The 144,179-nt window shown below is 41.5% G+C and overlaps 1 protein-coding gene, 1 long non-coding RNA gene, 1 other non-coding gene and 1 pseudogene across 7 annotated transcripts; 1 reads left to right on the top strand and 3 right to left on the bottom strand.

Annotated features, from left to right (window-relative positions):
• The first annotated feature begins 16,056 nt into the window (after positions 1–16,056).
• Positions 16,057–23,728, top strand: LOC132652149 (uncharacterized). The gene is made up of 3 exons (XR_009589632.1): positions 16,057–16,237; positions 16,637–16,806; positions 22,896–23,728. It is a non-coding gene; the product is annotated as an uncharacterized LOC132652149 (long non-coding RNA).
• A 10,801-nt stretch (positions 23,729–34,529) lies between these two features.
• LOC132652603 (small nucleolar RNA SNORA48) lies at positions 34,530–34,670 on the bottom strand. The gene has a single exon (XR_009590200.1). It is a non-coding gene; the product is annotated as a small nucleolar RNA SNORA48 (small nucleolar RNA).
• Positions 34,671–37,760: 3,090 nt separating this feature from the next.
• Positions 37,761–120,459, bottom strand: Rbbp8 (RB binding protein 8, endonuclease). 5 transcript variants are annotated; one of them, XM_021645419.2, is made up of 19 exons: positions 120,282–120,459; positions 99,669–99,875; positions 89,233–89,275; positions 86,095–86,190; positions 77,159–77,271; positions 74,072–74,138; positions 68,175–68,350; positions 64,294–64,398; positions 60,885–60,982; positions 58,985–59,094; positions 57,220–58,099; positions 57,015–57,141; positions 54,069–54,157; positions 52,264–52,375; positions 48,464–48,604; positions 44,663–44,732; positions 41,811–41,907; positions 39,901–40,042; positions 37,761–38,042 (listed from the first exon to the last, which is right to left on the bottom strand). In XM_021645419.2, exons 2-19 carry the CDS (start codon positions 99,775–99,777, stop codon positions 37,945–37,947), a joined length of 2,673 nt encoding a protein of 890 aa, XP_021501094.2. In that variant the 5' UTR covers positions 99,778–99,875; positions 120,282–120,459; the 3' UTR covers positions 37,761–37,944. The 5 variants fall into 5 exon arrangements, with proteins under 5 accessions (XP_021501094.2, XP_021501093.2, XP_021501096.2 ...); XM_021645418.2 differs by lacking the exon at positions 120,282–120,459 and adding an exon at positions 103,900–104,036; XM_021645421.2 differs by lacking the exon at positions 120,282–120,459 and adding an exon at positions 103,567–103,701.
• A 22,294-nt stretch (positions 120,460–142,753) lies between these two features.
• LOC110553472 (small ribosomal subunit protein eS21-like) lies at positions 142,754–143,001 on the bottom strand (annotated as a pseudogene).
• Positions 143,002–144,179: the final 1,178 nt, after the last annotated feature.

The following is a 144,179-nucleotide window of genomic DNA, read 5'->3' on the forward strand; positions in this document are numbered from 1 at the left end:
CTTGCCACTCAGCAAAGCGTCGTGTTAGAGCTTCCCCAGGGGCACTAGCCCCTGGGCTGCCGAGGCAGGAGAGTCAGGAGTTCAAGGCCATCTTTGGCTACATGACACTGTCTGAAAACAAGTTTCCAAAGAAAGACTTTAGAACAGAAATCAGTCCATGTTTACCTCGGAGAGGGACCGCTGGCTGAAAGGGTCACATAGTGAAATTCTAATTCTCAGAAGATGTATGGGCTGCAACAGTTACACATCAAAAGTTAATTGCATTACTAGACATTAGCAGCAAATATCTGAAAAATACCATCTACCGCTGTAAAACCTCAAGGTACTTGGGACTTAAACTGACAGATGCTATGCAAGACTGAGTAATGAGAGACCTATGAAGCTTAATAGCAAACAAATATCTACACCGAGCTGCCTGCTGTGTTTGTGGGTAGGACGCTTGAGGAGCCTAAGGAAGTTGGGCTGAGGTCATGCTCACTGCTAGAGTACTTGCCCAGCACATGCAAGGCCCTGGGTTTAATGGCCCTGCACTGCAGAGGAAGGCGAAATCTTCCACAAGCTACTTCAAGATAATTTATGAAGAAAGGGTTACAAATACGGGAGATAGCACGGAACAATGGGAATAGAATAGCGTTGAAAACATAAACTGCAAACATTGGAAAGCAAGTTGGTATCTATGCTCCTGAAGATAGGCAATCTGATGGAGGCATTTCCTCACCTGAGGTTTCTCTTCCCAGATCACTATGACTTGTGTCAGGCTGACAAAAAACTAGGCAGGATACCATCCATAGAAAGATCCTCCCTAAAAAGAATTCTTATACCAAAGATAAGAGGTTAAATTGCCATGTTGTTGTTTAGAGAGTTAATTTTAAGTTCCTTATCTGGCGACTGCTGGTGGGACAGCCTCTCCTGGAAGGAGGTGAAGACATTGCAGAATTAGACAGTGGTGCTGGTCATATCACTCTATGAATCTGCTCCAACCACTGAGCTGTGCACTTTAAAAGAATAAATTTTATATCTGTGAATTACTATGTCCATTCTTAAAAGCATCTTTTCCACAATTAGCCCAGTACTGGCATGCAGTAAGGGTTCAATAAATGGCAGCTGGTTCTTAACGATGCTTTGTAGTTTTGTCACTTATGTTTTATTATGTTGTTTTTTATGCACGGGGGCGTTCTGCCTGATGTATGCATGTGCACGGTGTGCTGGCGGTACATGCAGAGACCTGGGCAGGTACATGGCTCTCAGGAACTAGAGGGACAGAGAAGCCTGTGAGCTGCCATGTGAGTGCTGGCAATGAAACCCCTGATCCTCTGCAAGAGCAGCCAGTGCTCTAACTGCTGAGCCATCTCACCAGCATCCTGTCCTTGTTTCTGGAGAGAGATTTCATTTGGCAACAGCTTTCAATAGGCTCTGTCTTTCAGAGAACTCATATATGTGTATATAATATGTGTGTGTGTGTATTAAGTTATGGTGGAGGAGTAGAAGTAAGGAGAGAAGTGGAAGAACAGGAAGAAAGATGAAGGAGGCGACAGGCAGGTAGTAAAGATGACAAAGTTATCTTCTGTCCACTCCTCCATTCCTCACGTCTGGTGCTGGGTATTAAGTCAGGGTCTTGTGGAGGCTAAGCAATGCTCTAACCACTGAACTCTCCCCCCGTTCCCATGTTTTTCTCAATTCCCATCATCCACACCTGTGTCAGCTCACAAAAGAAGGATCAAAAACTCAAGTGAGAACACATGCTGGAGAGGATGTGGAGAAAGGGGAACCCTACTCCATTGCTGGTGGGAATGCAGACTTGTACAACCACCTGGAAATCAATCTGGCGCTTTCTCAGACAATTAGGAATAGTGCTTCCTCGAGATCCAGCTGTAGCACTCTGAGGCATATATCCAAAAGATGTCCAAGTATACAACAAGGACATTTGTTCAGCCATGTTCGTAGCAGCTTTATTTGTAATAGCCAGAAGGTGGAAACAGTCCAGATGCCTCTCAGCTGAGGAATGGATACAGAAATTGTGGTACATCTACACAGTGGAATACTACTCAGCAATTAAAGACATGAAATTTGCAGGCAAATGGTGGGAACTAGAAAATATCATCCTGAATGAGGTATCCCAGAAGAAGAAAGACAAACATGGTATATACTCACATATAAGTGGATATTAGACATATAATATAGGATAAACATACTAAAATCTGTACACCTAAAGAAGCTAAACAAGAAGGAGGACCCAGGGTAAGATGATCAATCCTCATTCAGAAAGGCAAAGGGGATGGACATCAGAAGAGGAAGAAAACAGGGAACACAACAGTAGCCTACTACAGAGGGCTGTTGAAAGACTACCCAGCAAGGTATGGAAGGAGATGCTGAGACTCATAGCCAAACGTTGGGCAGAGTGCAGGGAATCTTATGAAAGAAGGCAGAGAAAGGAAGACCTGGAGAGGATAGGAGCTCCACAAGGAGAGCAACAGATCCAAAAATTCTGGGCCCAGGGGTCTTTTCTGAGACTGATACTCCAACCAAGGACCATTCATGGAGATAACCTTAAGACCCCTAGAACACAGATGTAGCCCAGGGCAGCTCAGTATCCAAGTGGGTTTCTTAGTAAGGCAAACAAGGACTGTCTCTGACATGAACTCAGTGGCTGGCTTTTTGATCACCATCCCCTGATGGGGGAGCAGCCTTACCATGCCACAGAGGAAGACAATGCAGCCACTCCTGATGAGACCTGATAGGCTAGGGTCAGAAGGAAGGGGAGGAGGACTGCCCCTGTCAGTGGATTTGGGGAGGTGCATGGGAGGAGATGAGGGAGGAAGGGTGGCATTGGGAGGACATGAGGAAGAAAGCTACAGCGGGGTTACAAAGTGAATAAACTGTAATTTATAAAAATATAAATAAATTAAAAAAAAAGAAGGTGGCTGCAAAACTGTGCTTGCTCTCATATTTAATGTATAAACCAGCACACCCTGCTCTCTGAAGTTGTCCTCGCAATTTTGGGTTTCTGTCTCGGTGAGGGAGAGTGTAAATATTTGTACAAGCTGATCTGTTATCTCAGACAACAGGATTTTCTCAAGTCTGCTTCCATTCAACGTAATAAATATTTATTGGGAATCGTCTCAATTTTAGGCATTCTAGGGATTTGGCAGTGAATATATTAACATAGCAGTTCTTAGAGTGTGAACTCGAGGCTGGAACGTTTCTATTACCTGGGAGTTTTGGTTTGTTTTCGAGACAGAAGTTAATTTAGGTGAAGCTAGTCATGCTTAGATCCACGCAGCCAAGGACGACCTTGAACTTCTGATCCTCCTACTTCCTCCCAGCTGCTGGGATGCAGACACCCAGCACTAACCCTAATTTGTTAGGACTTTTTAAGAGGTACGGAGTCCTCACCCCAGGACTACAGTTCCTCGGTTTTCCACACGATACTGAAATACCTGTGATTGTTAAATCATAACGAGAAGAAGTTTATTTTAGCCCAGTTTTGAAGCTTTCGGCCCTTGATGGGTTGGTCCCCTTGTTTTGCCCCTGTCACACGGCAGCACAGCGTAAAGAAGGCTGGTCCACTCTCTGCAGTACCTGCCACTGTGTCCTTGCCTCCTAAAGACTGTACCGCCTGCCAGCGACACCCCCTGGGCCCAGCCACCAGCACCCCTTGAGACTCTTTGGGAATCTAGAGAATAGCAGCTATAGAATTGAGCCGGTGCTGGTCCAGCCATGTCTCCATTTTTAACAGGTCATTCAGGTGTACTGAAGTTTGGGATGTTCTTTTAAGCCTAATAAGGGATGATTGTCAACATAATGTCACAGCAGGGTGCAGTGGCGCCCACCTATAATCCCAGCACTTGGGGGGCAGAGGTATGTGGATCTCTAAATTCTAGGTCAGCCTGTTTTACAGTCCATCGAGGGCTACACAGAGGAACCCTGTCTGGAAACAACAAGGATGAGGACCACAACAACACATGAGTGTAATGTCTCACATATACTGCTCAGTAAGTGATGATGAGCAAATTACAAAATGAGAGTTGCTAGCGTTGAGGACAGCTGCGTAGGAATGCGATTCCTGTGCTCTTGGATGGCTTTGGGTTCCTGGTATTTGCTCACTGGTTTCCTGAAGGCTGTGTGAAGAACCAAGCAAGCAACAACAAAATAAATAGACTAGCCACAGCAGGAGCTTTGGGAAATTGTGCCGACACCAATTGGCGTTAGTGGATAAATGGGGCGAAAGTGAGTCCCGTTTGGCTTATTATATATGAGACAAATGGATTCGTTGTTAACCCCCTCTGTCCTAGAGCCGGGCGGACAAGCTGCCTGTCTTCTCAGTCCTTCTGGGAGAGCATTGAACTGGCTGGCACAGCTTGGATCAGAATTTTTAATGAAGTTAGAACTGCTTGGAGATTCGGAACTTCCTCTACAAAGCTGTTTTTTTTTTTTTTTTTTTAAATGAAGGAAACACTGTGTCCCTGCTAGGCTCCCACTGGCCCTCTGCCCAGGCCCCTCAAGGCCTTTCTCCCCACTCGGACTGACACTGCAGGGCTTTCTTTGGTTTTCAAAGCCATAGAACATTTGTCTCTGCCTCAAAACCTCTTGAGAGTGCTTCTGCGGAGACTCAGATGGAAGCGTCCCTCTGCCCTTAGGGGTGAATGCACTCTGGTTTTGCAATGTGACGTTTGTCACAGTGGGGCATGCTTTCAGCTCTCACTTCCTGTTTTAATTCTACTTGGAAATCAAATCTGCTGAGATTTACTTTCAAACGAGCTTGCTCTTCCAACTAGAAAAGCAAAGGACAAAACAGCAGTCAGCCCGAGTTGGCAGGCAGACTTCCACTTCCTGTGCTGGCCCTTGATTTGTTGAGATAGGGAAGGGACTGTGAATAGTGTCAAGAGGTGAGCCAAAGTTTGCTTAGTGGGGCAGAAAGAGGAAGACGAGGCAGGGCCCTGGCATCGTGGTGGAAAGCAGTGGGGCTTATGGAGAAGCATTAGAATATCAAAGTCTTCAAAGATACCGGGAACACCAGACCTAAGAAAACTGAATGGTTATATATGAAAAAAAAAAAAATCAAAATGATGTCAACAGGGCCGATGAGATGCAGCATCAGGTGAAGGTACTTGACAATAAACCTATGGACCTGAGTTCCGTCCTGGAGCCCAGCTGGTGGAAGCGGCTCCTACAGGTGAAGAGGAAGTTCCTGGACTCAGTTTGGTCCTGTGATGTTCTGCTGTAGGTTGGCTTGTGAGCGGCTACGCGATGTTTGGCTCTCTGTGTGAGGGGCGTGGACATTGGTCAGCTGAGAACATCCGTGGGTGGACTTTGAGGACAGGACCTACATAAAGGCCCAGGTACAGGGTACACAGCTTACGTTGCAGAGCTGGTTTTCGTGCCTCAACACTTGACTCTGCAGAGAGAAACATTCCAGAGAGCTTCTCTGAGCAATCCGACGAAGTCTTTCAGCTTTCGCTGACTTCTTGTTGCTGCTTCGTGTTGGCCTGTGGACTGGACTGCTGGTATCCAGACAACTGAGTCTGGTGATCCCCTAAAGACCCAACAACCCTCATCAGCAGGAAGTAGATAAAAGAGGACTACAGCCCGTTTTCCTACTTGTCTCCTTCTTAAGGATGAGGGGTTTGTGGAGTGGGGAGGTTGGAAGGGAGGTAAAGGAGCTTAAAGTAGGTTTTTCGAAAAAATCCAAGCCTACACACAAGTTGTAGTCTGACTTGCACACATCACTGTGGCAACCGCACACACAAATACATGTAATTAAAACTTATTTTAAAGCTTGACTGTAAGTGAAAGAAGGGAGCACTTGGTTGCTGAGATAATCCAGGAAGCTGTGGTTACTTCAGGAGCTAAGACAGTGTCTTTAGTACCAAGATCTGAGGCAAAGCTGTTGGGAGGGGGCGGGGGCATGGGGACAGACACGCCTGACTGCAGCATGCTGTCCTCAGTGCCTCCTGATCCAGTGCTCTTTCCCCTAGCCCAGAGATTGGGGAATCTTTTTATCAACTTGTCCCCTGGGGCTCTCCTTGGCAGAGCACACAGTGTCTGCTGAACTGGAGACACAGTGGAAAATAGAATACGGCAGTCCAGCAAGTTATGTTTTGTCTAGAAAAAAATGCAAATGTCTGCATGTGTGCTCAGTAAAATCAGTGCTCCCAGATGCCCGTGTCTCATCCAGGGTCACACACCCTCCAGGCTGGGAGGAAGCTGTGCCCCGGCACCGCCAGTCTGTGGCTATCTCCTCCTCACACTACAAGAACAAGGATGCCAGGATCACATTGTGGACTTAGTAAGAACTTTTGCACAAACCATCTTGTGTCCTAGAGACCAGAATTTCTCCTCTTCTGGGTGAAAGTATTTACAGAGTTGGATTTCTTCCTCCACATTCTAAAGGATGCTCTCCGTTCATTGCTTCACAGGGCCACAGGTAGCTAATTGTGAGGAAGGATGCCAGTCACCAGTGTGGAGTCTAGTATTTTTAACTCCATGGCGGGGTGCTCTGTAAGCTAGCCTCTCCTATTTGTAGACAACGCGTTCCCAATCTCCCAATGCATGCCGCAAACTTCAAGAAGTACCAAATCCTACGTACAGTATCCCCCCTCCACTCCATTACATACATCAACACACTCAAGCTCTTTTCCATCTTAATCAAGCGCTTACCACTTCTTGGCCGTATAACTTGTATAGTTTGAGGTGCAACAGAAACCAGCATGAACATATTTTTTTTCCTTCACAATTTCTTGGTGTGGTGCTTTGAATAGGCATAGCTCAAATATTTGAATGCTTGGTCCCCAGTTGAGTTTGCGAAAGACTTGGAGGCCTGGCCTTTTTGGATCAGGTGTGTCACTGACAGGTGGACTTCGAGGTTTCAGAAGCCCGTGACATTCTTGGCTTGCTCCCTCTCTGCCTCATGCTTGTGGGTCAGATGTAAGTGCTCAGCTACATGCCTGCCTGCCTGTTGCCACGATAATCATGGACTTTATCAGTCCCCAATGAAATGCTTTCGTTTTAAAGTTGACTTGGCTATGGTGTTTTGTCACAGCAAGAGAAAAATAACTAAGGCAAAAGTTGGTAATGGAGTGAGCTATCGCGTGACCATGCTGGTTTTTGTTTTTTTTTTTTTTGTTTTGTTTTGGAGTGGTGGGGAAAGCCAATAAGGAAGATTTTGGGACTTTGGACTAGGGGGGCAGTGAATGCTATATGCAGGGTTTTATGGGACATCCTAATAGGTGCTTGGACGACAGTAATGCTAAAGACAGTTTGGACTATGGAGGCCCAGCTCAGAGGTTTCAGAACAGCAGCTGGGCTAGATACCACCCTTGTGAGAATTTGGCAAAGAATGTGCCTGCTTTTGGCCTTTATTCTAAGAATTCCCCAAGGCTAAGTTGAAAGGTTTTTGGACTAAGTTTTTAGGCAGAGGAGATTTTAAGACAATCTATTAGTTATCCCGTAGCACAGGTATTTAGTAATCACCCTTATGAAGAGCTACAATAAAAAAGAACAAATGAGGCAAAAAAGAAATATAAAATGTTTGGAAGGAAGAGCACCAGGAAATTTAATGTTGGAGCCAAGCCTTGTGCTGAGAGAGATCAGAGGCCTGATGTGAAATGGGATAAAGAGAGTGGTGCCCTCTGGGCAAGCTAAGCTCGCCACTTAAAAAAAAAAATACCTAAGGAATTAAAGGAAGCTTTATCAACAAATCATAGTTTATGCAAATGTAATTCAAGGAGGGGCCCAGGTTCCCACCCAAGCAGGTAGGATGACTCAGCAAGTTTGGCAAGCGGTTCTGGCTTTAGAACCCTGAAGGATGCAGGGGTGAAGGGGTTGTGGAACCTTCCTTTGAGGTTAAGGAAAGGTACTGAGGTCAGGTGCAAGGGTGGAGTTCTAGAGGAGCTGTTGTGTGAAGCTGTGGAAGTGAAACCTGTTGGGATCCATAAGCAGGCATCTCTATGGCCAGCTCCAAGGGACATGAGGAACCAGATATCAGGCATCTCTGAAGCCACCTACGGACCACCTGGAAACACCTTCACATGCTCTGGGTCACCCTCTAAGAGAACATGAAGCTCCTCCTCTCTTTCTCTCCTACCCTGCCCAGAGACCGTCTCTGTGACCCCTTTCCCCTTCCCTTTCACTCAATAAACCTCCCATGTGGAACCAGTCAGGTGATGTGATTTGTGAACCCACCGTGTAACTATGTTGCACAATCCTAACAAAACCTGGATTACACGGGAGATTCCAAGATGTTGGAGATGCCAGAGCCATGGGATGTCTGCCAGGTGGAGCTGTATACGGGGTGATGGTGAGAGGATCACACCTGACACCCCCAAAGGTCGCCAGGAACTAGGCCATAGGTCACCAATTCCAGAAATAAGGTCGTGGATTTCTCTACCCAAGGAACAGCCTGAGGATAACCACAAGAATGGGAAGGTATCTTATCTCAGGGTGGGGCATCTGTGCTGGGCAGCCCACCGACCTTATAGTAGAACTTTTCATGGCACAGAAAAAAACTAACATTCCTGAGGTAGTTATATCAGCTAGCCAACCACTTTGTAACAAGCTTGCCCCTTGCTGAACGTCATCCGGTCATGTAACTGCTAATAAAAACCCTGCCATGCAGCTGCTCACACTGCGTTGGTGACTGTGGTGAGACCAAGCTTAAGCCCGAATAAAGCTCTTTGCTCTTGCATGTGGGGTCCGCCTCCTGGTGGTCTTTGAGGACCCTAAGACCTGACATAACAATGGATTGTATAGTTTCTGCCATTGTAGCAGAAGCAGCTATAGACTGGTAAACAAATGTTCTAGTTAACTCATACCTATAAAACATTAGGATGGCTAAGACCAGAGAGAGAGAGAGAGAGAGAGAGAGAGAGAGAGAGAGAGAAAGAGATCATGTGCAGGCCAGAGATTTTTACCATGCATGTAAAGAGATTGAAAGTCTAGGCTGTTACCAGCAGGGATGTAAAATGGTCTAGTTAAACACTGGATTAACTATAATTTAGCAATTCTACTCCTAGGTAGAATTGAAGTTTCCAGCCTAAGATATTCCTTTATGGTATTCTGAGTGTCTTCGATGTCTGCTGCAATGTTTCCTCATTTGACTATGGGGGGCCTAGCCGCCATGGATACATCTACAACACAGCTCCTGCTTCCCCAATCAGGAAGCATCATGCAGGAGGAGGTGTTGAGTGTAATAGCCAGAGGGCCAGGAAATTTGCTGTGAGATTATGTCTCCTGGTGAGAGACCAAAAGATTAAAAATCAGCAGCTATTATTAATATTTAAGGCCTGAACTAGGTGGGTGGAGAAGTCCAGCAATGCCCTGAGGGGAAGAACCCACCTTTCTGCATTCTTTCCCCACCCACTAGAGATAGATACAGTTGCTAGGAAACTGGCCCATCCCCCTAGGGAGGGACACCAGATCGTTAATGGCCTGGGAACCTTCCTATAGCCAATCAATTCAAAATGCAGCATTTTGACCAATAGATGCTTGCCAGGCAGGAATTGCCCCTGCCTTGGGCATGCTGGGAGGGACCAGAATCTTTAAATCACCCAACTAACCTGAGCACGAGGCTTTCAGCTCTAACCGATTCGGCAGTGGGGGGTGTGAGCCCAAGCTGCAGCTTGTAATGATTTATAATAACAAAAACCTCATGTATTTACAGCGGAATCTATTTATTCCTGGTCTTTTGGAGTTATCTAACTGGGCAGAACATTGGAATGTCGAAGACCAGCACTGAGGGAAACAAAGGCAGGAAACCAGTGCCGGGCCCTGGAGTCAGGAACTGAAGCAGAGACCCTGGAAGAGTGCTGCTTCACGGCTTGACCAGCCTGCTATCTTATACAAGCTAGGGCCTCCTGCCCAGGGCCACTGCTCACAGTGGGCTGGGCCCTTTCACACTAATCATTAACTAAGAAGATGTCCTACAGACTTGCCTACAGATGGAGGCATTTTCTCAGTTGAGGTTCCCCTTCCTAGATAAGTCTAGGTGTTCATCAAGTCAAAAAATTAACCAGAACAACATATAACACACACACAGACACAGATACATACGTAGACACACAAACACACATACTCACAGACACACATATATTTTTTAACTATCCCAAGAGACAAAGTACTGAAGAACATCCAAACCATTATCCTTTGTTTTAAAATTTTTATTTTATTTTTAATTACACTTTATTTACTTTGTATCCCTCCTTTAGTTCCCTCCCCCACCCCTCCCAATCCTTCCCTTCCTGCCCTTTCTCCACGCATGCCCCTCCCCATGTGCACTGGTAGGGGAGGGCCAACCCATTATTCTATGAGTAAAAAGGCAGACAGGAAAGGCTACATATTATATGGTTTCATTTTCATAAGACATACAAAATAGATAACCCCATAGAGACAGGTGGGAAAGGTCATGGGGCAGCAGATTTGCTTACTGGTAAAGATTTTGTTTTGGAAATGTTTCAGACCTGAATAGTGGTGGCGATTGGATACACCATGAATTTACTAAGTGCCACTGAATTGTCCCATTGATAGTAAGTTTATAGAGCTAGGTGTGAAGATGGCCCATGCTCATTGTCTCGGGACCTGGGGTCCTGGGGTTGGAGGGTCCTCATGTGAGACCGGCTGGGTTACACAGTGATCCAAATCAGCCAGTACTACATAGAGTTCTGTCCTAGAAGAAAACACAGCCCCACAAAACACTACAGGGAGCACTGTGTGGGCCGGGACTACGGCATAACACGTCAGTTCTCTCTAGAGAATGGCATGGCCTGAGGGATGGTGCGTTTTTATTGCTGTAACTGTCCACGGTTAGCACCATTAATCTCATTAAGAAAAATAACTAAAGCAAGTATAAAGAGTCCTCCAAACTTCGGAGAGTTTTGAGCAAATTTCGTACAGTTAAATTCTTGGCTTTTGTGAGGCACACCCCCCGTGCTGTGCTGAGGGACTTCTACTCTATTCGCAATCCATCTGGCGTCTCCTGTCCCACTCTGGGTAACTAAAACAAACGTCTGCAACTTTTTGTCAACTTCCCATTTCTAAGGAAGACGAACCTTAAAGTGTCTCGTGAAAGATGTTCCAGAAGCTTTGGAGACATCCACGAAATTAAAGAAAACAAGACAAAGGGATTGGTTTATTGCATGAAGAGCTGGAAAACACTGCCTGCTTCTTTCTAATAAACACAGATGACCCTTTTCAAAAGACAGTTTCAGACACCTGACCTGTGGTGCAGTGACCCCGGAACCGTGGCTAAGTGGAGGACACAGACATCGTGAGAAGGCCTGATGCTTATTGGAGAAGGGGAAATCTCATGAGAAATCACGTAGCTCAGCCTGGTAGACTCAGACTCACTCTTGGGTTCAACTGTAATAGTTGGGAAGCTTTAAATAAAAAAAAGACTGTTTTCAAAGAAGAAGGAAGAAAATAACTGATGTCTGTGACATGACATTTAGGTCCCGGGCCAGCGCTCTCTGGACGTTGCAGAGAGCAGCAGGACCAAAACACTGGACACCAGTGGAAATGACTGTTTTAAGGTGCAGACCTTAAAAGAATCACTGTCAACAAGGGCTGCCTTGTGTGGCAAGACTCATCTGACCCAGGGCTCTTGATTCCTGACTTAGACACCCAGAATCCTACGTGTGGAAACCCCCTTTACAGAAGCCAGTTCTCTAAGAACATTACAAAATGGGAATGACAGCTTAGCACCTCAGTGCAGATGATCCAGAGCCTGAAGTGCTCCAAGATCCTAACCTTGAGCATTAGCACCAGACGTAGATGGAAATTTTGCCTAATGACGAGGGGCAGCCAATGCTGTACAATTTATCCAGCGTCTCTGGGGAGGAAAAGGCCCTCCAGTCCCGTCAGTGTTGATACACACACATTTTGCTTCATCTACAGACGGATCAGTCAGGGTTCTCTAAATGAACACAAACTGAGAAGTATCATCTTGACACTCCTAGAGTCATCAGAGAGGAAGGAGCCCTGGCTGAGGAAATGCCTCCATGAGATCTAGCGATAAGGCATTTACTCAGTTAGTGATCAAGATGGGAGGATCCAGCCCATTGTGGGCGGTGCCCATCCTGACCTGGTGGGTCTGGGTTCTATAGGAAAGGAGGCTGAGCAAGCCACACCAAGCAAGTTAATGCGCAGCACCCTCCATGGCCTCTGCACCAGCTCCTGCCTCCAGGTTCCTGCCCTGTGTGAGCTCCTGTCCTGATTTTCTTTGGTGATAAACAGTGATGTGGAAGTGTAAGCCAAACAAACCCTTTCCTCCCCAACTTGCTTTTGGTCATGGTGTTGTTGCAGCAATAGAAAGCCTAACTAGAACAGAATAGAACTGATAGAATGAATGAATGAATGAGTGAACACATATATATTTCCCAATAGAAAGCCAAGAACTAGACAGTTGTTCAGTCCAGGAGACTGGATGTCTGAGCAGTCCCAGTTGGTTCTGGAGTTCCCAGGAATTCATAGAAAGCTGTTGGTCTTTCGTCTGTGTTGGAAAATTGAAGAAGCAGGTTTTAACACCAGTGACGGGATGCCTCAGCAGCAGAATAGAGGAACCTGCCAACAAGAGTGAGGGCAGGCAGGCAAAGAGCAAGCTTTTTTTTCTTCCATGTCATTTTATGCGGGCTGCCAGCAGAAGGTGTGACCCGGATTTAGCATGGGTCTTCCCAACTCAAATGATCTAATCCTCCTCCTCCTCCTCCTCATCATCATCATCATCTCTCATAGGCATGCCCAGCTGTTTGGGTTTTAATTGATTCCCAGTGTTTTCAGGTTGACAAAAGATTAGCTATCACTACAGAATTATTAAAAATACTGGATATAATTACATTTAGTCTACTAAATGTCTACATTTAGTCTCTAAACACATAAGTGAGTTTTCTGTTTAGACTTGAGTTTCCCCTCTGACATATTTCATTAGGTATATGCTGCCAGTTGTGCCCCAGACAAAGCTGGCCTAGGAAGTGCACACGTGGGGGTTGGGGTTGTAGATGAGGAGGGCAGACACCAGGACACCTGAAGGTAGTGCTGCTGTGGAAGATTCTCTTGCTCTTGGGCTGGAAACACTGTTTGCTGCCGGCATGAGGGTGCTGGTGAGTCTCACTTTTTCTTCTTTTTGCTCTGTCACATTTTCTCCATTGAGCTCTGTTACTTTAATAATCAGCAAAAGAACATTTAAAGAATGTAAAATATAAAAAGTAATTTTACGCCTACAATTTCTTTTCAAGGCTGCATCCAGATTCCTGCTCACTCCCTCGCTCCTGCATTTCTGAAACTGCTTCTGGAAATGGTTGCAGTAGGAGCATCCTGAGAATTGCTCTGCCTGTGGCTTCTAGATTTGCCCATGGTCTGCAAAGCCGTGGAGAGCTTGAGTGTTCCGGTCACACTGGGGCTGGATAGCTTGACATGCTCCGCTTGATTGAAAGAGGTAGCTGGAATCATTCCTAGAACTGTTTCATCCCTGTGTGGAGATGGTCCTAGAGTGGTTCTCCTTCTGTCCCATTCCGCACACCGAGACTGAAACACCACACATACCATACTGACTATTGAAAACTTATGCATCCTAATTGATGGTGGAGGGAGAGGAGGAGTGGCATGGTGGATGGGTGAATGACTACGGACCTTAGAATATCACATACATGCAACCCCACATGTGTGTGATATTCTGAGGCCCACAGTCATTCATCTGTCCACCGCGTTCCATGAAACCTGGATGGAAAAGAAATGGGTACCTGAAGTGCAGTTAACACATGTGGATAGCTTTATTTTATGCTAAGCAAACGTGTGGGCTCAAAAATCTATTTTAAGTGCTCCATTTCCGGTCCACGCTTCACCGAAGTCCATCTTGATGCTGCTTGAGGCCCCCGTTCACCCCAAATTTTGGAGGCTCTCTCAGTGCCTGTTAGATCACAACCCACCGCTGTTTTACAAGTTGTCTCTGATCCGCAAACCCAACTTCTGCATTGCTATCTGCTGATGTCTGGAAGGGAAGAAGGGACACTGCCGTTACAGGCCATTGCTGAACCTGAGGGCTCAGTGCTATCACAAGTGTCTGGTTACCAAGCCAGGCCGCCTTGCGCTTCCCTTTTTGCTTAGTGCGGTGGCAGCACGCCAGCCCCTTCCTGCCCTGCTGTTGAAGACCACGGGAGGCCGTGGGCTGGGTGTTACATAAGCCGTAGAGAGATCAGCAGCAGGGAGACATCAACTTGGGCTGAAATGAAACTAACGGAAAGCTGCACCGGGATGATTACGATAATCCTCTTGTTTAGCATAGCGACACTTTGTGGTAAAAGTCAGTCACTAGCTCAAGTTTCAAATCGTTGATGTAGACGGCTTCCCGAGGGTGGGATTCATGTCCTTCCTGGGACCGCGGGAATCAATGCATTCTCTACTGTCCACCTGCTTGTCCTCTCACAAGCTGTCTAAGGCATACCACCTCTAGCACGGCATCCACAGTGGAAGTTGTTGGGTGTTTCCATCTCATGGTCTATTCATGTATGAATTTTGCATATTTGGAGTCTTGCGTCTTGTACGTGAATCACAACTTGGAGAAGCTGCCCGGGTCAGCTCAGGGCTGGAGCAGATGAACTCTGTGGTAATCAAGACGGCTGAGGGGAGCCAGACCATCTGTTTTAGTCCGGCACTGTGTTCCAAACTCTTAGTTCTGTGAGGTGAGACCCTCGGTTGTTACCATACCCCAGGGGAAACCAGGCTTGGAGGGGATGACTCCCAGGAACCCAGATTCCCAAAAGGCAGCGTAGTTGTGCGGCTTGTTTACCTCTGCTGTGTGTCAGGTGTCCTGGAAATGCTAGGCTTTAATTTATCTACTGCCATGTCGAACATAATGTCGCAGCCCAGTTATAAACACCAGAAAATAGTAAGTCTGGGTGGCTCCTCCCCCAGGGAGTCTGGGAGCCAACACCACACCAACAGGAGGCCGCTTTAACTATGTGATTAAATAAGTCGCTTCAAGAACTGGCGCACACTCCGGAGACACTCCAGAGGCACCAGCAACTTCACGAGCCGGAGGGGGCTCTCGTCTGCTGATCATGTTTGGGCCATGTTTGTAAGGTGTCTCCACGTGCTAGCTGTTACAGCTGGCCACCCTCGGCCTTTTGGTGTTCTCATTAGCTTACATTACGGCAGTGAGTGGAGGTGATCATTTCTCCTTGTGCCCTATCAGCTACCAGAAGCACAGTACCGGCCCCTCGATGGCTGGACTTTCAGGGAGAGTCACGTGCTGGGTCCGCCCCGTGAGATTTGCTTTTACATGTACACAGAACATGAAGTTATGATCACAGTCCGAAGGTACGCTTCTCCCGTGACGCTGCAATGCCTCGTCCTGTCCGGCCTGTTGAGATAAGCATCAACCCCTGCAAAACAGACAGCTGAATCTGATGAAATAAGTTATGAGACTGGTTGTGCTTCAGCGTGCGCACCGAGTGAAGGAAAGGCCGAGAGCCAAAGCTCTGGGAAGAGATGACCTGTGTGCAAGTGTGGAGAAGCAAGAGTGTAGGGACCAGGCCCCGCAGCGAAGCGTGTGTCAGCAGCTGACTCCATAGAGGCGGGATGTGGAGAAGGAACAAAAGGACGCTGCGCTCCGCAACTAGCTGTGTGGAGAATCTCTTGTGCACCGTATGGAAGCATCACCTGTCAATAAAAAGCGGATGGCCTATTAGAGGAGGCGGGAAATAGGAGGCGGGAGTTCCGGGAGAGAGCGCTGACCTCTGGAAGAGGGTCAGAGGTGGGAGGTTAATCCCCAACTCTGAGGAACGTAGATCCCTGAAGCTGCGAAGAGGTAGCCAGCCATGAGACACACACAGAATGGAATAAATGGGTAAAGGAAGTCGTGAGCTAGTCAGGGAACGAGACAAAGCTTATGGCCTAGGCGTTCATTCATAAATATTGAAGTCTCAGGGCAGTTGTTTTGGAATGGGGGTGGAGGAGGGAAACCCTGGCTTGCAGCTAGCACTGGAGGGTTGAGTCTATTAATGAGGCTCAGTGAGGTGCCTTCCTGGAACTAGAGGAGTGCCGTGGTGTGCTCGGAAGAAGCCGCCGAGGTTAGAGCACAGCTTCACCTTCTTCCATCCACAGTCTACAGGGGGAGATCAGAGCTGGCGTCTGGTAACTCGTGCGGCTGCGAAGAGTTCATCCTTCTTTCCTGAGCCACATGGCAGCCTGGCATCTCGTTGTCGTTAGTCACTGGAAAGATGCATGGGTCATGACTCCGCCAAGTCGTTTGGTGAGACATACAAAGCACCGATCCTTGGCTTTCGAAGGCACCTTTGAGGCCGGGAGAACATAGCCCTTATTATCAGGGAAGTCCTTTCAGAGCCTCAGTGTAGTCTGTTATCTTTGGAGAAAGATTGGGATGTGGGGAAATGTCACCAAAGATGCCCTACTTTCCCTTTCTATTTGTGGGTCTGTCCTAGAGAGTTACCTCAAATGAACAGCCGAGTGTGCTGGAAGCAGCAGCAATCAGCCAGAACCAGCTACTCCTGCCCGTTGTTAGGCTTTCTGGGGCCATCTGTGACCACTTGTATGCTTCCTAGTCCAAACAGACTCTCTGCCACAGAACGGGTATTGCCTGGGCTAGAGCCAGTTTGCTCTCCTGACTGCTTCTACCTTCATTCATGAAAAGGTGACACGATTCTCCTCCGTACGTTTGCTTGTAAGCCCCAGCTATCATTAACAACGGGAGCATGTCCAGAAATGATGACCGTGATGCCTAAAAGAGAGATGGGTGGAGCTCTGGCGAAGTTCCCTGGGACCCTGATCACTCCCTTCCTCATTCGGCATCTTCACCCACAGGTAAAGTACTGCGCTGATGAGGTACTGGTACCGTGGTTTCTAAGTTGTCTCTCAGCTCAGCTTGCCCATATGCACACTGCCATAGTACTAAGACCAGGCATCTTCCCCCCCACCCCAGACAGTAGCCCTGGCTGTGCGCTTTGTAGACCAGGCTGGCCTCAAGCTCACAGAGATCCGCCTGCCTCTGCCTCCCCGAGTGCTGGCATTACAGGCATGTGCCACCTCACCCAGCGAGACCACACATTTCAGTACAGTCATCTACTCTCATGTTCAAAGTTTTACTTCCCACACTCTCGGTTACCCGAAGTCATACAGCGTGTGAACGCACAATGAAGTATAGACCGTTACGTAACTTTTAGTTCAGCTTATTGTCAGAATTGTCCTGTATCATTATTATTATTAGCTTAATGCCAATCTTTTAGTGTGCACAATTTATAAGCCAAACTTTATCATCCATGTTTGTATATAAAAGTCGTCGTCGTATGTGGCTGATACTTCTGTTTCAGTCATCCACTGGGGAACGGAGATGGGTGAGGGCGAGGGATGTTCTAATATAGCACAAGTGAATAGGGGAATTACTATATTTCCTCCTCGACCAGCTGGATTCCTGTGGGGTTTTCCTACAGAGGATGCTAGTGGGAGACTCGAGGAGGAGGGACTAGCTCCCTAACGTATGGGTGTCACTTGCTGCCATTCTTACCACAGTAGTGATTCTTTACCTTGGTAGCAATATCAGATTCCAGGAATCAGAAGTTCCTGTTCTCAGCTTTTACCAGCCTTAACCAGGTGTCCCTCCAGCTTGAGAACCCAGCCTGCTCTGTTTCCCCAGCCCCTGGATCCTAGCTGTCTCCCATTACTACCCTTTCTGCTCTACCCCGTTCTCCCATCACCAGTTAGTATCCCAGAACCTCTCCTGCAGCATGTGGGAACCAGGGTTTGTGTATCAGATATCCTTCATAGCAGATAGTTACGTTATGATTCACAACAGCAGCAGATTTACACTTAGGAAAAGGCAATGAGATAATTTTATGAATTGGGGGTCACTACAACACCAGGGACTGGAGTAAGGGGTTACTGCTCTACTGTAAATGATTTCTTTGAAGGACCAGTGACTGGGAATAAGGAGTGATCACCATAGCCTCTCCCTCCCCATGGCTGATAGCTGGAGAGTGGGACAAGGGGACATTCGGGTCTTCTCTTCAAGAGTCTGTAGTTTAGTCTGCTTCATCTTCAAATGAGGTGATTGTATCATTGTATTTAATGAGTGCATCATGTTGCAACCATTGAGACTGGTCACCAGATCTCTCTCTCTCATGGTTACATAGAAATGGTAGCTAAAGAGATAAAAACCAGTCAATGGAAAAGAAAGTTAAAATTTTTCTCAGGCAACTATAAATTAAATACTGAAGACATCTATGAACTATCCGGGAAATATGTTTTGTTGGTTTTTCTTCTTTTGTTTGTTTGTTAACAGGCAGATACAAAAGAATTAGGAGAGAAGAAACGTTATTTCTGAATGCTTGTGTGACAATGAAGATGTTTCCGTAGCAATGTTTTGTGTGTGGTGAAAACAGATATCATAATTGCCATTTATTGTCATCAGTAAGGGGAAGAGACTTATTAATTCATTTCTTAATCAATTAATCTTTCAACACACTACTTTTTTCTTCTTTTTCAACACAATACTTTAACAAAGGCAACTTGGTTTTGAAAACAACATTCATCAGGTAGAATTAATATTTCTCATTAAAACATTATTGTTTTTTACATTTGTTTTCATAATTACATGAAGGTTATATTTATGCCTACTTTATAGTCATTAAGAACATAATAAAACAATAAATCTACACTATTTGTTCATGAGAATCATCTTTCCTTTAGAAAAGCTTTCTATAATATTTTGCTTTAAAGGCATTCATAAATTGTTTAATATTTGATAACCATATATTATTGAGGCTTTAAAATGTGATCGTCTCATAATCAGTCTCTTCTGTTTTTAATGCTTCATTTTATAGGGCTTACTAACTTTTCTACCAATTCCTCTTTATTATGCTTTGTTGTTGTTTTGAGACAGGGATTCTCTATGTAGCCCTGGCTATCCTAGACTTAGTTTGTAGACCAGGTTGACCTTGAACTCACAGAGAATCCACTAGCCTCTGCCTCCCTGAGTGCTGGGATTACTGACTGAACCTGGATATACTATGCTTTTCTTATTTATAAAAGCCTACTTACTGGGCAGCCACTTCAAAGCTATTTCAAGGACCCATCTCAAGATGCATCCTGGAAATGAATGAGGCCTTGGGCTCCATCCCTAGAACTTCCCAAACAAGCTGTATCCCATGGTGTTTTCTTCTCTCTTCTGATTGCTGAACTCATAAGAATGTTTGGTTTTCAGTGTGGAAAGCAGAAGGAAATGCCCTGAAGCTGAGTTCACTGTAGATTTCTTCTTAATCCTCTGGTATATATGAATCCTTGTAAACGTTTGTGCCAAAAGAAGAGAGGGAGGGTTGGAGAAAACCATGGGAAAATGCCAACGGAAAAGCTGCGCTAATTGGTGGAAAATGGGAACATGAGCAGTGGAGGGAGAGCCAGGAGCGCAATGAGAGTGGAAAGGGGAAGAGAGTATCTCATAAATGATAATGCCGAAGAGAGAGCTACAGAGGAACACAACAAAGAAACCGGAGCCTGTGAGCAGTGCTGTTCAGAGTGCTGTGTCTGCGATAACTCAGTCTATGGACGCATGAAGAAAATGAAGCAGGAATTGCTGAGAACAGCATTGTGGGCCCATGTGACAAGACTCTCCCAATTTCTGTGTTTGTGAGATTGCCATGGGGAGCTTTCCCAAGACCCTTTAATTCCCATAAAGAAATAAGGCTTTGTGGTTTGCCAAACTGAACATGTGCTGGCCTCTGAAAGCCAATTGTTAAATTCTTAGGAATTTTGTAAACAAACTGTTAGATACGGTTATTTTTAAAATTAAATTATATAAATGTAAAGTGACACAAATAGTAAAAGCAATACTCAAAACTCACCACTTTGTGAAAGGCAAAAGACTTACGTAATCTAAAGAGAAACCGGAGTATAAAAGGCCAACATTTTGTAAGTGTGTTAATTACATCTTTGTCTGTGTCACCGTGCTCTGACAGTTGTTCACACCTCTGGAAAGGAACTGCACGCAAGGCTGTTGTGCAGGATGCTGGTTTGAGTGGAAATGGCCTCCATAGGCTCCTGTATTTGAATGCCTGGTTATAAGGAGTGGAGCTACTTGACAAAGATTAGGAGGTGTGGCCTTGTCGGAGTAGGTGTGACTTTAGAAAGTGTGTCACCGGGGGTGGGCTCTAAAGTTTCAAGGGCCTAAGCCACGCCTGGTGTCTTTCTCTTCCTGCTGCCTGCGGATCCACATGTGGAACTCTCGACTCCTCCTCCAGCACCGTGTCTGCCTGTGTGCTGCCATGCTTCCCCGTGACGATAATGAACTAAACCTTTGAACTGCAAGCAAGCACCAATTAAATGTTTTTCTTTGTGAGAGCTGCCAAGGGCAAGGTGTCTCTTCACAGCAATGAAACACCGATTAAGACATAGGGATCACCTGGGGCACAGTTAGGCAACATGAGCTGCGCCCTGTTCTCCGAGCCTCATCACCCACATTCCCGGGGTGATGAGGCCTGCAGGGTCCCGGGTGAACCCGAGGCTGCTCAGCCCCAGGAGCTTCCAGGTTAGACACCCCCACCCCAACCTGCTAGTCTCCTCCTTGAAAGGTTTCCTGGGGCACAGCCAGCAGAGGTGAACTGCATGCTGTCCTCCAAGCACCATTGCCTGCATTCCAAAGGAGGCCTGCAGGGCCCCAGGAACACCCAGCTTAGAGCCCTCCTTAGCAATTCTCTGCCTGCCTGGTCCTCCTAGGGCATAGCCAGCAGAGGTGAACTATGTTTTGTCTCCTGAGTTCCATTGTCAGGCCCACAGCTCTGCCTCCCTTCTAGTGAGACCCCAGGAACATTCAGGTCTACCCGGGGCACTGCCAGCAGAGCTATTCCCTGAGCCCCATTGTCAGGCCTCAGGCTCTGCCTGCCTCCCGAGGACTTCTGCTGGCATCAGTGACCCACCAGCCAATAGCAGGAACAACCAGGCGGCTAAAGGCCAATGCAAGAACAATCAAAAGAGCCAGGGCAATATGGCACCACCAGAACCCAAATACCGTACTTCTGCAGCAAGCCCTGAGTATCCTAATAGTCAAAGCACAAGAAGATGACCCAAAATCCAACCCTATAAAGACGATATGACCTTTAACGAGGAAATGAATAAATCTCTTGAAGAAACACAGGAAAATACAATCAAACAGGTGGAAGAAATAAAATGGTTCAAGACCTGAAAATGGAAATGGAAGCAATAAAGAAAACACAAACTGAGGCAATCCTGGAGATGGGGACCCTATGGTAGAGAACAGGAACTACAGCGTCACCAACAGGATATAAGGAAGAGGGAATTTCAGGCACAGAAGATAGAATGAAATAAATCAATACATTGGTCTAAAAAATGCTAATTCTAATGCATAGACGATACAGTTAAATACATCAATACATTGGTCAAATAAAATGCTAATTCTAAAAGGTTCCTGACACAAACCATGTAAGAGATCTGAGACAAACCTAAGAATAATAGGAATAGAAGAAGGAGAAGACACTCAGCTCCAAAGCACAGAAAATAGTTTCAACAATCATAGAAGAAAACTTCCCCAACCTTAAGAAAGAGATGCCTATAAAAATACAAGAAGCTTACCGAATAGATTGGACCAGAAAAGAAAATCCTCCCATCACATAGTAATAAAAACACTAAATGTACAGAACAAAGAGTATTAAAAGCAGTAAGGGGAAAAGGCCAAATAGCATATAAAGGCAGACCTATCAGAATCACACCCGACCTCTCAACAGAGAATCTAAAAGCCAGAAGGGCCTGGGTAGATGTCAGCCCAGACTACTATACCCAGCAGAACTGTTAATCACCATTGATGGAGAAAACAAGATATTCTATGACAAAACCAAATTTAAAGAGTATTTATCCACAAATCCAGCCTTACAGAAGGAAAACTCCAACTCAAGCAGGTTAACTACACCCAAGAAAACATGGGAAAGAAATAACCCCACACCAGCAAAACCAAAAGAAGGGAAACACGCACACATACCACCACCACCACCACCAATATCAACAGGAATTAGCAAGCATTTGCCATTAATAATCTTCAACATTAATCGAATCAATTCCCCAATAAAAAGACACAGGCTAACAGAATGGATGTGAAAACAGGATTGACTGACTTTAGTAACTTATTTTTTTTAATCCAGCTTCAGTCTAGCACGTGACTATAACCACAACTAGTTGGTCAAATCCCATCTCAAAACACACACACACACACACACACACACACACACACACACACACAGAGCGATCTCACCAGGTGACTAAAGAACAGTCCTTAACACCTCTGAAGTTGTCACAGAGTAGTGCTATTCCGTAGCAATTTCAGGGGCTTTTTTGTTTGTGTGTTTGTTTTTTGAGACAGGGTTTCTCTGTGTTGCCCTGGCTGTCCTGGACTTGCTTTGTAGTCCAGGCTGGCCTCGAACTCACAGCAGTCCTCCTGCCTCTACCTCCCTGAGTGCTGGGATTACACGCATGTGCCACCGCACCAGGCCAACGACTACAGTTTTTTAAAGGTTAGTTGCAATGTGGAATCTGAAAGCATAACAATAAAGTCTTTAAGGGATTCATAAAAAATGTACATGTGTAAGTGCCTGCCTCTATGTATTTTCACCATATGTGCCTCGTCCAGAAGGTCAGAAGAAGGTGACAGGATAGCTGTCAGATCTCCTAGAAGTGGAGTCCAGATGGTTGTGACCTGCCGTGTGGGTGCTGGGAACTGAACTTGGGTCTTCAAGAGCAGCAAGTGCTCTTAACTGCCGAGCCAACTCTCCAGCCCTAAACATAATTATTTAACGTCTTGCCTCAATCATCTGGACAAACCAGGCCATTATTAACATAACAGCAAAACTGTAACTGTTCAGATGTCACTGTTTCCTGCTAATGTCCTTCTCCAGGCAGTGGATCCAGGATCCTGTGTGCTGTGGAACTGCTGTCTCTCATCAGCTTCCTGTAGCCTATGAAAAGTTTGGTAAGTATGTTCCGAAGGGAAAATCGGCCTTTCCCATTGTGGCAGTGGTTAGCAATGGGGAAGGCAATGGCCACTGTTTTGGTTGACGCACAACTCCCAGGCACTGCTTTTGTGCTGTGCGTGGAAGCGCTGGCGTAGTAGAAAGGCCTTGCCGAGTCGGGCTGTCCTATATCACCCACGAGGACTGCCAGGAAGGGTGCAAGGCTCCCGTGGAGCCGGAGCTGTTGAGGTCGTTCTACTCAGATTGTGTTTGCAGCTTCATTCCCGTTAGACTTCGTGCGACACCACTGGCATCCAGGGCTCCCTGTGACGAGCACAGCTTCAGCCTGCAGGAGCCAGCAGAGCCACGGCCGGAGTGGCCGTGCCCCTCCCGGGGAAGCTTCTCCCGGGCCTTCTCCCCACCAGTGCGGGATGCCCGGCCTTGCGGCTGTCCACTGTCCAAGGCCACACGGTGGAGAGCCCTGCTGTGCAGAGCAGCCGGCTCCCAGGAGAGCCCTGTCACCACCGGGCGCACCCCCAGCACAGCCAGACGCCCAAAGAGCAGGCGGCGGGTGCCCCAGGCGGATCCGCTGCCTCGGGCAGTGCTCGGCAGTGCCTGGGGAGCAGCTCCGGGCGCAGCCGGTTTCCTCCTCTCCCCAACACTGCACCCTCAAGGAAAGCCCTTCTGCTCTCCACGTGAACTGTTACCACCGAGGCTCGGCGACGGTTGAACGTGAGCAGATTGATTAGGTAGATGGCTTAGCACACAGCCTGGGCTGCTCGGGTTCAGTCCCCAGGACCACGTGGTAGGAGAGAAACAAATCTTCCCAAATCGTCCTGAGCTACACATACACACGCCCTCAACCCACACCTACGTACATCCCCCTACACACACACACACACTCCACACACCACACACTACACACACAGATACACACCACACATAACACATACTACACAGACACATACCACCCACACAGACACACAGATATACACTACATACACATACTACACGCACCCCACACACTACACACAAAAACACATACCACACACACATGTACACACTCCACACAGACACACACACTGATACACACCACACACTCCACACACAGCACAGGTAGATGGGCTTAGTATACATTGTACCCACACACACAAACATCCATTTGTATGTAAAAAGTTTTTGTGTGATGCAGGAGTGAGCATGTTTCAATAGGGCACTCTTAAGGTAGAATGAGTTAAAAAGAAAACCACCTGTAACGGGGACATCTCGGGGAAGGTTAGAGGCAAACTGGCGCCCCTGAAATTATGTCACCTCTTTATGCCTACTCAGCGAGGCCACGTCTGAGGAATTGAGTGATTAAACGTTTGGAGGAAGGAGACGAAAGAGGATGTGTCGGTAACTTATCTCCTTGTGAGAGGAAAGTTGTGGGTTTTTACATTTTTAATTCCTCATGAATGAAAAAATAGACACTGTCAGAGGCCGTCTGGAACCATGGCATCAGCCTCCGCGTACACCGACGCCACAGGTGATAATTTCCTCACGCCCGCGTTGTTCCTCCTTTCTCAGCAGGCTGTGTTTGGACAGGTGAGGGCCAGGCTGTCCCTGACTGAGGTTTCCCCGTGGGCGGGTGAGGACGGAGGGGCGCGCAGCCCGAACGTTAGATAATTCAGCAGCGGTGTCATGTAAGCCGCGTCCCCTTCGCCCTATCTGGAACAAATGGGCGCGCAGATCAGTACATTCGGGGGGACAGGCAGTGCTGCCCAGGGGACAGCTTGCACCTGAAATGCACACCTGTCCGCTGGCAGAGCTCTCAGTGCGCCCGGGCATGGGCAGAAGGGCAAACGGGCTTCTCTTTCAGGCTCTGAATTATGAAACGGCTGTGCACTTTCTGGAACCTTCCCGCTGTAGGTGTTTTTCTAAGTGCTTTTTGTTTGTTTGTTTTGTCTATAGGCAGGTTGATTTCAGCTCGTGGTTCTGGAACTGAAAGGTCTAGGGAGCATCTCTGAAGGCGGCTCTGTCCTTGGCAGGGTCTGGAGTGACACAGGGTATCATGTATCAAGAGACATGGAACATCCTGGTGCTTGCTTGTAGGTTTTTGGTTTTTTTTTTTTTTTTTTTCCTAAAAGTGTCAATGTGGCCTTTCATTTTTCAAACAGACCCAAGAAGATTTTGATACCTGACTCTAGTCCCTGCTGACTTCATTGTGAACAAATTAAGAGGCAGTTAATGTGGAATAAAATCTACTCTTCAAAAATGGCAGACTTAACCTTCCTCTGGCTTAGGAATGCAAACGCTCTCCACCCTTCCCCTGGTAGAAAGGGGCTTGATATATCAGAGTTGCTTTGTGTAGGGTGAAGCTTCACTTACGCTCGTGTGTGTGTGTGTGTGTGTGTGTGTGTGTGTGTGTGTATGTGTGTGTATGTCCGTGTGTCTGTCCGTGTGTTTGTGTCCTGAGGATATGTGACCAGCCTGATGGGCTAGGCTTTCCCGCCCAGGAGAGCTGTCTCTACAGCCCCCACCACAACCTGTGACACCCCTCCTGGGGCCTTCAGGCCTTTGCTCCTGAGAACCCTTACCATGTATGAAATATCCTCCTAAGAACCCCAAATTTTATCTGGTCTCCACGGTCCATCTTCTGTTCAGACTTCACATCTTTCTGATTCACCAGCCACATCTGCAATAGTGACAATAATCTGAGAACAACAGTCTACTTGCTGAGGCTATTGATGTTTCAGGCACTGTAGTGAGAACCTCTGTCATCTCGTTCGAGCCTCAGAATGGCCTTTGTACTTGTGAGCATGAAAAGCCCGGAGACTTTAGGTGCACTGCTCAGAGCACGCTGTTGGCTGTTCTCTGAAGCGCTTCCACAGAGGTGCTGGCACGTAGATGTGTGAAGCTGGTGAGGCTAGACTGGACACACGGCTCATATCCCCTCATCTCTTCTACCCACAAGATTGCCTAAAGGAGCAAAACAACCTTGACCAAAGTAGCACAGGGAAGCGTTGGCTGGTCTAGACAAACACCCATTCTTCCGGCTCTGGATTCTGATACAGTCAAGCACTTTGCTGGCCTGCAGAGGCTTCCTCTAGGTAACTTAGTTTAAAATATATCATAAACATGTAAGATTCAGTAATTTGGGTATCACGGAATTGAACTGTGCTGCCCAACTGACTCAAATTTTGTGGCAACTCACAGGAAAGCCTTCCTGACTACGCTGGGGTAAATTCTTACTACTGTGAAATCACTTGGAAAGATTGTAGTTTTGTATGAATTTCCGGGCTTTTCTGTTCACTTTTTTGAAACGGGGTCTCAGGATGCAATTCTGTCTGGCCTGGAGCTCGTTAATGTAGACCGGGCTGGCGATCTGCCAGCCTCTGCCTTTCGAGGGCTGAGATTAAAGGTGTGCGCCATCATGCCGGTTCTTCTGGGTACTGTTTTATGACATTTAGTCTACTCATGTGTATTCCCGGAACTGTGCAACTAATGCACTAGATAGCCCTAGTGTACTCAGTGAAAGAGAAAGCAAAACCCAACTGCATTTGCCATCACTGAGGAGCATACAAGTCAAGACTGATGAGTATGCTTCGATGTTTGAGCTGCTTACGGCATCTCACACTGCGAATGACTCAGCTGGATTTTGAAATTGTTCTTGCTTTTCTTCAAAACTTAGAGGTAATTTTCTAGAAAAGGATTTTGTGATGCCAGATAGATTAAAAAACAAACAAGCAAACAACCCTTTCACTGGCAAGAACTTCCCCATCTGAATCAAGGTACTCCTGATGCTAACAACCGACACACTGACACAGCTCCCGAAGCGGACATGTCCGTGGCTGTCGCCTGTAACTGCACATCTCTAATTTGCCAGAGGAAACGAAAGAGAAGACAATCACTCCCGCACCCCGGTTTATCTACTCTGTGTTACACTGGTTCTAGCATTAAAGACATTATCTCTGCTACTGTGACTCTGTCAGTCAAATGCATGCTCCTGGGGTATTTTTGTGCCACCTGATAGCTAGCGTGTTGCTTTGGACTCTCCTGAGCACAACACTTTCTATAACATCCACTCAGGAGAATTCGTGACAATAATATTTACTGTTTCCAGTGCCGTTCTTTGTTTCCTTTGCAACTTTGAGTTTTTGCTTGGGATGATTTTATTTTTTCTTCTAGCAGCCTCTGTTCATTGTAAAAGTAATGGGTTTCATTGTGACATTTTTATATCCCTTAAGAAATGATGAGAGTATTCTAGTGTGAGTGTGCCGCTGATGAATTATCCTTTTTTGAAGATATTTTTATTTCAGCTTGTAAGATCCTTTGGGTATAGAACTCTACACTGTCAGTTATTTTATTACAATGAGGATTTTTTTGCACATGTGTGGTGTGTGTGCGTATGAGTGCATGCCCATGTATGTGCATTTGTGTGTCTGTAGCGTAGATGCCAGAGGTTGATGGCATATGTCCTCCCTCTATCCCACACCTCTTGGCTTTTGAAATAGGGTCTCTCATTGAACCTACAGCTTGCCATTTGGCTGAGCCAAATGACTGGCCCGTGTGTTTTCCTTCCCAATGCTGGTGCTACATCCTGAACCATGTAGCCCACTTTTGTGTGAGTGCTATTGATCTGAACTCAGGTCCTCATGCTTGCATAGAAGGTGCTTTACCCATCTGGGCAGTGGAACATGCCTTTAATCCCAGCATTGAGGAGGCCCGAGGCAAGCGGATCTCTGTGAGTTCCAGGCCAGCCTGGTCTACAAAGCAAATACCAGGACAGCAAAGGCTACACAGAGAAACCCTGTCTTGAAAAACCAACCAAACAAACAAAAACCTTGACCCACAAGCTATCGCTCTCTCTTTCAGTAGTTTAAAGATACCCTTACATTGTTACCTGTCCTCTAAGAAACGAACTGTATGAAATTATTTTTTAGTATAACTGTATATAATAATGAACTTCAAAGCATCAATTTATTTTCAAGTACACCCTGTGCTTTGGCCACATCATCCCCCATGATTTCTTCTTTCTTTCCTGTCCCCACTCCTGCTAGTCTCCTTTCTTTCCCCAGGCTACCTTTTATTTTCATACTAAATATATGTGCCTATATAAAATCTTAGATTCATAAAACAAGGACCAAAAAATCTTAGATTCATAAAACATGGTATTTTCCTTTTTGAGTTTGCCTTATCTTGCTTAATCATCATCTCAAGTTGCATCCGTCTTCCAGCAAACAACGTCATTTCATCCTCTGTCATGGCAGGTTGACTCTAACTTGGCTGTTATGACTAGTGCTGCAATGAGAATGACTGCTTACGTATCTCTGTGGAATGTTGACTAAGCCTGTAGGCCAGCAGTGAGAGTTTCCAGTTTTTTGAGGAATCCCCATATTCATTTCTACAGTGGCTAGCCTAATTTACATCCTAACCAATGTAAGGGTTTATTTTCCCCTACATTCTTGGAGGATTTACTTATTTTCTTCACGATAGCCGTTCTTACTGGGGACGGATGCAATTTCAAAGTAGGATGTGTGTGGTGCCCACACGTGCGGAGGTCTGAGCTTGATACTAATGTTGAGTGTCTTCTTTGCTTTCCAGGGTCTTTTGCTGAACCTGGCAGTGACTGATTCGGTTAGCCTAGCCTGTCGCTGTCTCCAGTACACGACAGTGCAGGACCTGACCTTTTATGTGGTTTCTGTGCATACCGGGTTTCAGGCCTGGTGCCTGTGGCGGTCAGAAGAGGGTGCTGGATCCTATGGAATTGGAGCTACAGACGGTTAAGACACCTGAGTCCTCCGTAGAAGCAGCAAATGCTCTAAACACCGAACCATCTTTTTTTGATGTAGTTTTAAGTTACGATTCATCTCTAAGCGGCTAAGGATGTTGACTGTTTTTCCATGCTTATCCGCCATTTTGTACTTTATTTTTTGAGAACTGTCCACTTCATTAGCCCATGTATTGACCTTTTCTTCCTAGGCTGTTTGTCACTGCTGTTAGTTCCCTATCCATACTATGAGTTAATCCCTGGTTAGATGTATACAGCTCTTGTATGTCTCATACAGCCTTTGCCATGTGCAATTATAGTCCTGCTTTTGAGTTGCTTTGGGCTGAGATGACCGTGCATGCCTGTCTTTGAGTCTGTCTATGTGCTTGCTGTATGCATTACATGTATTGGTTTGCACCGAACTGTCCCTGCGTCTCTGGTGCAGGGACACTCAGTCATGCTGAACAGTCTCTTTGATGTGCAGTTGAATTCAATTGTCGAGCATTTTACTGAAAGTTTTTGAAAAAAATCCAGGAGATTTGTGGTTGCTCTGTCTCTATCTGATTTTGATGTCAGGATGACTGGCTCTGTAACATAGTTTGTAGTTTCCTTTCACTTTCTATTTTATGGCATAGTTTGAGGAGCATTGATGTTAGTTCTTCTTTAATGGTCTGGTAACACAGGCTGCTTGCCTCCTGGGCCACCATGCCCAGCTCTGACTGTGTGTCTTTTGATTGGAAAACTAAAACTTTTAACATTCAGACTCACATTACTAATGAAAGTTGTTTTCTTGGTTGTTTTCGTTAATGATTGACTTTCTAATTTCATGTGTTTACCCTTAGTGTGGTTTATTTTCCCTGGTCTCATGGATAGTTTCTCCTTAGTGTATAAGATTGCTTTAGGTGTCTTCTGTAATGTTGCTTGAACTTCTCTGTGTTTTCTTCGGTCATGAAGGACAGCCGTGTGGGCACAGCAGTCTGGATTGGCTTACTTGTTGGGTTCGTGAGATGACAGGGAAAAGTGAGTGAAATAAGTTTGCGCCATCAAAGCACCACCGTGTAAACTGGGTACGGTGGTGAGTGCCTCTAATCCCAGCACTTCGGAGGGAGAGTGAATTTTTAAAAAGAAATAAAAGGAAAAGAAAGAACAAGACTGCTTCTCGGTATGATGCAGAAGACAGTTTATGGTAAGACGCGTGGGAGGGCACAGCCAGAGGCAGACACACCCGGGAGGGTCTAGAGTGGTCCTGAGCCTGAACCGTGCAGGGAAAGGGGAGGGGAAGGGAGAGAGGGTAGCCAAGTGCAGCAACCAGGAGGCCAAAGATGCAAAAACAAAACAGACCAAAACCCGACAACAACAAAAGGGGATATAAACAAAATGCCTGAATCGTGTAGGGAAGAGCCTTTGGCAGAATGGCAGCCCAATCCCCGGGCCAGAGGTTAGAGGCTGGGGTAATCCAGCCAGACCCTGTGACAGGTAGGGACTGGGAGAACCTGGAGGCCAGTTCAGCTTTGATCCGATAAACAGGCACTTCAGCTGCTTGTCCTGGGTTTGGAACTTCACCTAGAGGAAGGAGGATGAGGTAAAGGCCAGCTGCAGGTACATGCTGTTCAAGGCAGAAAACCTGCGTATTGTGGCTCTAGGTAAGATTTAGCGCAAATAAAAGAAACGGTGGACTTGAGGGACTTCTGCCTGAACTCCTCTCACATTGCAAGCACAAGTGTAGGACTTCTCTTACTAATATGTCCCAAAAATTCTACTCTAGGACTGATACCTACACCTAGAAAGGGAAAAGAACCAGATGGAGTCCTCAGAGGTACCACCATCTAGTTTTAGCTTTTTGGAAACTTCACTAAACCTTTAGGCCGCTGTTGGTTTTTATAAAGTGGGAGGCTCCAACTAAATCATCACTAACGGTCTTTCTGACTCTCGGGAGATTCAGCATTTCATTTCTAACAGAATGTAATGTCCTTGCCTCCGTTCCTCAGGCTATCTAACAAGATGAAGTCTGAGTTCTGATTATTTTTGGTTTCTTAGGCACTCAAGTCTGAATTTCTTCGGACTCTTAGGTGTCTTTTCTCTCACTGGATATTTAGACCTCTTGAGACCTCTTGTATTTCTTTGTGTCTCTAAACACCAAGCATATGTGTTTCCCCTCAAGACCATACTTTCGTGCTTCTGTCATCTGCTTTACTGTAATAGAAGCCACACTGACATCTCCTTTGGCCCACTAAGTTTTCATTACTGTATCTATTTACCCTAGACATTTTCTTCTGTGGCTGCCCAACTAAGGTCCAACTTATTTCTCTAGAAACAGCTCTCTTCTGACCTCTGCTGGTACAACAATATACAACCATGCCATGGACTCTGTTAATACTTTAATGTTAGAATTTACTTCAAGAATTATTCTAGCGTGTTATCATAAAGATGCAGAGAGTCTTTTAAATTGGTAGGTGTGTTGAAAAGACATCTGAAGCCTGGCATGGTGGCTCATGCTTTTAATTCAAGTATTCAGGAGGCAGAGGCAAGTGGATCTCTGTGAGTTCAAGGCCAGCCTGGTCTACAAAGTGACTTCCAGGACAGCCAGAGCTGTTACAGAGAAACAAAAGCTGTTTCAGGGAAAACAAAAACAAAAACAAAAGCAGAACAAGTTGGAGAGATGGATCAGCAGTTAAGAGCACTGATTTACTCTTCCAGAGAACCTGGATTCAATTCCCAGCAGCCACATGGCAGCTCACAACTGTCTGTAACTCCTGGATCCAACACCGTCACACAGATATACATTCAGGCAAAAAACTAATGCACATAAAAATAAAAATAAATTATATATAGATATATATGTATATATGTGGTCACATCTGGAGATCAAGTAGTTAACAGCTTGTGCTTAGATAATCTTAACTCATGTGACATGATTCCAAAGATGCTTTTACATGGTGATATATTCTAGAGATATTCACTTGTTTACAGTGTTAGAACTTGTTTTTTAGGCTTTATCTTCACTCTCAAAAGGTTAAAAAATGTTGTTTTTGCTAATGTTACTAATCTATAATATGGCTTTAGATTTTTATACTTTTTATAAACTACGTCATACAGGAAACTATTATGTTCCCTCTTTATGGATGCTTATGATTTTGAAAGCTCCAACTTAACAGGGATGAAACATAATGATGTGAAGAAATGCAAGTTAATAGTGTCTTATAAATGATCAAATCCTTTAACGTGTCCAGAAATATATTTGTAGTCTTGCTAAGAACCAATGTGATCAATTATAAGATTCAGCTTTATTTAACCCCCTGTACATGTTTTCAAAGTTAAGTGCAAAGTAGTTAGAAACAAGCAAAGTTTGCCGACTTAGATCTACTTTAAGTAGACATGTGTTCCCCAAACCCTCCCCCCATACAGGAGTCGGTGCGGTGCAGCCTCCTGCTCTTCCCAGCCTCCACCCAGCCCAGGGCCCATGGGGATTTGACACTGACAGTTCGAGGAGCAGGGCAGGGTCTTCCTTCCAGTTTGTCTGTTTCCGCTTTTTATCTTCCGGGAAGCTCCTGCTCTCAGTCACCAGATCTGAAGCCCTTTGTCCTCTTCCCAGCAGCGCTGTTTGCTTCCTGTGCACTTCCATCCGTACTTGCAAGCTCTCTCGTTACACAGCCGACTCTGCAGTCCATTCAAAGACGAGAGAACTGAGTGACTCTGCTGACACCTCAGCCACTCTCCCAACCGTTTTTGAAGTGGAATACAGGAAGAAGACGAAGAAGAAATAGAAAATCCACTCTGGGAGCAAAGTGGGAGCAGCTGCTTCTATGGACTTTTTGCCGACATCCTGAAACAGTATATTCAGTCTTTCATACCCTGTCATCTCCTCCAGGCTCCACTGATCTCCCATCTCATTTCTGCCCTTCCAAAAAACGTAACAGAAAACACAACAAAACTCCACAAACAAACAAAGCTTAGAAAACATCATGAAAACTGTCATGTATCAGTGTGTTGCACAGTATATCCCTGTCACCCATCTTCACTTGCAAATGTTCATTGCAACGAGTCATTTGTCTGGTTTGAGATCTTTGCCCTCCATGACACCATCAATATTGGATCCTCACTGGCACTCCTCCCAGTTATCCTGTGCTGCCCTGAAGTTTTGGCTCAACAGGATGGGTCCTTTCACACATCCCAACTATTCGAAGATTTAGACTTTGGGGTGGGTCAACTCAGTGCCCTGGTTCTGGGCCTGGGTGGTAGCTCAGCTGGTCGACGCGCTGGCTCTCCCTTATCGGCACCAGCAGGGCGAGTTCTCCAGCACTGGTCTGGCTGGCCCACCCAATGCTGCCATCAGCAGGAGGCAGGGCCAGCTCTCTCGCTCTCAGGCTCTTGGGACTGGCTCACCGGCATCCGTGCCTCCAGAGCCGGCTTCACTGCGTTGCCCAGTCAAGGTGCAGGGCTCGCTCTGAAGTGCTGCAGCATGGGCCAGCTCTCCCTCTCAGGGCTGTCTCATCCACGCCTTTGCCAGCAGGGCCAGCTCCCCTGTGCTGCACAGGTAAAGTGGCCTCTCTGCTAAGTGCTACAGCTAATGAAGGGGCAGGAATAGCTCTCCTGCTCTTGGAGCCGGCTCTTGCGACTGACTACTGCAGGCGGCAAGGAGGCGTGGAGGAGCGCATCACTCTGCACCCACGCCACCTCATGGCAGATGAATGGCAGGGCCAGCTCTCCAGCACCCTCACCACCGGGGCCAGCTCTCCTGTGCTCCCAGGTGAGGCACAGGGTCCACTTTCCCAAGTGCTGCAGCCAGTGACACACAGGACCAGCTCTCCCAACTGCCACAAGTGGTGAGGGGTGAGGGTGGGGAAGGACTCACCCCTGCCACCTCACAGTAGAAGAGTGGCGAGGCTAGCACCCCCACCACCTGGGTCAGCTCTGCTGTGCTGTCCAGGTGAGGTGCAGGGCCAGCTCTTCCCAGTGCTACAGCGGGTGAGGGGCAGGGCCTGCTCTCCCGACTGCTGGAGGTGGCAAACGGGGGAAGGAGGCTTGTGCTTGTGCCCGTGCCACCCCACGGCAGTTGAGTGGCGGGGCCAGCTCTCCCACACTGAGGCTCGGGGGCTGACTCACCCACATCCCTGCCACCATAGCCAGCTCCCCCGTGCTGTCTGGTTGAGGTGCAGGGCCTGCTCTCCTGAGTGCTGCTGTGGTTTCAGAGGTGGCAGCCAGCTCTCCAGAGCATCACAGCCAGTGAGGGGCAGGGCCAGTTCTGCACAGCCCCTGGACATCCTGGTGGCTGCCCTGACCAAAGGCATCCCCATGTTCTCTAGCCATATTATGAACTGTGGACATCAACACCAACTCCTGCCGCTGCGTAGCCGTGGATCCAGACATGGTCCTCAGCGGCAGCGTAGGCTGGGACCTCACCACGGCCCCAGACATGGTCCTCAGCGGCAGCTTGGGCTGGGCCCTCACCCCGGCCCCAGACATGGCCCTCAGTGGCAGCTTGGGCTGGGCCCTCACCACGGCCCCAGGTGGCGGGGCTGGCCACTCACAGCAGGCTGCTTCTCTCCACCTTCAAGTCTCCAGTTCCCATCTCTCCTCATACGCTCAAGCTGCTCCACTTCTTTCTCTCCCATCTGTCCACCACACACTCACACACTGGCGGCTCCTGCTGCAGGCTTGTCATGCAGCTGGCAGCCCACTGAGTGAGCTCCTCTATCTCTGCTGTGTGGCATGGTGGCAAGTGGTTGTGTATGGCCCGCCGTGCCATGTGCACAGGAGGACAGGTGTGTGTCATGTGATCTTCGGGTCTGTTTGTCTTTTTCCCCCTACTCTGTACTACCTGGATTTGATTTTTATGAGTCCTAGGCATGCAACAGCTCTGGTCACCATGCCGGCCACCAAGCTAGGATGAACAAAGGGCTACCATCTGCTCTGGCCCTGACTGAAACGAGAACACTACCAACAAGGTGTCTCTCGGCCCATTGTCAAGGGAGGGGGAGGCATAACTGAATTTTCTATGAATGCCCCATGTGCTAACTACCATTTAGACTCAGTTACTAAGACCACAGGCCTCTCAAGCAGCAATCTGTCCAGATGGACTTTGAGAAACAAGTTTTCACTGCTTAAGTGGTTTAAAAAAATATTTGTTCACACACTGCTGATGCCCATGTTATCTTCTATATATATTTAGGTGCTCCCGATTAACTCATTTAAATAGTTGCTATAGAAAAGCCTCAGTTTCAACCCTTGAAATACATGCTTATCAAAGGCAGAGGTTACTCAAATGTCAAGTGCTCATAAAGAGGTGCTGCGTATTTCCAGCATCAGAATAGAGCTCTTCAACTTTAAAGATTTTAGGCAACCTGAAATCACATGTAACTATATACAGCCAGTGAGTGATGGACATACTTATACAGAAATACAATCTAGCATCTATGATATAAATCATTTACAAATACATAAAGCCCAATTCTTTAAAAAAAAAAAAACAAACATTAAGTACAGGCATTTGCCTGAATAAATATCTGTGTATCACGTGCCTGTTCCCCACGGAGGCCAGATCCCCTGGAACTGGAGTTAGAGATGGTGGTGGACTGCCATGTGGGTGCTGGGAACTGAACTCAGGTCTTCTAGACGAGGAGTGCTCCTCACTGCTGAAAGCTCCTCCAGCCTTTAAGTACACAAGTGCTTGGCTGCTTTTATGTGATCACACGCCTGCCTGATGCCCAAGGCGGCCAGTGAATGCCCTGGAACTGGAGTTATGGATGCCATCCGAGTGCTAGAAACCAAAGCTGGGTCTTCCACAAGAGCTTCAAGTGCTTTTAAGCACCTCGTCGTCTCTCCAGCTCCTACACATCCTTTGAAAGCCTGAGAGTGTACTGTGTCATAAACTTCCACTTGGTTTAAATGCCTTTTAGCTCAGTGGCTTTAAAAAGTGTTCATTACTTCAAGACAGAGCTGCAACCTTACATAGAATGACAAGATAAAATTCAAAGAATTTAATTAGCAATGGGCTAGACACCTGTCACACTCTGACCACACAGACACCCTTGCTCTGGTTAGGCTGCTTTTTAAACACGCAGAATCTGCTGGAGTGGACTCCTAGCCTGTAGACATCTGCTTCTGGAAGAAGGCAGCCATGGGCTCTCATGTGACAGTTCTGGCCATTAAAAATAATACAGTTTTCTGTAAAACTTTTAATGTTCAATTATTTGTGGTTGAGACAAGGTTTCCCTGTGTAGTCCTGGCTGTTCTGGAACTCACTCTGTAGACAAGGCTGGCCTCCTCCTGCCTCTGTCTCTTTGGGGATTAAAAGCATGGGCAGCCACTCCTAGCTCTATAAAACTTTTAAAAGGAGACAAAACCAAGTAACAAGGGCTTTTTTTTTTTCTTTTTGCACAGGACATAAACAAGACTCTAGATTTTTATGAGATTTTTTAGATTTCTAGATTTTTAGATACCACATAGCTATTTCACAGCCACAAAGGCAAATGCTACATAGTTTCAAACAGTAGAAAACCTGAAGACATCTGGATCAACAGGGTGTTTCAGAGTTGCAAGCAGCTCTGCCTGATCGTGTGAAGACATTTTGTTTTGTTTTTCAAGACAGGGTTTCTCTGTGTAGCCTTGGCTGTCCTGGACTTGTTTTGTAGACCAGGCTGTCCTCGAACTCACAACTACCTCTGCCTCCCTGAGTGCTGGGATTACAGGAATGCACCACTAAGCCTGGCTTTTTTATTTTTTTCAAGACAGGGTTTCTCTATGTAGCCCTGGCTGTCCTGGAATTCACTAGGTAGACCAGGCTGGCCTCAAACTCAGGGATCCCTCTGCCTCCGCCTCCTGAGTGCTGGCCATCACCACCGTGGACAGTTTCATCATTTCTTAAAAGGGGTTAATCATATACATCTTGGAGAGTGAGCTGTTAAACAAGAGGATACTTGTATGGATCTAACTATCCTCTCAGAGCAATTATTGGATAAATAGTATCACCCAATATTAACCAGACTTAACCTTTATGGTACTTTGGAATCATTCTATTCTTGACTCTAAATTGTTCAGTATTTTAAAAGCAACAGTATGAAGCAATATTTTAATCAGTTTTGAAGGTACCTAAAAATTGAGAAAAATAATTTGTTGCCCAATAGGCTAAGGAGTCATAAAGGACCATGCCTTCTTTAGATACTGTTTTTAAAGGTGGGGAGAAAAAAAATCATTGGCAGTCATTTGTTTAATCTGCTGTCATGGGGATCTACTTATCACTGTTTAACATTATTATTTAATTCACAGGTTATTTAAGAGTTAAAAGAAAAACCACCATTGGTGATGGCACACACCTTTAATCCCAGCATGTGATTAAAGGGAAGCAGAGGCAGGCAGATCTCTTAGTTCGAGGCCAGCCTGGTCTACAGAGTGAGTTTCACAACAGCCAGGGCTACACAGAGAAACCTTGCCAAGAAAAACCAAGAACCAACCAACCAACCAACTAACCAACCAACCAACCAACCAACCAACCAACCAACAACTAAACCAACCAATCAACCAAACAGAACTAAAAGGGACATTCTTCTGTGAAGAGCACAGGTCCTGGAATATAGTGACCAAAAAGATAGTAAACTGTTAATACACAAAAAAAGCCAAACACAGGATAAATAGTTATTGAGGGAGAGAAAACAACAGGAGCCAAATGAGTCAACACATTCCTAGGCTAAGCAAGGACTTTCACAACTCTGGCAAGATTTTATGTGTGGGGTTACTTAAGTCTTACTACGACATTCTTTTCAGTGTTTTGTATTCTGGTTTATATAAAATACTGGCAAGATATGGGTTAAACAAACATGTAGAAAAAGATACAGGCAAATTAACTGTCACTTAGAATAGGTGGCATAGAAATGTAGCCAGGTAACTCAGACACCACTAGACCCAGAGGAATATAAAGGTACCAAAAGACTCTGAGGCCAAACTGCAAGTTCCTTCCTAACGTTTGTCAGCCCAGCAAACGTAGACAGTGCATTTGAATGCACAAGCAAAGATGCACCCAACGAACTTACTGCTTAAAGGCGCAAAAGAAAAAACATGAACATGTGCACATTTGAAAGTTACTTGTATGATAGATAAATGCCATTTAGAACATTTTTAATAGAAAACTCATTTATAAGTCAATTTATAGAAGATCAAAAAAAATCAAAGATCAATGTTTATTACAACTTTAACTATAAATAACTAAAATAAAAAACAAAAAAGGTCTTCTGTTGTGTTTTACTCCAACATCTAGGTCCTCTGCTCCTTGCCTTTTGGAGAAAACATCGCATTGTAAGGCTGTCGTCTTTTGGGACGAGGGCAAAGATCAAGATCTTCTTTGATGTAACCTGAAAAACAAATTTTAATTTACAACAGTATAGTATCGACACGCATTTCTTTCAGGGCAGATGAGCATGGTGGCTCAGGTCTGTAATCTCAACACTTAAGAAATAGAGGCAGGAGGATCAGAAATTTAAAGCCAGTCTGGGCTTCATAAGACCCCATCTTAAAATAAAACACAAAACTCCATCCAAACAACAAAAACAGCATTTCTTTCAGTGTATATCCTGTTTCTTTGTTTATTTTTTGTTTTGTGTGTGTGGTTTGTTCTTTGTTTTGTTTTTCTCTGTGTAGACCTGGCTGTCCTGGACTTCAAACTCAGAGATCCACCTGTTCCTCTGCCCCAAATGTTGGGATTAAAGGTATGCGCTGCCACCACTTGGCCGTATTTAACTTGTTTACTGTATACATTTTTATGGTACTTCTGATTTTTAGCTTTGTGATGTTGGTGAGTGATTTCACTATTTAGCATTAATTTCCTCATTTATACCAAGAGAAAAAAAAGCAGAAAACATTTGTAAACTGCTTTGTATCCAACATCTCAGATAGTTCTCATGTTCCTTCCAAGCAACTTTTACTACACTGACTTCCCAGATGAGAGATGGAGACCTGCAGAAATCAAACTTGCTTAAGATCACAAAACTGGAAGAATATGAAAAATTCTCTATACTGTGCTCCACCACAGGTTTGTGCGTGGGGCCATAGGGTTAAATCTAAACTCTACAATTGTTATAAATTCCAGTGATCCCCGCAAGTCTTTTGTGGTAGCTATTTCATAGGGTGAGATGCCTCTCTGAGTTCTCTGCACCATTCAGATTCTCCCAAGGAATCTCCATCATGTGATTTTCAGGGAAGGACTGTGCTCTGGGCCAGGCTAGAATGGCAAACCCTGGCTATACCCAGCTTGTCTGATTGTGTGAACTACCAGGAGGAGAAATGATGTCAATGACTTACAGTTAAATATATGCAGCTTCTCCAAAAGTGGGGACCTTTACTGAGTTTGAAACTAACGTGAGGATGAAGCTGAACTGAAAGTCTAGCTGGTCTTCTTATCTGATATTTATTCATTGTTATAACTTTCTCTGGGCAAAAGTTTTAGATATTTAAAACTTAAAATATAAGCCCAAGACCAAAAGTCTATTAATAAATGCCATAGACCTCACAGTTAAATTATAATCTGAACATCATTATACTTGGTAGTCATATCTCAGAAAATACATCCTTTTTCATAAAAACTCAGTATACCCCCCCCAATTCTTTTTTAGCACTGTGCCACTGGCGACAGCAAGGAACAAAAACCACTACTCCAAAAACTAGTTTTGATGATGCATCTTAAATGTAAATGGCATCTGGGGTGGAGGCTGGAACAGGATCTCTCTGTGTGTCGCACTGGCTGCCCACCACTCACTGGCTGTATATAGTTATATGTGGTTTTAGGCTGGCTTGAACTCAGAGCCGCCTGCCTCTGCTTCCCTGAGTGCTGGGGTTAAAGGTGAGCACCACGTTGCCTGACATAAATGCCAAATTTGAAGGAACTGGCTGCATGTCAACATTCTAACCTCTGAAAGGTTATTTACTTAAAAGTCATTTTGGCAGGATGAAACTGCTTTCTGAAATCTGAAAGACAAACCAAGCTGATACACAAACAGTCACATTAAAGTGACTATAAGCAGGGCGTAGTCCCAAGTAAATCAACAGAACAGGTGAAAGAAAGTCTTTCCTATTCAGTAATTCACTTGCATGCTGCAGACACAGCTCCTAACTCACAGTACAAGATAAAGAGTTACAGAGAAGGTTAATATTCAGGGTTAGGTCTATACAACGTATTTTTTAAAAAACCTAAAATTCTGAAATCTATATTCCTACCTCTTTCCACACACGTCTGGGTAGAAGGAAAACCAACTTCCCAGAAATTCTCTGGCGTGCTGGGTGGGATGTAGCGAAATCGGTGTCTTGAGCAGGAAGTCAACTTCTTCTCTCTCTCTTCTGCGGGCAAATCTGCATAAAACTAACAATAACAATTGGTAGGTTTTTCCCCTTAGAAATAATAAACAGAGTGGCTTGTTTATTATATAAACTAGAAGCTAACAACTATTTAAACATTCTAAGGAAATAATACTCACAATACTTACAAACAAGTCATACTTTAAGTAAAGAGACCATCACTGTGTTTAATAAGCGGTCAGAGCAAAAAGAAAGAAAAAATGTGGTGGTGAGCATGCATGAAGACTGTCTTCTTACTCAAGCTCTGAAAGGGAATGTGCTTCAGCAGACCAAGGGAAGATGGTGTCTGGGTGTGTATCGGGCTTTGGCAGCGGAGATGCGTAAGCGAATGTAAAGGTGAGCATCTAACAGGAAATCAGTGGGACTTGCTGAAAGATAAGCTACTGACGTGTACAAAATGCATAGTGAGTAACCAGAATATTTTCTTTAAAAACATTAGTTAAAAACAACAAAACAACACCAACAAAACCCAACCCACACATATAAGAGTCCTGAAGTACAGGAATTGAATGTAGAAAAGACATTTGTTTTTATACATGTGACATTTATAGTCACTACCCTATACTTTCCATGATACATTTGAAATAGACATTGAAATAAATTTACCAACAGGAAGCTACAGGTTATATTTAAGTACATAAGATTTGTAACCTACATAATTAATTTATTTTTACCATTTTAAAAACTTTTACAAAAAATAACTGGCAGAATTATATAAAAAGGAAAAAATCACTTTCAATGACTGGACAGCGAGAAAGAAACTGATTACTGAGAAGGAAAACAGGTTAACGATGTTTGTGCTTTGAAATTTCAAGACAGAATTGGTTTTCTTTATAGTGACGAGCTGGTTAGTTTTATCAACTTGACACAAACCTGTGGGAGGAGGAACCTCAACTGAGGAAATGTCTCTAGCAGACTTCCTGTAGGCAATTCTTTCGGGCATTTTCTTAATTAGTGACTGATGGGGGAGGGCCCAGGCCATTGTGGGTGGTGCCATCCCTGGGCTGGTGGCCCTGGGTTCTAGAAGAAAGCAGGCTGAGGAAGCCATGAAGAACAAGCCAGTGAGCAGCGCTCCTCCAAGGTCTCTGCATCAGCCCCTGTCTCCAGGAAACTGCTTATAGAGTTCTTGCCTTGTCTTCTTCCATGGAGTAACTGTGGCATTGAAACGTGAGCCAAACAAACCCTATGTTGCATCACAACCTCTATGACAGTTGCTAAATTGTTTTCAAAATAGAGTCCCAGCCTATATCCTGCTGTGAGTGAGAGCATGTTTTTACCAAGTCCTTACTTACTGTAGCCAATTCATACCTTCACGTGCTATTTTAATGTTATCAAATTTTCAGGACTGCAGTTAATAAGAAAATCTGAGCGAGGAAGTTAGATGCTGAGGAGGGCGTCTAACGGCTGATAGTGAGACAAAAAATAAAAACAGCATGTTTTAGGATAAAGAGAACCTGTTTGGGGGCACTGTATTGATGGGACAATTAGTACTGACTTCTTCAGCATAGGACAGCCCATGTAAAAAAAAGAGAAATAATGTAAGGGTTCTAAGGCCCCAGACTCAATCTAAAACAAGCTGGGGGTGGCACACTTTCATTTATTTGTCTCTATTTATTGGTATATGCTGGTCCTCACTGGTATGTTCCTTATTCTATCAGTACTGCATCAAACAATGGTTCTGAATATAAAAAAGACCTGTATCTGTGATTTTTAAATCATGCACTTATAATCTCTACTGTCATACTTAAAAAAGTATTTACATTAGTACTTACAATTTCACATTCCTTACATGTGTGACCAAGCAATTTCTTTCTCTCTTCTTTTTTCCGAACTACATCAATATAAGGAAAATTCTGTATACTAGTTTCTCTAGAGGGAAAAAGGAATTTAAAGTTAGCCTATTTGTTACTAGAAAGATTTCTGGTTTAAAATATGAATCAAAACTGTAAGATGTCAGAAGAGAAACAATCCCCGAAAACACTTATTTTATTTGAGATGTTCTTCTGTATATTAGAAAAACAAATGATTCAAGTATTTAGTATTACTTCGGACTAATATTAGGCCAGCATACAAACTAAGAGGTTTCACTGTGATGTTTCCTGCATAATTTATTTGTTCCCTTCCTTTATTGCTCTTTCCCATCCCCTCATTTCCTTACGCTTGCTGTGCCCTTCTTCTCTGTCCACTGCCCTTTCTGCTACCCTGTCGTAGGTAGTCCGTTCTATTTCCCAGCTCCCTCCCTTAAGACCTGCCTTCTCTTCACGGTTCCCTTCTTAGTTTAATGATTTCCACACATACATACAAATTAAAATACAAGTTTTCAGAAGACAACTACATGGGCCATTACACTAAAAAATATAGACGACTCTTTGTTGTTGCTTTTGGTTTTTCGAGACAGGGTTTCTCTGTGTAGCCTTGGCTGTCCTGGACTTGCTTTGGAGACCAGGCTGACCTTGAACTCACAGAGATTCACCTGCCTCTGCCTCCCTGAGTGCATGTGCCACCACACCTGGCAGAAGATGACTTTTAAAATAATTTTTCTTGGGGACACATCTACTCTTCATGTCCCTTTAAATGAAAAGTGTTTTTCTTCAAAATACATTTTAATTACTCTATTTCCAATTATACTGAGTCATAGGTCCCGTCTGTGTTTTATCTTTTAAGAACCCCTAACTCTAGACGAATGTGTGAATTAAAAGGGGAGAGCACGAAAGGCTGGCTATAACATATTGCTACACAACAGTTTTTTTCAAAGAATTTATGAATTCTTTGAAATTCTAGGCTTACATAGAACGATTTTTGCCATATCCTTTTCTCTGAGTATAATATATGCAGCAAGGAATTCACTAGAAGACCAGAAGCAAGGCATTCACAGCAGACCTCAAAGAAAACATCACTTAAAAGGTTACTAAGTTCTGTGTCCCTGACACAACACAAGGCAGGTAACCAGATTCCATGAATAATGTTGCCAACTTAACAGGATCTAGAATCTCTTGGGGAAAGTCTCCGGGCACATCTATGAGGGACTATCTAGTCAGGCTAGCCCCTGGGCATGCCTTTGAGAATAAAAACCTGCCTACTTATATTTGGGATTCTAGGGCACCATTTCTTTAGAAAAGTAGAAAATAAAGAAAAAGGATTAAACATTTAATAACAAAATGTCAACTTATTTCTTTTAGAAACTCTTTAAGAATCAGTAAAAAGCCTCCTACAGGCAGGCGGATCTCTAGGTTCCAGGCCAGTTTGGTCTACAAAGTGAGTTCTAGGACAGCCAGGAATACACAGAAAAACCCTGTCTCAGAAAATCAAAACCACCACCACCAAATACCTAAAAAACCAAAAGTAATTAAAAAAGAATTAAGTGACTCATTTTGAGAACTTCATAAAGAAAAAAAGCGTATTTAATTAATTAATATAATACGTTATATTGTAAATGTACTTTAAAAACTTATAGATCATAACTGAAAGTAACAAAATTTAATTCCTTTGTTAAAAAGGCAGAAGTAGCATTGATGTTCAAAATTAAGAAGTTGAAATTTATTCTAAGGGTTCAAAAATCCTCTACTATGAAGGCAACTAAGGTTCATGACCAAGTCTTACACATGTGAAAATAGTTCAACAAGTTCCCAAAGTTCAAAAGAAAACAATAAAAATACAGTATTTGTTAATAAAGGAAAGAAACCATTACTGTTGTTGAAAAATTGGTGGTACTGTTAAAAATGTCCTTATATGTAAAATCTGTATTCTTACTTTAAGTTTCTTGTTTACAAGTATAGAGTAAAAGGCAATGAGTGTGTATACGCTTACCCATGAGGGCATATAGGGAGGCCACAGGTGGCCATCAGGGTGGACCCCTTCAAATGCTGCCCCTCTGAGAATTCCATACAATGTATTTCATCATAAATATGGAGCCCTTTTCCTACTCATCCAACATAGTGTCCCCAATTCTTTGAGTCAGGTCTCTAGCTGAACCTCGGCTATTTCTGTTTAGACTGGCTGGCTGGCAAGGCTCCAGGACCTGCCTGTCTCCAGTGGCCAGTACTGGGGTTAATGAGGTACACCCCTGTCCTGGCTCTCATGTGGGTGCTGGGATATGAACTCAGGTCCTCATTTCTGCTAGGAAGCACAGTATCCATGGGGCTTATTTCCAGTCACAAGTGATTTTCTTTTCTTTCTTTCTTTTTTTTTTTTTTTTTTCATTTTGAAACAAAGACCCACTGGGAGCCAGGCTGGTCTCAAATGTATAATTGTTCCTCCTTAGTCTCCCAGTGCTGGTACTAGAGATGTGAGCCTGGCTCTAAATGACTCTTTGTTCTTCTGTTTGTTTTTTGTTTTCTGATAGGGTTACTCTGTATGTCCCCTGAGCTGTCCTGGAGCTCACTCTGTAGACCAGGATGGACAAAGATTTGCTTCTGCCTCTGGTGTGCTGGGATTAAAGGCGTGCACCACCACTGCCTAGCTTTTTTGAGACAGGCTTTTTCTTTACTGTGTTGCTTTGGATGGCCTCAGTCTCCTTAGAAATTATTTATTTTAACCAAGGCAACAATTAACTAGCTTACAGACTGACAAAGACAGCTCTGCTATATTTCCAGGCACAATGGTAACGTTAACAAAGACCACTTACCTCTCTTTATCTTTAAAATACGGCTCCACAAATGCTTTCTGCTTGACTCTATCTTGTTTATCACCAGGTACTATGAACAAAACAAAACAAAACAAAAATTTCACACATGTAGAACCTGATGAGAAATAATCAGTTTGCTTGGAAAAAAAAAACTGTAACTAGTACAAAACATCTCTTTATATTGATTTTTCACTTGTGTCCTAGTGAGCAATTCATTCACATTTTTTTCTTTTTCATCTACATAAAGGTAGTAGCCTACGTCAGAGTCACTAAACTAAAAGTTATATTTCAGGAGATAGTTGACTGATTGATTAATTAATTTATTTTGAGACAGGGCACCCCTAGGGCAGCCTACTGCTTGGCTGGCCTCAAACTGAGAGGCCCACCTGCCTCTGCTCTCCCCACACCTGGCACCTGAGGATTGTAGATGAGCAGAACCACATAGATGTCTGTTACTATTTGGCAGGAGATATCAATAGACATTTTTTAGCATGTCTCACTTATTTGCCCCATTAATCTCTGTAATTTGAAAAATAAAGAGATTAAAGAATTTTATCAGAAAATTGATGATAAAATTTAAAAATTCCTGTCCCTTCTGATTTTCCTGTTATTCCTTTGTTTCTTATGTACAGGAATATCTGCTTGTGTTTCTCTTCCACCTCTCCCTCAACACTAATTTCTTTCACAAATAGCTTGTTTTAGAATTACATACACACACACACACAAAAAAAAAAAAAACAGTACAATTTTTTACATCATTTTTATTTTCCCAGGTTAGCAAGGTGGAGGTTTATCTACATCGTTTTGACATATTTGCTTACTGATAGCTATGGGGGCTGTTCTTAGTTTTAAGTTACTGTAACTAGCACTGTTATAAATACTTTTTTCAGTGCTATAATCCTAACTGTATGAATAATCATAAGTACAAATTTTTTGTGTTTTCATTTTTCCTAACAAATATATATATTCAAATGCTGTGACAGATATATATTTAATTTGGTATAAAACTAATGATGAACCTGTGAAACTTTTTTTAAACTCCTGTCACCAATACATAGGAGTTCAGTTGCTTTTCATACTAATATTTAATTGCCAGTGTTTTTAATCACCCCAGGGAATGTGAATTCATTATAACACTGGACACTTTTTCATGTGCGTATTGGTTATTCAACTAGCTTTTCATTGAAGGATTTCTAGCTGAAAACACAGTATCCAATTTATATTTAAAAATAAGGTCATCCTGGCATTCTGTGGAAAATGTATGAGGTATGCATAGAATAGGTGAAAAGGCAGGAAAAGAGAGAAACAGGAGTAATGTAAAGCGCACTCTGGACAGTACCTCCAGGGCATTAGACTGGGCACGAAAATAAGGCGAAAAATAAGGTCAAATGTGTCCTCTACTTTCCATTCCAACCTCTGGTTCTTGGACTAAATCTCATCCTGAAACCAGCTCTATGTTTCCTTCTAGTCACGGGAGACTCTTTACAGACTTTTCCCACATGGTAGGCAAGTTCCACTACCACCACACATAATGCTTATCTATTTTCATTAAGATTTTAATTTTTATATTTCTGTGATTTATTCTGACATTGCTGAGTTTGACTCTCATGGAGTTTTATGACTCATGTTTGTCACAAAACAATGGTAACATCTGCAAATAATATGACATTTGATTGGCAATAAAAAATGAACTATGTAAAAACTGATTCTCACATTTCTAATTTTAGCCACTGGGTAGTTGGGTACTAGGCAGATAATGAAACCTGGAGAGTCAAGAGAACATAAAACCTGGGGTAAAAAAACAAAAGTTTACTGGATGGTGGTGGCGGCACACACTTTCAGTCCTAGCGCTTGGGGGCCAGAGGCAGGCAGATCTCTGAGTTCAAGGCCAACTTAATCTACACAGTGAATTCCAGGACAGCCAGGGCTACACAGAGAAACCTTGTCTCCAAAACCCAAAACCAAACCAAACCAAAAACAAACAAACAAACAAAGAAGAAAAAGAAGAAAAATCTGTAAGTTGTATCAGGGTCCAGATGCTCACAGAGATGCCACAGATGATTTGTGCAGGGTTCTGGGGAGAAGAGCAGAGTGAAGTTACAGAACATCTTCCCTTGGCCTCCAGAACAACTATTTCCTTCCTCCCTCATGTCCAGAGCACCATCTCAATTTCCTTTGCTGCTTCTGCTAATCTGCGTGATCCTCTTCTCCTGTATTTTTGATGTATTTATTCATTTAACGTGCATGTGTGCATGTACATGTTTGTGGCTGTGGAGGTGAGAGAAGAGATCCTGGGAGCTGCGTGCTCTCCCTCTATGCCACGTAGACCCCAAGGATTGAACTCAGCGGTCAAGTGTGGCAACAGGTGCCTTTACCCACCGCACCTGGCTCACCTTACGTGGCTATACCCTGGGGTGATGATTAAAGGTGAAGCTCACAACCAAAAACAAAAGTTGCTATATCCCAGAGGTTAGACACCTGAAGTGCTTTCTTGCTCTTTTAACACCTTGGTGATCTTACTCACTGTCATGGTTTTATGGAGTGGCTACTTCTGTTAATTATTTATTGTCCTCAAATTATCTTCTCACTCTGGGTTTCTTGCTCAAAGTCTACATACACTGACTGCTTACTAACAGAATCATTCAACTGTATAGTAAATAAAAACCTGTCAGAATGAGCTTTTGATATTGTTTCCCAAACTTACTTTTTCCTATGAAGAAAAAAATGAGTTAGAACTTTGGTATTGGAGTTGTAAAAATGAAAAGTTAAACCTTAAAATTTAAGTTTTTGGTAGAAAATAAACGGAACTTGGCTCAGGCATAGTTTAAACTGCTCAGACACAAAAGTATCTAACAATTATTCACAAGTGTAGGACTGGGAATCATGTCAAACCTAGAAATACAGACTTGGACCAATTTTCAGTAATGACTACAAAGACTGAGAAGATAAAAGTTGTAGGAAGACTCTGGGAAATGGAAGTTCTAGAAACCAAAAAGTGCAAAAAGTTAAAGAGAAGAAATTTTGAGCTGTTTAATATAACATGAGATACTTAGCGAGAATTTTAACTTGCAATTGCGATTACCTTCTTGGGAGTTCTACATGGATGGAGTCCCTTTCCTGTCCCGCTACTACAAAATACTAAGTGGAGGGAGCACTCACCTACCTGTACGATATTAGTCACATTTTTTTAAAATAACTGAATAAGAAATTTATGTAAGAAACATGAATCTTTTGTTACTATTAATCAATTCTCTATTAATTAGTTTGATGATGTAGTGAGCTCAGTGTAATAGAAAACATGTAATTAAAGAGGAAACAGACTTACTTGTTAGCGGTTGTTTTAAAATTGTGTATTGCAGTTTCTCTCTTAACTTGGCTAGCACCCAAATAATTGAAACTGAAGTATTTATATTTGTTTAAAAAGCTTTACATCACAAGAATTGAGCAGAATTAATCTATTCTTAATCTTGTAAACTAATCTGACATCCTTTCAGCATAAATCCCAGAGATACTTGCACTTTATAGCTCTCTGTGCTCCAGATACTCTTTCCTCATGTTTCCTGGACCTCTTCCTCTCCCTCTTTCCTCCTCCCCTGGCTGGCAGGAAGTCTAGCCCTACTCTCTCCCCTGCTCAGTGATAGGTGTAAGTTAATCTGCTTTACTGACATATCAGGGAACAACTGGCGAGCAAAGTTTAGACAGCAGATTTCTCAGAACAAGGACTGCAACCAGATACAGGGGGCACAGAAATCAGCATCTGAATCTTTATACAGTGTACAATAACATTATGCCTGCACTTACTGTTTGGTGTCTTTGTGGAAGCAGATGATTCTTCCTCATCTGGTACGTGGGAAAAGCTATCTGCCAAACAGGATTCATATTCTTCATGTGTTGTCCGATCAAACATATCTTCCAAGCTATCATTCATTTTTATGTCTCCATCTATACAAAAAAAAAAAACAAAAAAACACTGACTTAACAGCAAGCAAGTTTTGGCCTTTTATGCAGCCCAATGTGAACCATGTATTAATAGTATCCACCATAAAGTAATGAAATGCAATCTGTAAGAACACTTCTTTTAGAGAAGATTCTTATATGTGGATTATAGGCTATACCTTCAAGAGTGTTCTTTCAAAGTGCTCAGATACCGGTGTGAAAAGTAACTTTAAGGCCATTAAGTTTTATGACACGGTGTCAAGAGAGAATGTTGAGTGGCAAGCATGTTAGTGCATGTACTGGAGTGTTTAAAGACACTAAAAACACAACTATAATGTAGACTTCAGATCTAGTTGTAAAGGGTGTTTTACTGAATATGGAGTGAGCCGAAGGCATTCATGGACATGCTAAAAAAGATGATTCTAAGAATATGAATTGTAAACTGTTAGAAGAGTAGAACTCAGTGGCTCAAATTGGGTAACATACTAATACACACACACGGATATATGTGTGTATGTACACATTTAGAGACTTTTAAGCCAAGATTCTTTCAACATGGCTTAATTCTCATAAGAGCACACAAGATAAGAATGAACGCCTAAGTCCCATTTACAGAAGTTTATGTGGTGATTTTAAGTGCTGTCCTGTGTCAAGAAAGCTAGTTTTTGTTACTGTCATAAAACTGGATCTCTTATAAATGCTGAAGATTTTTCTTTCTATCAACTCATGTATAATTCACAAAAAGTAAAATATTTCTTATCAAGGAAACTGTTGAGAACTAGAAAAACACACCATGATATATGATAAAAAAATGCTAAATATAAAAAAGTGTATAAGTATCTGACACTAAACTCTATCAAATTTTACTTAATTTCTTATTTTTCTAATGAAGCTGCAAAAAAAATATTTGTTTCAAAAAATCACTGTTAGCACTTGGTAACTAAAAATGGACAGAAACACTGAATTCGCATTCTATCTACAGCATCGAAGTGCTGAATTCCTCTTCACAGACTTAACTACATTAGTTAATTTAAAAAGTACCAATTTAAGGAAATTAGACAGATTCAGTTGCCTATCAAATATGATAGACCAGAGCCAACCAAGATTGCTCAGTGTAAATAACTACCATTGTCCTCCAAAGAACTCTATCACTATTTCCTTGATTTAGTTCTACACTTACATTCCACTACCATCAAATTATAGATTCACTAATTTCTTAGCCATTAAAATGTAAATTCCATGGGGTAGGGGTTTTTGTAGGTATTTTCTACTATGTAATTTTTCTTTGATAGTTACGGAATGATTACATATTTGTCCTTTTTTCTTTTTTAACCAAGGAACAAATTTATAAACCTTTACGTGGTGTGCCAGGTAGATGCCACATACTCCCCAAATACTCTGTATAGCTGTTAATAAGCCACAGAGCTAAGGTGCTGACTTACTGTTTGGTTGGTCTAACTTCTGAGTGTGAAATACCTGTACAAAGACACTGCGCACTTTCTGATATTTCTATCGTAACAACTGCCAGGTCTAATGCAGCAGGGGCACAAGGATACTAGCAGGAGTTGAGAGTTTTATTGGTGTACCTCACTGCTGCATTTAATAAGGCAGAGTCCCTTTTTCTTCAAATAGGGCTTCAACAAAATAGTATTACAAATACTGTTTTGCGGTATGATACTGACAGCCATCTTCTTGGCCACACGGTTTGCTATTTACTACTAAAGAACAATGGCTTACAACAAAGACTGTTGAAATTTTCTTACTGCATTTAGGGCATTAAGAGTATTTGACTCAAAAAAAGCCAAGCAAGACTAGATGTTTCAGGGGTTAGAGAAATGGATCAGTGATTAAGACCACTTATAACTCTTGCAGAAGACCCAGGTTCGTTTCCCAGCACCCACATGGTAGTTCACAACCATTTGCAACTCCATCTTCTTATCTCCATGGGTACCAAGCTCACATGTGGTACACATACATATATATGCAGGTAAAACACATAAAATAAAATAAACAAACTTGATTTAAACACCTGAATGTTTCAAATGTTTTTTAGCCTAAGGAGGTAAACTATAGACAATAATGCAGAATGTACACACAGATGTTCTCACGTTTCTAACAGAGGATCATTGAGAAATCCCTCTGATTTTAGTACTCTATCTTCACGTGCAGATCCCAACTCTTCTACATAAAATGGTGACAACTGCTTATTTCCTAAGGCTTCATGTCATGTCTTAAGTAGAAATGCTGCTAGGATTAGTGCCCACCAGTCCTAGTTATCACCTTGTCTTTTGGAATATCAAAGTTTTAGCAAAGAACTAACAAAAGAGTGGATGCTTCTGATCTGACTAGACCCTCAACTCATTATATGCAGCTCCCTCTTAGTAATAATTCGTAAATCTATGTTAGTACTACTCTACAGATTCCCTCTTCCTATTTTGCTTCAGAAAATAATTGTAAAAGATTCAGCCTTACACTAAAACTAAAAACCATCTACACTAGACATCAGCAAACATTTTTCTAAAAAAAAAATTAGATATATATAAAGTTCATGGGGACATAAAGTCTATCAGTTAACCTAGTGTGCCCTTGTACAGAACAACCACAGGTAAGACATGCAACAAATAAACTTATGTTGCAATAAAACTTTGTTTACAAATTGGTTACTGGGTAGACCTTGCTAACCCCTGAAAACAATGTAAATTCCTGAAATAAGGTTATTATGGCTAACGAACTTTTTCTGAACTAGCCAAACTGAACTCTCCTAAGGAAGAATATAACATTAACAGAGCTGGAGTTGGGCATGGTCATCAGGCCTATAATGTTAGAATTAGGGAGGGTGAGGCTGAAAGACTGCAAGTTCAAGACCAGCCTGAGCTATCTAACAAGACCCCCATCTCAAAAACTAAAAACAAAACCAAACCATTCCTAACATTACCAAAGAGGGAAGAAACAAATAAACAAATTTAAAAATAAATGGATAATGAAAACTGGTACACTTAGACAATGGAGTATTATTCAGCTCTTAAAAATTAAATTATGGAGCCAGGTGGGGTGGTGCACACCTTTGATCCCAGCACTCAATTTAAGGGAGAGGCATGTGGGTCTCTATGATTTCAAGGCCAGACTGATCTACAGAGTGAGTTCCCAGTACTGAAAGCAGGAAGTGAACAAAGGCTCCCCCACCTAATCAAGATGTGATCTGCACTACAGTTACTTGCAAGGAAAAGTTAGTTTTCTCCAATGGTGTCTCACTAGGTCTATCAACCACATTTCAGGGTAGGCCCATGCCCAGCTGTAGTCAGGCAATAGAAAGAGAACTCAGTGGTATTTTTGTAGACTTTTTCTGGTCTCATATAGCTTTGGACAATATTTGCCTTACTAGTCTTTTGCTTATGTATTTTGTTTTCTGTTTTTGTGGTTCCTTCCCTTCCTTCCTTCTTTCCTTTTTTTAAAGAGAGGAAAAAGAAGGCTCAGAGTTGGGTGGGTGGAAGGGATCTTGGTGGAATTTGGGAAGCAGAAAAGTGTGGTTACAATACATTGTATAAAATTAAAAAAAAAAAGCCCCAAAATTTAGTTTACAAAGTTACTGCATTTATCACTATAATGATGACTATAAATTTCATCCCACATTTGATCAAAGTAATCAAAATCAAGACACATCTTACTTGGACTTTTTTCTTTTTGCTCTTGTTTCTTCATTTTTAAAAGCACGGTTTCACTGACCAATGTACAGTCCATGTCCACTGTTTCTCCTCCTAATCTTGAGTGACTGCTATCCTAAATATTTTAAAAATCCAAAAGTTTAGCAATTATTCCTTCACAGTGTCACATCTGCTTTTGACTACTAAAGGGTTAAAAACTCTGATAAAATTTTACTATTTCATTTTTTAAGACAGGGTTTCTGTGTTTAGCCCTGGCTGTCCTGGAACTCACTCTGTAGACCAGGATGGCCTCAAACTCAGATCTGCTTGCTTCTTCCTCCTGAGTGCTGGGATTAAAGGCATACAACACTACTGCTCAGCAAATTTTACTGCTTTAAAGCATTAAGTTATATTTACTTCTGTATCTTAGGAACAGAGATTTAGGTTTTCTTGCCTGTAGAACATTTTAGCCTCAATATATAAACACTTTGTGTCAATCTGAGGAAAAGGACAACTGTGGCCAAGGAAATGGAGATTTATTTACCACTGAAGTCCTTTGTGCTTTACCCATCTTCTCCAATTTGCCTTGCAATAATAAACTTTGATGTGCATGAGCAGCAACTTTAATAATCAAATTTGATTTCTTCATAGCTATGTGTTACCAGTAATCTAGATAATTTCCTAATGTGCCATCAAATAGAATTAACTATATGGAAACTGAACCCCCTAAAAAACCATATTTCTAAGTACAAATTACAAACAAACCAACCAGTCAACCAACCAACTCCCAAAGGGCGCAGTGATGCACACCTTTAATCCCAACACTGAGGAGGCAGAGGTAGGTAAGACCAGCCTGGTCTACATAGTAAATTCAAGGACAGCCAGAGCTACATATTAACATAGATACACAAAAATTATATTTTTAAAAAGTCAACTGAAAAAAATAGAATGTCTTGACAGCATTGTTTTCTTCTTTTCTTTTTTTTTTTTTTTAAAGCTAAGCAAGGGGGCTGGAGAAATGACTTGGTGGTTAAAAGTACTGGTTGCTTTTGCAGAGGATCTAGGTTCAATTCCCAGCACTCAGATGGTGATTCACAACCATTTGTAACTCCAATTCCAGTGGATCTGACACCATTTCTGACCTCTTCAGGCAAAACTCATACACATAGTAAATAAAAAATAATCTAAAAAAAAATTAAAGCTGGATTAGCCAATTAGTTAGACATACGATGGAATTCTAAGCATGGTGGTAGGCACCTACAGTTCCAGCACTTGTGGGACTGAAGCAGGATAGTCAGTTTGAGACCAGCGCCTGGGTTGTAAAATGAGAACCTATCTAAAAAACTAAGGATATAGGAGGGATGACTTTTGATAAAGGTAAGATCATTTTGGAATATGCAACTATAATTTTTTGTCATTTAAAAATGGCAGTAATGTTTTATATCATAGGCTTTTAAAATCAGAAAGTATTATTAACCTTTCAAAATTAGCATTGTGTTTGGAAAAAAAAAGGGTATTATTTGTGTTTCCTGAGACAGCACATGCAAGTGTTCAGAAGTTGCTGTCCTGGGCTGACAAGATGACTCAGTGGGTAAGCGCACCTGTGGACAAGTCTGATCACCTGGGTTTGCCACATGGGGGAAGGAGAGGACGAATCCTGAGGGCTGTACTCGGACATCTCCATGTATGATATAACATGCACACGGCGTGCATTAATGCATGCATGCACACATACACGATAAATGAAGCATGCAAGAAAGTACTTCAAGGAGCCTGAAACGCACTCGAATAAGAAGCAAACAGGCTTTAGTTCTGTTTCTCAAACTTACCTTTGTGTCTATTACAGTTACGTCCATCTTATACTGAGAAAGGTCTGCTCCTGGGTCCACACTCCACTGGATGTTTTCAAAGGACACGTCTTGACAGCAGGGGTGGATGAGCAAAGAGCCACAAATTAAAACCCATTTTGACTTTAAAAAGTTAGGAAACCCACAGAATAGAAAATGTTCTGCAAATCACCTGTTTGGTGAAGGACATCTAGGATATATAAAGAATACCATAGCACATAATAAAGATAAATATCCCGGGAGCTGCAGAGACGGCTCAGCAGTGAAAAGCACTAACTGCTCTTGCAGAAGCCTTGGGTTTGGTTCCGAGCATCTAGAGGGTGGCTTGTAAGTCTACACCTCCAGTTTCAGGACATCTGGTACCCCCTTCTGACTTCTTCAGCCACAAGGAACACACTTGGTGCAAATATGCATACAGGCAAGGCATTTGTATACATAAAAAATTTAAATGTTTAAAAAAATCAAATAAATAAATATCCCAATTCAGAGAAGGCAAAGAATCTCACCAGAGAGTTCAAATGGCCAATAATCATTATGAAAACAGGTCTCATAATGAGTAGCTATCAGAAAAACCCAAGACAAAAACGAGATTGTTTACACCCAATAAGATGGCTAGACCCAAAGTATATGTGTATACATATATGCGTATACCTATATATGTATAGATATGTGTATGTATGTGTGTATATATGTATACGTATACACACACATATATATGTAGACACACACACACACACACACACACACACACACACACACACACACTGATTTGGAAAGCCTGAAACCTTCACACAATCATAGTGTTAATGTAAAATGGCATAGCTCTTTTGGGAAATCAGTAGACCTTTAAAAGGTCAAACTGGCAGCTAAACATGTGGTTCAGCAATTTTAGTTCCAGGTAAATTGGGGCGGGGGGTGAGGGGGAGAGAAAACATCCATTTCCAGAAAAAATCTGCACACAAATGCTCATAGCATTATTATTATTATTATTATTATGTTTTTTGAGACAGGGTTTCTCTGTGTAGCCTTGGCTGTACTGGACTCACTTTGTAGACCAGGCTAGTACCACTAGATATTTGCCTGCCTCTGCCTCCCAGAGTGCTGGGATTAAAGGTGTGCACCACTGTGCCCAGCACAATATTACTCTTAAAGGTAACAATGACAGCAAATTTGTATTAACTGATGAAAACATGATGGCATTTAATGAGATCTTATTTAGCAATAAATAGGGACGGAATACCTGTATCTACTACAGAGTGTTGGGAACTGAAAACAATGCCAGTGCTAAGGAGGTGGCTCAGCAGGTACAGGTGCTTGCCGTGCAAGCTTGATGACCTTAATGACCTAGGAGCCTATGTGAAAGTACAGAGAAAACTGAACAATGTTGTCCTCTGATCTACACATGTTGTGGCATGTATACACCCACAGAAACACATCACACATGCAATAATAACAGTAAAATAAAGAAAAAAAACACTATGCCAAGGGAAAGAAGTCAGAAGACTTCATATGGACTAGGTCTATTAACAGAAAACGTCTACAATATTCCAAACTACAGCGATAAAAATTAGAGCAGTGATAACCAGAATTGGAAAGTATGAAAAAGCATACAAGATGATAAACTTAGATTGTACAGATAGCTGTACAAGTCCACTGACTGGACATGGGCCATTTTCATAATCAGTGATTTGTATTTCAATAAATTAACTGTTTAAAAGTTAAATTGTAAAATTGTTTGAATTTTTAATGTATATAAGTTCCAAATGTAGCTAACACACGACAACTACAAACTTTAGCTTAAGAACTTGAAGAAAAATGACGCTAACTGCAAGCAGACTGCGAAGTTAACAGGTACAGTATGTTCCCTAAGAAACAGTGGAGAAAAAAATATACACAAAAGCTAAGAAAAAAGTCAGGAATGACAGTGGAAAAACAAAACAAACATTTTCACTTAGCGGCTGAAACCGGTATAAGAAAACAACTAAATAATGTGCTTCAGGCAGAAAGAGAAATAAATCAATAATGAAAGAATAACCTAACTTGCCAATGATAAAAAAAAAAAAAAATCCAAACGGTGAATGGCTTAAGAACAAAAGGACAAGTATACAGAGACTGAGGCAAACTGTTTTTTAACAGCACATTCAGGAGTTGGGTAGACCTTAGAAGGTAAAGCACTTGCTGACCAAGCATGAGGCCCTAAACCTCACGGTAAAAAGACCAGGCACGGGAGACACAGAAAACAGCCGGGTCCCTGGTGCTTTCTGGCAGCCAGTGTAGAGAGAGCTCCACGCCAAGGAGAGACCACCTACAAATAAGGTGGACGGTGTCTAAAAGTAACAACATCTCAGGCACAGGCATCGGCGTGTGCGCCTACACAGAAGTGCACATGTACAAGACTTCAACAACAAGTTAAAAACCTATTAATCTGTACAAGCATACAGACGAACACTGAATGCAAAGAAAAAGGACAGGCTATCTATAAGGTAAAGAACAAGTTTTGAATAATGAATTCTTTTAAACATTCTGTACAATTTTGGACTGCATACAGAACTTAGTGGCAGGCTGCTTACCTAGGCCCTAGGTTCAATCCCTAGTAAATCTGAAACACTAAAAAACAAAAACAACCAAACAAACAAAAACCCCAACTGAACAGTTAAAATACTTTTTAAAAAGCTTTTGCAAAGGAAGTAAGAAATAACTACATAAGCAATCCATAAGACCATCTAGAAATATATTATCAAAGTATTTAAAAATAATTTCTGAAAACGCATAAGAGCAGAAAAATCCAAGGTAAAATGAAACCTCTTAGAATAATGCTATAAACACAGATATACGCAAGAAGAAATGAGATCCCCCCAATTCTTTGTCTAAAAACTGTAAATGTCACCCAGTGAGAACGAAGAGAGATCCTGTTCACAGTGCACACACCTTGCTTGTTGGGCAGAGACTTCGTGTTAGCAACTCTACAGGGGTTTAGCTGAAGAACTGACGCCAGCTCACATCCTCCGTGGACTGATCTGCTCTTTACTCTTGTTGGCACAAGAGAGATAGCACCCTAAACAGAAATAATTATTAGCACTTAAATAAAATCATGAACAATTTTAATCAAAATCTCTGAACATTTAACACAAACCTTCATGTCACTAAAAAGATTCTCTGTCTCCAGACTTTCCTGTGAACACAGAGGGGTTTTGAAGCTAGGATTTTCTTCTTTTATCTGTAATGGTGTTTTATGGTCTGGAGAGACTTTACTAGAGGGCTGGAGGACACACTGCTGTAAACAGTATGTTTCTGAAGAGTCCTTGGCTAACATGCAGGCCACACTCACAGCCTTCCGGCCTGAGGAGGAACCTTTTGGAGTGGGCTTCAAAGCCTCATAAATGGTTGCTTGCTTAAGTTTGTTTTTAGAAGTTTCATTTGTGTGAATCTTCTCTTGACACTGAATAGTTGCAAACCGATCTGACAGGTCCAGAGGTTTATCCATCACATGGTCTCCATTCACAGAGAACTGATTCTCCATTGGAAAGGGAAGGGCATTTTCCTTATCAAAACAAGTTTGGGGACAGTTGACTGCATGTTCATTCTCTTCCTCAGTCCTCTTCCTCTTGGATGCTTTGCTTCCAAGTGATTTCAAAGACACCAAATATTTATCAGTAATAACATCTTTAATGTGATCAGAATCTACATCTATAGATTCACTTACATTTTTATTTGTAAGTATCTGCTTATTAGGAAATGACTGGCTAATGACCTTGTTTACTTCAGACCCAACACTATGTTGTGTGAAAAGAGTGTCTTCAGATTTTGATCTAACTTTCTCTGATCTAGAAACAGAAACGTTGCTAACGGGAGCTGTCTTTAGAAGGTTTTTTTTCCCAAAGTCTAAAAGTGAAGGGGAGAAACTTGTCTTCAAACCCAAATGGGTTTTCACAGTAGAGGCAGCTCCAAATACAGGAGATGACACCCGAGGAGTCAATTCTTGGGGAGGTGTCTTTGAAGCAGAGTCTGAAACTCTAAATAAAGAAGAATACATAAGAATTCCTTTCAACTGAAAAACAGGGTAAACATTAACAAGCAATATACTAAGAAAACTTTTCTTGATACAGAACAGTAAGGCATTATCTACCTATTGGACACAGATGATTAACACAAATTTAAGATGCAGCATTGGTTTCTCCTCATTTGGCAGAACAAAGATGAATGTGAAAATGAAGTTCATTGAGTACTCAAAAGTCTTTTGCTATTATTAAATCTTATGAGCAATTCCAAGAAAAAAAAACCACAAAAAACCTCTTAAACTACAGAACTAAACAGAGTGCAGTAAGTGCTCTCAATAGCTATATGATATTAAACGAGGGTAATAAAACTCACTTGACAAGTTATTATCATAATAAACTAAATGTAACACATAGCTAAAAAAGCCAAGCAAGCAAAATGCTTTATCAACAAGTATTGTTAGTTAGTAAATATTATGAAATTAGAAAAACAAAAGTAAAACATGGGCTAGAGAGGTGGCTCGATGGATGAAAGGATCAACAGCTCCTACAGAGGGTCAGCTGAGTTCCACCCACATGGTGGCTCACAACCATCGCTAGCTCTAGTTCCTGGGATCTGACACCCTGTCATCTCCTGGGAATACATGGTGCACATACAGACACACAGGCTCATACACAACACAGAACATAAAGTGCATCTTCACACCATTTAGTGTTTGGGGATAGAAAGTAATGACTGTGTCTTTAATGGGATAAAGCAAGACTGGTAGCTCTTAAAGCTACTTGATGACGCAGGAAAAGGACCTAGATATAATATCTGCAGCCACTTTGGGGGAGTGCAGTATTGCTGTACAGAGCTACATTTTAAAGGCAAACAAACAACAAACCTATATGCTCAGTTACCTTGGACTATCTTCACCACTTCTTGCAGGCTCCCCGGAAGGCTGTTCTTTGTGATCTTTGAGACAACGGTAGAGCTCATCTCCAAGAGGGCTCGTAGGACATTGGGGTTCCTCCAATAGTAAAGTAAGCTTAAAGTTGATAAATGCTACAATGCAAATAAATCTCAAAAATACAGAAAGTAAGAAGACCCAGAATGAAGAGCTACATAGTTAGAGAAGAGAGCTGTATAATACTGTGAATGTGTAAATATCCCTGCACTGTAGACTTTAAAATAACTAAATTGTTATTTACATTTTATCACAATAAAAAATATGAAAAGAAATACTTTATAAGTATAATTTACTTATTTTTAATTTTAATTCTTTATATAAGTATAATTTATTACTACTGCATAGTAGTATTATGTATTTTGCTTCAGTACCAAAATACATTAAGATGAAAGGTAGAAAACACAAGTGAATTTAAAAGGACCCTGTAGAGGGAATTCTCAAGATTTAATGTGCATACAGGTCAACTGGGAATCATTAAAACACAAGTTCAGTAGATCTGAGATCCTGTGCCTGTAAGACATTCAAGAATGATAAAGATGCTATTGACCCATGATCAGGCCTCTGATACCTCCTCTTTTAATACCTTTATTTCATATCTGAACGTGGTAGATTTTTGGCTAGTAAAGAACTAGAAACTATTAAACACATTTAAATGTTCAGAAGCTAAAAATTACCCACTATCACTTTAGGAAAAAACTTAAAAGGGTAAAATTGAAATGTAGTAAAAAACCTAACTCAATTTTAGAAATTCAACACCAAGAAAATTTTCTAAGAGCACACACATATTTATGGTAAAAGCAAAGGAGGACTATTTTAAATCTGTCATTTGATTGGTTATAGTCCTAGCAGTCAAACTCAGGGCCTGGCAAACACTACGCCAATGAGCCAATCTAATTCCCTAGTCCTTAAAATTGTATCAAAGCAGAGCTTCACCTATCATTTGTAAAGCCTTGGGTTCTAACACCCGGTACTACAAACTGACGGAAAGCCTCCCATCTGGGGCTGAAGAAACAGCTTAGTGGGCTTAGCGGTCGAAGAGCACTCGTTCCTCTTGCAGAGGACTAGAGCTGGCTTCCCAGCACTCCTATCAGGCAGCGCACAACTTCCCATACTCAAACGTCAGGGAGATCTGATCTCCTCTTTAGCCTCTATGGGCATCAGACTTTACATGTGCATAACAATGTGTAGGCATAAACATAAGTAAATAAATAAATCTAAAAACAAACAAATACTAAGAACTTAAGATTGGGAACTTCAAAAGTTTTATAACATGAAGGGAAAAAAAGTAAAGTAGACACAGGAAGATATTAAAATAATTAAAACAGAATTATAGGGTCAGTCTCTAACTCAACCTCTAAGGAATATCTTTTTAGCTGAATTGGTAGTTCTTAAAATTCATGTCATTTAAAAAAAAAAAAAAAAAGAAAAGAAAATTTAATGGCTGTCAGAAAGACCCAATAAGTTCTGAATTCAATCTAAAGGATGTTTCTTAGACTGAATATGTGGAGGAAGCATGAAAGAAGGGGCTTGAAAGACAGCTGACAAAATAAGTCCTCCAGATTTCAACTCAATTCATGTCCTAAGAACCTGCTGCTCTGACGGCGTTGCAAGGAGAATGTAAATGGGCCTTTCTAAGAGTCTTGTTCTAGGCCTTTATCCAACGATGACTGGATAATGTGATTTTTCTCCTGCTCATTCTCATGGTCCCTCTGGCCCTGCCAGTTCAGCATGCTCCCTCAGACTGTGACAAACTGGCTCCTGCTTAATTTTTAAAGAACATATGCCTGTTCCAATTGTTAATTATTTTCAATTATTAATAATTCATATAATCAAACTAAGTGGTGACTTACAGAGTCTTCTTGAACATTAAGTCCAAGTGTTTCAGCAACAACAGTATCTAAATTAAAAGATGACTTATCCATGGGATAACTGCTTGTTCCACATATTTCTAAAATAAGAAGAAAAAAACCACTCATTATACAATTTTAGGGAGTAGATATACAAAAATAAATCAAAGATTAGAAGAACCAAGGCATAAACCCCACAAAGATTAGGAAAACAATCAAAGTACTACCATTTTTAAGATAACAGTGGAAAAATTTTAAACTGTTCAAAAGGTCTAAAATGTTTTCAATAAATAGCAATGAGTTACATATATTTTAGCATCCAAATTGTTAAACTTTTCATTCATTTAAGTTTTCTACTTTTCCTTAATGAACTGAGTACGACACAGTTTATGTCTTCTCAAGAGCCTAGTCATTATACTGAAAGGTAAAAACATAACTTCTCATTTCTAAGGGAAAAAAACAATTTGCAGAAGAATGTAAAACAAAACAAAACATAATAAAGGTTTAAATACAGAGGGATCCTAGATCTGCTTTGGGAAATCAAGACAAACTACACAAATTAATATTTAACATGACCCTTAAGGGAACGGGGAAGTTCAGCCACTTAATGAGACTGGGGGGCAGAAAGTAAAGTTTTAGGTATCTTTAAAGATCCAGATATATGGGGAAAAAATTGCTTTTCAGAGAACTACATGTGATTTTATAGCTAGAAACTGGATCGTGGAAGATGAAAATAGAAGGGCATGAGCCCAAACCTGTGAATTGGGGGTAAATTGTGCTTAAGAGTTCAGAATTGTGAACAAGAAAAAAGATCCCTAAGTTTTGAAAGACCAGATGTAAATACTTGGGTAAAAAGGGTTAATTCTGACTATGACAAACTCAAAGCCAAGAAGCAAATCCAACAGCCAGGAGACTGAAACAAGGTATGAAAGTCTTGATGCTGGCGGCTAAAATTAGTAGAAGGTACAGAGAATATGCAGAACAAACTGGGGGTCAGTAGGATCAGGAAACTCTGGAGGATGTTTAGAAATGGGAGCAAGAGTCTAAAATGACTCAGCTTTTTTACTGAGGTAATATAAAAAGATGTGTATAGTGTCATCCACTGAGATTATGAATATAAGGATAAAGATTAAGTGTGGCGAGAGAGAGTCCAATTTGTACTTGCTGAAAATGAAAAACATCTAGGCAGGTTCAGTGGTCTGGAATTCAGGAGAAAAGTCTTGTACAGAGATATAAATTCAGGACTTATTAGCATATGGGTAAGAGAATGCTGATTCTAGGTGAGGATTTTATAGAAAGAGAAAGCCCATCAGCAAGCTTTGTTGCAAACATCTCTAACAGTAACTTCAAAAGCTTTCTCCAGGAGCAGTTTAGAGCAGTGAGTGGGAACGTGTGCAAATACGTTCTCTTTGTCTCCACACTCAGTGTCCTTCACGGCAGGAAAGTGGACTCAACTCTAGAGCTGGCTGCAAGAGATGAATGTAAACAAAGACACTGACAACAGATTACTTTGTTAACTCTGAAGAGACTCTCTAAGTAAAGCAGCAAAGATTAGGAGAGTATCAGTATAAGATAATATGTATGCCAACAAGAAAAGACCAGCAGAGTAGCTGGAGATATAAGCAGAAAGGTCAGGGGAAGGAGCAAAGTCACTTGTCTCATATGTGCAAAGCTCTGGTTTCATACTGTAGCATGGGGAGAGAGGGGTCACAGCAAACAAATTACAAAGACGAGAAGGCAAATGATGGAGTACAGGCAGCTACAGAAGAGAAGCTACTCTAGAGCCCTGAGTGCCAAGTATCTGTCATATTCATGTGTGCTACCACGAGTACCCTGAGCTGGAATCAGTCCACATATATACAAACATAATTACAGCCAATCCACCACAGATTCACAGTATAGGATCAGTTATGGCTTCTAGAATACCTGCTGCTACTAAAATGACATGAAAACAGTTAATTAATGTTGCTGGCCTTCCAGTTGGGCTATGGATCTCACTCCCTCTCACCTTCTTAGTTATTCCCTCTTCCTTGTATCTTACTAATTTTCTCCTTTACTTGTTCATCCTATCAAGCATAAAAATTTGCTGCCAATCTTAAAATATGACAGTTTGACCCATTTTTCTTGCTAGTCACTGCCCCATTCTCTCTCCCTTTACTGAAAAACTCCCCAGAAGACTCATGTATATCTATGTTTTCTGCTTTCTCTGCCTCTAGTTTTTTAATGATAGTGTCAGATAATCACTGTTGTACCTTTCAAGCTCTGAATCATGCTACTAGTTTAACACCTAATCATCTCCATGCAATCAAATCCCATGGTAAGGTCTAAGAGGCTGTCATCTTTTGTCCTGTCAGCGCTGTTCAGCACAGTTGTTTATTTATCCTCTCCTCCTCTCTACAGCTGCCATTGCTGTTGGCCCTCCTTTCCCACTGAAAGCTTTCTCTGGCTGCTTTGTTAGTTCCTCTTCCTTTTAGTGACCTCTACATCAAAACAGAAACAGTTGTAATACTGTCAGTGTGTATGTGTGTGTGACAAAAAGAAAGAAAAAGGGCTTTTGGGGACAAAACTGTCTTTCTTTTTCATGTATAAAAGACAAATAACACAGCACACAAACAGATATACAGCCTGTCTACAATACTAAGACTCTAAAGAGGCAAGAGTGAAAGGAGAAAATGTGTAAATGGTTTCTGGAAAGAGAAACAAGAAGAAAGATCACTGATTAACACAATGGCAGACCTGCCCAGGTCTTGGTACCTGAACTTGTCTCTTCCGCCTACGTTGACTTGCTTGGTTACCGACGTTATTCCACCTGTCTCTTCCACCTGCACACTAACCTTCTCCTCTAATGATGAACTCATTGATATGGGGACCCCAAATCTTAAATAATCTTTATCTGAACGCCTGTTTTGAATTTCAAACCATATTTTCAAAGCCAAGCTTCTGAATTTTAAGCTTCCCTATTCCCTGCCAACCTGCTCTCTTCCATCTGTCTCCCATCTGTCAAGAAGCAGTTCTATTAGTCCTCCTGCACAAATTACCTTTCCCTTTTCTCATCCTGCCTCTAGCCATAGACTCTCATAATGATCCTCAAACTAACCGAAACTGTATTTTGTCTCGGATGCTGTTCCTGCACACCACCCACTCCTTTAGCCTCTGCTCAAGTGTCATTTTAGTAAGACTCTCTACCGTCCTTGGCACCTTGCATTGTCTTCAGAGTACCTGACTGCCTGACATAACTTTGTTTTCTTTCTCCCATAACCAGACTGAAAGTTCCAAAAGGGTGGAACTTTCTCATATTAAGCATAACATTGCTTTCTCATATTAAGCATAAATACTGGCTAATTGTGAGTGTTGCTCATTTTTGCCTATCAACAACCACAACCTTAACTTATAACCTCAATATCTCACTTACTAGCTACTGGTGAGTGAGTCTGTCTGCAAGTGTCAGCGACTAGAATTTCGGGTTCCTCAGAGTGATGTGGTGGAGGAGGTGAAGCCTTGGATATTTTTCTTAACTCTAAGGGGAAAAAAAAAAGAGGTCACATAATAAGTAACGACAAAAGATGCTGTCAAGCTTTATTCTGGTACATCTATATAAATTGTCTTTAATACCTAACAACCATTATTTTGTAGACACAATTCTCGTAATTCTTTAGTTTCACTGAGAAACAGAGCTGTAGCTAGGAGAGTAAAGAAAGAGGACTAGAACAAGTGAGCTTCTTATGACCTGAGTTACCTAGGTAGTGACAGCTCTGTCACTTTTCTCATGTTAGACAAAGCACTAACTTTACTGAAAATGTTAATGGTTCGTGTTTCTCTAAAATCTGTCCTGAAAGAAAACTTGAAATGTGCTTATCAAAAATATCTCTACTGCTTAAATACTTAGTTCAAGGACAACCAAAGGATAAGGTAAAGGAATAGCGTTGTACTTTAATTATAACTTGAAAATTAAAGTGCTAGAAACTTTTAAGATAAGTAAATATGGTAAAGAGAATAATATTAGAGTCATTAACTCATTAAAAAAATTTTACTTTCTAAGTAAAAAAATATATAGAATAAGATTAAAACTGGATTTTAAAGTATTTATATTATATGCTTGGTTTCTACAATTAGGAAATAAGCCAGAAGCTTTTATGATACAAATGACTACTAATAAAATGACTGCAGTTGTTTTCTGGACATTCATATGGATGGATTTAATCACGATGTAAATTATACATATAGCTATCTATCTGCAACTTAAAGACCAATATGTTCACTTAAGATCTAGGATCTTATACTTTAATTTAGCTCCAACTAGATGAAGGAATTAACATTTAATTTTTTGTTCTCCACTAGATGGTGATAAAAACACATAAAGTAAAGAAACCTGTCAACTTTTACATGTTCAAATAAAGATGTAATTAATTTTTAGAATTTTAATTTTTATTAAAAATTTCAGACAATATATTTTGATCACATACTTTCTCCCAGATACTCCCTACCATTTCAACTTCGTGTTCTTACTCTAAAAAACAAACCAAACAGAAAGTTATTTTTAAAATGCCAAATCAAAACTAACAACAAAAAAAAAGAAATCCACTCCCCTCCCAAAAGAAAGAGTACACCGTGCGTGCACGCACGCACACGTGCATTCTGTCCTTCTCAGCGGAGAGGAAGTGCAAATAGCTTCTTAATTAGGAATGAGACTTTGTGTCCACTTTCCATTCTCAGGGCTGGGATTTTGTCTTGTTTAAACTTCCGCAGGTCTGGCTAGCACTGTCTGTATGGATTCATGTGTCAGCCCTGTTGTGTCTGGAAGAAGCAGTTTCCCGGAGAACCACCTCTCTGACTCTTACAATCTTTCCACCTCCTCTTTTGCTCAGATCCTGGAACCTCCATGGGACTGCTTTGATAAAGACATCCCATTTACGGCCAAGTATTGGTCACCTGCACACCTCCTTGTTATTTACCATCTACTGCAAGAGCTTCTCTGGTAAGGACTGAACAATGCTATGCTCTATGTGTATAGTAATATGTCATCAGGAGTAATTATATTGCTATGTTCCTTTAGCAAAACAGTAGTAGGTTTTCCCCTAGGTCCATGATCTATCTAGTTACAGGTTCTTGGCCATGTTAGCAGCATCAGGTAGGGGTTCCATCTCATGAAGTCGGCCTTAAATCCAATTAAAAAAAAAAGTGCTTGGTTACCCCCATAATACTTGTGCCACTAATGCAGAAGTGTATTTTGTAGGCAGATGTCTGTTGTACATCACAGGGTTTGTAGATAGGTGAGGAGGTGGTCTATGGGACCCCTTTGGCCAATGATCAACCATGTGTAACCCATTCCTGGCACTGGAAGTTTTCTTGGAGGCTTAAGACATCTAGTTGGGGCATCATCTCCCCCATTATAGAATGACTCCATTTAAATTCCTTTCACACATGCATATATTTTAGGAAACGTCTACAGGAGTAGGTTTCCATGTGGTTTTTCAAAGGCCTTTAGTGTTAGTTGTCCTGTCCCATATTTCCTCCTTTAGCTTGCTCTCTCACTAGCCTCCCCACTTAATTCTCCTGTTCTAGAGTTCCCTTTATCTCTTTATAACTATTACACTTTTAGTCTAAGTGTGATAAAACTTATTTATACTTTTTCTATTTTTTTTTTCTTTTCTTGATTTTTTGTGTAGCCTTGGATGTCCTGGACTTTCTTTGTAGACCAGGCTGGCCTCAAACTCACAGAGATCCACCTGCCTTGGCCTCCCCAAGTACTGGGATTACAGGATGTGCCACCATGCTCTGCTTTATTTACACTCTCTAAGAATAATCAATATACTAATTTGTTTATCATATTAATTTATGTTAATATATCAAATAAATCTTAACCTAATTGATCTAATTAATTTTTAAGATTTATTTATTTATGTTTTATATGTATATTGCCTGCACATACCTATTTATACCATATGACCACAGGTGTCAGAATCAGATCCCAGGGAATGGAGGTATGGACAGTTGTGAGCCACCATATGGGTGCTGGGAACTGAACCCAGGTCCTATGTAAGAACAAGTACTCTTAACCACTAAACCATCTCTGTAGGAGCTTATATTTATTTTTGTTTTATGTATATGGGTGTTTTGCCTGCATGTGTGTCCATGTACTATGTACATGCCCGATGTCTATGGAGACTAGGAATGGGCACTGGATCTCATGGAACTGGAGTTAAAGTTGGTTGTGTGATGCCATGTGTTTGTTGGGAATTGAATCTGGGTTCTTTGAAAGCCAGTGCTCTTAACTGTGAAGCCATTTCTCCAGCCACATAGATCTTATTTTTTTAAGAGCTAATTTAGCAAACCTTTTCTCAAACATCTCAAATATTCTGAGTTAAGAATTAATCTTTGCCCTTTACTTTAAATGTCCAGTTAAAAAAAAATCACAATATCATGTCACATAAGCTACAAGTACAAGACTATCTGAAATAGTAATTTTTGAAGCATTTAGCCAAAACAGTAAGCTGGAATGGAATTAGAAATAGGTTCCACAAGCCAGGCATGGTGGCACAGGCTTTTAATCCCAGCACTCTGGAGGCAGAGGCAGGTGGATCTGAGTTTGAGGCCAGCCTGATCTACAGAGAAAGTTCCAGGACAGCCAGGACTGTACAGAGAACCCTTGTTTTGAGAAAAACATAAGCACAAGCAAAGCAAAAGAAACAAAACAGGTGCATTAAGCCAGGCATAGTGGCATACACATTTAACCCTTACAGTAGAGGTAGGTGGATTTCTGTGACTTCAAAGTCAGCCTGGTTTACACAGTGAGTTCAAGGATAGTCAAGGGTACAGAGACTGTTTAAAAAGAAATAGATTCCATAAAGTATACACATTAAAAAATCCAAGCAGAGGGCTGGAGAGATGCCCCAGCAGTTAGGAACATTTGCTGCTTTTGCAAAGTTCCTAGGTGCAGTTACCAGCACCTACATGGCAGGCAGCTCACAACCTCCTATAATTCCAGTTCCAGGGGAGTCGACACTCTATTCTGACCTCTGTGGGCTCCAAGCACATACATATATACTCAGGCACATACATATGTGCGTAAAATTATGCACACATATTCAAACAAACTATCGTTCATGTCATTATATAACGCCAGAAAAAAAAAACATAAGAGGTATTAGTCATTTTACAAATAGAAGTTAAATTCACAGTGATATCCTTAATTACCTGAACAATGTCCATTTTCCTTCACCAAACTGGGTTACATAAAAACAGTAAGTAAACACTTCACAAAACCAGTAACTAAAACACAATTCTGACCATTACCATTTGTACATGCGGAGTGCTCCAAGTTAGTATGTGTTTGTTCTATGTATCGGACATGGAGATTCTCCTTTCTTCGTAGACGGTTAATGCCAGAAAATGAAAAGGATGTTACTGGTGAGTCTGGAATAATGTTTTCCTCACATTCAAACTCAGCTACTTGCTCCTGTTGATCATTTCTAGAGCAAAATGACAAAAAAAAAGATGAATTCTGTATATTTATTAAAATATACACTAAATAATGTGTCCCTACAGTAGAATACAAAAATATAAAAGATACAAAAATAAATAAAATGCAAAACTATAAAAGACATTCTTTACACCTGCCATTGCAAACTCGGGAATAGACAAGTGTGCAAATGAATTAGAACCAATATTATAGACTTCTTAACCCAAACTACTTGAAATGCATGTTTGGAATTGAAGTAGAGTGTACAGACTGCACCACTGGAGGTAAAAATTAAAGGGATTTTGAATGGAAAAGAATGCACACAGCTTGAGGAAAGCTAGACAGAAGTGTTGCCTAAGGGTGAGCTGGATAACTTGAGTGAATGTGTCCATAACTGAGGAGAAAGAGAATTAGGGTTTCAGAGCATAAGAGGAGTGTGACAGTTTCACAAGAGTGCACAAGACTGGAACAGGAAAAGAGGAAGGAAGTCAATCAGACGCTGCTGCAAGATTCTGCGGCCTGAACTGTAACATTCACCTATGGAATGGAAACGGCCGACGTTAAACAATGTGGTAGTAGAATCAACATGACTCAGCAAATGACACACGATGATAATGCTGATATGCTAACTACCAACTTTATTGTGTTTACATCTCCAGGAAGTACCCAAGGTGCTGTATATATGACTTTATGTGGATAAAGCCCCATAACTTCTGTTCCTCTGTTCTATTCAATTTATCTATTGTAAAGAGGCTGTTTAACAACGTATATAACATGATGTTACTTACTGACTACCAACTGTAATGCCAGATGTAAGAGAGCAAGGACCTATGACTTACTGATGAATCACACGCATCTAAAAGAGCAACAGGGAGTACAGAAAGATTTTTTTAGCGAATGAATGTGAGACATTTTCAGGTTTCACTAAAGAAATAAATTTGTGCTGATCTCAGCAACTCTTCTTGCCTAACTCGATTAGAGACCAATGACACCAACCAAAAATTTGCATAGAACTGTATCACTTAACAACCTATGCCAAACTATTGTTGCTCTTATTAGCTAATACTATTCTGTCAGCCATTTAATTTTTTATAAGACTAAACTAGCTATATATTTTTAATATATTAAAAATTAATTTGTCATATTAGTCCAAACAACTATGTAAAATTTTATAAACTATGATCAGCAAAGATTGAAAGACGGCTGGCAAGATGATGCAGTAATAAAGGTGCTTGTGTAAACCTGGCAACTTGTTTGGTCTCCAGAACATATGTAAAGTTGAAAGAAGGGAAGAGACTGCACAAAGCTGTCCTCTGACCTCTACAGGTACACCATGTCCACATACTCAAATACATGCATCATGGATGAATGGACGGACACACACACACACACACACACACACACACACCATACACACACAATAAATTTTTAAAAGATAAAGTAAAACTCAATCCAAAACAAAGAAAAATGTTTTCTAACAAATATTTATCCTTTAATTTCCTGAATAATACCAGCAGTATCTGTTATCCATTATTCTATAATATATGATAAAGGACAACCTTAGAGCTAATATCTAGTTAGCTGATAAAATGACTGCATATATGCAACACATGCACATACATATGTGCATACCATATTTTGTCATGTTTATACTGTGGAATGATTAAATTAAGCTAACTAATAAATTCACTTTGCAAACCTATTTTATAAAGTAAAACCTACATTTCTACCAAACTTTAAATATAGTCTGTTATTGCTTTAGCCACCACTCTGTGGAATATACTTAACACATAATTTTTAATAACTTAATAGTACGCCTATTCTACAAAACAAAGAAAGGTTAGATGAGAAAGTCTTTCAAGTTAGTGGAGTGTAAAACTTAAGTGACCTAGCTTGAACTAACCATATCACTGTCATAAAAATTCAACCTGAAACATAAATGAGTCACAAGAATAAAATTATTCCCTGGCAGGATTTATTTACAAGGGGTTGAAAATTGCACAAGAAAAAAAAATATATAGCTACTAGCCCTATCCAACAGTGCCTGACTAAGCACACAAGTGCAAATGTATCCTCTCTGGCCAAAATGACAGGCACCAGGAGAAGCAGTTTCTGCTTTACCCAATTTAATTCTTGAAAGCATTAAGTTCATCCTGATTTTCTGATAAAATTAAGAGTTGCTGTCTTATTCCAGTTAATTATGTTCTTGCCACCTTCCCTTAGCTTTTCCTTCTGATAACATTAGAAGATTTGCTGCTTATTATTTGTGGTCTGCCACTGTTTCAGCTGTTCTTTCTCAACGATGTATGAGGATCCACGTTTCTCTTCATAAGGAGCCCACTTTAAAAGTTTTCAAAGTTTAGCTTCTTCCTTTTCTAGTTTGAAGAATTTATGTCTCCAGTTAAAACATAATTTAAACTCACTAAAGCAATGTTACAGCCACCAAACTGTTATTTCAAAGTTCTCATTTTTAATCAAAGGGGAAATTTTCTTAAAGTACAAATAATCTACCCTTAGAAGCAATCCCTTGGAAGTTTATCATATAAATAATTCAAAGGCTAATTTTTAACAGTACAGGTATCAGAACTATGTTCTTATGGAATGCTTCATTGAGAATCTGGCTATCAGGAAGTCTGAAAATGACCCTCTTGATAACCTCTCACTGTAAACAATAAACAGAAAAGAAACACAAACTTGGTATGAACAGACTCTAGTCACAAGTCATCAGCAGTAGTAATGCTACAGGGCTTCAATCTCAGGCATGCTTTGTTCAACGTTTTATTAATGACTTGATATGAGGCACTGACAGAAGTCACTTAAACCTGTGAGAAATGTAAAGCTAAAGAGAATAAAAACAGGGTGGGAGAGATGGCTCAGAGGTTAAGAGCACTGGCTGCTCTTCCTGAGTTCAATTCCCAGCAGCCACATGGTGGCTCACAACCATCTATAGTGAGATCTGGCGCCCTCTTCTGTAGATGTGCATCTGGTGTGCAGGTAGAACATTGTACACACAAACTTGAGTTTGATCCCCGGGATCCACATAGTGGAAGGAAAGAACTGACTCCCCAAAGTTATCCTATGATCACCACACACACACACGCACACACACACGCACACACACACACACACACACACACACTCCAAAGTTATCCTATGATTACCACACACACACACACACACACACACACACACACACACACACACACTCTCCAAAGTTATCCTATGATTACCACACACACACACACACACACACAGTAAGTTTCTATTCTACTGTCGTGCTCAGGGCTTACAATTCTAGAGAATTAGAGTCCAAGCCTGTCCAAACCCCAGAAGTCTCATCTTGAGACCGGCAGGAGTAGGTCTGTTCCCTCCGTGTTCGGGGCCTACATGTCCCAGCACATGAAGCCATATGACCCTCACCCTCGAAGGCCACCAGGTTACAGGTTAAACTTCCTCTCTCCTTATAAAATCATGTCCAGAAAGCACCTGGAACTCCTCTTCATGCATATAAGGTATTTTCAGCACCTTAGCTTTGGCCAGTAATGTACACTTATCTTAAAAGCCTCTATCCACTCCCAAAGGTTTAAACAGCCTTTGTTCCCCCAATTTAATGAGATGCTCAATGCAGGTTGCCTCCTGAGAGTCTGTTCTCACGTTTCTCCATCACACCCTACCATTCCTGCCTCATTTTCCCTGTCAAGTCTGATTGTGGGTGAGCATGGTAAAGGGAGGGGAGCAAAGCGGGAATGACATTAATATATCATGTGCTACATGTGATAAATCATGTAACAAACAAATATGTCAACAATAACCTATCTGAAACTCTTGGAAGCAAAGAATATTCAGATTTTTAAAAATGAAAATACATAGCACACACAGATTATAACGCGTGCAGTAAAGTCTGAGGCATCATTTACAATAAACACCTTGACAGTCTCTGCAAAACATGTGACTACTCAATGGAATATGATAAATAAAAACTATAAATAACATTCTGGCAGTTGAAATAAACATAGATTGTCAATTAACACAATGAAATAAATAAAATCAACTTTGGAACCATATACAAGATGACAGGTCTGTGTTCTAACCTCTTCTCATCACAGATGATGAATTAACAAGAATGTTTGCATTTTCACACACTTATAGACTCTCTCTTTCCTCTATAGCCTTAGATTGAGCACATGGGACAAATGGATATGCATTAGCTAAAATATTCTGTTAAAAATTATTTCACCTACTAGACATATATAAAACTACTGCAAACCAAAACAGTATGACATCTGTACAGTCTTAAGTTTTTGTAGACGCCTATTTAAGTCCAGCAGGACATTTGAGAATTCTGTATTATGAGGACTTCTCTGAATCCAAAAGCTTAAAAAATTACAGGAAGCAGTCACTTTGGTGTACCTGTTATCCCAGCTAACTGGTAGTAAGGTAAGACAAATGCTTGAGACCACAATTTCAAAGCACCTGGTTAACAAATGAAGACCCAAGTCTCCACTTCAAAACTTAAATACTAACCAAGCAAAACCAACAAACACCCTAAATAAAAACAATCTAATTTTACATAAGTGCTGTCTTAGTTAGGGTTTCTATTGCTATGATAAAACACCATGACGAAGGTCGGGCAGTGGATCTCTGTGATCAAGGCCAGCCTGGTCTACAGAGCTAGTTCCAGGACAGCCAGGGCTACACAGAGAAACTCTGTCTCAAAAAGCAAAGCAAAGCAAAGCACAAACAAACAAACAAACTACTCTGTGATCAAAAGCAACTTGGGGAGAGAGGGGTTTATTTAGCTTACATGTCCTAGTCACAGTCCACCATGAAGGGAAGTCAAGGCAGGAACTAAAGGCATGGAACGATGTGAGAAGTGAAGCAGAGACCATGAAGATGAGTGCTCAGCCTGCTCTCTTTTACCATCCAAGATCACCTGCCTAAGTGCTGCAATACCTACAACAGGCCGAGCATTCCTACACCAAAAATGAAGAAAATGCCTCCCAGGCTTAGCTATAGCCCAGTCTGGTAGGGTTATGTTCTCGACTGTGGCTTCTTCTTCCCAAACAATGCTAGCTAGGTCAAGCTGACAGCACGAGGAGGAGCTAAGAAGTCCTATTTCTACGCTCAATTTTGTCAGACATACTGGGGGAAAAAAAAAAGATTTTTTTTTTTTTGTTTTTTTGAGACAGTGCTGCATGGTGGGAAAAAAGAGAGGTTTTCAAGTCGGAAGATACAGGTCTGAGTAATGCTCATACTATTTACTAGTGATGAAATCATAGGAAAGTCATTTGCCTTTGTGAACTTTGGTTTTCTCATCTGTAAAGTATGGATAATAAACTACTCTGCAGAGTTAGGAACACTCTGCGGCTTAGCAATAATACAAAACAGAAGACCAGAAAAAAAAGTTAGTTTTATTTCTACAGAAAGAAAGAAGAAACAAAAATAGAAGAGGGAAGTTGCCAAAGAAGAAGTAATTATGACGCTTCTAGAACACTGAAAAAAGGAAAAAAATCTTAAATATTTGAAATATAAAGTATTTAAGTAATTTTCTATTTATATCATTATAAAACTTTAAATGTTTTAAAATGCTGCTAGATATGCTCTTAAAAACAAAAATGCACTTCATAATTAGAAAAAATAAAACTTATGATTATACTTTCAGTTTGTACAACTAAGTATAATAAAAGAACGAAAAGTACTGTTTTTGCTGCAGTTGAAAGAAAATACTTACTCAATTTTCTGCTGCAATTGCTCAGAAAGCTTTTTGTTTTCTTCCTGAAGAGTATTCTTTTCATTCACTTAAAAATAACATGGAAGAGAAAGCATATTAACATTCACGTCAGGCATAAAATGTCAACATTTATGAGGAAATTAGAATTTTATTTCTTTTCTTTTTGCTGTGTTTTTGAGAGAAGGTTTCACTCAGCAGCTCAGGCTGATCTGGAACTTAGTATGCAGGCCAGGGTAGCCTCAAAAATCACAGAAACTCCCCTGTCTCAGCCTCTTGAGATTCAAAGTGATTACTGGGATGTGAGCCCTGACACAAGGCATGCCAACCCTGAATCATACTGTTATACAGAGTCAGTGCTAACCTGCCCCTGAGCAGTGATTAATGCATTTCATAGTTCACCAATTCTATGTAACTGATTAACTGATCATTTTATATAATGCTTGTATAATACAAGCATTATATATATATACACAAAATAATATTAAGGAGTGCAGTCCAGTTATTCATGCTAAGGACAAGAAGGAATTCCATCTGAGTTATTCAGTCCTATTTTCAAGTATTTTGCTAGACACTTATCTTGAAATAAATTTAATTATAAAAGTAGTATTTCCTAGTGTTCCCAAGGCTCTGAGTTCCATGGCCAGCACTACAAACAGTAATGCTGAATACGAATGCTTAGCACATTTATAAAGTCAATCTTTCTTTTTATCAGACCTTTTCACGAGTAATATAAATATGGTCCACTCTAAGTGGAGCACTGCAAGTGGACTCTCTCTCCCCTGAATCTTCCTGTCTTTCTAGTATGGCCTGACAAAATTCACAACAGAAATAGGGCTTCTTAGTTCCTACTTGTGCTGAAATCTATAGAATATCATTTCCACTGGAGACAGCCTGAAGTTCCTATTAGTTAAAATTTTTTAATGTTACTATGGGCTGAGCAAGCATTACTAAACTAGGAGGACTAGATCTAAGAATTGATGTTACAGCAAAATCACAGCCTCCACCAACAGAGGTTAATCACAGCCTAGAAACTTGTTAAGCGAGCAGCACTTTATAAATCTAAATATACTTTCTTGAAATGAGTAAACTACCTTCTAAAGAGAACCTGGAACTAAAAAAAACAAAACAAACAAACAAAAAAACCTAAGATATGGGCAGCATCCTAAAAAAAGTGATGAAACTGTGCTACATTTATACAATGGCATATTTACTCACATACTGAACCTGTTAGTTTCTGTTTCACCTTATTATATGTTATCATCCCCCAGAAGTCTGTTCTCTAATGAGAGACAGAAAGGGACTAGATCAGGATGAGAGGGGAGGTGTGGAACATCTGGGAGTAGAGGTGGGAAAACTGTAATCAGGATACATTATGTGAGGAAAAAAACTTTATCAATAAAAGGAAAAAAATCATTTTACAAGAAGACTTATCCCAGCCCATGTGAAGTCATTCTGTAGGATGACATTTCTTTCATATGTATTAACAATATACAGAGGGAGTTGTAAAACAAACATAAAATACAACCTCCTAATTGTTAACTCTACCTTTGCAGTAGGTCTTAAATACAATGCCAGATGTCAATTTTACCATTCCCCACTATCAATCCTGTTTCTTTTACTTAGAAATAGATTGGACTGATTGGCTCTTTCATACAATGGGCGAACATCTAATTTCTTTAATATATGTATTTGTGTAGCATTTATCTAGTAATTTTTTCTTTTTAACTTTGAAAAATAAATTAAACGGGCTGGAGAGATAGCTCAGAGTTAAAATGCTTGCTGTCCAAACATGAGACTCTGAGATCATATGCCCAGCATCCACCTAAAAACCTGGGTTTGTGGCACATTTCTGTACCTTCAGTACCAGGGTGGACAGGGAAGGGGGACAGACTGGACGATTTCCCAGAGCTTGCTGTCCAGCCAGCCTAGCCACAATTCCAGGTTCAGTGAGAGACCCTACCTGAGAAGGTAAAGAGGATACACAACACTGACTCCCACCCTTCACGTGTACACAAAGGACACAAGAACCTGCACTCACCGATGCATGTAAGTGATAAATGAACTAGACGAGAGGAGTCAGGATTGCTGATGCCGAGCGTTAACAGTCAACTTGATCGAGTCTAAAACTACCTGTGGGTGGGCCTCTGTGCATGTTGTGGGGATTACACTGATTATGTTAACTGAGGAGAGTTGTACTCTTGCCCAGGCAGAAGGCCTTGCCTGGGTAAGAGTGAAAAAAGAGCACAACACTAGCGTGCGCGCATTCAATGCTCTCCATTCCCGATTACAGGTGCATATGATTAGTTACTTCACGCTCTTGCCACTGTGACTTCACTGCCACAAGGGATGGAAACTGAGCCAAGTGAAGCACTCAGGAGGCACAGGCAGGTAGCTAGATCACTCTGGGCTGGAGGGCACCTTGGTCTACAAGGCAAGTTCCAGGACAGTCAGCTACACACAGAAACCTTGTCTCGAATTAAAAAAATAAATAAATAAAATCTTCTTAGAAATAGAGTGAGACCTAAGAGTTTAAAAAAAACTCTACAATGAATGGATAGGAAGAGGAAACTGGAAGTAATATAAACAAAAATCAAAATAGCGCACACCTTTGTAAACACATTACAGTGCTGTATTTAACTTCGCTATGCAGCTAGCAGCACGTAATCATGATAAAAGACACAAATACAGACATGCCAGCAATATGCTTGTCTTAAGCTTGGTGAGATTTTATGTATGCAATGTTCTACCTGCATGTACACCTGCACACCAGAAGAGGACACGAAATCTCATTATAGATGGTTGTGAGCCACCATGTGGTTGCTGGGAATTGAACTCAGGACCTCTGGAAGAACAGACAGTGCTCTTAACTGCTGAGCCACCTCTCCAGCGCTTGGTGAGATTTTAAAGGATCATGTAAACATAACACTTCTGCACCCAATTTCCTACTAAAATAAAATTCAATCTATAAAAGACACCCAAATTTTTTAAAATGTAGGTGACTAATATAATTACAACCAATACCCTCGTAAGTCTTAAGAAAAGGACATTATACTTTAGTTACTTGTTAACTATTGAAAGGGAACTCACTAAGCTCTGTGATCAGCTTAAGATTCTGCTGCCGGATGTTTTCAAACTCCTGCTGCTTTTTGTGCATATGTTCTTCAGTTACTGCACAGCGATCGCACAATCCTGCTCGCAACCTGTGAGACAGAAAGAACGTATTTTTCATCTATTACAATGCATTTCCTTACACAGAGTCAGTATCCTTTTTTCACATATCTGGGACTCTCTGGTGTTTCACATTTTAGTTTCTTGGCCTTCATAGTATTTGCATATACTCAATCCAAAACTCTAAAATTTTTTTTTCAAAAGTCTAAAAACTTTGAAATGACCCTAAAATCTAACTTTTTTTGTAATGCTGGCATGACACTGAAAGGGCCTAGAATTTCAGAGCATTCTTAATTTTGTACTGTTTTTAAAGAGTTATTACTTTATTTATCTTGGTTTGTTTTTTAGACAGGGTTTCTTTCTCTGTGTAGTCCAAGCTGTCCTGGAACTCACTCTGTAGACATCTAAAATTCACAAAGATCCACCTGCCCCTGCCTCCCAAGCACTGGAATTAAAGGTGTGCTCCACCACCACCTAGTAAGATTTATTTTTACTTTTAAATTATGTGTATAGATGTGTGTCTGTGTATGTGAGTATAGGTGTTCCAGGTGAGAAGTCAGGTCCCCCTGGAGCTAGAGTTGCAGGACATTATAAGGTGTCTGACATGGATGCCCAAATGCTATCTTAGGCAGCTCTGCATCTGTTTTGCTTAGTATAATGCAAGACACCTCTAGTGATGCTTGACAATTTTTTTGTTTTATAAATATGAAATATCAATGAATACAAAGTCATCTTATATTTCTTTCAGCATTCAAGGAAGCCAGTATTACTAGAAAATGATGACAGTATATTATAAAAAGATCATAAATATGTTTAGTAAACTTGTAATTACTGAAGGGAAAAGTACATATGTAAAACAGTATATACAAGAGATATAAAATATATTCTAAAATGTATGTTACCTTGTATACAGTAATATTAGAATTCTTAGTTTTACACAGACAGACACAGACAAAAATCAAGGTTTCTCCAATCTTACCACTTACATAATCAGAAAAAAGTGTAGTTAAAATGAAATATCCTACATATCAATACTTAAAATATTTATTTTAGGAGGGAGGGAACCACAGGGGGGATACAAAGTGAATGAAGTGTAATTAATAAAGAATTAAAAAAATATTTATTTTAAGATAAGTTCGCCTCAGTACCTTACAGAAAAGCATCCAAATATCTATGGAAGTTATAGCATAGTAGTATGAACCATAATTTTAAACTAAGAAAGAGAAAATAAAAACAAAACCCTAGACATCTTTCAAGTTATGGTCCTATCAACAAAACTGATTTCAATGTAGAGAATGTCATAGGATTCTTTAATAGAATTATAATTTACAGAGAGAAGAAACAAAGAGTCAGTCTCCTGCTTTAGATGAAATATTTTCTGTAGATAGTCCTCAAGGTGATCCAGGGCTGTGAAAGCATGAGATATACATGATAATCCAGGAAGATAAAATAAACATCCACATCCATCTACTTTTGTTTCTCCCAGAATCCCAAAAGTACAATAAGCACACATGTATATTTAACCCACAAGGACAGGGAGAAGAGAAAGAAAATAGATGAGCAAAGTGGGAGCAGAGCAGCTGGTAGACGAACACTGACAGAGAATGTAAACATTCCCTAAAGAAATGGCGGAAAGAGTCTAGAATTTCACTTCAACAAGATATCCAAAGCTACAGGTGGCTATTCCAACTTACTTACTATATTAAGAAGAAATGAAACTTGGGTTCCTTGGGCAAGTCAGATGGGTCAGTTGGGGGGACGGCATTTGCTGTTGAGCCTGACAACCTGAGTCTATCCCTGCTTCTACTTGGTGAAGGGAGGGAGCCTCTTCTCTCAGGCTGTCCTCTGACCTCCATAAAGGCACACATATAAATAAGTACGTATGTGATAATCTTTTACACTGGGCTCCACAGTCACTCTCAGGCACTCCACAATCACATCATGAATCTGATACTGTAATATGGGATGGAACAGATAACATTCCCATCACCACCACAAATTCTAAGAATAGACAGCACTGTCTTAGACCAACCTATTTACACTGTAAAATTCCTCAAAAGCTTGAAAAATGTGCCAATACTGAATTGATTAAACGTGTTTTAAGAAATTATTACACCAAGCATTGTGGTCTAAGCCTTTAGTCTCTAAACAAGAGGATTTCTGTTTGAGAGCAGCTTGGTCTAGATATAGTGAGTTCCAGGACAGCCAGAGCTATGTAGAAATAACCTGCCTCAAAAAAAAAAAATAAATAAACAAAACAAAAAACAAAAACCATACCACCAACATATTCATTACTATGTCCCTAGACACAAAGTGGAGATTTACGTTTAGGGTACAAGGCTCATTTTATGTTCTAGGAGGAGCAGTGAGATGGCTCACTGGGTAAACGTACTTGCAGCCAAGTTTGACCATATGAGCTGGATCTCTAGGAGCCACGCGGTGGAAAAAGAAAGCCAACTGCCAAAAGCTGTCCTCTGATTTTCATACTTGGCAAGGTTATGTTTGTATCCATCTACACATACAGACAATAACTTGATAAATAAGCAACAAATAAATGTAAGTGCACTTTAAGAAGTTAAGTCTTCTCTAAGAAATCTGAGCAGCATAAGACTCTAAAGACATTGTTAAGGAAATGACTGGCAGACCACGCTACAGGAAAGCCCTTATCCACAGCACAGCGCACGTACTCAGAGCTTCCAACAAACTTTGCTCTAATATAAACAAGCAAGCATGTTTTAGCAGACAATTGAGAAAAGCTTACGAAGTAGCGCTGTGAAATGGCTTGCTGGGGTAAAACACTTCTAGGCAAGCTTCACAACCCGAGTTCAATCCCTAGGGCCTACACAGTGCAAGGAGGAACTGATGCGAGGTGTCGCCTGGCCTCTGAGGCATGTATACATCCAGGACACTTTCAAAGTAAATGAATGTTATGGCATTAAAAAAAAACAAAAAGCTTAGGAAGAGACCAAAACAGGGCATTAAAAAAGGGGGAGGAGGGAACTAGGAAGAAATATATAAACTATGGAGAGGGAGGTAGGGAGAAGAGAACCCCAGAGATAAAAAGATTAAAAAACAAAACAAAAAAACCAAACAAACAAAAACTGAAATGAAAGCAGAACAAGAGCATACAATGGCTGGCGTGAAGGTTAGTGACTTTCTAGCACTTGTGAGGCAGAAGTGAGTTCTAGGACAACATGATCCGCATTAATAGTTCCAGGCCAGTCAGGCTACACAATGAGACCTTATGTCAAGACAACAAATGTGTGTAAGTGATCCTGGAAATTAAAAATATCAACAGGAGAAGAAATGTAAGAAATCTCCCACCAAAGTAGTATAAAAATGCAAAAACAAACAACCAAAAAACCAAAAACCCTAGGAGATGAACCTAGATAAAGCACCCTCTAACAGATGCTCTATAAAAGCAAGGGAACTGAAAGACACAGTCTACCTATCAACACAGTGCAAGAGTGAACTCTGTAAACAACCTAACAACACTTACGCTTTAAAGGGCAAGTTAACTGAAGCAGAGAGCAGAAGAAAACCAGGGATTCCAGGAAAGATGAAAGCAGGGTAAAGTACTAGTGTCTGCCTGTAATGCATTGAGTCCCTTCCACGTCTTTTAAAAGAGAGGATTATAAAACAGATGTAAAAACATGTAGTGTGATTCAAAGGTAGAATAGAAGAACTACATTAACTCTTTAAAACATGAAAGGGAGTTTAAATAATATCACTGGTTAGTTACAAAATAAAGCAATATTCTCTAGCTTGTCAATTACACCTAGTTTTTCTCAGCAACTACTACTCTTAAGGAGTCAACTCTTGATTCAGATTTTTAGTTTATATTTTTATTTAAGTTGATATATTGAAATCTACATTAACAAACATGCCCAATTGCTATACTCCAATGATTTAAAATTTATTCATTCAACAAGATTTCAATGAATACTGTTATAATTTATTCAATAACCAATATAGTATCATTTATTTTGCATAATTCATAGTTAACTAGAGAATGACAGACAATAAAAAAGTATACAGCTAAGTAATATGATTTACATTGTAACAGTGGAAATATAGAAAAGCGTGAAGAAAGCCTAGTTTCAGAAGTTAGAGAAACTCTTCTGAAGAACAGGGTGCTTAAACTCATCCTATGAGTAATAAGAATCAGCAAGACAAGCAAGGGTGCCTGGTGCAGTATTTGAGAAACAGTTGCAAAATTACAAATCTTCTAGTTACTTATGTCAGTTTTCCTCTTAATCACAACTGGAATGTTTGTTTCCTAGCACTGCCAAAATGGTTTTTAAAATGCTCAACACAAGCTAGTAGGGAGGCTAATAAGTTGAGTCCAGCCTGGGCATCAAACCAAGGTTCTGTCTCCAACCAACCAGCCAGCCAGCCAGCCAGCCAGCCAGCCAGCCACCCACCCTCCCACCCATCCACCCTGGCTTTCCACCTTACAGTCTAAACCAGGGTCACTAAACTGAAGGCTCTCTGTTTTGGCAAAGCTGGCTGGCCACTTAGCTTTCAGGATCCACCTGACACCCCCCCGACCTCAACCCAGGGCTGGCGTTACAGCAGTGTGGACTATACGTGACTTTTCAGTGGGTACTGGGAATTCAAGCTGAGATCCTCATGCTTACAGAGCAAATTCACTTACCTACTGTGGACCCAAATCCACAGTCTCACTTGTATTTTGAAAAATAACTTCTAGAACTAGCAAGGTAGCACAGTGGCAAGCACTTGTCCTGCCAACCGGACAACCTGAGTTGGCTCCCTGGAACTCACTGTAGGACAGAACTGAACCTTTAGAGTTGTCCTTTGATCTCTACTTCTGACCAACCCACCACACACACACACACAAATCATGTCTATACACAAACACAACCAAAAATTGATTAAATGCACTGTTTGCTTCCAATGGCTGTTGGATTTAGTGAAATACTGTGGATCCTTAAAGTTCTATATGTATAATAGCAAAGCATAAATGAACTATATAAAATTATGAACTTTTTTTTGAGATAGTATCTCACATGTATTGAGCTCACAGAGAGCTGCCTGCCTCTGCATCTTTAGTGCTTGGATTGAAGGTATGAACCACCAAGACTGGCCTTAAAATTATAACATTTTATTAGTACTGTGCAGAATGAATTTCATTACTATATATATAGTAATATACATATACATATATATGTATATTCTGTACCATAATATTCATACTCTTGATTTCCACTCCTATTGGTCCTTTATTCCTTTCCAAAAAGTGTCTTCTCTTCAACTTTCATCTCATTTAAGAAGAAAAAAAAATTCAAGACTCCACATGAAAAGAACATGTATTTGTTTTTCTGCATATGGCTATTTGACTTTACACGATATTCTTGAGTTCCATGTATTCTCTTGCACAAATATAATTTCATTCCTTTGGCTGAGCAAAACTCTACTGTGTATACAAAGAAAAAACACATTTCCTTTAACAATGCATTCATTAAAGTGCACATATATTAATTCTGTAATTTGGCTTTTTAAAATTGCCTTTTCCATGTTTTTGTGGGAGATGTGTATGTCTGCATATGTGCATAGGCATGTGTGGGGTGCAGCGAGGCCTCGGTCTCATGTCAGGAATCATTCTTTTCTATATTTACTGGGGCAGGGTCTCTCAACCAAACCCAGAGCCCAACAATATGGCTAATCTCCCTAGTCAGCTTGCTCTGAGGATCCTGAACCCACTTTAGCATGCCAAGGGAAACTTTCACCACTGAGCCATTTCCCAAGCCTTAACTTGGCTACTGCAAATAGTTTCACAATAAATGCGGAAGTGTAAGTATACTCAATATTGACTTATTATTTTGCATACAAACCCTGAAAAGGTATTACTGGATTACATGGCAGTCCTATTCTGCATTTTCAAGTAACTTCAATACTGGCTTTAATTCAGACCATACTGATTCCCATTCCATCCAATTGTATAAAAGGGTTCCTCCCCTACACATTCTTACCAGGATTTGTTGTTTTCTTGATGATAACCATTCTGGCTGGGGTTTAAATAGAATCTCAGTGTCATTTTGATTTGCATTTCTTTGATGGATAAAAATGTTGAATACTTTTTAAAATTCTATTTCTGTATTGGCTATTTTACTTCTTTTGAAACTATCAATCCAATTCATTGCCTGCTTATTGATAATCCACTCTCTTAGTGTTTGAATACTCCATATATTATAAATTTTAATTCCATGTAGATAAATAGGTGGCAAATATTTCCTCTCCTGTAGGCTGTCTCTTCAGTAATTATTTCTTTTGCTATATAGAAACCTCATTTCATGTGATCCCACTTGTCAATTTTTATTATGGTCTGATTTATTCATTCTAAAGGAAGATTTTAATCCACCATTTTCTCCAAATTTCCAGTGATGCAGCTTCTTCAAATCACCTCCAATACTTGCTAAAAGGCCCGAGTCCAAGACAAGGACAAGCCCACCTTTAGGATAAGAGGTGTAGAGGACTGAAGGGAGCCTGCAGCACTAAGGTGGATGAAGTTGGGCCTTTGGGTCATATAAAAATAGTCGCAGCAGGACTTGCTTCTACAACCTAAATGATCAGCGCTTAAAAAATTAGAACTCTATCATCTCATCGCTTTTATATACTGGGCAGTTTTTAAAATGTAGACACCATTTGTTTTGACATAACATTAAGAGATGAGACTCAGGTGTTCCCTTTGTAGGAACCCTTGTGCTGGCTTGAAACTCTATGCAATTGGGACTACAAGATGGCATCAGTTGTACCACTGAAGAAAGGTTCACGAAAGCTAACCTTGGATATTGGTGCAGGATTTCACTCCACGGGCTCTACCGGAGCATTTCAGAGAGGTTATGAATGGTATCACAGACACATTACGTGGAAAAGTGGTCAGTAGGAAAGGCACTGCACTCCTAATGAACTGCTAACTAATGGCTGCTTCACGTAATTGTTAAAAAGCCTTAATCCGGGGTCGACTAGAGCGCCAAAGTTTGGAGCTATAGTCACTAGCTGAGATATAATAGAAAGCTATTACACTTGTTCTATATTGTTGGTTTCGTTACCTCATTTAATTTTCAAACTACCCTTGCAAGGAAAGTATTCTTAACAGTACGCCCTGAAGGTCTAGCTTTCTTCCACTTTAACAGCTTGTTTTCCCTCAAAACCATCTGCTAAATTCTTACTTTTCATTAAACTAATTAGTGCTAAAAGACTGAATTTGAGAGCACACCTAGCCTCTTCCCACACTTGTGTGACACCCTCAGAGATGTCATATATGCAGTGCTCTACCAGGCATTTCCCTGCGCTACTGGTGCCCACTTGCCTGCGCAAACTCTCCAATGGCTTCCGCCAAAAAGAAAATCTAAGTGTGTTGTGTGTGTCTGTGCATAAAATATTTGAGATTTTCAGTATTATCTACTGTCACTCAGCATGTTTGCTTTAAGTTAAAACCACAGTAGATCTTATGTTCAAATACTTGAAATTTATTTCTACCTTAAACTTTTTAATTTTTGTTTTGAGACAAGGATCAATATATAGCCCTAGCTGGCCTGGAACTCACTGTATGCTGGCATCAAACTCAGAAATTGACCTGCCTCTGCCTCCCAAGTGCTGGCATGTGCCATCATACCCCATCTCCTTTAGTCTCTTACACCCTCAGATAACTGTCTACCCCACATCCCTCTCATTCAGGTCTTATCTCAATAGCACTGCCTCAGAAAGGCCACCCTTTGACCATCTGTGAGTTTCCTTCCTACCGTCACTCAAATATACCATTTAACTACATTTTGCTCATAGCACTCTCTATATAAAATCCTTTTATTTTTACTTGTACGAGTTACTTCTAGAATTTAACAATTAAACATAAGGTCTATGATATACCAAGGAAAGTGTTACTCCAAGCCTCTAGAGCAACACCTAGGATATAACAAGGACAGAAATATTTGTTATTAAATCTTAATACAGTGTGAAGTTGGAATTAAGATACATAAGTAATCCCAAAGCATGTATATCGTTTCCACAAAATACTGCCTATGGTTATCTTTGAAGCTACCATAGAGATGGCGTTCAACTTCATTTTGCAGGTGTAGAATATTAGCTGCATCATTTTGGAATGGTAAGATCGTACAGCAGGCAAAGGCTCTTACAGCCAAGTATAATAACATGAATTTGGTTCCTGGGACCCCACAGCTGTTCTCTGATCTCCACATGTACATCAAGGCATATACGCACATGCACACAAGATAAATAAGAAATTATCTCACCATTAAAGAAAAAGGGCTACTTCAAATCAGTTAGCCTTCTGGTAACATACAAAAATGGAAAGAACCGAATTGTGGAAGTATGTTTTTTTTATTCTGGGGTACTGATCTCATCTGAGTGAAGATAAAAAGATCTATGCCTGAAGGCTGATTATATTATCTCAGGAATATTCAGATAGAAAATTGTGTATATTGATAGAAAGTAAAAAACAACAACAACAACAACAAAAAAAACAGAAAAGAAAAATAACTGGAGTAAGAAAAGATGGCAGAAATAGAATTTTTAAGTTTCCATATACTTGGAAATAAAAGGAAAGAGTGATTAGAACATTGCTACCTTTAAGTTCCCCTTATATCTGACATCAAAGATACCATTTATAGGTTAAGCCATGATTGCTAAAAATAGTGAGAGAGGAAAAAAACTCACAAAGTCTGGGATTTTTATATTTCAGTGTCAGAAAAGACTTATTTGATGATGACACAAGAAGGAAAAATTACTTCCAATCCCAGAAATGATTAAAAGTAATAAACCCAATGAACTCCCATTGAGGGGGAAATAATTTCTCATTGATTTACCAAACTTACCTATCTTCTAAAATTTTAATGGTTTCCTGAAGGACTTTCTGTTGGTCTCTCAGCTGTTGATTTTTAGTGAAGAATTCTTCTAGTCTTTGTGCATCTCTAAAGTTAGGAAATAAAAATTCCATGGAAAATTAAAAAGATAGTTCTGATATTATAACTCCAATGTTTGATCTCATAACCAAAAGACTGCTGGGGAGATGGTTCAGTGAAGCACTCGCTCACACCTACCGCAATCAAAGAGCCCCAGAAGCTGGGCAGCCTGCACTTTAACCACAGCACCAAGAGGCAGACACAGGAGACCTGGGGCTTGCTGGCCAGTCAGCCTAGCAGAACCACTGGAGACCCTGTCTAAAGAGGAAGGTAAGGAGCAGCTGAAGACACCCAACACTGGCCTCCAGCCTCTACTCACAGGTGCACACACACTGCCTTGTCTCAAAAAGAAAAAAAGCCAGATGGCTGATTAGGGTGGACACTATGCTTAGTGCTTTTTCTTTAGTAAAATAAAGCTTTTTTTTTTTAATTAAGTGATGGCAGATGCGTAAGATTACTAGGTTGACTAACTGGCCACTATGACAATTATTTCTTTTGGTAAGTAACACGTATAAGGCAGATAAACACAAATTCCTTGCTGCACTATGTGAGGACCTAACACTTTGGAGAACATAAAATAACTACCTGTTATTTTCCTGTTACCAGGGTGCTTCTAAACCACCAGCACGCCAATCTACCTGAAGCCCACAGACATTACAGAAGGTACCAAGAAGACCAAATGACCGTGAACTATAAACCAAAAGAAAACACTGCTATCATCTACTGGATAAGCAGCTGTGTTTCCATTCCTTAATATTCAGAGCTGCTATAGGCTGGCCTCAAACTACTACGAAGTCCAGGATTACCAACCACCTCCACCTCCGCAGGGCTGATGTTTGGACATGTAGCACCATGCTTGGTTTTTATTTGATACTAGGAATCAACCTCAGGGCTTTGCACATGCTAAGCAATCACCCTAGCACTTGAGCTACACAACCAGCCTTTTATTAACGTCTAACATACCGCCTTTTTCTTTTTTGGCCCCACAAAATGTTCCAGCTTATCCTGCATGCTATAAGCTCATAACGGCTATTACCATTTCTCCAAGAACATAGATTTCCTTTTAAAAATTTATTTTATATGTATGAGACATATATGTCTGTACACCACTTGTGTGCCTGGTGTTCTGAGGCCAAAAAGGGCATCAGATACTCTGGGACTGGAGTTGACAGTTCTGAGCCATCATTTGATCCTAGCATTCAGAAGGCAGATGCAGAGGCTGGTGGAACTATGAGTTCAAGGCCAGCAGAGTATACATAGATTTCAAAGCCAGCCAAGGTGACAGTTACAAAAAACAAATCAGTCCCTTTGGAAGAGCAGCCAGTGGTCTTAAACACTGAGGCATCTCTTCAGCCCACAAAGACTACTTTACTGGAAAACACTGCTTAGAAATCAAGATCTGAGATAGAGAAGTGCTCGTGATTACTGAGATGTCACTGCTTTTTGTACCTTTCAACAGACCATCTTAGAACATATGTCCTTATCCATATTAACAGAAATACCTACTTCTGTACTATTTAGCTCTAAATATTATTTAGTGCCTTCTGATAATTCCAAGTTTTATTCAATTCTCTCCCTGTCTCCGTTTTTAACTCCTTTCCCCTAAAAGTGAATGAAAATCCTAGCAATCACTGTCAACAATGCACTTACTTATTTGAACCATCCTGGAATACAAATAGTGTCAAATCTATTAATTTAAGCCAGTCATGTTAATTTATTTTCAGTTATTCAGGAATGATGGCAAAATTATGGTCAGTAAGTTAAAGCAAGTTGGTGGAAGTCTGTTCTGGCAAATGTTGATAATGATAAAAACGAACACAAGTTCTCTAAGAGATGATTACAATGACATGGCCATCTTGCCATTTTGTCAAGTCTAAGAGGGAAAGGAAAACACGGGCAATGGTACCGAAAGAAAAAATAATCTGAATCTTTAGTGATTTGTGAGTCACTGATTAAGTAGTGCTAAAATGTCCCTTTAAAGGGCCCTCTATGAGGAAGAACATAATTTCTTAAGATGAAAGTAATTTCTGGTTGTTCCATGCTGTGTATAATAAGAAAACACATATTCAGTGAGCAATAAATCCTAAATACCCACTCTGAAAAAGCCCACTAACTTCTATTAATGAGCATCTCTCAACTCTAGGAACTGAACATCATTTTATTACAGAAACAAAGAAATGGCTTATTCTATGGTTAAAACAACATCCTTGAAAAAGAACATTTGGGCTGGGCATTATGGAATACACATATAATCCTAGCACTCAGAAGGCAAAAAGAGAAGGAGGTACATGTCTGAGTTCAAGGCCAGCGGAGTCTACATGGATTTCAAAGACAGCCAAGGTGACACAGTAAGAAATAAAAACCAAACCAAACCAAACCAAAAAAAACAAACCAAAAAAACAACCAACCAATCAACAAAAAAACCCCACCCATTTTCAACAGTGCAAACCACTTACAAGTGTTACCCAAACAATTATTTCATAAAAAAACATTTAAAGCTTTAAAAAAATGTTATTTTAGATTTATATTATATATATGTATGAGTCATTTGCCTATATGATTGAATGTATACCAATGTGGTTATCTGTTGTTTACTAAGTATTCTATGAAAATATGATCATTTACTAAATATTCTATGACATGTGATTTTGTATTATAGTATATAGTAAAATACATATACATATGCATGTTAACTAAGTCTGACTTAGAAAGCATAAAATACTTTATAACATTAAAAAAAAATCACAATTGGGGGCTGGAGAGATGGCTCAGAGATTAAGAGCACTGACTGCTCTTCCAAAGGTCCTGAGTTCAATTCCCAGCAACCACATGGTGGCTCACAACCATCTATAATAAGATCTGGTTTCCTATTCTGTCATGCAGGTGTACATGCAGGCAGAACTCTGTATACATAATGAATAAATAAGTCTTTAAAAAAAATCACAATTAGTTAGCCGAAAGCTATTTCATTTTAAAGTAAGAAATAAGGTTTTTGTTTTGTTTAAGTGAGACTGGTTATCAGTATCAATTAATTTACATACTGATACTTACAAAATTCGTTCCTTTTTCAGTTTGGTTACTTTTATCTGTAAACCTGCAAAGGAAGAAAAAAAGAACAAAAAGAACAGTACTTTGTTAGACACTGTAACAATTTCAATGCAGTTATTTAAGTTTCTTTAGGAGGCAAACACTACACTAGTAAGCCAATTTAGACTGGCTTCTGAATACTGAACCTGGTCTCATTTGATGCTCAGTGCATTCCTCTTACTTTTACCCTCAGGCTACAAAAACAAATCTGCAACATTATTGCTTTTAGTCTATTATATGACAGCCAAGTAGATTAAAAATGAATTATTTCCTTTCTAATAGTGAGGGCAAACATATAATTAGCAGTTCACTATTAATGCAGGTCTGTATTCTGACACAGCCTATATATATTTGCTAACAGAAATAGTACTTACGTGAGCTCAAGTCTCTAGGGATTAAGCTAGATTGTGGCAGGAAGTCCTCGATTAGAAACAAAATTGCTTATAGAAAGTACTTAACAAAGGGTACTTGGAGTTTTAACTCTCGACATGTGTGCTTTTCAATTTTAATTAAGTTTAATACAAAAGAAAATGGCAAGGAAAATATGGATAGAGTAATATGGTATTTCTAATTCTCATAGCAGTAACTAATAGAAAAATAGCCACTGAACAAGCATGAAACATCCTACAACACCAGTAGCAACTACAGGTAAATGCAAACCAAAAGAATTAATTATTAATTATAAAAATGACAGTGCTGGGCATTGGTAAAGGGCTGTAAAACTATACAACCATACTTTTTGAAGATACTAGAAACCAGTATAGTCTCTGGAAAACAACTCAGCAATATATCAAAAGTTGTTCTCATTAGTATCTGAATTCTTGTGTTCTAACCTATGTAGAAACTCATAATAGCAAATACTCAATGTTGAGCAATATAAAAATATTTAATGTAGAGATGTCTACATAAAATATATATAAAGGACTGTTTGATGGAATAGCAGCCTGTTTAACAAACCACACAGTATAATACACATTTTTACAATCCTCAAAACTCTCTTAAGACATACACTGAACTGGGTTCTGTGGTGCACACTTGTAATATCAGTACTTAGAAGGCTGCAGCAAGAGGCTCACAAATTTGTGGCCACCTTGGGCTACATAGTTGAGTCTACCTCACCCCCAAAATAGTCAAATTAGTTGAATTTTTCTACTTGAATATGGCTTTTTCTTCATCCTCTGCAAATCTGATTAAAATGAGAAAGTAAAAAGACTATTTACTTTGATTCCTAATCAAGTTCATGTTAGTCAGTAATTTCTTTAACTACAAACATTATAAATACTTAAAGATAAGTGCCTAGAAATTCTTAATGTCGCTAAAAGTTTCACTTCCTTTCATTTTTAAAGTTGGGTCTCCCAGACTGCAGAAATGGTTCATGCAGTTAATACTGGCTGTTCTTCAGAGGACCTGAGTTTGATTCCCAGCATCCACACGCTGGCTCACAGGCACTGCAACTCCAGCTGCAGGGAATCTGATGCCCTCTTCTGACCTCCATGGACACCAGGCATTCACATGACACATATGCACACATGCAGGCGAAACACCAATACACATAAAATAAATCTTCAAAAAATAATCGGAGGTTAGAGAGATGGCTCAGTGTTTAAGAGCACTGGCTGCTCTTCCAGAGATCCCAGGTTCAATTCCTCTCTCCCACATGACTGCTTCTAACTGCCTATAACTGCAGTCTTAGGTGAGCTGATGAGCTCTTCTGGTTTCTGTGAGCACCACGTTCAGATACACTAAGGCAAAACACTCACATACATAAAATATACTTAAAAATTTTTAAAACAAAGCACTGTGTCCCTATGTTGCTCAGACTGGCCTCAGACTCAATAGGTAAGTAGCCCAGGCTGGTCTCAGACTCACAATCATCCTGGCTCATCCTGCTAAACACCGAGAATCCAAGTATATGCCACCATGTCCAGCTAAGATTATCTTGCACTGGACAGAATCTGTCCTGAAGAAAGTTATTAACCGAATGGTTTCTGAATAATTAAAGGTTATTTACAATCTGCCTTTGGTAGTTCACAGACACTAACAAGTTACTTACTTATACCAATACGGTATGTCTAGAAACACTAACGTACTTGTTTTCGTAGCATCTGTAATTCAGTACAACATAATCTAAATAAAGAATTTTAAAAATCTCTCATAATTCCTAATCACTTTCAAGTCTGTCTACTCTCCTTACTGCTCCCAAACATGCCAAGAAATCTAAAATGAAGGCTCCAATGCATTCGGGGTTGATAAAGGCTCTGATGCATTTGGGGGTGGATGAAGGCTCCAATGCATTTGGAGTGTGGTGTTATGGTTTTGTTCTCTCTTGAATTTGCCTCTAGGAATGTTTAACTAATATTTTACCCTTGGCTCTACAACCTATTACTTAATTAAACAAGACATATTAATAAGGAAATACAAAAAGACATAGACATTACAGTATCTTTCGTATAGCAGCTACACATCAGAAACAACCAATGTTCTCTGACTTAGGCAACATCTAACAACAATAAAAATCTAGAAGCAACTAAAGAAGTGAGGAAGGCCATGTGTCGGGGTGCAGTGGCTGCCTCAGGGGCAGAGACAGAGCACGCCCACTTTGCGGCTTCCTTGTGCTGCACAGCAAGTCCCTCTTGAGCAATTAACTATTGACACATGCACAGTTTGGACAGATAGAACTGTGTTGAGTAAAAGTCATCAATTTCAAAAGGTCATTTTTTATGGCTTATAACATTCTTAAAAAGATTCCAGATTATTAATGGCAAGAGACTGGAGGGGACGGTGGGATGAAGTAGGCTAAGGATTTAAATAGGTGGCGTAGAATCTTTAGTGGGAGACACATGTATAGACTACTAAATTGTACAGAACCAAGCACGCGTCTAGATTTCACACATACACAAGTGTGCATACAGAATTTATGTATGATAAAGCTAGTAAATAACACCAATAAAATTTTCTCGTTTGTGATCATGTATAATGTGTATAAAATAAAGTGTTCTGACTATCGGGTTATCTGCTGGCTCACACTCACAGTCCCAGCATTAGGAGGGTGAGGTGAGAGGACTGCCAGGAGCATAAGGCCAACCTGAGATACAGAGTGAGTTCCCAGCTCAAAAACAAACAACATACTACCAACGGGAAGGTACATGAGGGTACATGAGATCTCTTTGCACACTTTCTTACAATTACACATAACTCTACGATTAGCTTAAAATAAAAAGCAGTAACAACAGAGAAGCAATTCACTTTTAAAACATTTTAAAATAGTAACAGAAAAGCTTGTAGTATAACTAGTAAAAGTAAAGAGTGTTCTTTTGGTTAAAAAAATTATAATAACCCTTCGCCACTGCCAAATTCCTAAGCCAAGTGGTTTTCTTTCTCTTTGGGTAATGACAAACACAAGAGACCTTGGAAATACTCAGCAAAGCATCATTGTTGAAGAATTAAGAACTTATGATCCCACTAGAATAAAGACTAGAGTCAGCAGTTTTTGTCTCTTCTCAAAACGTAGGGAATTTTACTTGCTGACAGATTTTCTTGTTTTTCATTTTGGCTGACTTTTAAAACTCAGGTCTGCTTCTGCATGTGAAAAGCAGCCAAAGGTGAAATGGATTCTTGCCATGAAATAAAGATTCTTAATTTTTTAGAAAAGAAACAATGAAGTGGAAAATCCACATAAACTTCAAAAGAAAAATCTTGGGAAATACGGAAAGACTACTCTTACATAAGCATTCAACACCTGTGAGGCATCCGTTCTGTCACGTAGAGCAGCCCTGAAACAAGTCCGTCTGTGCATATGTGTTTTTAAATTTTAGCATTTGCTATTCAGTAAGTCAATTAGGTGTCTACAATTAGAACCCCTATAAAGTGTGCTGTAATCCTGCTCCACACCCATCGGAAGGAATGCGGCTGTGCGACAGTGCAGCTCCTGTGTGAACAGGTAGTCTGCTCAACAGAGTACTTGGGACTGTAACGCTGGCAACCTGAGAACCCACTGAGGAAACAGTGCTCAAAAGACTAAGCACCACAGGACATCAATTCATCTCACCTATTTACTCTGTGAATTCTGGAGGAAATCAAGGGCAAGTATACACTGCTATCTTACACTAAACAAGTTTAAACGTTCATAAATGAGACAAGAGTTCACACATGCTATATCAATTACCAATGGTATTAATTCATGTTTCTTTATTCAGATAAAAACCATATAAAATGACCACTGTCACTTTAGCTACTTATGTTTATGAACTAGAAATGATTAAACTAGTATCACTTTTCTTGACAAGTAGAGCTTTATCTATGGAGCAAGTAATTTGACTTTACAAAAAGCAATCCTATTTCTCTATACAATGAATTCTTTCTATTCTAAACTAAAAACAGAATTTATAAAAATCCGTTATACTTAATGTATATGTACTTTGCTTAATATTTAATTATTTCAAAATAGGTAAACTACTTGTGGATTTCACTGAATTTACAGAGTTACGAGTGCAAATAATGAAGAAGTGTGCGATAGCTGCTTACAGAGCTCTTAATGGATAGGCACTGCTGCTGTGAACCAAAGCTGTTGATTCTGTGGTCTCAACATGAATACTTCTTATGCTGATGAGACGAGAGAAGCAGAACTATCAACTGTACAGTCAAAAAAATGAACTCAAGGTGTAGCAGGCCTGTCATGCTAGAGTCTCTACACGGTTCCATTTCTTTAAAGCAGGTGCAATTATGCCCCCAAACTGCCTGGTTTTCTATGAAAATGGTTCAGATTTATGAAACAGAAATTTTATTAGCTGAGATGTGATAACAGAACCTAGTGTGGGCAGTGAACACTGTAAAATGGTAGGAAAGACAAATACCCTAAATTCTACTTTATTACATGTGCTTTTATAAGTAAACATGATACTGAGATTTAAAAAAATAAAATCCTACCCAAATGTACTCCTAGGACTTTTGAAATTTAAAGAATTTTGAAATTTCTATTAAAATTCTGAAAATTCTATTAAAACCTGTTATTCTGAATTCAAAGTACCAAAGCTGTCCATGAAAGGATACAACTATGCTAAGATTAAAAACTTATTGACAAATATCTCCACAGTTGTCCCCTGTAGTAATGCAGCTTGCAAACTGCTGGTTTTCAACACAAGATGGAGACCATTTATTCTTCCGTAGAAATGCATGTAGCTTATCCTATATGATCAGTGTTTTGTGTATGGCATATCATTGCTATTGTTTTAATACGTTTTGGTCAAATGAAGCAAACAAGAAACTCCAAATGCTATTATACAGTATTACATGCATGTAATTTCTTACGGTTGTCTATATAAAAATTATGCATCTCAAGTACTGCTTACTCTTCCTAGCATTTCTTTTTTGTCTTTTACTGACATGAAGCTTTAAAAAGTATGAGTCAATTTTGATTCCTACATATACTTCAAAACCTGCACCGTCCAGACAAGTCTGGATCTGATGTCTTGCAAACAGCCTTTTGTATTGGTTTTTCTAACTAGATCCCCTATTGTCTTTTCAAAAAGTAAGTACCCTCCAGGCAGGTCTTTGATGTTACTACATAATCAGAGGATCTAGTTTTATATGGAACTGTGTAAAACACACTGACGAAGGACAAATAATACAAAAGCTCCCTTTTGCTTGGGAAATATTCAATAACCCGAACTAATTTTTAAATAACAACAATTTTCTACAAATAGTGGTATATGCCTGCAATCCCAAGATTAGCCTGAGGCAGGAAAATCCTGAGTCTGAGGCCAGCCTGGATTACATAGCAATTTCTTGACCAGCCTGAGCTACACACGTGATGAAAGGATATAATAACCTTAAGATTAAAAACTCAGTGACAAATATCTGTTACCCCTGCAAACAATGCAGCTTGTACACTGCAAGCTCTTTAAAACTGTCTCAAACAAACAAACAAACCAAACCACAATTATTTAAGATCTTCAAACATCCTAGCAGGAAACAAATCTGCTTCTATGCCAGTTGCCCAGCCCTCTTAACTACTTCCTATAGCACACGAACATTCCTGAGACCATGAAGCCTCTTACAGAACAGCAACGAGGACTTACTGCACAGTACAAAACAATTATCCACTCTGCAAGAAGGGTGAGCCACCTACTAGGTAGATTTGTCAGATTTTATAATGAATATATAGTTTTGCTCTCAAGGAATATATTGCTTATTTTTAGTAGTATTTCATAATAAAATAGAGGTCTCCTGAAGATCCTGTTTACAGAAGAACATTGAAAAGAAACTTGTCAAAATATATTTTCCTGTTAAATTAAGAAAAAAATAAAACTTTAAACTTTGTGTGAGTCAACTTTCTAGCGTTAATAATGAAACACTTGCAATTATAAAGAGCAAGGATTAGACTGGCAAGACGGGTTAATAAGTACAGGTGCCTGCTGCCAAGGCCAATGACCAGAGCTCAATCCCTTGGAGTCACATGGGGGAGAGAGAACCATTGCCCAAAGCTGTCCTCTGTGTGCTTTCTCTGTAAGCCTCTCCCAGACAGAGAGGCTAACAAATGCAGGGCATGGCTGTGTACCCGTAATACCAGCGCTGAGGGAGGCGGAGGCAGGAGGAGCAGGAGTTCAAGTTTACCCTCAGCTGCACAGCAAGGTCAAGATCAACTTGAGCTAAGTGACACCTGCTCTAACTGCCCAGCCTCCTCCATAAAAACCAATAACCTCAGAAAATCATTAACAAGGTACATAGGTAAATTATAAACAAAGAAATACAAATTGACCTTAGACAGCCCTTGGGAAATAGGCATGAGGATCAGGTCAAGCTGAGGATACATCATCATACACGATCTCAAGATTTTTATAAAGAAATAATTTTATTTGATATAACATAGAAATAAAATGCTTAGGAGGCAAAGGACTCATACACTGAAAATTATAAAATCTTCCTGGAAAAAATTACAGAAACCCCCAAATATTTCATGTTCATGGTCAGCCTGGGCTACAGAGAGAATTTCGACCAGGCCTAGAACATGATTTTAAGAAAAGAATAAGAGCCTGGTGGTGTGGTGCTCCCAACACTTGGGAGGCAGAGGCAGGCGGATCTCTGAGTTAGGGGCCAGCCTGGTCTACAGAGCTAGTGTCAAGACAGCCAAGGCTACACAGAAATCCTGTCTTGAAAAACAAACAAACAAACAAACAAAATAATTAAAAAAAAAAAGGAAGGAAGGAAGGAAGAAAAGGAGAAAGGAAAATAATGAAAGAATAGGGGCCATCTACATCGTTCGGCCTACAGCTAAGTCTGACAACCTATTTGAGTTTAACCTCTGGACCAACATGGTGAAGAGGAAAGCTCACTCTGAAAGCTGTCTTTACCACCACAAGAGCACCACGGCACACATTCCAAATAAATAAATAATAAAGGTATGAGACTTTTGATAAAAGTTTTTTCCAGTATCCCACTGTCAGGTGTCTGCAGCAGACATTTATAAATATGGCTCTGCTTCAGAGTGATAGTGCTACCTAACATACATTGCATACTGTGTGCCAGACACTCTTCCGAACACTCTACCACATTCAGTTATGAAATACAATCAGAGGTAGGTATCTTCATATTGTACACACATGCGGCATCTGAAGTACTATGATGTTAAATAACTGTATAGTTACTGTAGGAAGAATTCTGGAATTTTGGTTTCTTTAAAAACACAGAAATATTATAAAAATGTTTTTGTTTTAATCCCAGATGTGGGATACGGACTGCTTTGGACTGCCCCTATGATTTGCCTTGTGCTCTAGAAGAAGTATGGTTTTTCCATCTACAGATAGTTTCTGTGATTGTGTGACTTTTGGAGTTCTGGGAACTTTTCAGAGGGATATAAATATTATAGCCCCGAAAGGTGGGGTGGGTGGCTGTGGTTCATTCAGGGGATATTAGTTGTGGTTTGTTAGCAATTGTACTTAAAGAAGAAACAAGAGAAATTAGATTCAAGAATCTCCCTCTTGTCCCTCTATCCTTCTTTCTCTATCTAGTGATGGGGGATAAAACTAGAGTGAAAGGGAGGGGATAGAGGAGAAGCCACAAAGTAGCAAAGATCAGCTACTGTTACCATCTCTGCTCAAATCAGAGAAAGCAGATAGCTCTTGGACACTTGTAGTTAAATCTGTAACTTACAGACTTCATCATGATATCTCACGCTTCTTTCTCAATATGGCACTGTTTGAACAATCCACTCACAATCAATGAATTTGCATTCAAGAGCTAATCCAAATTGGACATGTTGGTTGATGTCTTTAATCCCACCACTTGGGAGGTAGAGGCTAATCTGGTCTACAGAGTGAGTTTCAAGACAGTCAGGGCTATATAGAGAAAGCCTGTCTTGAATGCCCCCACCACAAAAAAAAAAAAAAAAAAAAAAACCAAACCAAAAAAAAAAAAAAACAAACAAACCAAAAAAAACCCAAAAACATAATCCTAAAGATAAAAGCTTGTGGGAATCTCCTCAGAATGTACACACTGCTAATCTGAACCTATCTGCTTTCCTAGCACTATATCTTACCCAACAGACTCCCATCACATTTCCACTTAGAAATCTATCCAACTGTTTATAATTTTTTGGGAAAATCTATCTTTCTCATCCTTCTACCTGTACTGCCTAGATGTACCCACCTCTAATACCTGGTATTAGAGAAAATCACAAACGCACACTGGTTCTTCCTTTATCTTCCCAAACATAATGCACTGCATTAAAATTCTGTCATACAGCAAAACACATTTTGTGATTAAGTATATCTACGTACACTGGAACTTGCAAGGTTACTTTGAAGTTCATAGTTCAGACTCTACTGGGGATATTGTCATAACATTTTGACATAAAATTTCCCATGGGAAGAGTCAATACATCCCCACAATTAACGTGAGAATTGATTCAGGTGGATCACATTTTAAAGCACTGCATGTGTTAAAGCCGTGGCGCATTGTAATATGAACACATGGTGTGGTAGGCAATCAAGAGATATCCGTAGGGCTGGAGAGATGGCTCAGTGGTTAAGTGAGCACTGCCTGCTCTTCCAGGGAAGTCTTGAGTTCAGTTGCCAGCAACCACTTTCACAACCATGTATACCAGAATGTGATGCCCTCTTCTGGCAGGCAGATGTACATGCAGACAGAGCACTCATATCTATATGTTTATATACATATATACTAAAAAATAAGATAAAAATTAAAAAGGAGATAAAAATAAAAACTTCTGTCTAGAGAGAGAGACCCACAGGCTGGGAGTGTGACACACTAGGAGGACACTCACTCAACATATGGGGGGGCCTTCCTTCCTCAGCATCACTGCAAAGATCAAGTTTGTAAGAGAAAAGATTTCTCACTTATGAGGAAAATCTATATCGAATGTTAAAGATCTGAGAAAACCCATAAACTTCTGATCCTCCTGCCTCCCCTTCCCAGGAGCTGGAACTCCAGGGAAGTGCCACATGTTTTATGTGGGTCTAGGGGCTTAAACTCAAGGCTCTGTACAAGCTGGGAGAGCATTCTATCAACAGAGCGACATTTCTAGTCCCTAAGGTATGTATTCATTCTAAATACAATTACTTAATCTTCTGTACATTCACTGCCCTTCATATACATCTTTTTAGCTATTATTTCACAGCCTGTACATGACTGTGTACATGACTATCTCTGACAGCCTACAGGAACTTTGAAGTAAATTGCTATTCACTTTTGTATGAGTTTTCAGTAGCAAAAAGCTCCTGAAATGTTTGTCAGATTACTGAAACAGTACTTGTGTATCTCGAGGTAATCCTGCAAATAGCAGTCGGAATATAAAAAAAAGATAAAAGAGAACAGCTAAGATCACAAAGCCAGAAGGAAGAGGAAATTATATCTCAATTCTAAGTCTTCAGTCAATAAATTCTACGGTTTTTTGTTTGTTTGTTTTTTGTTTTTACCGTCTCAAAGTATATTCCACAAGTGACTAAGGACAAGTTGTATAAGAACTATGTTCTAGAGTCTGGAGAGATGACTCAGCAGTGAAGAGCATTTATTGCTCTTACAGAGGACCAAGGTTCAGTTCCTAGCACCCACATGGTGGTTTACTGCCTACAACTCTAGTTCTGTGGGATCTGATATTCTCTTTTGGCCTCCATTGGCTTCTGAACACATATTGTACATATATATTCATGCAGGCTCACACACACAAATTTAAAAATAAAAATAATAACCTATATTCTGTTGTAGTTGCAGATACAAGGTAACAATTCATCAATAAAAGAAATCATAAAGCATTACAATAGCGAATGCCCTTTATAAAGGTGGGACATTTGCCCCTAAATAATGTTATTTCTAACTAAAAATACATAAAATAATTAAAGCTAGTTTCTACTATTATAGTCTCAAGCCTTCAGCAAATTCTGTACCTTGTACTTCCTTATCATGATACTCTTTTAGCTTTGTCCAGAGTTCCTTGAAGTCATTGGATACATCTGTAGAATTAGGGCTTCCACAACTGCTTCCCGAAATGCTCATCTTGCTTTCCAGGCTTCACACTTCTATTTGCCGATTGATGTTTCCTGACCCTTGTTTCCTTACATAGGTGTGAAGTTGTCTTTGGGTTGTTGAAATACCTGAAATGACAGATTGTCATGTAAGTCTTTTTTTTTTTTTTTTGCATTCACCTTTATATAATCAATCTGAAGTCAGAATGAAAGCAGAAGTCCAGCTATGTTCAAGGTTTCCATATCTATTTATAAGCAATCATCCAGAGGATTTGACGGAAGCTGGGAAAAGTGTGGAAAGAAGATAATGGTGACAGCAGGGCATAGTGCTGCACTCCTTTTGACTCAGTACTTGGGAGGTGGAGAGAGGCAGATTTCTGAGTTCAAAACCAGCCTGGTCTACATAGTGAGTTCCAGGAAGAGGCAGAGCCACATAGTGAGATCCTGTGTCAAAACAAAAAAATAAGAGCTGGAGAGATGGCTCAGAGGTTAAGAACACCCACTGTTCAATCCCCAGCAACCACATGGTGGCTCATAACCATCTATAGTGAGATCTGCTGTGCAAGCAGAATGGTGTATAATAAATAAATCTTCAAAAAAGAAAAAAACAACAAACAAACAAAATCCAGGTGGTAGTGGTGCCCACCTTTAATCCTAGCACTAGGAAGGAAAGGCAGGTGGAGCTCTGAGTTCGAGGCCAGCCTGGTCTACAGAGTGAGTTCTAGAATAGCCAAAGGTATACACAGAGAAACCCTGTCTCAAAAGCCAACAACAAACAAAACCAAGAAAACAAAACAAAACATTGAAAAAACTATTATTTCAGTTATTTGACCTTCATATGGGATAAATTTCCAGTCCTTCTACCAAAGGAGTAATTACCTAAATTATGTTAAAGTTAAAAAAGCTCTAATAATATTGAAAGATTTATAATTACCCAGTCAGTATTCATCTACTGGCCAGCTGTGCTTATATTTCCAGCACTCCAGAGGTAGAGGTAGCAGGATCCCAAGTTCAAGGTCAGCCTGAGCTATATAACAAGACCCTTTCTTAAGAAAAGAAGGAAGGAAGGAAGGAAGGAAGGGAGGGAGGGAGGGAGGGAGGGAAAAAGGGAGGGAGGGAAAAAGAGGATGTAAGATGTGAAAGCGCCACTAGGCCTGACAACTTGAGTTCGATCCCTGGAAAGGGAAGAAGGGGAAGAACTGACTTCCACATATGTACTGTGGTATTGGCTACACACAACTGCATATGTACTGTACATATGTTCACCCACATGGTAAGTAGATAAATGTAGTAATGGTACGTATGCAAGGAATGAAAATGTAGCTTAAAAAAGGAGCACTTGCTGAGGAAGTACAAGGTCTTGGGTTCAATCCCTAGCACTGAAAAAAAATTTTATTGCTTTAACTTTTGGAGTGATGTGAAATACAACACTATACTGAACCAGACACTAGAAAATGTTCGGAAACATTCCTGATTTTACAACCATTCACATAGATACATGTAAAACCAGGCGGATGGCTGACGTTAACCCATGGGAGGATCATGGGTATTTCTAAGAACAAGTCAGTAAGATACACATACAGCAAAGCTCTAAGAACACACTTTCTATTCAGACACAAAGCTATTAGGGTAAAGGTACTGTGACTCTCTCATAGTAACAATTAATCATTAACTTTAAAACTTATGTAGCCCCTAAAAAGAAGTAACAGTCTATTAAGAATCTCAAGTGGTTTAATAAATATTTTAAATGTGTTCTGAACTGAAACCATTAACTGCCTCCCATTGCAAGAGTAACAGGTTGGGCACGGTGACTCATACCTCAGCAACTGCTCCAAACTCCAGGTCAAGCTAGGCTACACAAAAATGACAGGAGGAGGCAAAGAGAAAGGAGGGACAGAGAAGCCAGACACATAAATAGTGCTGATGTGGCTCAGTTGGTAAAGCACAAGGTGCTGGGTTCCATCACCAGAACCCATACCCTGAGCACAGCAGTGAAAGCCTATAATCCTAGCACTTAGGCAGAGGTAGGAGGACCAGGAGTTCAAGACCACCTTGTAGCTACAGAGAGAGTTGGAGGCCAGCCTGGGATGCATAACCTCTGACACAACTTCCAGAGAACTAGAGAAATGGCTTAGCTTTTAAGAGCACTGGCTGCTTTTTCAGAGGACCAATGTCAAGCTCTCACTTAGATGCTCACAACCTCCTGCAACTCCAGTTCTAGGAAATCTGACACCCTCTTCTAACACTACAGAAATCACACACACACACACACACACACACACACACACTTATGAAGTATTAAAAAAAATTACAGTTAGGCTTTCCAGGAAGAATCAGCAAAAACTGAACATAATCTTATTCATTTTCTTGGTTACACTAGGTTATTGTTAATTCTTAGATGCAATAGTGATGTGACCACTTAACTTTTTTAAAATCTTGACTTCTTATGGTACTGGGAAAAGGATCCAGGGCTTCAGGCATGCTGGGTGAGAACCAATGGGATACGCCTCCAGCCCCATTTTTCTTTTGCCACTGAAAGGCTTTGTTACAGGAATATATGAGGAACTAACGTTCTCTGGAACTGCCTTGAACACGGGCGTGGGTGGAGATAAAATAACAGCTTACTTTGACAATTACTGAAGCTGAATGATGAATGTGTATTATGAGGGAATTAAAAATGTTCATCTTTCCCTCATGAACATTCATTTTATATAATTTCTTGAAAGTGAGATGAGAAGCTTTAATACTGTTTTGATTCACAAGTCTGTGTGTAACTACTGAGACATAAATGTAACTGCACTTAATTATGTATAACAACATATGGATTGTACAGCATATGGATTAGTCATTTTAGTGAATTGTCAGAATTCTAGAGATACAATTATTATCTTCAGTTTAGAGTTGGGTTATAACAAATCAAGTGACCTGCCCAATACAGCTAGGACACAGTTACTTCCGGGCTAGGATTTGAGCCCCAAACTCTACTTATCTGTAGCAAAAAAAAAAAAAAAAAAGTATGCGGTGGTAGAACATTCAGGAGGCAGAGGCAGATCAGTCTCTTAGTTTGAACCCAGCTTGGTTACCAAGAGCAAGTTCTGGGACAGCTAGAGCCACACTGAGAAACCTTGTCTTGAAAAACAAAACAAACAAACAAAAAAACCACCCGAGCCCCCCAAAAGAAAAGAACCAGGCAATAAGGGCGCACGCCTTTAATCCAGCGCTCAGGGAAGCAGAGGCAGGTGGAGCTCCTGAGTTCAGGCCAGCCTGGTCTACAGAGTAAGTTCCAGGACAGCCAGGGCTACACAGAGAAACCCTCGAAAAACGAGAGAGAGAGAGAGAGAGAGAGAGAGAGAGAGAGAAAAGAGAGAGGGGGAGAGAGATTAAAGTTAAAACTAGTAGTGTGAACAAAGTATCCTTTAGGAAATGCTTCAATGGCGAAGTAGTTAAAAATAATCCAATGCTTTTGCTGTTTTGAAACAGGGTCTTATTTCAACCTGGCTGACCCTGAGCTCGCTACGTAGACCAGGCTGGCCTCGAACTCAAGAGATCCTGCGGGCACCACCATGGCTGCTCAAGCGCTTTAAAAACAACAACAACAACAAAAACTACATTAAAAACACCATCAATACCAAGTTCGCACGTTTCGGTTCCTTTCCGTGCACTGTGCACGGCCCGCGCGATGCAGCCGATCTTTTCGCTCTGAACCGTTATTCGCTACGCCCTGAGCCCTTCCCTCTCACAGCACTCCTCTCGTCCCCGGGTGTCTGTGGACACCGAGGCTGGTGGCGATCTCTTTCCGCGTATCCGCGGCATCGCTAACCTCCCCGCTGAAGATGCTCGGGAAGGCCGGGCTGTCACCGCCCACGAGGGACAGCATCGGACACCCAGCGTCCCTCTCACACGCCAAAGGCAGACTCGCCGCGGCCCTCATCCAAGCCCGTCTCCACCAGTCTCCTCCGAGATGCCCTCGGCGTCCCAGCGCCCCCAGGAAGACACTCCAAAGGGCGACGCGAAAAGCGCGCGCTGCGCGCTTGGCGCATGCGCGGGGCGGGCTCGGCGCGGTGCGGCGCGCAATCCGAGCGCCGAAGCCCGGCGGAGCGCTGGACGCACGAGCGCGGCCCGCGTCCTCCGAAGCGGCCCGGACCCAGCCTACCTCGGCGGGCGCCTCCCGCGTCTCCGTCCCCAGGACCTCCGCGGAAGCGCGGCTCCCGGCCGGAAGTGGTCGCTCCGACCCCGCGGGCCGGGTAGGAGGAAGCGGCGTCCTTTTCCCTCACAGCTCCGGAGCCTCTCCGGAGAGCCCTCGGGAGCCCAGAGGAGAGAGCGATCTCCGCCCGGTCCGGACGACCCCGCCGCTCGCTCCGACCCTCCTTTCGCTCTCCGGGCGGCCGAGCCCTCGGCGGGGACGGCCAGAGCCTCCCGGAGGAAGGCCGGAGGGCAGGCGGCCCCGCCCGGCCCGGAGGTCCTGCGGCGTCACGTGACGTCACGCGGGAGTTCCCAGGACCACGCCCCCTTCCCCCCAGCAGCCTGGGCGGCGGCGGGACGCACTAGTCGAGAGGGAACGTGCGTCAGAAACTGGCTTCCCGAGGGGTCCGCAGAGCCCAGCGCACCCCGGCCGCGGTCCTGGGGTTCCCTGGAAAATAGTCCGCCTGTCGGGAACTTGACCCGGAGCCCTCGGGTTGGGCGAAAGTCAGCCTCGACTGTTCTCTGACGCAAGCACTTTTCCTGGCAAGCCTGAGCTGTACCACACGGAGAGTGAGGATGGAAGGATGTGGGAATGGACAGGCTCTTGGGTTTCAGCCTGCTGTTGCCTCCAGTTTAGAGATGGGACCTGAGAGGACTGGGTGGCATCGCCGCCTTTCAAAACGATTCTGCTGAAGTTAAGTGCGGAGTCAGGGATTAGAAGGGTCTAGGATTATTGATGAGCAGGTCATTGAGTACCCCGGGCGGGCTTCAAGCTCACTCTGCATGATCTTGGACTTGTGATTCTCCGTTTCCATTTCCTCAGTGCTGCTATTACACTGTAATAATTACAGGAATGTCGCAGCCCCCACGCCAAGTCAGTTTATTTTGTTTTTAAGCAGTGCTGGGTATCTAACTCAGGACTTTGTGCATGCTAGGTAAGCACTCTGCCAACTGAGCCACATTTCTGGCCCTTCGGTAATTTTTTTTTTTAAATGAGAATTTTCCTGTAGCTTGTTTTAAGATTAAGAGTCAATCAGGAGAAAGAACAATTTGAAATAACAACAGAGTCTACAAAGGAAGCGAATGGATAGAATCACAGTCTCATGTTAAACCAGTCCAAACCAGTCCACTAAGCCCGGGGTGGTGGTGCACGCCTTTAATCCCAGCACTCAGGAGGCAGAGGCAGGAGGATCTTTGTTAGTTCGAGGCCAGACTAGGCTACACAGAAAAACACTGTCTCGAAAAACCAAAACCAATAAAACAAAACAAAAAAATAGTCCCCTAGTTTTCTGTGTTCCATCTGTGTCCTAGAAGATCTGGGGATAATACAGATTTTAAAAGTTGAGTAGTGATGGACATGGTGACTCATGCCTGTAATCCCAGCACTGAGAAGCAAAAGCAGCAGTAAGACTGACTGATCTGAAGCCAGGCACTCTCAGATCTTTAGTCACTCTTTGGAATTGCACATTGCGGGGTATCTTATGTACCACTGCCATACAATACCTGTAGTCTTTAAGGGCCTAGTAAGTGTACTTTACTGTTACAGTAACTTCCCAGTTTTTTTTTTTTAAAGATCTTACTTTATGTGTATGAGTGTTTGCCTACATGTATGTGTGTGTACTGCATGTATGCCTGGTACGTGCAGAGGCAAGAAGAGGGCATGGGATCCCCTGGAACTGTCACTATAGATGGTCAGGAGCCAGCCACCATGAGGGCACTGGGAACAGAACCTAGTCCTCTTCAAAAGCAGCCAGTGCTCTTAATTGCTGAGTCAGCTCTCTAGCCTCTTACTTCCCCATTTTATAAGACTTAATAAAAAAATGAAAAATGGATTTTATTTTTCCTCCAGCAAACACTCTACCACAAAGTTATATACCGAGTCCTATTATGCTCTTTTAGCACAACACGTAGTTCCTAGTTGTCAGAGTGAAACGTGTATATTCTAACAGAAGTAGAAAATTTGGGTATAGATGGGAAGAACAGAATAGTTCCCTGAAGAAAGCTATTTGAGGGCTCAGTTGTTCAGAGAACACTTAGTGCTTTCAGAGAGGACCCAGGTTCTGGTCTCGGCACACACATTAGGCAGTTCACAATTGGCTGCAGTATTAGTTCCAGGTGTTCTGACACCTGCAGAATTCCAAGGGCACCTGCATGGTCATTAATTCACACAAGCACACATAAATACAAAAAAATAAAAATAAAAACTTTTTAAAAACTAATTTTGAAGCTAGGAAGCTAGGATTATTGTGTTACACACCTATAATCCCAGCCCTTGGGAGTCTAGGAGGTTGAGCTAGGATGACTGCTGTGAGTTCAACCACCCAGACCCAGCCTTCACCAAAACCAAAGCAAAACACCTTTGTGTGTAATTCATTTATATAAATCAGAACCCATGAAAACATGTCCCTTACACATCCTATCAAATCTCGCACCAACTCCCATGAAATCATCCCTTAAACCCATAAACTACCATGATCTCTTATTTTTGTTTGTTGTTGAGACAGGTCTTGTGAAACAGAGGCTGGCCTCACACTTGGTATGTAGCTAAGGTTAGCCTTGGATTCCAGACACTCCTACCTGTCTGATCCAAACGAGACTCCAGCAGACTCCAAAAGCCAGTCCAAATACCCAGAAATGAGCTGAGCCTAGACTACAGGAGGATTTCTGGCAGCACTCCTCAGAAACTGGTAAAGCTGCTTCCACTCCAGAAAGGAGTCATTTCTGTTCCATCTGGCTGGAGGGCTACCTGTGGTGCAATGGGCACGTGAAAGCTCACGCTGGCCTCCAGGCTCCCTCAGTGCCACGAGCAACCTGGTAACTTCAAAGCCATGTTAGCATATCCCCCCTCCCCGTTCCTGCTTCTCTCGATATGTTTTCTTTGTTCTCTATTCCCCAATATTTTTCCCTTTGTCGCAAACAGCTCTGGCCATGTCCAGTCTGCTGACTCTGCTCTGTCTACGTTCTCTTTGCTCTGGACTCACAGGATGCCTGGGGCTGTTCTCTCTCATATCTGCAATAGAAACCTTCCCTTGACATACCATGGAGGGGTCATGTCATCAGTTTATACATTACCTCCACCTATGAAGTAGTGGATTCAGGCCTGCACTACTATGATCTCCTACCTAAACTACCACGGCTTTACTCTCCACTCCACCTATCCAGTCGCCTATCTCTTCTTTGACATCTAGGGAAAACTGAGCATCTTTTTACAATTGGTGCATATATTTACTATCTATCTTATCGCTAACTTTCTCTTTTAAGATGCGTAGTCTAATTATTAAGATACAGAGTTTGGAGACAGAGCTGAGTTTGAATCTATTCTCACTACCTGACTGAGTGACCTCTGTCACATTTTCCCTGCCTGTAAAATGAGTATAGCAGTGCAAACTTCACAGGGCCCAAGGGTTAAAGCCAGTGAAGATAGTGCTCAAACATATAACATATGCTCAATAAAAACTAACCATTAGCATTTCTGAGCTAAGAGAAATTGTGACACATTTAAAAGTAATTTTAAATAATTGAAGAATAGAAGTAAGGGCATAATATTCAAAAACAAAAGTAAATATTTTAAAGTACAAACTGAGCATGGGGGTACCTGCCTTTAATCCCAGCACTCAAGAGGCAGAGACAGGCAGATCCCTGGGTTCCAGGCCAACAGGGTCTACATAGTGAGCTAAATTTAAGTTAAAAAACCTAGGAAAAACAAAAAAGGGACATTTAAATTACCTTGTTCCCTTTTAGAATGTGCTCACTTCCAGGCCACTTTTGCACAGCAGCTGTGAATTTAAATCTGATAGCAGTCACCTTGCTGCTTAACTCCCTCCAGGGCCTTCCTGTTACTCTTTCACGAAAGCCCTTTTGCATTTCTGTTCACAGCCTCAGTAGCTTCTGTTGTAGGTGCTCTCAGACCCTGCTGTTGTCTCCTCCTGGATTTCTCACCAAACCCCTTTCCTCCTTACCAGTCACCTTTTTCTTTTGTCCTAGTGCCACGTTCCTCCTGTCTTACACCTTTTTTTATACACAGCTCTAACTATTTAGTTTTTTTCACCTTTAGGCTTGTGAGTTTACTCAGGTCAATCACTGTGACTTGTTCACTTTTTTAAAACGTGTATGTATGAGCGTCTGTATGCATATTACGTACACCATGTGTATGCCAGGCGTCCCTGGAGGTCAGAACAGGGCATCAGATCCTCCAGATCTGGAGTCACAGGTAGTTGTGAGCCACTGGGTGTGTGTGCTGAGAACCAAACCCAGGTCCAAGAGCAGGACGTACCCCGATCTGCTAACCCATCTCTCTAGCTCCTTTTTTACTTTTTGCTGTTTGGGTTTTTTTAAAGAGAGAGTTCCACTGTACAGACCTGGCTGTTCTGGCACTCACATCTAGACCAAGGTGGGCTCGGACTCCCAGAGATCCACCTGCCTCTGCCTCCCAGAGTGCTGGGATCAAAGGTGTGAGTGCCACCATACTGATTTCCTTGTTCACTTTTAATCTCCCCAAACCTATGTAAGACCCTGGCTGATGAATGAACTGGGCATCCCTTGATCAATTCCCATTTTTCTTGTATATGGAAACTTTTGGATGCATTGACAAATCTTAGGTGTGGTGGTGACACAGGTTTGAAGTCCTAGCATTCAGGAGGAGGGCAGGAGTCCAAGACCAGCTTCAGCTACACCTGAATTCCAGGCCTTGCCTACATGAGACCTTGTCTCAAAACAAAGAACATAGCAAAATTTTGATCGTCTTTCCTTTTTGTTTCTCCTTTTTTCCCCATTTGTTCTTTGAGGCAGGCTTGCTATTTAACTCAGGTCTGTAGCTCACTGTGTCGCACAAACTGGCCTGTGCAGTAGAAGATGACCATGAACTCTCGGTCATCTGGCTTTCACCTCCCAAGTACTAGGATTACAAGACTGTGCTACCACATCCATTCTTTTTATGAGATTCGATAATGTCCCTTTTAATTGTGGAAACGGTGATAATAATCCTAGATATTTGCCTCAAGAAAGAATTCCAAGAACTGCTATGGGAATAAATTATGAAGTTCCAAATATTTCTTGAGAAAGCACTTAACAGAGAAGCAGTTACTTTGAACTCTTGATAATACTGCTTTTTTTCATAACTTAAAGTCTAGAAAGTTTGTATATTTATATATATTTTTTCCTCTCATGCTGGTGTGAAAGTGGTAGAAACCAAACTTTAGAAATATGACCTTTGATCTTTTCCTAGGCTAGTGATAATGCTACGGGATTCTGCTGCAGTTCTGGGCATTCCCAGAGGGAGCTGCAGCCCCAAGACAGTTACTTGGTCATAGAGGATACAAAATGCCCAGGTACTATGTGTCTATTTTCTTGTTGATTTTTTATTCTGGTGAGTGTGTGAGAGTAGCCTTGTGCATTCTTGGCAAGTGTTCTACTGTTGAGCTATATTCCCAGCCCTGTTAAATGTGTTTTGACTTAAAATATTTTTCAAGATTTATGTATTTATTTACTATTTGCACAGTATTCTGCCTGCATGCATGCCTACAACCAGAAGAGGGCACCAGATCTCATCATAGAGAGCTATGAGCTACCATGTAGTTGCCGGGAATTGAACTCAGGACCTTTGGAAGAACAGCCAGTGCTCTTAACCTCTGAGCCATCTCTCCAGCCCAACTAATTCTTCTTGGGTTTGTGGGAACATGGCCCTATTCTAAGACAAGGAGTATCTGTACTTGCATACCATACTGTCATGGCAGAATACGGCTACTTCAGTCAAAAGTTTGGGTCCTTAGCACTCCACACTCAGAGCCGCCCGGTTAGGGCTGTAAAAGCAATGTCCCAGTATGCCTTCAACCCATTAGATGCCCCTATTAGAATGCTCAGTTTTAAAGCTCTTGTGATAAAATGGTTAAAATGGTAAATTCTGTGCTGTGTGTATTTTGTCATTTTATCCTGCTGTACAACTACAGGATTTTTAGAATGTAGGCCTCGTGTAGCTTTCTAAATCATAGAACTCTCACCATTTTAAAAATAAACGTCTTGATTTTACAGAGTATGCTTAACTCCCATAGCTAGTTAACTGAGTGATGTGAAGGGAAAAATCATGTGTCAGACTAGACTAATGACACTAAAATTACATGCTTCTAAACCTTGTGGAAGGCATTGGGAAATCCTTAAAATAGCCTTTGTTCAGCTCCTTTCCTTTGCTGTCTTCCAAGCCTTCAATGTATTATTCAAGCTTTTCTGTATAGTATTTTCATTTTCAACTGAAAAGATTAAAACAATTAAAGCTAATCAGTGTCTCTTTGTCTGTCTCTCTCTGTAAGGGTACACAGCCTTACCCTGTAGTTCAGGCTGCTTTGGAATCCTGGGCTGGTCTGAAGCACATGGCAGTCCTCTGGCCTCATCTGCCCAGGGCTGGGGTGGCAGGTGGGAGCTCCACCCAGGATGGCTTGTCACCCCCTTCTTTGCCGTGGTTTGGGTCACTCGCACCCTTCTGCAGCAATACCCTCCACTAGATTTTTGCTCAGATGTCCCTGCAGCAATACCCTCCACTAGATTTTTGCTCAGATGTCCGTTAGTCTCTCTTTCCAGGGAGGGACAGTCTTTTAGATAGACAGTCTTTTTTCAATTTTTAGATTTTTTTAGACTGCAGGCATTTGCCTTTTCACATAGGCCAGGGACTTCCTGCCACCTGAGCTCACCTACATAGTTTATTGATGTTACTTCAGAAACATGACTTGATTTGTGCTTTCTTCCCTTTCATATGCTTTCTTATTTTCTGCCCTAGTTTAGGCTATTTTTACCTCTGCTCTCTTGTCCACCATAATTGAGTCTCTGTATACTTACCTAAGATCTGAAACCATTATTTCTGATTTTATCACTGCTTTAAAACCCTATATTGGTTGACTTCATTGCCTAAAGGTTAAAATGCAATCCTTTTTAGAATGCCGCAGAAACTGTAGTCCTCTTCGCTCTACCTTCTCCTCTATGGACAGGGAAGAACTTTTATTCTTTTCTTTTCTTTTTTCTTTTTTCCTTTTTTTTTTTTTTTTTTTGGCGTGGTTTATCCAATCCTTTTCTCCCATTTCTATTTATCCATTGAGACTCAGCTTAGGCAGTGCTGAGTCTTTTCACCCCTTCTTCCTGTCTTCTTTCCATATCTTAATACTCACCTTTATCAGCACACTAATGATATTCTATTTTAAACCTCTCCAATAAAGCTTTTCCAGCAATGTTGTCAGCGTCTGCATACCAGAGGATGCTTTCTTCAGTCATCTGTTACCCTAGTTCTTGCCAGAGTCTTAGCATTGTGCTCTCTCATAGTACCACAGACGTAAATTAACATTTTCTAGTAGCCAGCTGGGTGTGGTGGTGCACGCCTTTGATCCCAGCACTCAGGAGGCAGAAGCAGGTGGATTTCTGTGACTTGGAGGCCATTCTGGTCTCCAGAGTGAGTTCCAGGACAGCCAGGGCTACACAGAGAAACCATGTTTTTATTTTAATGTAATCTAACTTGTTTTATTTTGGTGTGTGTATTGTGGCTGCATGTGTGTTATATATACCTGTTGGTGTGGACATGTGCATGTGTGCATACAGGCATGCATGCATAAGTGTGCATAGAAATGTGGAGACCACGTCCATGTCAGGTATTTTCCTCAGCTGCGCTTCCTCTTAGTTGGTCAGCCAGGCGGTCGGTCGGTCGGTCGGTCAGTTTGTTGAGACAGGGTCTCATTAGTTGGCTGCCTGGCATTTGCTTTGTAGATCACACTGGCTTCAGACTCATAGAGCTCCGCTGGCCTCTGCCTCACAAGTGCTGGGATTTCCAGTCAAGCCTGGCCTCCATCTTATTTTTTGAGACATGGCCTCTCCCTAGACCTGGAACTTACTGATTGAGTTATGCTGGCTGGGTAGTAAACCCCGGGTATCCACATGTCTCCACCTATTGGGGGTTTTGGGGTGCTGGGATTTGAATTTATGTCCTCATGCTTGGATAGCAGATACATTATGGACCAAGCCATCTCCTTAGCCACTGTTGCGTAGTTTTTGCATTTATTTGTTTCTTTTACTGGGTTTGGGGGCACAGCATTGCAGGTGGTAATCAGAAGACAACTTGCAGGCGTTAGTTCTTTCCTTCTGCCGTGTGAGTCTTGGGGCTCAAACTCAGGTGGTCAGTGTTGGCAGCAGGCACCCTTACTAACTGAGTTATCTTACCAGTGCCCTTATCTGTTTTTAAAGATCATTCACTGAGCTTCATTTCATGTTAGTAATGGGCAAGTTTTATTGGGTATATGATCTTCTCGGTTCAGGAACTAACTCTGTATGCTGAATAGGAAAGGTTCTTAAACGGTTTATTCCTAGTTGTAGATGTGGTAATGGTGTTATTAGTCTATTCTGTTCAAACTTATGTGTCATGGGCAGGGACAGACAGTTCTTTCTGAACATCTGTGCATAATGTAGTAGTCATTTAGGCAAAATTTCATCTCTATGACTACTTTATAGGTTTATGAAGCTATCCCTTTATCCTCCTTTCTAATACTGCTCCTTAGAGGAGAACCTCTGGACTTAGCTGCCAAAGAGATGCCAGAAAAACAAAACAAAACAAAACAAAAAAACAATCACTAAGACTATAAAACTGAAAAGGTTCATTTATTTTGGGAATCATGAAAAACTAGTCTTTATGCTTTTATCTAATCAATATACTGTATTGTTGTGTGTGTGTGTGTGTGTGTGTGTGTGTGTGTGTGGTTATTTACAGTTACAGAAACAAAGTATTCTGGAAGGCTAACTGTAAGAGCAAGTCACTGACACTTGGTCTATTTATTAAAGCATTCCTCAATGGGTTTAGAAAAGCAAACACATTTAATACCCATCCCTGTTCTAGTTTGCTTTCTGACCCTGTGATATAACACTGACCAAATGCAGCTTGGGGAGGAAAGGGTTTATTTGGCTTATACAATCCAATTCCAGTCCTTGAGGGAAACCAAGGTAGGAACTTGAGCAGGAGCAGAGGCAGGATCCATGGAGGAAGTTGCCACTGGCTTGCTTCCCCTGGCTTGCTCAGCCACATTCCTTAGAGACCCTAGGACCCAGGAGTGAAACAGCACATATTAGGCTGGTTCCATCAGGTAGCAATCAAGAAAAAGCCCTACTGGCATGCCCACAGGCCATTTAACAAAGATTTTAAGTTTTAGCTAGTACTTTTTCAGTTTTTCTTACTTATAATCTAGAGTACAAAAATTCATAGCAAAATCCTGCTTTAACACAGCACACCCTCAGTGACTCTTTGTGGGCTGTTTAGGGCATGGATGCAGGGACAGGTCTCTTGGATAAAGGTACTATGTGCCTTGGCTTACAGTCATAGTCCTGGTTAATACCTGTTCTAGTTTAATTATTAATGAGATTCTCTCGTACTCAAAAATACCTTGGTTTGGTCTTAAATCACAGGTCAGACATTTTAAAGAATTTGAAATATAAGCTAATAATAATAAAAAAAAAAGAGAAGACAGATGCTCTCTTGTGGTCAGGAATATCTCCTTCTCACTCACACACACTCCTACAGCCACAACATAAACTATCTGTAGGTTATTGCATATGTAATAGAAGCAGTGGACTTCCTAATGGTACACTGAGCCTGGCGGTGTGGCATATGCCTATGATGTCAGCACACGAGAGCTGGAAGCAGGGTGAGCAGAAGTTCAAGCTTATCTTCTGCTGTCCAGAGTTTGAGACCAATCTGAGATACATGAGACCCTGAATGAAATAAAAAAAACCTCAGATCAAAAGTTGCCATGTGTTGAGAAGTGGTTTAATATTGGTAGGAAACTAATCCAAGAACAGTATTCAAATTCAAATGTACTTCTCTTGTGTGTGTATGTTTCCATGTGTGTGCATGCATTCGTATGTGTAGCTTGGTTTTCTGAGACAGGGACTTGCTTTATAGCCCTAGCTGGCCTGATCCTTTTTATATGCCTTAAACTTGTCCAATCCTCCCAATCAGCCCATTGAATGCAGTTTAGATCTTCTGTTTTGAACCTTTAAGTAAGTCACAGAGGTAGAGCCAGTACAGTTTTTATCTTTTCACGGAGGCTGAAGACTGACCACTAACCGTGTGAACTACTAGGTAAATGTACCCAGGACCGCGCCGCCCTCGGCTCTCGGTCTGTAAGTCTCCTGTGTTTGTTTGTAGCCACAGTCTTCTCATAAAGCACACAGTTCAGCTGTGTGGCCCACAAATTACGTCTACACAGGGACCCTGACCAGAGTTTCTGCCAGGCATGCAGGGTGGTGAATATATATATATACATGTATTCTCTTTTTAGGTAAATGGATTGTATATTCATTCATTGATTCATTGATCCATTCATTCATATGCTCTGTGTGTCGTTTTGGAGTTCCAGGCATCGAGCCCAGGATTTTATGGATGTGAAGTGTGTGCTGCTCTATCACTGAGCTGCATCCCTTGATTGGTATTTGATAAATTGTAATAAATAAACACTGTTTTCTCCCTGAAAAAAATAAACCACATAGTTTTTAATGATAGAATCTACATGAAAGCCTTAAATTGTTTCTTTAAAAAAACTAATCATCTTTTTTATTTTTCTGTTTTTTAATTTATGTTTGTTCTAGGCTGACCTCAGAGTCCCAGTTCTGTCTCAGCTTCTTGAGTGCTAAAGTATAGGCAGTCACTCACCCAGCTTAATTTTTTAATTTGGAAAATATTTTTGAAAAATAATAAAGCTTCTGAATTTTAACCAAAAAATTATTACATAAAAGTTAATTTATAACCACCTCAATATATCTTTCTATTTACTTCAGAAAGCTTTAAATTATAAAATATCACAAAGAGGACTTTTTAATTAGTTAGTTTCAAGATAGGGTCTTCCTCTGTAGTCCAGGCTGAACTTGAATTTGTTGTCTTCTTGCGTCACCCGCCTGGGATTATAGATATATGTGCTATCGTGACTGATCAAAAAAGACTAAGTTATAAGTTTAATGCAACTTAGCTAGTTTCACAATTAAGGAGAAAATAAAAAATCCATCCAGTGTTGGAGTTAGGACCTGTGATAAACCACCTCCATTCATTATTATTGAAATTTTTTTCACAATCTCTTAGAAATGTGAAATGTAAAATGTATTTTGATGAAGTTTTCCCAGTTTATTCTATTTGAACATTTAAAATATATGATATTTTGTTTTATAAGAGCTTCATAATTTATACAACATATTTTTATAATGTTCAGCCCCCAACTTCTCCCCCTAACACCTCCTAGATCCAGATGGGGCCTCATGTATCCCAGGCTGGCCTTGAACTTACCCTGTGTAGCTCAAAATGATCATAAATTCTTGATTCCCCTGCCTTCGTCTCCCAAGTATTGGGATTACAGGTATACCTATACTACAATAAACATTTTTGCATTAATGATTTATTTCTTAGGAATTTGTTATACATAGACAAATAAGATGAATAGATGTTTATTCACCTTACAAAAATATATGTACATTTGAAAGATGAATAGAAATCAACTTTTCGTAGAATGAGCAAAAATATTTATATTAGCTTTTTCATTTCTGTGTTGTGGATTCTTTCAAGTACTAAATTTAAAGATTTATTTGCTTTTATCTTTTAATGTGTGAGTGTTTTGCCTGAATGTATGTTTGTGCACTGTGTGTGTGCCTGGTGCCTGCAGAGAGCAGAGGAGGACATCAGATCCAAGAGCTGGAGTTAGGAAGGGTTGTGAGCCACCATGTGAGTGCTGGGCCCAGAGCCCAACTTCTCTGCAAGAGCAGCAGGTGATCACCACTGACTCATCTCTCTCCTGCTCCTCAGGTACTACATTTAAATATAAAAGATCGAGGCAGGCATGGTGGCTTACACCTGTAATCTAGCACTTAGGAACCTGAAGCAGATTGATTGCCCTGAGTTCAAGGCCAGTCCGGGCTACTGAGTAAGACCCTATTTCAAAAACCAAGACAAGGACAAACATTTAATACACTGAGCTAGGCACAGAAGCTCGCACTTGTAATCCTAGAATGCATGATGGTGAAGCAGGAAGATTGCAAGAACAAGGCTAGCTTTGGCTATGTATGAAGATCTTATCTCAAAAACAAAACAAACAAACAAACAAACAAAAAACTAAAACCAAAACAAAATACCCCCCCAACAACAATAGATCAGAACCATAAAGCCAATCCAAATGTCTTATCTCATAATTTTAGAAAAGACAGGAGCAGAAGTGCTCCAAAAAAACCTGATCATATCCCATATTGTCCTTAGGAAGAGTTCTGAGTGTGGAGATGGGGTCAGGCTTTAAGCTCTGGCCATATCTCTAATTATCTACATGTTTCCTAGACTGGTCTTATTTTCCTAACTGAAAGGCGAGAATATTAGTATTTTATTATACTCGAAGAGGTTCTAAGACTGGAAAAAAAATAAGAAAAACACAGTAAGAGACTACGGAGTGTAGAGTCCTCTCTCCAAGGCACAAGGATCTTCATAGAATAGGGAACAGAAAGATTTGAGAGCCAGAGGTGGCGGATGGCTACAACGAAACTGTTTTCCGGGCACCACAGGGCATTTGCACATCGGGACTCCCAGCAGTTCTAACAGCAAGCACAAGTCGAGAACCAGCAGAGAGCAGGGAGGGAGCACAAAGCCCCTCCCACTCTTCCCTGGGGCCATTGGCAACCAACAGCTGCTGGAAGAGGGAGTCAGGCAGTTTCCTTTGAAGGTGAGAGCCCTGTCGGCTGAGCACGATCTGGGGGAGAGCCTCGCTTCCGAGAGTCTTGGGGCAACACAAACTGGACACGTCGGGTTGTGCAGCGCTGCCACCACCACTCCTGAAGGACGTGGAGTTAGATGGACAGGGAGGTGGGAATGGATCTGGGAGGACTTGGGAGAGGGAAATGATATTTCCAAATTATATTGTATAGAATTTTCAAAGAATTAATACGAGTGTTTTTAAAAATTCATCTACCCCAATTATAAATTCTACAGAAAGGAGAAACTAATTTATCCATTAATTTCAGCAGTTGCTGCTTGTTTGAAGTTATTTAATAATGGTGATAAAGGTCCACGAAAGGTAATGTTGGTGTGTGTTTACTTTTGCTAGTGTCTAATGGTAAATACCAGGGTATATTCTCCTCCTCCGAAAGTGTATCTTTTATTATTGGGTTTTGTTCAGCACTGTGTATCCTCACTTCTTATTTGCTGTGCACTAGGCTTAATTTTTCTGCTTTATTCTGACTCAGTTTATTAGATACCTTAACTATTCAAGCGTTTCTTTTTTAATCTCAGGCATGGTTATTCTACTAGAACTCGAGGGAACTGAAAAGATACACCTCGTCGGATTTCTGCGTTCCTCTTTTACCTGCACCCGGACCTCCTTCATGTCCTTTCTGGTTGTTGCTGTGACGGTGTCTCTGCTGTGGCTTAGGTTGCCCTCCTACTTGTGGCAGTTCTTCTGCCTCTCCTCCCCTGTGCCAGGTCCACAGGCATGAGCATCTCTTTCAGGTTCTCTAAGCCAAGCTTAAGCATCACATACATGTACGTGACATCTCCACAAATGAAGCCCGTGACTACTGTTGAGTTTTTCCATTTCGAATCTGCTTGACTGGAACCTGCATGCATAGTCTTCTGACTCTAAAGTACCTTATAGGTTATACTTAATTACTTCTGGTAACCAGAGCCCCTTGGAAACACTCCCAAACAAACTTGTACTATTTAAAACCCTGTGTTTCGTTAGAACAAGAGTGTCATTTAAAAGCCCGATTTATTCAATTTGTTTTTAATGCTAGTTTTACCAACGAAATCTTTGGATCAATACTGGGAATAGAGTGCGTACTGACTGGTCATTTTTCTGCTGCTTGGCCCTTTAAAATTGGCAGCCAAACTCAGGAAATGAGTTGTCATTTATTAGAAAATACCTTTCTCCCAGAAGGTCAAGTTTCAGTGCATCTCAGGTTTTGTGGGAATGGATCAAATACATGAAACGAAAATAGGCTAAAATTCCTTGCTTCCCATTTGAAATGGCTCTATTTCAAGCTCAGAAAATCCATCTCACATGTCAAATATATTAGAATTGTATTGATAAACTGAAGAAAAGGCAGTTTGATAAGGTTTCTTCTAGAACATAATATATCGGGCACTTCTTGGGCCTTGCCCCTCCCAGCCATGTAAGTGACAACCAGCTCCAGGTAGGTGAAACCTGAAAGCTCCTCACCTGCCCTTGTGTGGCCCGTGGCCTTCTTTGAAACTAGTGGAAACTCTACACAACTTGAAAATTTAAGAACATAACAAGCTGTGAGGCCCCTCAGCTGCAAGTCAGAGCTGGTACCTATGTGCTGTTTGCTTCTGTCCTCTAACAGGAAAATCTAGGGTTGTTCCATGGCTCCTAAAAATGTGTTGGCTTTTGAACACTGCTTGTTTGAAGTTAGGGATGCATTTAAAAGGACAGTCTTGTGGCTGAAGGACGGTTCCGTGGTTCAGAGCTCGTGTTCAGTTCCCAGCACCCATGTCAGGCGTCTCCTAGCCTCCATGGACACCCAGACATGTGTGCATATAGTCACACAGGCTCACACATTTGTGCCTGTCAGGTCTGGTGGTGCACACCCCTAATTTTAGCACTTGGGAGGTGGGAATAGGAGGATCTCTGTGACTTTAAGACCAGCCTGGTCTATATAGCAAGTTCCAGGAGAGCCAAGGCTACACAGAGAGATGCTGTCTCAAGCCTGACCCCCCTCAGAAAAATTTAGAGAAATTTTTTTTCTGGTTACTTTTAAGGTTGTCTTTAATACAATAAACTGTAAGGTTCTTAATGTTCCAGTTCATTTTTTAACTCATAGCAAATTTGTCAGTCTTGAATTATCCAAATTAGCTAATTGGGGGAAGTTCAATTAAATGAAAATTACAGAATTCCATTCCAAAATGTAGAACTGGGATTGAAATTTCTTTCCAAACATGTATTTGGTTCCACCATCACTTTCTTTAAAACCATTAACATAAAAAGATGTTCAGAGTCTTAAGTTTGTTTCTGACCAGTAAATCCTGCATTTTAAACACAGCACAGTTTACAATTTTTAATCACAATATGCATCAGAGCAGCAGAAACACCATGATGTACTCTGAATGTATATTGTACCTAAAAACTAACTGAAAAGAGAAAATTCAACTAAATAAAAGTTTAGACTCATGATTACCTCAAACTTGGAAAATACACTTCATGTTGATTAGAATGAAGATGGGTTCGCTGAATCAGCACATTCCCATTGCAGCCCTACTGCGTAGCTTTTCAGAAGTTTAACAGAATTACCAGAAATCTTATGCAGAACTGTCTAGAAGCAGGACTAAGAAGCGTCTACAGGTTTTCTCTGTAAGAATGGAAATCTCATGTGAACATCCCCTGCCCCTGCTTTACTAACCTACTGAAGTGTCACAGTCTTTATGTTTGAACATAACAATCAGCTAGGGGCAGCGAGAGAAACGGAAAGGTCCTCTCAGTCCCAGGTAAATTCCTGTCAAGATGAGCAACAGCTTGCTCCTGACAGGATGTTTTAAAGTTCCTCGATAGAGCAAATGTCAGCTGTTATTAAGTCCCCAGGAGGATGGGTGCACTCGGTGTCTTTCGGTGACTAGCAGGACGCACGGTGCACTAAGGTAAACCTAAAGGACTGCTAACCTTCTGAATGACAGGCTGCTGTCCGAGGTTAGCTGGCTCCACGAAGAGAGGTTTAAGAACTAGTTCAGAATATCAGCAGGAAGCTCCAAGTGCTCTGTAGCAGAAAGAGGTTCAGACCTAACAGGCATGACACAGCCTGCCTTCATTCCTTTCTGCTCAGCAAGTGCTTGGAGCCCAAGCGCTAATCGGTTACCAGATTCCAGCCTTTGTTTTCCACACTCCTCAAATCTTGCTGCCAACTGTTCCTCTCAAGTACTTAGGATCACCAAGCAGGACAATACCTTTTCTCTTTTGCCTTAAAGAAACAATTATTATTTTATTCACAATTAGATTGACCATATGAAATTGCTACAATGTAGCAACAGCCTGTAAAACATAATAGTATATATTATCAAAGAAATAGATGGCTGAGATGATTCATTAATATGTCAGATCTGTTCAGCAGAATTATTCAGTTTGGCTTTTTAAATGACAGTAGTTATAACTAACTTACAAAAAAGTACAGCAAAGTAGGTAGTTTATCTCAACAAATCAAACGAACATAGATGCAGCTTCATAAAACAATATTCAACCAGCTTTACAGAAAAGTATAATAATGCAGGTATTTAATGCTACCATATTAAAATACATATCTTCTTAAGCACTTAATATTTCAGAGATGTATTAAACAATTGAAAAATATTAAAAAATATGAACTTACCCTTCAATTTATTTAGACACTCTCTGTCCCTGGTCAAAGCAGACGGTACTTCACTGCCCACTTTACCTGAAGCTGTGGACGTAGCTGTCAGATCAGTGACCACAGCCTCTCTGGACCACACCAGAGTTTGCTAGACACTGCTGCGCTGTGGAAGAGTCCTGTTGAATCTAGCTATACACTGTGTGCAATGGATAACCTAATATGCCTTTCATTGAACTCGCCCGGCAGGTTTTCTACCGCCTGTGGAACATGGAATCAAACCAGAATATGTTGGCATAACAGGCCAGTCAGACTGGTTCTCCTGTAGGTCCAGAACCCGTCCAACCAGTCTGCATCAAAGGCTAGCCCAACATGCTGCAGCGGCTCAGCTCTGCTAAGCTTGTACCGGGTGAGTTATCCCCACCTCCGGTCAACTCCCAACAAGCGACTCAGAATGTTGTAGCCTCCGGCAAAATAATTCCAGTTCTAGTGGGAGGAGTAGCTCCGTGCCAGGTACAGCAAGAGTCCATTGTTAGAAGCCTCTCCCGACAGATCCGTGTGAGCAGGTGGTCTGTCGCCCTCGGAGGTGGGGACTCTGTTTTAAAATGTGTTCTAGGGCTGTGTGCCAATTAAAGCCCCTAGGTGCAGATAATCTGCTATGAAGAAGAACCCGACAACGCAGGGCCTTTCCCACTCTTCCATCTCGGCTTATTTTCTAGTTCAACCTTGAGGAGTGAGATTCATACTCCCCACAAGGGTGGTTACTCGGGGAACTAGAAGAAGCATTACCAGAGGGAGAGAAACAGGTGTAGGTTGACCAGACATTTGCCTGGGCGTGATGTCCTTCTTCTCAGTTGATCCTCACAGCATTCCAAGTGTAAAATTGGAAAGCCTGCCTCCACACAAGGGAGAGTTCAGAGAGGTTTTACTTTAGACATTCAGCGGTTCAACACAGATTACTGCTATCTAGTATGTTCCAGGAACTGTGCCACTTTCAGGTCAATGGGGGAAAAAGACATTTTAAGAAGAGACGGGGGTCATGTCAGGGTCTTCGTTGAACATGTCTAGTAAGCTTTGGAAGGGGTAAATAAGCATTATGGGACTGTATTGTGATAGAGATTTTATTTTGTTTCATTTTTTTAAGGGAGATAAAGTGGGGTTCTTCCTGTCGTAACACTTGCATGTTTAAAGTTTCTCCTGCTGAGGCAGTGATTCTCAAGCTCTTGTGCTTAAGATTCATCCTTGTGAAGTACTATTTAAAACACATTGCTGGGCTCACCTAGGTACTGTGTCCAGAGGTCCAGGGTTGTCCAAGAACTGCTGTGCTGTTGGAGAGCTCATAGGCCCAGGCTCTGTGCTCGCCCTTCTCCTCACATCTGCTCTCCCACTCTTCTCCTTTTGAAACAGGGTCTCACACAGCCCAGGCTGGCTTCACTCCTGTTTTGTAGTAGAGAGTGGCTAAGCTCTGTTCTCCTACTTCCCAAGTGTGGGGCGACAGACAGCTGTGCTCTGCTCTCTCAGGCAAAAAATAAATTTAAAAAATTAATTTCAAGTTTCTGAGATGAAAATTTCACCGAATAACTCAGGTTGCCCTAATACTCACTTTGCAGGCTGCACTGGCCTTGAGCTCATGGGAGTCCTGCTTCAGGCTTCCAAGTGTGGGGATTTCAGGCATGAGCCAGCATGCCCAACCTCAAGTTCTTTTCTGTACCTGATCGGTAAAGTAACAAAGTTATCCCAAACTCCAGTGTCTGGAACACTGACTGACGTTTTAAAGTGCTTAATAAATGCTTGCTAAGTGACTGTTCAGAAACAGCATTATTAGATTCCAAGGAAACCACAAGTAACTTAGATGGATCAACTGCATTAAGTTCTGTGTTTATAACAAGGAGGCAGAATCCCAGAAAAGAGAGCATGTAAGACGGTTTACAGCAGGACTTCTTTTTAAAAATTATTTACATTTATATATATATATATATATATATATATATATATATATATATATATATATATATATTGTGTGTGTGTGTGTCTAGGCCAGAGGAGGATGTCATGTCTATTTATCATGTCTGTTTATCATCCGCTGTCTTATTCCTTTGAGATAGGCCTCTCACTGAACTGGAGCTAGGCTGGTGGCCAGCAAGGCCAGATGCCTCTGCCCTGGACAGTGCTTGGGTTGTAGGCATGTCAGCTATGTGTGGCTTTTCTGTGTGTGCTGGGGTCTGTACCATGGTCTTCATGCCTGCATCGCAAGTGCTCTTCCTGACTGAGCTGTCTCCAGCTTCAAGCTGGCTTTTGTGACACGAGCTTGGATACGTAGAAATACATAGCAAATGTGCCAGCTAGACATTATTGACAATAAGTCATAAACAAATTCACTTTAAAACAATTTTGGTACATCTGTAATTTTATTAAAGAGGAAAGAAAGTTTGCATTCTAATTTCTGTCCTATGTTCGTTTGTTTTTACATAAAGAGTTAATCTTGGCCGAATATTTAATTCTGCAGGATGTAGAATATTAGTAATGATTTTCATAGTTGATTGATGTTTTGATTTTGTAATAGTTACTGAGAACACTGTTTCACATAAATACGTTGTAAAGAAAGACAACAACAGATGTACATTGTATAGAATGGCTGAAACTAGTTTACATTCCAGAAATTGTTAAAAATTCTGTTCAAATGTCAAGCTAAATTCATTTAATGTTTCTTTTTCTTTTTCTTTTTAAAAATGAAACTTAGGTCAGCAACTCAAACAGTAATTTTTTATATTTTGGTTTTAAGCCTAACCTTTCATGGCTGAGCTATATGTTTAGACTCAAACAACAAATCTTTTTCTTAAAATTTTTGCATACATTTTACTTTGATCATGTTTTCCTCTTCCCCAACTCCTACGAGATTCTTCCCACCCAGCTTTTCTCTCTCTCTTTCAAAAGAGAAAAAAAGTTAAAACAAACAAAGAAACAACAAATAAAACAAAACAAAGTGAAACAAAAAGCATACAGAAAAACCATAGGGTTTTATGTTGGCTAATTGCTCCTGGGAGTAGGGCCCAGTGAGACCCCACTGGAAAAAAAAAAAAAAAGGTTTTCCTTTTGTCAGCAGGTAGCAATTACAGATAACTTCTTGTTTAGGGGTGGGACCCCGTGTCTGTGTCCCCCATCACTGCTGGGACCTCATCTGGCCTGAACCTGGCGGCTTTGTCCATGTGCTACCCTCTGAGTTCATTTGTGTGCCAGTCCTGTTGTGTCTGGAAGACACTGGTTTGGGGGAGTCACCCACCATGTCTGGCTCTTACAATCTTTCCTCTTCACATAGATCCGTGGTCCCCGAGGGGAGGGGTTTGGTGAAGATGTCTCATTTAGGAATGAATGCTCCAAAGTCTCCCACTCTGCACATTGTCCATCATGGGTCTCTGTCAATTTCCATCTACTGTAAGACGTTTCTCTGATGAGGGTTGAGTGATGCCATGTTTATGGGATAGCAATGTGTATATGGTATAGCACTATGTCATTAGGAGTACTTTTTTATTGCTATTCAAACAGTAATTTTTGAAACCAAACATTCTAATACAGTACAATCCAAAGCTATACTAATTTGGTGGCTATGTACTAAGAAATGACTGTAAGTGGGGACTGGAGAGATAGCTCAGTGGTTAAGAGCACTGGCTGCTCATTCAGGGGACCTGGGTTCAATCCCCAGTACCCACATGGCAGCTCACAACTGTCTGTAACTCCAGCTCCAGGGGATCTGACGCATTCACACCAATGCACATGAAATAAAAATAGATAAATTATTAAAAAAGAAATGACTGTAGAAAAATATGAAAAGTCTTTGTTTCCTTTAATTGAAATAAATTTTATAAAAAAGAAAAGTTTTGTAAAAAGCACTAGAGTTCATGACACAGTGGTTTCTACTTTCGGCGCAGGATGTAGCAGGAAGCACTCATTAGTGGTGTATGGCATGACAGAAAGCATGCAGGGGAAATGTGTCTGTTGTGTGTTCAGAGACAAGTGAGGTTGCATGGCAAAACCCCCACCAGAAACACCACAGATTCATTACACATTTGATTTTGAATTCATTTTCAGTCATTGCAACTTCAGAAACCTTTTACTGTTATCAAAACTTTTGTGACTGGCCATATTCAGTGACGCAACCCTATCTGGGGCCAGGAATCAACATTTAAGAAGCTGGAGTTAGGAGATTCTCATTCTCTCTCTCCCTCTCCTCTCTCCATCCATCCATCCATCCGTCTGTCTGTCTGCCTGTCTGTGCCTAAATATGGCTATCTGCAGGTAGAGGTACTGTTGGTATAATGTTCTTGTGGAATGTACAGAATTTGCCCTTGTTCATTCAAATGCTGATTTCTCTACCCCACTATCTGGTTTCAATCTGGACATTGCATTGTGATGTTTATTCTAAGATTCACCTGTCTCAAGTTTGTGTAAACATGCCACCATTTGTTCTCTGTAATTTCTTTCTTTTTTTTTTTTTTTTAAAGATTTATTTATTATTTATACATTATTCTGCCGCATGTACATGCCAGGAGAGGGCACAGGATCTCATCATAGATGGCTGTGAGCCACCATGTGGTTGCTGGGAATTGAACTCAGGACCTTTGGTAGAACAGCCAGTGCTCTTAACCTCTGAGCCATCTCTCCAGCCCGTTCTCTGTAATTTCAATAAAACATCTGGCCAGTGCTGAGCAATGGAGAGAATAGGGTGGGACATCCTGGTCCAGAGAGGAGGAAAAGGAAGCAAGTGGGAGGATAGGAGAGGCGAGATTGGTAGGAGAGGGCTTGGAACCATGAGGAGAGATGAACCAGACCTAAGATATGACTAAGAGCAAGTATAATGTGTAAATTCTGAATGGGAGGAAGCTATGAGGGTTTGAAGGTTTAGGGTAAAGTAATCATTGCCCAGCATTGTGCTCTAGGTTAACTAAATACATCCTAGTCTCTGTGTGATGATTTGGGTATACATTTGGTTTAGGAATAACTGCTGTTTAACTAAAAGATAAATCAATAATAAATATTAATATTCAACAACAAGGTACAATGAAAATTTTTTTGGCTTGTACCATGAAAAAATGTTAGGTATCTAAAGATACTATTCTCGAAAGTTGGTAATAAGTTTCGGGTTTTTTTAAGATTTATTATTTATATAGTATTCTGCCTGCATATGCGCCAGCAGACCAGAAGAGGGCAGCAGATCCCATTTTGGATGGTTGTGAGCCACCATGTGGTTGCTGGGAATCGAACTCAGGACCTATGGAAGAACAGGCAGTGCTCATAACCACTGAGCCATCTCTCCAGTCCCACTAAGATTATTTTCTAGACGAAGATTCAAAGGCTAACTATTTTAGAGTTTGTAGGCTAAATTGTTTTCGCCCCAGTGGTTAAAAGCAGATTTAGCCAGACCTGTCCTATAATTTCAGCAATCAGGAGCCCCAGGTATGAGGATGGCAAATTTAAGACTGGCCTAGATTACATAGTATGATCCTTCCTTAAAAACAAACAACAGGGCTTGGGGAGATGGCTCAGAGGTTAAGAACACTGGCTGTCCTTCCAAAGGTCCTGAGTTCAATTCCCAGCAACCACAGGGTGGATCATAACCATCTGTAATGAATCTGGTACCCTCTTCTGGCCTGCAGGCATACGTGCAGGCAAAACAGTATATACATAATAAGTGAATCTTAAAAAAAAAAAAAAAGAAAAGAAGATTAAAAACAAACAACAGAAATGAAACAAACAAAAACTCCAACAAACTAACAAAAAACCCGAACCAAGATGAAAAGGAGACTTAGTAAGTGAGGGGTCTTCCCACCTTAATTAACCTAATCTAGGCAATCCTTTATAGGTGTGCCCAGAGGCCATCTCCTAGGTAACTCTTGAGCTTGTCACATTGACAGGCTTAACACATATGCTGTTTTAATAAACATACACATTTTCCTGAGTGTAAAGTATTAATCTTCATCTCAGTACTCTCACCCACCTTAAGAGAAAGGGTTGATTTCTCTTAACATTTGCAGTAGTGATTGCTGTGGTTTGGATGCAGTTGTGTAAGCCTGATTCGCAGTCTGGCCCAGTTAAGGGTGAGTGTGACCCATGAGAGGTAGGGACTAGTGGAGGTAGTCAGGTCATTGGAATCCTAGTTATTATGAACTAGTTAGTATACTTAGGGATGAACTAGTTGTTATGGCACTCCAGCCCTTCTCTGGCTTCGTTTGCCACGCGACGGTCCTTTCTCCCATGTGCTTCTGCCAGCACAGTGGCATGTACAGTGATGCCTTTAGCGGAGGCCCATCTCACCCTGGTGCCGAGCTTTGGGCTCAGCAGTACCCAGCATCAGGCCTCTGTGACAGTGACAGATAATTGATGCAGAGATCTGGTTTGGTTTGGTTTCTCTTTCGCTAAGGAAATTCTTAGGCAGGTTGCTGTTGTTCAGGTGCCATTTTCATAAAACCGTCAGTGCAATTGATAGGTAGGTTCATTAACCTATGGTGGCATTGGAATGTCAGTGAGTCGTTTGTTACCTGGTCAGTCTTAACAGGTGGAATAGGAGACATAAAAGGTTTTCATTTTGTTTTGCTTTTTGCTTCATGTCCTTTCCCATTTCTCACCTAGAAATTCTAATATCTATCCAATATCTATTTTTTTTCTTCTCTATACACCTGCATAGCCATCAAAGTTTATTTTTCAGAAATCATTGTCAGAATGATTATAGCCAAACTATTGGCTATAGTTTGGTATAGCCAATAATTTGTGAATTTAATAAATCAAACTTTGGTATAAGAGATAACTTCAGTAATTTTAAAAATTATTGTAATTATAGTAAGCAATATTGAAATTCATTTTGAAAGTTTCTTTTTAAATCGGGTATTTACTTCTTACTTTAACCTGGATGTCCCTAAGGAACATGTTCTGTCTGGCAATTTTATATTACAGTATTGTTTGCCATAATAAAGAAATATAATCAAGTTACATTTCTACCCTGTAAGTCAAACCAAAGCAACTTGCTTAATTATTTTGTACAATGTAGTAAAGCTAAGCTACTGTATATACCTGTGAATATTTTAATTTTTTTATAAATTTTTTAATTTTTATTTTATGTACATTGGTGTTTAGCCTGAATGTATGTCTGTGTCAGGGTGCCAGATATTGGAGTAACAGACAGGTGTGAGCTGCCATGTGGGTGCTGGGAATTGAACCCGGGTCCATTTGGAAGAGCACCCAATGCTCTTAACTGCTGAGCCATTTCTCCAGCCCCTGGGAATCTTTCAAAACTGATTTAAAGTTAATAGAAAATGGAGCTAATGTCCATGGATCATAAAATGAGGAAGGCAATCAAATGATACAAGTACTGACTTGCACGTATGGGAAAAGTATGCACAAACATTTGTACCTGCCAATTTTCCCAGGCAGACATTTGCAACACACTCCTCCATAGTTCGTTGAACCTGATCACTATAAAAATAAGAGGACGCTTTACCTGAACAAGCTCCAAAGGGGAGCTTGCCTTAGCTACTCTTGGGTTATAAAATATGGGCTAGTTGGTTATTTGTCGACATATGATGAATTTGAAGATGTATTCTGATATGTATTCAGCACAAGATGCTTGTTTTAAGTCTTTGGGGTAAGTGGATAAAATGTGTGAGGGTGAAAGCAGATAAGGCTTTTTAAGATGTGCGCTGACTTCGCCTCCTATTCTCCAGAACCTGCTGCCGAGAGGAGATGCAGGTGTGGGTAGGAGTGACTTGTGAGAAATGTGTTTTCTTCTGAAACAGGAGAGCACCTGGGGAGGCAAGCCCCAAAAGGAAAACAAGGGCAGGGAGTGGCTTCAGCATTAGCATTAGAATTCCAGGGGACTCCACAGCAAACTTTACAGCCAGTTTATTCTACCTGAGGCAAAGGAACTGGAATTTCGTACCTCACAACCAGTCTTGGTTAATTGAAACAGATGAAAACTTCTAAGCATTTTCAGGATTCACACCTGAAGTGGCTCTAGCAACGCAAGGGTACGTTTTCGAAGGATGTTGCAGGTCCAGCAACGTTAAGAGTAATGAATGCCAAGATGGATTATAAGAACCAGATTTACCCTCCCACCTGAAGCAATGGCAAGTAAAAGTATATGAAACAATGGCTTCCAAGTCAGCATACACTGGTCAGTAAGAACAGAGGGTAACAAGTCCAAGAATCACCCCAGCTTACTGTCTGGAGAGCTGGAAATGATGATACGCACAACAGATTTTTATATGAAAGGTTTATTGGATGGAGATGGAGAGAGAGAGAGAAGGAGAGAAAGAGACCTGATGGGGGAAAGGAGGGTGCCCCCGCAGAGACGGGAGAGAGTGCAAGGGCACAAGAGAGAGGAAGAACAGAGAGAGCGGTAAGAGGCAGGGGTCCATTTATAGCTCTGTGCAGCTGAACCATGCCTGCCAGGTGCGTCTACCTGGCAGGAGGACACATGATGACATCAGAGGTTACTAGGCAACCGAGAAGCAGGCTGCCTACATGCTAACACAGCTGTCAAGCTACATCAAGGAGTGGGTAGCATGGGTAGAGGCTAGTGGTCTACGAGAATGACATCTTGGATAAAAATATGCCCTCAACACTCATTTTAGATATCAGAGCCAAGTGAATGAGAGATATATAAAAAAAAAAGATATCCTGTGCTAGCACTAATAAGAAGGAACCAGGACTGGCTTGTACCATCAGACAAAGTAGGCTTCTTATCTGCCAGTTACCTGAAGTGAAATGATAATCCGATTGATTTATCTTTAATATAAATGATATGTGTGAAGCAAAAGTTGATAGGATTGAAAAGCCAGCACAAATCTATAACTGTCCCATTATTGTATCTGGAGATTCTAGAACCCATCTCTCAATGATTTATAGAAGAATGACCCAGAAAATGAGAAGGAGTTTAGGAAGTCTATCATTGTCAATGATCAATGTGGTTGAACTTGTAGATCGTTCTATTTTAAGACAGCAGAATGTACATTCTTTTCAAATACACCTGGATCATTTACAAAGTTATGTTCTGGATCATAAACATACATGTATATATATATATATATATATATATATATATGCTAAAAATATATGATATCTATCACATAATGTATAGTTGAGCAAAACAATCTTTTGAAGGATTTGTGAGCACAATAATTTTGTTTAAAATTTTTGAACTATCTAAAATATTCTAGAAGTATTTTGAGTTTTACTTTGGAAATACAAAATGACAAGTTAAAAAGCAGAACTCTGATATTGCACGCGGAAGCAGAGGCTGTGTTCTGGACTAGCCTTAGCTACATGGTGAATTCATGGACAGTCAGGAACAGATAGTGATACTCTTATCTCAGTAAAGAAAACTGCCCAGCTAGCTGTTTTTCTGTATATAATTCCAGTAGGGTTTGAGGTCTCTGAAGATTTATTTTTGTTACTCCTAGTTGATATATCGTCTCTAAGTTCTGTATCGGATAATTCTAGTTAGCATGAATGATGTTTAGAAAATGTCATGACGTTGCCACAAAGCAAGATGCAAATAACTTTCTCAGCTAAGTAAACGATTGTCCACACATAATTCAAATGAGTTACTATTAAATTAGAGAATTTTGGCTCTGATGATACAAATTTGGGGCTATGACAGTCATGCCAGTGTGACTACCCCAGCTTCGGTATTCTTAATACTAGGTAAATAGTGTATGAATGAAAACTTAATAAGGTAACTCTAAAGATAGCAATCCCCACTGGGTGTCTGGCGCACCTTTGATCCCAGCACTTGGAGGCAAAGGCAAGGCGATCTCTGAGTTCCAGGCCACCGTGGCCTGCGTGGTAAGAACTTGCACGGATTGAACACAGCAACACTGTAAAGCTGTCAGCTACACTGTGGCTGAAGTTTTGATGGTCAAGCTCCACTGTGAAAATGACTGGATGGAGAATCACTCTGGAAAGGCATCTCTGGCTGTGTCTGTAGGAACTGAGGGGGGAGGCCCCACCCTGAACGTGCGAGGCACCGGGATAGACTGTGCTTCCGCAATGAGTGTGAAGTAGAAAGCGAGCAGAGCTCCAGCACGTGCCTCTGCGTCCACTCAGGAGGCAGTGCTTCTGCTGTGCAGCGTCTCTGCCATGACGCAGCCCCCTTAAACTGTGAGCCAGAGCGGCCCTGCCCTCCTGAAGGTGCTTTTGTCGAAGCAGCAAATCAAGTACGGTAAGGAATTAGCCAACGCATCATTTCAGAGAACCGACAGAGCCCCATCCCTGTCCTCAGCGGACTCCTGGCTCCCAGAATGCCTCTCGCCTGCCCTCTCCATCCCAGGTTAGTCTGATGGGTGAGTTACTCTCTTCAGTTTGATCTGGCATTTGAAATCTGCGAAGTTCTTCATCTCTTTTGGAAGCGTTCAAATGTTTGTCACTTGAATTTTTTAATATGGGGTTTCACTATGTAGTCCAGGCTGACCTCAAACGTTCAATGCCGTTCCTCAGCTCTCGGGAACAGAGTTACTGACCTTTACCACCACGCCCAGCTCTTTACCTAATTTTTGTAACTAATTTTCACAAAACCTTATCTAACTTTGTAACCTATATGTCTTCTAAAGCCTATAATTTTGAGTTTTAGGTCCAGGTTAAGCTAAAGCCTCTTAGTACCTTTCCAGAGAATGGAGGAATGTGACCCTATCTGTGAGGACAGATATAAAAAAAGGCTAGCAATGACCTTCACTCAGCAAAAGAAGGACCAGACCCTTGTCTTCATGATAGTGTTTCTTAGCAATGAGCCCAGATGGCCTCAATCCTTCTTCTGAGTAGCTCCTGACCTCCAGCCAAATCTTCAAGGATGAGCTAATCACCCCACCTTCAATTGCAGCTGCATCCACACTTGGCAGGACTGGCCAAGCTTGAGCACCTAAGTCTAACCAATCATCTTACTTTATAGCTTCCTCATCCAATCCTAAATTGCCAAAACTGCAACTTCAAATTTCCCGCAATTTTTCTTTTAAAAACCTAAAGCCTTTGTCTCCCGGGGCCACTCTTTGCTGACCAGCAGGGGTGACCCCATTGCGCAATGGTTAAATGAAACCTCTTGCTTTTGCAATGAATTGCATGGTCTGTGAGAGTTTCTGGGAAGGGTGCGATCTTAAACTCCTGAGCTGTGAGACCCCAGGTCTTACATTATCAGACTGGAATTTTTCTGAGAAGAGGAAATGGTTACCAAGGATTGGAGGAAATGCTTCTGGAGAGTTTGGGAGGATATTATAGAAGGATTGCCCTCTTGCTCTGGATTCATATTGAATCATTCCATCCTACCACCTTAAAATGAAAGCGGAATGATGTCCTCAAAGTGATACCACATTCGCTGTTTCAGCTACTTTTGCTTTTAAGAGTCAATGTAATTTTTTTTTTTAAAACTTTTAACTTTATTTATTTAGTTGTTCAGTTTACATTTCAATTGTAGTCCCTGTCCTCCTCTCCTCCTGGTCTCTTTTCCTTCCCTCCTGCCCCCTTCCCCTACTCCTCAGGAAAGGGGGGGGCGGTTTCTCCCCCTTCAGCTCGAATCAGGACTGAGCACATCCTCTTCCATGGTGGCCGGGCAAGGAAGCCCCCCCAGGGGGAAGTGATCGAAAAGCAGGCAACAGAGTCTGTGTCAGAAACAGCCCCCATCCCCTCACTAGAAAACCCAGAAGGCCAAGCGGCCCGTCGGGTATACATGTGTAGGGAGCCTAGTTCCAGTCCAGGCATGGTGGGTGGTTGGTGCTTCTGTCTTTGCAGCTCCCCTAGGCCTAGGTCAGTTGGCTCTGTTGGTCTTCGTGTGAAGCTCCTGTCCCCTCTGGGTCCTTCTGTCTTTCCCCAACTCTTCCACAAGGCTCCCTGTGCTCCACCCAATCTTTGGCTATGAGTGGCAGCATGTGTTTCAATCCTTTGCCGGCTGGTGGAGCCTCTCAGAGGACTCCTATGCCTGGCTCCTGTCTGTGAGCAGAGCAGAGCGGCGTTGTTAGTGTCAGGGGTTGGCTCTCTCCCATGGGGTGAGTCTGGGCGGGGGCAGGAATTGGTTGGACAGTTCCTCCACTCTGCTCTGTCTTTATCCCTGCACATCTTGTAGGCATGGTAACTTTTGGGTCAAAGTTTCGGTGGGTGGGTTGGTGTTCCACCTCCCTTCACTAGAACTCCTGTCTAGTTAGAGGGTGGCCTCTTCAGTCTCCATGAGGTGTATTCCACACCAGTGCAGTTCTGTTGCCCTAGTGAGGTTCCTACAGACTTCCGAGTGAGGAGGCAGTGGGATAATGGGGTGATGTTCTCACAGTTACTTCTAACTTTGAGTCCCTCTTTCTATGTGGTAGGTGTTGGGACCAGTAAGCAGGCACTTCTACGGCCAGCTCCAAGGGACCTAACCAGTTATCAGGCATTTGTGAAGACACCCTGACCACCTAGAACTACCTGCGCATGTCCCTGGGTCACCCTATAAGAGAACTGGGGCCCTCCCCTTCCTCTCTCTCTCTCTTTATCTCTCTTCCTCTCTCTTCTCCTCTCTCTCCCTCTCTCTCTTCCTTTCTCTGTCTCTGCTCCCCTCACCCCCTTCCCTTAATAAACCTCCCACGTGGAACCAATCTCGTGGTGTGATTTGTGGACCCGCGTGTAACCTCCACAGGTGCACGTTTCCTAACAGTAGGCTTTGCTAAAGGCTTGGGAGGTTATATTGGGTAGGCAGATCTCTGAGTTCAAAGACAGCTGGGCCTACAAAGTATCCAGGACAGCCAACGATACACAGAGAAACCCTGTCTTGAAAAACCGAAAGACCAAAAAAAAAAAAAAAAAAAGCTTTTACTTCAAACTTTTCTTTCTAATGATTTTCCTCCTATCCTCGAGAGGGTAGCACTCCCTAACCCCGGTGTTATAAAGAGTGGCATTTACTGCCTGGTTTGTTTCCCAGGCTCCTGACAATTGTTTCTTTGGTGTCTTACATTCTGTCTGGGCTTAAATAGGGAAGTGTCCCTTTCATAACATGGATGGGACGGCTAATTTGGAAATTGATTTTCTCACAGTTTTGGGAGCCAGAAATACAAGATCAAAGAATCAGTTGGATGCCAGGCGGTGCTGCACAGTTTTGACCCAGCACTTGGGAGGCAGAGGCAGAGGCAGGTGGATCTCTGAGGCCAGCTGGGCTACAGAGTGAGTTCTAGCACAGCCAGGGCTACACAGAGAAACCCTGTCTCGAAAAACCAAAAAAGAATCGGGGGCTGTCTTCTGAGGAAGGCTGTGCTCCAGGCCTCACTGTCTCCAGCCTTCTTTCCAGGTGGCTGGGTTTGCTTCTTTTCACATCCTCTGCACTGTGTGTGCCTAGGTACAGGTTTTCTCCTCTTAGTAAGAACTCCAGTCATACTGGATGAGGGCCCATCCTAATGTCTTCATTTAACTTGATTTCTTCTCAGACTGGTCTTCTGCAAATAAAGATTCATCCTGAAGGACGAAAGATTAGAACTAAGAATTAGAACTCACCATCTAAGAATCTGGGGAGGGATGCCGTTCAGCCTGCAGTGTTGCATTTTTGTTAATATGATTCTACTCTTTCCTGCTTTCATTTCTCAGGGCTTGTGGTGGGGAGCATTCCCTGCAGCAGCTTAGTGTGGGCGAACAGTATTAGCTGAGTAAAACTGGGTCCTGGGAGGGAGAAGCAGCCTGATGCGTAGACTGTATAGATTCCCTCCAGAGCACTCACTCCTGGCCAGGGACTGGGATTTTACTAAAACACTCATAGGCCCACATTGTTGACCAAGGACACTTTCCACAAAGCAGGAAGAGTTGGGAGCTCTTTATTTAACCTGGGCAACTGTCTACCTTTGAAGGTCTAGTGTAGATTAATATTTATTGAGAGTGGGACAATAGAGCGCTGTGCTCCTATTTAAATGGCTCAAGTGAGCATCAACAGTAGAATACTCTTGAGAATTTACTACTCAGTTTATGATTGTCCAAGATGAAAAGAGAAGGAATTTAAAATGCTTTCTTTATATCTGTGTTTGATGTTGGTAAATGGTGTGCTTAAGCTTCTAATATGAAGATATAGGACTACAAAGGCAGGTGAGTTTGTGGATAGATAGCCAACTTCTTTTGTTTAAAATTGCCTTATGTGGTGTGGATGTTAAAGATTTCTTCAGCGTGAGCACAGTGGAACTTGCATCACTGCTTGGTTCTGTGCATTCTTATAACCCTGGGTGGTGTTTTTGGTTTTGGGTTTTTTTGTTTTTTGGGTTTTTTTTTTCCCCTACTAATAACTTTTTTCTTAAATTTCATCTCTTGCCAAGTTCACGGATATGAATTACAAATAGCTTTATTGAAATTGACAGCAATAATAGCTAGATCCATCAAGGCAAAGAAACCTCAGCCATCTCTATAGAAGTTGATAATTCATACCTCTTTCTATCAGTTGATCATCATGCTTCTATTTGTGTGTGTGTGTGTGTGTGTGTAAGAGAGAGAGAGAGAGAGAGAGAGACATTAGAAATGTCTATGCCGTGGGAATCATGACCATTGTCATAAATGCTGGAGAAATTTTTGTTGGCTAGAGACATGTCGAGTTTACATTTTCTAAGTGTCAGGATGCCACTGACTGAAGGCACTGGCAGTATATCTCCCTCAGATATGGCTGTATGAGTTTCACACTTAGAAAGTTCTCATAGTATATAGTTTAACTGTGTGCTAATTGTGAGGTACTGGCAAGTTTCAAGGCTTCTGGGCTTAGTGTCTTCACTTCCCTTCCCTTCTTTCCCTTCCTTTCTCTTTTTTCTTCCCTTTTCCCCTTCCCTTCCTTTTTTCCCTTCCCTTTTTTCCCCTTCCCTTCCCTTTTCCCCTTCTTTTCCCTTTCCTCTTCTCTCTTTCTCTCTCCTTTCTTTCTTTTCATTCACCTAGTGCAGAGCCAGATGTTAAAAGAATAAATAGAGAGGAAAGGAAAGACCACACCTGCTCCTAGGTGTGACGGAGGGCCCTGTAACAAGTAGGGGCCGAGGTGCACCCTGGTGAGAACCTGGTGGCTGGTACCTGCTTTGACATGCTGAATAGGGCACCTCGGCCAGTTGTCCCAGGTGTGAAACCTAACAATTTCTAGTTTGACTCCATTGTTTAGGATTTAAATCTTCGAAATGTATTGCTTTGAAATGTGCTGACTTCCTGAATTTACATGTGTTTATAAGCAGAATAAGCATTACATAGATGCTGACTAGAGGGCTTCGCACTTGTTAATTAGGTCAAGATGGCCAGCATCTCCTGTCTTGCTGATGCCTTCATTTCACTGTCTTAGCAGTCATTGTCACTGTGATCTTCTTAGCTGTGCATTTCCCTGTCCTTCCTTTCGGCCAGGTTTTGGCTAATGGATTTTTTTTTTTAATATATAATTTATTTAACTTTATTTTATGTGCATTGGTGTGAGGGTGTCAGATCACCCGGAACTGGAGGTACAGACAGTTGTGAGCTGGGAGTTGAACCTGGGTCCTTTGGACCGACAGTGCTCTTAACCACTGAGCCATCTCTCCAGCCCCACCTAATGGATTTTAACAAACACATGTGCTTAGAATGGTTTTCCTGATTAATTTGCCCCATTTTATCTTACAGGATTTTATGCTTTTTCCTTTGTAATATTCCTATCGTGGACTGCTGATGGCTATCATGCATCTGTATTACTTCCTGTCTCTATGTATACATTCTGTCTTTATAATATACAAGGTATGAAATATAGACCTATGTAACCGCCAGCGTGTTGTTCGAGCATTGGGCTAGTGATGCGGTGTTGGTAGTGTCCCAGAGTGAGGCCTTTGGTTTTATTCTCAGCATGGACACCATGCACCACTTAGCCATCAGCCTCAATTCCACTCCAAGCCCTACACAGTTATCAATCTACTTTACAGCTTTCTGTGTTCTACACATTTTGTACAGAGTCTTCAGTATATGATCTTAGGTCTCACTTTGAAATTTTTGCTTAGGAAAATATTTTTGTGGTTTATATATATCATCGTACCAAGACTTAATTATTTGCAGGCTAAATAATGTTCAGCAATATAGAGATACCACATTTATTCATCCATCTTCCTGTCGACAGTCATCAGGATGTTTTTTACTTTTAATGTTATGAACCACACTGCTATCAGCACTTGTGCAGAAGCTTTTGTGTGGCCACACATTTCTATTTCTCCTGGGCAGGTGGTTCGGAGGGCAGTTGTTAGGTCATTTGGTAGCTCTGTGTTTAACCGGCTAAGGAATTGCCAAGCTGTTCGAAAAGGGGCTACACATTTTTCATGTCTACCAGTCGTGTGAGGCTTCTTTACTTTTCACTTCTTCATTAGTACTTGTCAGTATTCTTTTGACTTTTCAAAAATGGAAGTACTGTGTCATTGCAGTTTTGATTTGTAGTCAGAAACAAAACTCACTTATGCTTCTGAGGGAACACTAAATAATATGCTTCAGCCAGAAGAAAACTGATTGCAGAAGCGGAGTGGAAAGAGACAGAATGCTGATCAAAGACACTGGCTACCTCACTGCTGAAGTTTGGTAAACATGGATTATGAAAAGAGAATCCTGTGAGATACTCCACCCCCCTCGACTTTTTTTTTTTTTAAACAGGAGATGGGAGTGTTAGAGAAATTGAGTATCACACAAGGAAAATGTCCTTTTGTCAGAGATGAGATGAGAATCAAGACGCCATAGAGCGAGCCTCACTCCATGAGCTAATTTTTGACACAGACAGTTCTTGTGTAGAGTTCTAGATTATATAAGAAAAAAAAAAAAATCACTGTCTCTGTCCTTGGAGAAAACAGGGCACAAGAAGCTATTCTAGAGATAAGCTGTGACAGGCCATCTTACTGATATTGACGGTGCAGGATGGCTTTCAGTTTCTGGCGTTGTTATATGGATTTGGGGAAATGTTCAATAACTTACAGCAGTATGTCTGTAGTAAAAAAGCAAAGGCCAAAAGAAAAATGATGTTGAATTAACAAAACTGCTTAGTCCTCTGTGATTGGGGATGATTCTAAACACATGATTTTTTTTTCTTTTTTCTTTTTTTTTTTTTTTTGTGCGCGCATGAAAGATCACCTGATCTGTTCTTTAGGCAGTCTTGCAAGCTATGGTGTAATCTTCGTAAATTATGGGTAATTACAAAAAAAGGCACATTAAACCTCAGCTAATCACAGTTGTTTCAAAAATATGTTCCTTCTCTTAACAAAGCAGTATCCTAGCCAAAACTTGGATAAACTGGTATTTCCCTAGATCACATGTTTTGTTTCTAAGCACAATGCCCCTGTGTTCCTCTCAGGCGTCCATGCTTTCTCTGAAGAACTGAGTAAGCGCTTCTCCCGCAGCTGGGGCTTCACCTGCGCGTTGTTTGGAAATAGGAGCGTTATTCATGCGGGGACCAGTAGTGCAGGTGTTTTTCCTCTCTGCAGTCAGTTCAGCCCCTGCCACCCCCATCTCATCGCTCATTCTCTTCAGGGCCTCCTTTTCAGCCCCAGATGCAGCCAGCTCATCTTTCACCCCACCATGTTGACATTTTTAATTAGCATTTTCTGAGATGTCAACATGCCGCTTCTTTCTCGGGGTCTTGAAGGGCAAAGTTTGGATCTAGAATTAGGTGGTGTCAATTTCATTTTTCGTGAGCTTGCTGCCATGTAAAGTACCCAGATTTACTCCCATCCCTGCAAAGCCCTCGCTGAAAGTTGTGGGAAATAAAACTCCCCGAAGTCTAACCAAACTGAATAAAGCCTCAGAAGCAGGCACGGCAGCGTATCTGTTCCTGAGTGGAGCGTGCAGAGGGACACCGGCATCCTTAAAGGATCAAGGCTTGGTGCTGGGTGTCAGGTAACTGATGCCATCTTCTCCGGTGTAAGCTTTCAGCCTCATTGTATTTTCACACAGACACTTTCATGTTCCTCCCCAGAGCATAGAGAGCATGTGGGCTCAGGGTCACTGAGCAAGCCGGAGAGGTTGGGGGACAGAATTACTTTACCACCTTTTTTTTTTTTTCTCATTGCAAAAGCTTGTAATTGGTATTATTTACCAAAGAAGTTTTTTTCCTCCCACGTTTGTGATATGAAGTTTACAAAAGTTTACGGTTGTCATTTGTGTCTCAAAAATGTTTTTTTAAAATTAATGTCTTTCTGCTGTCATTTACTGTATGGACGTGTACTTCAGTAAGAATAGTGCGGCTTTTAGGTAGACAGTATCATCATTTTCATGGCTAAGAGTTTTTAATTTTTCATTTTCCCATTAGCAAGTGTATATGAAAACAGTGACTGCTCAGTAGAGAATACCTTTCCTGATTGTAGTTATGTTTACCAAAAATGTGCCCTGTGCTTTGCTGACTAACAGTAGGACATAGCACATTTATAGAGGATATTTACCAAACAACAAAGGCACATAATTGGGAGCATGTTGTAGGAGTTCTTGTACAGGATTTGGGGTGTGTCTCAGTGGCAGAGCATTTGCCTAGTATGCATGAGGCCCTGGAACTGATCTCCATAAGAGGAAAACAAAAAACACAAGAGCTGTAGTGTTGCAACTTCATTTTGTCTATCTAGCTATCTATCTATCTGTCTGTCTGTCTGTCTGTCTATCTATCTATCATTGATCATCTATCATCCGTGTATCCATTTATCTATCTATCTATCTATCTATCTATCATCTCTATCATCTGTCTATCCATTTATCTTTCTCTTTCTTTCTCTCTCTTTTTCTTTCTCTTTCTCTCTCTTTGTTTCTCTCTTTCTTTCTTTCTCTCTCTTTGTTTCTCTCTTTCTCTCTCTCTTTCTTTCTCCCTTCCTTCCTTCCTTCCTTCCTTCCTTCCTTCCTTCCTTTCTTTCTTTCTCTCTCTTTCCTTCCTTCCTTCCTTCCTTCCTTCCTTCCTTCCTTCCTTCCTTCCTTTCTTCCCTCTCTCTCTCTCTCTCTCTCTCTCTCTCTCTCTCTCTCTCTCTCTCCAGGGTCTCAATATGAACCCCTGGCTGGCCTGGAACTCTCTGTGTGGATCAGACTGGCTGCAAACCTAGAGCTCTGCCTGCCTCTTTCTCTAAAGCGGTAGGAGCAAAAGCATGTGGTGGCACACACTTTTCATACACAGGAGGCACAGGGGGAGAATCTCTGAGTCTGAGGCCAGCCTGGTCTACAGAGTTCCAGGACAACCAGGACTACATAGAGAGACCTGTCTCAAAAAATAAAATAAAGCAACAACAACAAAATTTCTTTGGATTGGACAACCTATTGGGGAGCTTGACTCTGGAGAAAACACATCCTCCTCTCAGCAGCCATTGATTGTCTGTAGCTCTTCATCTAGGGGTTGAGCCTTGTGTTGGCATGTCAGCTGGGATTCTCAACATGCAGGTCTTGTTTAGGCAATGATAGTATTGAGGTTTCATGGATGCACCTTCCCTGTCAGATCTTGCAATCCTGTGGCCCCTTTGGCGCACACCCTAAACACACGAACATACAAGCAACACTAAATGGACTTTGTAGGGCGTGTGCGTGTATGTGGTGAATGTAACAATAAGTTTGGGGGTTGAAGTGGGAGGAGTTGGAGGGTTTGGTTTCAGAGACCCAGGACTAATGCTGAGGTACCTATTAACATAGCATATCTGGCACTGGCCGGCCCTCCCAGCATCACTGGGTTCCTGTGGCTCTTCCCACACTTCTCACCCCACTTCCAGGGACTGGTCTCCCCCATCCCTATAGAACTCAGACAGTTTGGTTACACCAGTCTCTGGGCTTCTTGGACACAGGCCACCTCTTGGTGGGTGTCTCCTCTCTTGCTCCCCAACCTGATCTGTCCCCTCCACCCTCCCCCACCTCATGGTCTGGTTTAGTCTGCTGGTCACGTTCTGCCTGGACTTTCTACTTTCTACTGTCTACTTTCTCCCTTATATCTACCATAAAAGTCTTCCCCATACTTTAGGAGTAGTCATGTCTCCCTCCTTTTCTTTCATTTTTTTCATTCCTGGAGGAGGGAGAGGGAGGCATGGAAATGATGGAATATGGTAGTTATGTATGAAATTCACAAAAATAAAGGAATTTAAAACAAAGCAATACTTTCTCTGGGCCGGCAGGTAGCGCAGCAGGTGAAGGCACTTGCTGGGAAACCTGACTGCTTGAGTTGGCTCCGTGATCCTTATCACCCGATAAAGGTAGATGAAGAAAGCCAACTACGCAGCTGTCCTCTGACCTCTACATGCCAATCATAGCAAGCTCGCCCCACTATTAGACGCCTGCCTGCCACCCCCCCATAACAACAATAATAAATCAAGTGAGTAAAAACACTGCTCTGTTTTAAAACTATTTTATAAGACTTGGCAATTAATTCAAAGTTGATTTTACTTTATATGTTGGAATTGATACTTCTATATAAACAAACTTGAACTAGAGTTTGGTGTTCATATTAGACACTAGTTATTCTATATAATAGCTTAGTCTATAGTGAGGGTCATATAGAGGTGAACATGGCCAGGTTCCTGGCAGCCGCAGTAGCTTTAGCTGGTCATTGTCCTGGGCTTTAAAGAGATCCCGATTACATATGCACTCCCTGGTGACATGAGGACATTTATGCTACTAAACCATATGCCCCTCAATCACGGGACCCATAGTCTTTTCTCATAGGACCTTCTGAGCCTCTCACAGATCCCTGCCAAGTTCATTGGGGCCATGACCATCTCAAAGCTCTATATCCTCATGTAGCTGAGGTGCAAGAGGGAAACAAGGGCTCATATCACTTCATGTATCCACAAGCCAGGAATGGGCATCTCTGGTTTGGAGATAATGGTGACCTTGGTGAGCCCTTGCGCTGCCTTCATCTGCCTCACTTTGCCAGTGGGAGCAGAGCCAACCAGGCCTTGAGAAGCCACACTGCTTCCTCCATCCTCCATCTCCTGAACCAAATCCAGGAAGATCCTGGGAACAGCTGTCTCGAGGAGTTTGTCAGCATAGGCTGTAGACCTTCACTCGGTGTGGTGGTTTGAATGAGTGTCTCCCTACCCCCCAGCTTATATATTTGAATGCTTGGCATGCAGTTGGTGGAACTGTTTGGGAAGAATTAGGAGGTGTAGCCTTGTTGGAAGAGGGTGTTTCACGTGTGTGGGCGTTGAGGTTTCAAAAGCCCAAGCTATTCCCAGTTAGCTTTCTTTCTGCCTTAATGGTTGTCTCAACGTGTAAGCTCTCAGCTCCTGCTCTACTGCCATGCCTGCCTCCCTGCTTTTCTCCACACTGTGGTCATGGTCTCCCCTACTTCCCCTATGCTCCCTCGAAGAACTCTTTCTTTATAGGTTGCCTTGGTCATGATGTTTTATCATAGCGATAGAAAGACACTATGCATGTCATGGCTGACATCATGTTCACTGCACGAGCTTCTTTTACTCGTGCAGTCTATGATTAGAGCACTGCAAGGACAAAGGCACATGTTGCTCAGGTGGTTGGCTAGGTGCACCTTCTTGGGATCTGGCTCATACCAAAGCTGTTGGTACACCTGATCAGTGCCAAGGCCACCACAGAGACCCACCTCTCCTTGGACCTGCTGAGCTGCAAGAGCCTCTCAGAACAATCCATCCCCTACAGATTCTTCTTTCCCGTTGCTCTCAAAGGTGTGGTGAGCCAGGCTCTGCACCGCCCAGTCCCGAGTGCCCATGTTGCTCCAGTAGAGCCGTATTTGGCACCACTTGGCCAGTTTGAGAAAATAGCCCTCAGCAAACTGCTCCACACCTAGGTCAGGCCCTCTGGCTAAGCTGGGTGTACAGTCCCACCAGGGCCCAGATGTACATGCCTGTCCCCGTCCTTCAGTGTGGAGCGTCATCAGTAGTGATGGCTGATACCTGACCGGCCTGGCCAGCCAGCTTCGTCAGCCGCCACAGCACCGGAGCCCAGGTCCTCGTTCTTGCTGGCAAGTGCTGTACCCACTGAGCCATCTGCACTGTCTCACTTGTTTTCTTTTCACTTGGCGAGTCTGCCTTACTTTATTTCTCAAAACGGTGCGGCTGTCCAACTCATTGGTGGTCACATTTTTAGTCAGAAGTTTTGCTCTCATTTCATGCCTCATCTACTTGACCCCGGAAAAAAGACAAGAAGCTCAAAGCTCAGGTATAACACGTGTATCCAAAAAAAACTGTTTCTATCAATTGCCAGCTTTCCCTTTTAAAAAATATTTATTTATTTTTATTTTCTGTGAATGAATTTTTGCCTGCATGAATGTGTGTGTATGACATGCGTGCCTGGTACTACAGAGGCCAGAAGGGGGCGTTGGCTTCCCAGGAACTGGAGTCACAGACAGTTGTGAGTCACCATGTGGGTGCTGGGAATCGAACTCTGGAAGAGTTCTCTGAACAGTACCATGAAAGAGCAGCCGATGCCCTTAACTTGTGAGCCATCTCTCCAGCCTCAGTTACCAATGACACATTTGGTTGTGTAGCCTCAGTTTTTTTTTTTTTTTTTTTTTTTTTACTTTCTCACTTAAATTATTTATGACAAATATTCCCGACCTCTTCTGATTAAAAGTTCTTTGAGACAATTCTATCAGCTTTAGCCAGCTGGAGAATAGAATCATCCGACTCGCCCATCCTGCGAAAGGCCCTGCAGACAGCATGGGTTTCATACTGGCCATTAAACCGGCATGTGCCTTGTCAACCTTGGCCACAATTCAACTGGATGGACGCGTGGTCCTTGGCATGATACGGTTGCTCGCGGATCATTTCCGTGGCACATATAGGTCCATGAACTCGCAGGCATCCTTCTGCATGTCGAGGCCGTGCCTACAGAATCACCACCAGGGTCATGAGATTGGCCAGGCCAGCATTATGAGTCAGTGGCCCCAGCCAGACCCATTCCTGAGCGCTCCAGGCCACGCCACCACGCCCAAGCGGCCCCAAGTCCCGCCCACAGAGCACCACGCAGCCTACCTGCTAGCTAGTCCAGCGGGAGCACAGAAAGGAAGCCTTGGTTCTTGCTGAGGCTTCCATGTGTGTCTAGGGCCAAGGGTCCATCACACAATGGCTGAGGTCTTGCTGCTTTGTTCAGTTAGAACAGAGTAGGTGCTTTTGGAGGAGTGAGAATTCTTCACAACTCTGCATCTTGGACTGATTGTTCGGACAGGTGATCCATCTTAGTGTGTTTTCTTCAGGATTAGTATGTTTATTCATACTTAATATACTTTATAAATTTTTATCATAACTTTTGAAAAAAGTTAACACGGTGTTAAACCTAAATTCACAAACAGTCACCGTGAACACTATGAAGGGTAAGAGAATTTGACATTTTTTTCTGGGTAGGGTAATGATCTGGTTTGGTTACTTAGCTGAGAGTTAAAATACTAAGTGAATCCGGAATATTTCCGTAAATGAATAAATAGATGGAGAACTTACAGGTACACAAATGTCATTTCCTTTACCCCTGGTTGCAGTAGCTAAGATTCTGGTTTCAGTAACTAACTTACAGCTGATCTGCTTCTGGCGTCACTCTTCTTCCAGGTAAAGTAAAAATAGATATACATCTTCAAAACAATTAAATTGCCAAAAATTGAGTGCATCAAGCAGACAAATAAGAATTAATGTTAGGCGTGGGAGTGAGGAAGTAGATACCTAGAGCTCTGACGAGCTTTTCACTTTCTGGGTAAAGTAGGTGCTGCGAGTTCTTTGACAGGAAATGGAGACAACCCTCCCACGGCCAAACTCAGAGCAGACCCCTGACTCCACGCTTTCCCAAATAGGCCATTCACTCGTCTGACATGTTTGACTTTATTTACATAGAAGAGAGAAAAGGTTTTGCTTTAAGCTCTACGTTCTGTTTCTGCTTTGCAAGGAAGGGCTCAGTTATCTTTAACATAATCTGATTGTTGGCCTTTAGTAAAACACAGAAAGAACAGACTTGCATTATGACTGAGAAATTGTCCCGTTCAGCTCTATATTTCGGGTACTACAA

The sequence above is a fragment of the Meriones unguiculatus genome, chromosome 2 (genome assembly GCF_030254825.1).
Source record: "Meriones unguiculatus strain TT.TT164.6M chromosome 2, Bangor_MerUng_6.1, whole genome shotgun sequence".
NCBI lineage: Eukaryota > Metazoa > Chordata > Mammalia > Rodentia > Muridae > Meriones > Meriones unguiculatus.

Bases quoted from the DNA above. Each gene is read 5' to 3' on its own strand.
- Rbbp8 (XM_021645419.2), bottom strand. From the start codon at position 99,777: ATGAGCATTTCGGGAAGCAGTTGTGGAAGCCCTAATTCTACAGATGTA. The intron at 54,158-57,014 runs GTGTGTGCACTG...CCTGCTGTCAAG, and splicing joins GTCTCTGCCCAACAAGCAAG to ACGTGTCCTTTGAAAACATC. The intron at 41,908-44,662 runs GTAAGTGGTCTT...TTTTCCCTCTAG, and splicing joins TATTTTAAAGATAAAGAGAG to AGAAACTAGTATACAGAATT.